Source organism: Pelecanus crispus, chromosome 7 (genome assembly GCF_030463565.1).
Source record: "Pelecanus crispus isolate bPelCri1 chromosome 7, bPelCri1.pri, whole genome shotgun sequence".
NCBI lineage: Eukaryota > Metazoa > Chordata > Aves > Pelecaniformes > Pelecanidae > Pelecanus > Pelecanus crispus.
This window is the reverse complement of record NC_134649.1, coordinates 22,698,854-22,836,089: the sequence shown is the minus strand read 5'-3', so window position 1 is coordinate 22,836,089 and position 137,236 is coordinate 22,698,854. Positions and strand designations below refer to the sequence as shown.

Genomic DNA, 137,236 nt, shown 5'->3' with positions numbered 1-137,236 from the left:
TCCCAGCAGTACCGGCCCCCTCCCGCCGCGCAGCCCCCAGCCCAGCGACCCCCAGACAAGGCCCCGGCCCGGCATCCCCCGCAGCGGCCCCTCAGCACCGCTCTACCCGCATCCCCGAGGCGCACCGGAAGCGGAAGTGCAGGGCGGCTGCGCCGTGCACCCTGGGAAATGGAGTCCGCCGGGGAAGGCGGTCTGTAATGCTGGGCGGCTCCGCGATGGAGAAGCTGCCGATTGGCTGGGTCCACTGCGACGAAACGGAGAGAGCCAATAGGCAGCCGGTTGAGGGTTTAAAAGCGGGAGCGCGGCGGGATGCCACCATCCGGCGCCGCGGCCAGGCCCGGCAGCGGCTGCCCTAGCCCGGTGGCGACGGCCCCTCCGCGGGGCTCCCCCGGCGCACGGCCGCCGCCCCTCCTCCGGCCTTAGCAGCAGGAAGGGCTCCCCGCAGCACCAGCCGCGAGGAATCTGCTCGCCTGACAGCGAGGTACCGGGAGAGAAACCACCACTGGCGGCCCTTCAGGCATGGAAGTGAATTGTGATACCACTGAGTCAGAGCATGGAGAGAGATTAAGGAGGGAAGAACAAGGTTTGGTAGGAGGGTGGATGTCCAAGATATCAGAAGCCCCTGGGGACATGACCAAACACACCCCTTTGCCTCTTACATCACAAGCTGTCAGTGCCTCAGCTGCCTTTCAATTAAGGATGCTTAATTAAGTGGTTGCCATCCTTCCCCATGGAAAAGGAGCTCCTGTAGACAACCTCCTGGTGCAGGAGGGGCCAGGTCCCCCCCAGCTGAGCAAGCTTCAGTGCTGTCTGCTGCTTCATGTTGTCACCCTCTCCCAAAAAAGGAGAAGATTCTACTCCTCCAGTCACTAAAACCTGTGCCAAGGCACCAACTTTTTCTGACAAGAAGAGCTGTTTGTGTTCTAAAAAAAGCCAAGTGACCATGAAAGTACAGAAAGGCTGCAAGAGCCACATACCAGTCAAGCTTTCCTCCCTAACAGCTCTTAAAATGGTCTGCACAGCACAGGGCAGCTTCAAAAGGTGTCATTACATGATTTGTGTAGCATTTACCCCAAATTTTGTTTTCAAAGTTTTAAGCAGGCAGCTACAGGCCAGGTTTGAGTCCAAAACCACATATTGCACAATAATTCTTTGTAGCAAGGAGACCAAGAGCCCACCCTGAAAAAAGCTAAATAACCTCTTATAGTTTTTAAACCTAAGAAGTTTATTTTTTTTCCTACAAAGCTGTCAGTTGTGACAAACCTAAAGGTGACAAGTCTAACTTTAGTGTCATCCTATCAGTGTTACATAGGAAAAGTGAACAACGCTCCATCTGTTTCCAAGCCCCAGAGAGCCAGGAGGAGGAGCAGCAGCTAGCCAGCCACAGGAGAACTACAGCCTAACAGGCCATTAAAATGCACACATCACTACTCAGTACCTCAAATTAGTTAAAACAAAACAAGTAACAGTTGAACAATTCTGGTCTAACATGGAAAGAAGAGGAGGTTGCCCCCGCATGCATCCTGGCGAGGACGGCCCCCAGGTGACTGCCAGCAGTCCCTCTAGAAGCACTTGCGATGGACAATGGAGGGGCCGGATTCATCATACTCCTGCTTGCTGATCCACATCTGCTGGAAGGTGGAGAGAGATGCCAGGATGGAGCCGCCAATCCACACAGAGTATTTACGCTCTGGCGGGGCAATAATCTTGATCTTCATGGTGCTGGGTGCCAGGGCCGTGATTTCCTTCTGCATCCTGTCAGCAATGCCAGGGTACATGGTGGTACCCCCAGACAGCACAGTGTTGGCATACAGGTCCTTCCTGATGTCCACGTCACACTTCATGATGGAGTTGAAGGTGGTCTCGTGGATGCCACAGGACTCCATGCCCAGGAAGGATGGCTGGAAGATGGCCTCAGGGCATCGGAAACGCTCATTCCCAATGGTGATCACCTGCCCATCGGGCAGCTCATAGCTCTTCTCCAGGGAGGAGGAAGAGGCAGCTGTAGCCATCTCCTGTTCAAAGTCCAGAGCAACATAGCAGAGTTTCTCCTTGATGTCCCGCACAATCTCCCTCTCAGCAGTAGTGGTGAAGCTGTAGCCCCGCTCCGTGAGGATCTTCATGAGGTAGTCGGTCAGGTCGCGGCCAGCCAAGTCTAGACGCAGGATAGCATGGGGCAGCGCATAGCCTTCATAGATGGGCACAGTGTGCGTGACACCATCCCCAGAGTCCATGACAATGCCAGTGGTGCGGCCAGAGGCATACAGGGACAGCACAGCCTGGATGGCTACATACATAGCTGGGGTGTTGAAGGTCTCAAACATGATCTGGGTCATCTTCTCCCGGTTGGCCTTGGGGTTCAGGGGGGCCTCAGTGAGCAGGACAGGGTGCTCCTCTGGGGCAACACGCAGCTCATTGTAGAAGGTGTGGTGCCAGATCTTCTCCATGTCATCCCAGTTAGTGACAATACCATGCTCAATGGGGTACTTCAGGGTGAGGATGCCCCTTTTGCTCTGGGCCTCATCCCCCACATAGCTGTCCTTCTGCCCCATGCCCACCATGACACCCTGATGCCGGGGACGCCCCACAATGGAGGGAAACACAGCACGGGGGGCATCATCCCCTGCAAAGCCTGCTTTGCACATGCCAGAGCCGTTGTCCACCACAAGGGCAGCAATCTCCTCATCTGCCATGCTGACCAGGCCTGAAGCAAGTAGGGATATGGAAGTGTCACAGAGTCCCTCCTCAGAGGGAACAGAGCAGGAACATCAAGGAGCCCTGACGCTCACCCCCATACACTACAGGCCTGAAAGGGTTTAATACACTAGGGAGCTCCAACAGCAGTACTGAGCAATCTAAGGTGAGAGGCAATCTTGAGGAATGTTGGAAGTTTGCCCCACAGAGCCCTCAGTGCATGAGTAGAAAGGAGATACTAGGGAGGCATAAAACCTATTTACTCCCCCCCAGACACACACATGTATATATGCAGCCCCCGAAAAGGCAAGGGGAAAACAAGCACTGACCCTTCCCACTCCCTCCCCAGGGACCCGAGGGGACCAGCAGAGATCCCCTAACACAGACCCCTACATACACCTCTGCCACAGACCTGAGGAAACAAAGAAGAGCCCCAAGATAAAGGACTTCCCCCCTTCCCTCCCAGGGCCTGAAGGGACAGCGGGAATCCCTAACCCCGCCCTGAGGGGACAGAGGAAGGAGCCACCACCTCAGCCCTCACCTGCGCGCACTCCCTCAGCCCCGCAGCGGTGCCTCCTCAGCGACTGCCAGGCCCAACCCTGAGCGCGCCCTTTTATCCCCCCGGAACCGGAAGCTGCCTCTCGCTTCGCTATTTAATTGGCTCTCGGCCCGTTGGAAGCCCCGCCCCCTTTCCTCCTAAGCTGCTTCCGGGTGTGGGGCGGTCGCGCGCGCCTTCCGTTGCTGGGGCTGTACCCGGAAGTAGGGCGGGCGCTTCCGTTGCTGGGCACCGCCTCCGCCGCCCCGTTTCCGGCCGGGCTGAGGAGGGGCGGCGCGGGGGGGGGGGAAGGAAAGAGGTTGTGCTGCGGGCGGAGCCGAGACGGCCGCGCACGGGACGGCAGCGACCCGCTCCCGGGGCCCACGGGAGGTACCGGCCCCCTTCGCCCCCGTGGGGAGGGGGGGTGGGGAGTTTGGGGCGCCTGCGGGGGGAGTGAAGGAGAGGCGGGTGGGGAGCTGAGGAGGGAGGGGGCGCTGCTGGGGGAATGGTGGTGAGGGGTTACCGGTCCTGGCGCCAGGCCTGCACTGGGGGCCGGTACCGAGGCGGGAGCGGGTGGGCTGCAGCTCACCGGCTGCTTGGGCGGGTGGGGCCGGTTTGGGGGCCGGGGGAGCGGGGCTGGCCTCCGGGTACAGCCGCCCTTCTCCGGGTAGGTCCCCTTGGGGCGGGTCGGTGTTTCAGCGGTGGTTATGGGGCACGGGAGGTCTCCGGTAAAACCGGGCGGGGCGGGGGGGGGGGGGGGGGCGGGCATTGGTGGGGTTGTTTACCACCCCGGGAGACCTCTCACTTCCTTGGGGCTGGGAGACAGGCTGGCCTCGGCTGCTCATCTCACACTTTAACTCTTTCAGGTGGTTTCTACTTGGAAAACCTCTTTCCAAGTGCTGGTGACAAAGGCAGGCGTTTTCCTAATTATGCTGCAAATAGAGCTAGTTAAAAATTCAAATCAAAGGGCTTTTTAATTAAAGTGCGCTCCCAGGGATTAAAAGCCACACAAAGGCTAGTCGGTGAGGACCTGAAGGTTAAACTGTATCCTTTCACTGCCTCGGTTGGGAGAGGCACAAAAAGTAAACACATATCCACGCTGAGGGGTAAAATGGATGTTAAAACCTAGAATGGCTTGATGTTATTAGTCTAGTTGCAGTTATTATCTTAAACTCTGTCCTGATATTGTGACTTAATTATTTGCTGTGAGCAGTGCATCTCCTCATTTACTTAAAACTTGCTGTGAAGTTGGCTGCCTCTCCACAATAGCATTGATACTTGCTGAGGGCATGTTTGCTGTATCCAAAATTAATCTTTTTGGAGGCTCATGAAGTTTGTGCTGGGCTCTGATGAAAACCCTATGCAGCTGCGCATAAATCCTGCTATAACCTGTCACATGCTATTGTACCTGAACTCCAGGAAATATGCGGGCGCCGCATACCAGGGTGTTGCTGCACCTGAGGTGTGTTTGCTCGGCATGTTAACCAAGTATCAGGTCATTTATTATTGTTAACGTACCCGAGGTGTGTATTAACTGCATGCCCTGCTGAATATCCCCCAGGCAGGAGAGGTGACACTTCACTGTGCCTCAGGTGCAACAATATACAGCAAGGTGTGGGCTGTAGGTTCTCTAGCCTGGTTTATGGTTGCTGTTGCAGCACCCACACCAGTTCATTGTTGCTTTACTGGAGGAGTGTGTATGTGGAGCTAGGCCAGATGGTGTATTGTGCCTTCCCAAGGAGTCTAAGACTTTTCAGCTGCCAGGTAATGCATTATTGCTCCTGACATTCAAACCACTAATCCACTTTATATTGTTTCATTTGCAAGCTAAAGCTATGCCGCTGCCTGCTAGATAAAAATGCAAATGCACTGGCCAGGCTTTTCATTTTGGTGATGGGCTGTTATTTAGCACAGGGAAGAGTTTGCAGAGGAGAAAGGAGTTGGGCATTGTAGCTCGCACGCACTTTGTATGAGAGACAGTCTGACAGCCTTAGAGGAAGACTTGGAGTTGCACTAGGGATTCTGGAAGTTGCCTTTCACTTTTAAAACTGGTATCTGGTAGGTTATTGGTTTAGAACAGAACTGTGTCTGTTTTGAAAATATGTGTTAGCAAAATAGTCTCTTTTTTCAAGTATGTGGCTTGAATAGCACAGTAGTAGTTGTAAACAGGGTGGTGGGAGGTGGCTGGGAGACTGTAGCTTGTTTGTAGTTAGCCTTTCCTTTGTTTCTCCAAGCTGACTGTATTTTGATATTGATGAACCTTGAAGAGCAGCAAGTGGGTTCTGTTTAAGCATCTTTTTACATTAAAAAAAAAAACAACTGAGGACAGTCTTTGTCAGCAGGTCCAGTTTGTGACACAAAGTCCAAAATACACATGCTGATTTTAATGGTTGGGGATTAAAGGCGTAGTTGTCTTTCTAGGATTTACTCTAGATCAGAGTTGTGTTTCTGACTCTGGTCTGTTCTGTTGGTCTTTGCTCAAGAGAAAGCTAGTGCTGGCTCAGCATGGGCTTGCTGCAGGTCAAAATGGAGAGCTAGGAAAGCTCTCAGGTCCTTCAGCTGGGAAAATCAAAGGGAGGCCATGGCTGGGGCTTGAGATGCGCTGCCAACTCTGGGAACCAGAGGCAGGAGTTGTTCGGTGCTCACCAGTCTGTTTCAGGCTGCAGTGGTCTTTGCTTTAGTCTTGTCTTGCTTTCCTGGGGAAAAATAATGGCTAAATATAGGGTTTTAAGGAAGACATATAAAGTGTAAAGAATTTAGTAATGTAATGAAAGCATAAAAGAGTTGAGATAACTGGTGTGCAATAAATTCCTGCCCATTTTTTAATAGAAATATGGTCAAGCTTATCTTCCTGGCTATCTCCTTTTAAGGTAGTGTTTTCAGAAGAACCAACCCCTAGATGTTAAACCTAACATTTCAAAAGTAATTATTTAGGAAGTGTGGAAGGATTCTGACAAAAAAGTGAACTGCTGGGACAGTGGACAAAGGCATTTCAGATGCTGTCTTTGGGGTATATGAAACTGAGGTTATAGCAAATGTGTTCAGCTTGAAAATACAATTAAACAGTCTGAAAATTGAATGCAAGTTTGAGCCTGAGGCTGTTAAACATGAAGCTGATTGTTTCACGGTCTCCTGCACAGGAAAGAGTATTGGCTTTGCACTCTATTTATCCTCTTCCCGGGGAAAAGATGAAAGCATTTTATATTCATACAGACAAATATTTGTCTATCTTTCAGATTCTGCCAGTCTCCCAAGGTCGGGGCTTGAACCCTGCCAGATAAAGTCAAAAACACCCCCCTCTTTTCCCAGCCATGCAAACTGCGGGATGAAGCTGGAAGCTGTGGTCGAGCAGCTGCAGAAGCAGCAGCAGAAGCAGCAAACGCCTCTGCAGATGGATTCCAGGGAGAGACAGCAGAGGCAGATGAGAGAAGCCCAGCTGCTCTACACTCAGCAGCTGGCTGTGCAGCAGGCTGTCCTAGCAGCTGCATCTGGCAGGGCTTCGGGAGGCTCTGCTGTTGGTCCCTTGGCCAGAGGCCCACCTGCAGCCGGAGCTACACGGGCTTTTGATCAGAGCAGCATGAATTCAGAGCCAGAAGAGGAAGAGGAGGATGAAGAGGAGGAGGAAGAAGATGAGGAGGAGGAGGAGGAAGAAGGAGGTTTGGAAGGTGGAGATCTTGAGGATGGCGCTGATGTGACTGGAAAAGAAACCTGCTCTGCTCTGAAATATTTTCATGCTCCCAAAGTTGCCCATCACAACCAAAGAGTGGCCTCTACCTCTAATCCTCTTCCAGCTTCGGGGCACCAGCGGGGACAGCAGGGCAAAGAAGAACAGGGTAAAGACACTACTAAGCAACCGTATTCCAGTTCCCCATCTGGACGCCAGAACTGGCGGTTGGATGAGCAGCTCAAACAGGTCAGTGTTAATGTTACTTCCTTCTGAATAAGAATGGCCATGTTCAGTCAGACTGAGGATTTCTCTAGCCCAGTGTCCTGTTACAAGCACTGGCTGTTTGCAAGTGCTTTGAAAAGAGTGCAAGAACCAGGCACATGCAGAGCAATGCTTCCCTGGTGTACTCTTCCAGGTTTATTCTTTTATAAAGAGATATCACAAGAACTTGATTTGCTTTACAGATACAGATTTCCAGCTAATGATGTAGAAACCCCTATCTGGAAGAACCTTTATGGAGAGGTAGAGGTTTGATCTTTGGCTCTTTTATCTTCTATCTCACTGCTGCTGTGCCATTCAGAATGGAACAGGCTGGTGTTATATTTATTTTTGGTACAGACACTTGCCTGCTAATGTCTCACTCAAGTTATTTCATGTACGACATCTATAACCCCTTTGTGTAAGAGCTCCAGGATGCAGCAACTTTGGCTGGATTTCTGGTTGGTGCTGTGGGCAGGCAGGGAAGAGTGCGTCTGCTGCCGCTGATCCTCTGAGTAAGCGGAGCCACTTTATATTTCATGTGCAGGAAGGAAAGAGCTAATTTGCTACTGCTTGGCTTTGATAGGAGGTTAATTCTATGTATGAATGAAGAATTACTACTTGTAGAGAAATGCCAGAGGATCGAGAATTCTTTTCTTTGTTTTAAGTGGGTATTTTAGGTAATATAGCACTTGTGTGCTGTTTTGTTAAAGAGCTAACTTGAGCAGACTTTCAAAAACATTACAGCATTTATGTGTATTGAAATTGAGCCAAAGGACTGCATGTTTTAAATAAAGAAAAAAAAAGTTGGACTTAATGGTCCTTTTCTACAGATGTTAGCCTGACTGTGAAGAGGGTTAGGTTTTGCTACAGATAGAGTTCTTTGAGCTAAGAAACCTTGTATGGACAAAAACAGAGCTGGTTTTTCCTTCCCTGCTGCAAAACCTATGAAGTAAAAAAGCTGGAGCTGCTTTGTGGTGGCTGGTGAACCATAGGTGTTTGGAAGTTTGCTGTGGGCTCTCAGGGCAGTCTCTCCCCTTGGCTGTCAGTTGCATGCACAAGGTGATTTGTTTTATGCTGCCATGGGCAGCAGTTTGAGGAGGAACTGCTAAAGCTCAGCAAGCTTTAGTTCTCCTATTCCATTTAGTGTGGCCTGTAGGCTCCTGCCCAGCTGCTCCTGCAAAACTGTACCAGTTTGGTGTTTCTACACTAATGCATGTGGCAGGTACTCCTCTAAATTGCCAGGTAAATGGTTTTTGTCACTATCTGTGCTATAAAGCATGCTGGTGAAGCAGCCCTGGTGCCTGGGATACAGCAGGCAACCAGTTGCTCCTGTGTTTTCTCTGCACTTGCTTCTCAAGAGGGATTGGGTTGAAAAAAAGTTACTTAAGCTGTTATAGGGAAGTGAGGTGGGTTTGTTGGTCAGGGGATGGTCACTAGAGAAATTGCTTCAGAATTTACTGGATTGGAGTGACTTGCAAAAACTTCCTCTTTCAGGTCTCTGGGTGGAGAATAGCAGGCAGGACTCTGGTGTTATTAGGGGGATCACTTTCTTAAAAAAAACAAACAAACAAACAAAAAAATCCAACGAACTTAGGATTAGTCTTCGGCTGTTTTTATTTCTAGCTTGGCCGGTGCTAAGAAGAATGTCATTGTGCTTCTTTCCAATACTTGCTTATCTTGTGAGAGTCCTGTGAATCTTACTGAATTAATAGGCTTGATTCCTAGGTCATTTGCCCTGTTCTGGGAAGACAAATGACCATAAGCATGCCAGATCTGGTCTTAGCAGATGTGGAATTGCAAAAAAAAAAAAGAGAAAAAACATACTGGTTTACAGTTGGTATACTGTGCACTAATACTGATCCAGTTACTTAGGCCCATTTCAGCAGTAATCAAGTATTTTGGTAGTAAGTTGCAGCTTAGTCTGATTTCAGGCCAACTTATTCTGGAAGCCAAAGTGCACAAAGCTTCACCAGGAAGCAAAACTAAAAGAAAAACCCTCTTGCTGCTGTGTTAATCTGTTTCACTGCAGGGAAGGCAGTACAGCAGTAAATAACAGAATTGGAGAAATTCATGGACATCGAGTTAAGTAATGGATTGTAAAGGAGTATCAGGGATGTGCTGTGCTACATCACTTATGGTGGGAAAGTATGGCAGAAAGTGGGCAGGTTTACATCTTGTCCTGAGATACTGTCTCCTGGTATTATCATTGAAGACGGAGTACTGGGCTAGATGGTCTGCCTGAGCAAGGCACAGCTTGTGTTCTTAATCGTGCTGGTGAACGATGTTATTAAGGTGCTGTGGGGTGCTCAAAAGGCCGTATTGAAGTGCCCAGTATTAGTGATGCTGGTGCGGTATATTCACCTTGAGTAGGGTAAATATTGCAGATCAACTTGTTTGCATTCACCAGTGGAGTCTGCATACCAGGGAGTAAAAATTTAACTGCAGTATACCAGTTCAGAGCTGGTGAGTGGGGGGGCTGTGTGGAGGTAGGAGTAAACTGGTGGGGGGGGAACATGACAGCAAAGGGGAAGGAACATGTGTGCAACTGTGGAGTGTCTGCATAATTCTGCCTAGTGCAAACACTCCTTGAATTTTTTCATTTCAAATGCATGCTTTAAAGATACTGGGCTTTTCCTTTTGTCTTTGTGTAAAATGGTTTTGATCCTGAAAAATCAGGATCAAATGCAGAAATGCCTGTGTTCTCCAGTTTTCTATATGATTCCTGAACTTGTCTTTTTTTTTTAGCTTCTTTTGAGATGGAGGCTAATAACCAGTCAGTACACACGGCTTCCAGCTAGCTCTGCTCTGGGAGTATTTGTGGTATGCATAATGGCTGTTGCTTGCGGAAGAGGGGGAAAAAGTCACTTCTATTTCTTCTTTCAAGTGTGGATTGTTCTTCTGAAAGTGATGTCCTTGGAGAAAAATGTATCTTGAAAGCATAATGCTAAGATTGCCTGGAAGGTATGTGGCATGAAGATGGCAGAAAGATGGAAACTACCAGCAAGATGAAGCCCTGTTCTGTTTGGTCCTGGACAGCCAAGTAAATAATTGTAGAACAAGCTGGCAGACAAAAGAGCTGGCTCAGCTTATGACACAGGGGCGGTGGGAATCCTGTCAGCACAAAACAACAAGGGAGTGGAGTTGCTTGTTGGGGAGTTGCAGCCCTGAAAGAAGAGCCAGGGGGGTGTGTGGTCAGCTCACTTGCTCCTTGGACTTGCTTGAATCCTGTGCAAATCCATCACGGCTCCGACAGCCGAAGGATCCCACAGCCATCCTCGAAAAGGGCGTTGTGGGCTGCCTGTCTTTGAAGAAAAACGAGCTTTTAATTCTGCGGGTGAAAATGTTGCTTTTAGCAGATGGTTGGGTGTGGGTCCTCCTCCCGTGGGTTCTTGCATTGCTTGGCGATGTCTCCGGTTACCGGGGAGAGCCATGTAGGAAAGGCAGGACCACAGCCACTGTCTTGCTGGTGCTGCTTGCTCCTTTTCCACTCGAGGCTGCACTAGCACGAGAAATTTTGTCAGGCTGTTACTACAGCACGCACATTAGTACGTGCATTCCTTTATGGAATGTAAAAATAAAGCCAAGGTTTTCAGGCATCAGCTGATACTTAATGCCTTCTTAAATGCAGCAAGGTAAGTCTCCATAAAACAGCTGTCTGACAGCAGTTTGTGGTCTGGGTTTTGGGGATGTCTCATGTTAGATTCTCAGAAATCACCAGTCACTCCTGAAAATCCTGACCTAAACTTTTACAAAGGTCATGGTGTTTATTAAGATAAGTCAGCTTAAAATAATTACTTTGCTTTTGCTCTAGGGTCTAGGAATGAGTGGCTGAGATTCCATAACCTTAAGTATGTGCCTCAAGTGCTGTGTGTATTGAGGTATTGCTCAGGAGATGCTCATTAATCCAGAGGGGGTGAAGGTCCCAGGAATGAAAAAGTTGCATTTCACATGGTGTGTTTTTTGCCTTCTAGTTATTTCAGATATCTAGGGCCCAATTCAAAGGCTGGATTTTAATTCCTTATGCGGATCACTGGGTATTTTTCTTTTTATGATATAGTGGGAGGGCAATTCTTCATTAATAGCTGATGGTAGATATTTGGTTTCTCTTTTACTGAAAGCTGTTTTCCATAAGAATGGATTTTAATTCTTAAATTGCCAATTGCTGCTTCTCCGAATTCATGGTTGAGGTTTGTTTGGATGAAGTCCTCATCCCTGTGACAGTCGGCTTCTGCTGTACCACCTAACTTGGAGTTTATGCTCATATGTAACTTAAAGTACAGCATCAATGGCTGGAGCAGAGCAGGATCTTGGTAACAAAGTCTCCTTTTTGTTTAATATAACAAATAATGTATGTGAGAAGAGAACCAAAAAACCATTTGTGATAATGACTGTAGGCAACAGCCTACAAACAACTTGTATTAGACATCAGAGAATTCCCTCATATCTTCATCTCAAGGGGCAATTCCTTAGGCTTCATCAAGGTTATGCTATATTGCAGTGACTGTGCTATATCTGGAGGCAGAGCAAAGGAGCAGAGCGAGGAGCTCATGGGGAAGATATGGCTCATTTTAGGATTTGTTCAGGGGCTAAATTTATCTTTAGGAATAGTTGCAGCTTGTCTCCTTCAGTGCCAATTTATAGCAGTTCTAGCTAACACTGGAAGAACGGTAGGTGGAAAGAGCTCAAATGTGTTGTATTCTTACACTTCTGCTTTTGTCACTTAAGGGTAAATCTGACTCTCTCATGTGGCAGTGAATTTTTCTTCCCACAGCCATATAGCACTGAACAAATCTTCTTGTCACTTACATTTTAGGTAATTCCTTTGAGTATTTGTGAATAGGAGTCATTCACAAAGAGTCCAACTTTTCCTTAAGGATAAGGAAGCAGATTCCTCTTTTGCAAAGAATTGTGCTGGTGCTGCAGTTACTAGGTCATGGGAGCACATAAAAGAAACTTAAAAAAAGTAATTAATCTGTTAACTTCAGTCCATTCTTTTTCTTTCCTTCCTCATCCTCCCTGCCATTCCTGAAATCACTAAAATGTTTTCAAAACCCATCTTTGAAGTTTATAGATACTGAATTGAGTCTGTTATTAGTAAGACTGGGGAGGGTTTATTCCAATTTCAGCAGAGCTTTACCAGGCAGCTTGTGCATGCAGTAATTATAACTTGGTTCTCCATGCTTGAGAACTTGCAGCTCAGGGCAGTAGTCCTGATCTTATCAGCGTTTTGTAGTACAACAGTTTTCTTTATAATAGCATCTGTTTCACTTCCTAAGGCTTAACTCTACCCACAAAAGGAATTTCTGTGGATTCTCTGATAATCCTGAAATTGCTGCCCCTGTACCTTTTCATTGACTCAGTGCTTTCAGTTAACCCATGGGGTAGGGGAGGGGTTTTTTCACTGCAATATTTACCCTTGTCCCTAAGTGGATATTTCAGCAGATTTCTGGCCTAAAACCTTTGTCAAAACTGCAGGTCTGCAGTAAGGAGGTGCGGAGTGATTGAGCTTCATGCCAGAAGGTTTTTTTTTCCTCTTTTATGTATTAAAGCTTTAGTGAGTTCTCTCCAGTTCAGAGTTTGCCATTTGAATACAACTTTGTAGTCTGGTAAAACCTCATCGGGCTTTAGCTGAGCCCCTCTCAAACAGCTGTATGAAACTGGGGTGGGGGAGAAGGGAATGACCTGGAAAAGGAGCATTTCCAATTTCTCATCAGTGTCCCCATTTGCAGACTAACTGGAATTTGTGTGGGCAAAACTGGAGGAGGAGACAATGAGGTGCTGTTCTGTTTGCCATAATACTTCACTTTTTTTTTAATTGAGCACAGAGTTTTGATTAGTTCTTTAGTCTCTGGGAGGGACAGACATGCGAGATGGTAATATTTGAGAGGTAGGTGTCCTGCAGGTAGGGGTTGAAGCTACTTGTTTGTAAGGTTTTTGTCCTCAAAAGAATGGTCTGGACGAAGCAGGAAAGTGTTATCTCCTTTTCTGTCTGCTCGGCAACTCAGGGTTAACTCTGGCTTTTGAATGTGGGATTGGAAACCAAAATTGCTCTGGACATCTGAGCTTCCCTCTAATAAGATATTCCAGGTGGTTAGGGAGTAATCCTAAAATAGCTCCAGATATAATTGCTTCTGAAGCCAGGCCCTGCAGCCTCTCAGGGAGAGGGTGGTCGGGGGGGCTCTGATGGCCTCTGAGGTGTGCTGCAGCGCGGGGAAGGCTCCCTGGCTCTGCCAGCAGCTCGTGAAGGTGGCCAGCCTTTCCCAACACCTCTGCCTTCCCACTCATGCTCGGCATCAGGGTGCAAAGCACAGCCAGTGCTGCTTTTCTGCAATAAACCAGATAAATTCTTGCCTGTGGTAATACAAGGGCTGTTTGCCAAACATCAACAAATTCCCTTGATACAAACGGGTGGAGGGAGAGGCAGGACTCTCCCCAGAGGATGACCTGCCTCTCTGAACAGTGTTTTTTCCTTCCTGCTACTATTGCCTGACTTATACAAAGGTCTTTAATGACTTCTGAGGATATATTGATTTCTCAGGTTCCTGCTGTTTATACGGAGAAGGGCTTCTCAGCATAGGGTAACTTTGTTTTCCTAGGAGGAATAGAAAGGAAGCTTGATACCAAAGCTCCTGCTGAGCAACCTTGCTGTGCAAAATGTAGTTTATTCTACATATGGATCACCTCTTGCTTCAGTAGCTTTGTGGAGCTCTTTACAGATTTACCTGTTCCAGTTGTGCTCAGGTCTGTGCTCTGACTGCTGCTGATACTTGGTTTTTTTGGTTGTAGTCTTGGCACAGACCCAAAGGTTTTGGTGAGCGGAATAGTCCCTCAAGATCAAAGCTGAGGCCTGGGAAAGTGCCTGTTGGTGCTTGTACTCTGTTCTCTGGAAGGCTTTATTCCTCAGCTTCTGAGCTGACATTTCATGCTAGCCTGAGACTTTGCTAACTCCGCTACCCAACCAAACCTGTGCTCTGCCCTCATGTCTCCACAGCCCATGTGTCATTTCAGTGCACCCTTGCTGATTTACACTGTGGTGGCTGCTGCTTGCACCAAGGTGGATGAGAAGCACTCTCCTTATCTCTTCTGATAGCTTAATGTGGGGAGTGGTAACTGGCTTTAAACCTTTCCAGCTATTGCAGGAGGGAATGCTAATGCTGTCCACTGTCTCTCACCTCGGATCACTCTGTGTCATGCCAGGTGATAGCAATCTCTGCCAATTTTCTGGACATATGGCAAAACACTGATGGCTTCAGCTAGCTTTAAACCGCTTTTCACTAGCGAGGTGTGGGGGAGCATTACTTCTGTGCTCTTGAGCATCAGGATGTAGGTAGGGGAAGTAGGGTGCATATATTCTGCTTATTCTATGTATCAAACCTTAATCTTGTCATTCTTTTCTAATTACCCTTTTCCTTCAAATAGAACAAGTAAAATAACTTTGAGAGTGTCTTTAATCCCATGGGAAGTTTTGTTTCTGGAAGTTTTACCAAGTTTAAACCCACTGGCAGGAGAGAATTGTCTCCTTTAAGCCTTCTTCTCTTTCCTCTCCATGTTCTCAAATGTAGCGGAATAAGCGCTCAGCATGACCAAAGTTCCCTATGAAAGCAAGTGTTTTGCTTCTTGGAGCACTCAGTTTAATACCAGGAGCAGTTTTGCTCTCTGGATTTATAACTAAGTACAAACTTGAAGAAAGCAGCTCAGCCCTCTACAGATCATTTTGCCTTGAAGTGTGTAAAGTTGAGGATGGGAAATAGGTGCTGCCTTCTGAAGAGACTGTCTGTTATTCTGACTGTTTGTGTAAGTTTGTTGATCTCAGTTAACAATCAGTAGGGTTTTAGGAGCAGCTGGATGTTACTGTAATTAGCAAAAAAACTATGTTTTTAATCTCTGCTAGCAAAGGACACCCAGATGAATCCTCCTGTGAACAAAACCATTCTTCAGATCTCTTCCTAGAGAGGGCTGGGGATTGATCTTCTGTAATAAACAGCTGACATAACAGAAGTGGCAATAATCCCCCATTAAATATCTTTCAGTTGATGGGACTCACTGGATAATTGACTTTCCAGCAGGAATTACTGGCTCAAACTAAATCAGCAGGCATTAGGGCAGCTCGCTGCAGTGTTTTTTAAAGGGGGAAATGTAGCTTTGCCTTGACAAGAGCTATTCATCTTTCTAATTCAATGTATGTGTCACAACCAGATGACGCCAAGATTTCAGATATGCGACCACCTCTCTATTTGCATGCTTTTTTTTGTGCTGAAACCTCTTGCTATCTTCAGTGCTTTTCTATCTGTGTTAAGATGCTGTATGTTTATCAGGACAGGGTAGTCCAAGCTACCTTGGTGGGTGGATTTGGCTGTTCTCTTTCCTTGAGTGGCTGTGGAGCACTTCTTACACTGGAGCTTTATGAAGTTTATGGTTTAAAGATGCTTGAACAGTTTTTCAGAATCATTCTTCTGGTCTTGGTCCTGCCGTACAGCCAGAGGCTGCCTCTGCTGATTTCCAGCCCCGGTGATCATTTCAGGATTATATTTACCAAGTAGAATAGGCCTAACTAGAGTAATCCTTTTAATGCCTTAAGAAGAATGAACCTTAATCCAGCAAAGCTGAGCTTTCCATTTCTGTGGGGAAAATCCAGATCCTATAGCTGCCAGGAGTGAGGGTCCTGGGTTGGCAAGAAGTGTTCTAGTGCGATTATTTCCCTCTTTCTTTGGCATATTTTGGTTTTGTAGGCAAGCAAAGGGAAACCAGAAGGGCATTTCCAAGTGTGAAGGGGAGTAGTTGGGTGTCACCTGGCGAACAGAAAGGAAGGATACCTGGGTAACACCTGCACCTTTCACCAGGGGCTCTAGGATGTGCACTTGGTAAAAACGATGCTCATGGAGAGCAAAAGCAGCACCTCTGTATTTAGGTGTTGGACCTCATTACAGCAAAGCACCTGCTACAGCAGGGTTAGCATACTTCTGTTCAGCAGGCCAAGGAAGGTGGTTGTTGAAGGTGTTGAGGACTTTCCTCTAGAATGGTTTTCCCTGGTGTCAAGACAACTTTTTTGAGATACATTTATGCAGGAAAAATCTTAGAGCTGAAAAACTTCCCCTACCTTTAGTTGTTGCCTGGAAGGTGAAATACCACTTCCCATTTTGGGGTGAGTGTCAGATTCCAGGAAAGTGTACTGTGACAGATGCACAAACGTCCCCCATCTTTCTAGTCTTCTTGGTCTAAGCCAGCAGCTGCTTTTGCACGTGTTTGTGCCCAAAAATGCACATTCTCAAGCTTTCTGGAATTGTCTGCAAAGCCTTTCCTTGGCAATCCTTTCACCCTTTCATTTCACTCTCCCTAGAACGGCAATGTGACCTGGAGTGATGAAGGTGATGGATGCCGAGGAAGAGAAATTTCACGAGACTTTGCCAAGGTCAGTCTGATCATGGGGATTTTGGGGAAGGGGTAACTTTGGGGAGTTCTTCCCCTGATCTGTGACAGAGGGTGACTACTGAGCCCTCACTATTCCTCTATAGTGAATTTGTAAGAAAGCTGCTTTGTCCTGCAGCCCCCTGCCTACAAACCTGCTATTTTGTTGGGCTGTTTTGTTGCCTTTGGTCACTGGAATATAGTTTGAACTAAGTCTTAATAACCAGACTTTTGACATTTAAAATCTTAGTCAATACTTTCTCCAGCTGGGAGAAGAGCGTTTCATTTCTTGAACCTGATTAGCACTGTGCCCATGGATTTGAATGTGGCAGCTGTGTGTCACATCAGCCAGAGGAATTCATTTTAAACTAAGCTGGCTATTTCTGAAAAGGTGCAATAATTGCTTTGCAAATACACTCTGCTTCCCAGAGCTCAGTGTGTGAGAAAGCACAGAGCTTCACAGGAAATGAACCCAAAAAGCCCCTCTTCTTTTGGCCTAGATGAATACCAAATATTCACCTATACACATATTTCCCAGTGAATCTTTGCTTTTCTGTTGAGCTGCTCCACAAGAGTAGCTACAACCAGCGAAAAAATTCCTGGAGCTATGCAGAATTCTTCCTCAATGCAAACAAGAGAAGGAATTAAATTCTGCTTCATGTACAGCATTGTCTTCTGTCTTGTTCTATATCCTCCTGTATCTCAGTGAGAGACTGACTCTCAGCCTTTCAGCCTGTCACTTTGTGGCCTCACAGGATTCTTGATAGGTGAAAATTAGATTTTTTTTTTTTTTTGGTTCAAGAGGTAGTTGTAAGATGACACTCATGCCTGTCCCTTCTGAAAAATCAGCAGATAACGCTAGCATATAGTGCCTCTCCTTTGGAATAAGCTGCCTATGGAACTTTGTTTTAAATGCTTGGGGTTTTAAGCCTTTTGGTAAAATTATTTCTGCAGCAAACTGGTTCCAGGCTGGTTTCTGATATTTTTCAAGGCCCTTTTGCTTATTTTAGAGGAGCCTTTCCTGCCAGGCATTAGTAGTTACAGGAAAGCTCTATCCTTTCATCTCCTCCTTCAAGGCACTTGGAGTTTGTCACTTATGTGACAATCCCTGAAGGAGGGAATCATGAGGCTAGGAGAAGCTGCAGAAACGTTTACATCCCTGGTGTCTCAAAGGTACAGACTGCTAATCTGCCCTGGACCACTGTCACCTTCCTTTTGGTTGTCTCACCTTTCTTTCCAGCTTGCCTAAGTCGTTTCTCTCCCTTTTGCTTTCAGGTGGCTTCAAACCCTGCTCTGTAGCAGTGCTGTTAACTGAGTTGAATCCTGTTCCCTTCAGGGTGCCAGTCTGTACTGTGCCTGGATGAGTTACTGAGGGGCTGAGCAAGGCAAGCCATAATGAGGGTCTTCAAACTATCACTGCAGCCTTGTCCACCAAATTGCTTAGGAATCCTTCCTCATTTTGCCTCTTTGGCTGTGGTTGCCTTTCATTCCCCCAGGACAAACACCAGATCACCCACTGGAAGAAGCTACTATTATTACTATTCTATTTTCATCTGTCTCGTTGTGGATTGTGCCTTCATTTTTATTTTTTCCCTCAGCTCTATGAACTGGATAGTGACCCTGAACGGAAAGAGTTCCTGGATGACCTCTTCATCTTTATGCAGAAGAGGGGTGAGTGAGCATTTATTTGAACTTGATAAGGTAAAATGGGGCAGAGGGTTGCTGCTGCAGTTTGAATTCTTCCCTCCTGAGTTTGAAAGAACAAATACAGCCCTTGAACTTGCAGATCTGGTGAAAGAGCAGCAGTAAGACTTGAGATATTTACTTTGGGAGATACGGAGCTCAGTAGGAAAGAACTCCTCTGCCCTGTAACTTAATTTCACAGACACTATTTTTCTGCCCTCACTCCTACCTAGTACTCAAGTTGTCCATGCACTGAAGAGCCCAAGGACCCTGGTTCCCCAAGGATTTTTGAACAAGGCTGAGTACCACTGTGGATTATCTGGTATCCCCTTCAGGTGGCATGATCACACATCTTTTCATGTTTGATTTCAATAGCATGTGGAAGCTGACTGTGAATGCCTTCACAGTCTGCACAGAGTAGTGGCACGCAATCTGGGGACTGGGAAAATAGACACCAAGCCACACTTTCCTGTAGATTCACAATGTGTCAGCTTTCCGTGTAGTAATTTTGTGTAACTGAGCGCAGAAGCGCACAGTTTAGAAACGTTCTCACATTCCTCCCTGTGGTGTCAGCAGCTTGCATCTCTCCTTGCTACAGGAGTGATGATGCATGTGTGAAGTAGCTCAGCTGGGTTGTCACAAAAGTCTTTTTCTGTCCCCTAGTTATCAAAGTTCAGTTCCCTCATTGCAAACTATTCATAATAAAAATGTAAATATGTGTAATATTGTACAAAACATACATCTCTCTACATTTGTGGTAAGTCCTTTGTGGTGCTCTTTTCCTCTTCAAGCATGTCAGGCCAGACAGACTTTTCCAACAAAGATGCTTCTGGCAAAAAGTGTTAAATTGTGCTATACAGCTTTTCATTGTTTCCAGAAAAGTCTGCTGAAGGTAGGTGTGAAGAACAGACATAAAAAGGAGCCTTTGCTCCCTCATGGCATAATGCTCTCTGAGAGTGTGTTGGACCAAACAAGCCAGGTTGTGCTTATTTGGAAGGTGGGCTGCCTTAGCGTCACCAGCAATATTGTGCCCTGAGAGTCTAATAAAGTATAAATATACAACATCTCAGTCTCATATATGTGAAAATTATCCAGTTGCTGGGTTGGAGCTGGAGTCTCATTTCCAGTTGTCTTTTGAACCCTGCATCTTCAGATGCATCCCCCTCTGGATGACTAGATAACAAGCAGAGGAAAGGCTATCCAAAATGCAGCTATTGCAATTGCTCTTCATATCTGTGTCTGTCCTTCCTGGCATGGCTAGAGCTGACAGCTGACCTGTGTGAATTTTCACTCTCCAGTAGTCGGAGGTTATGCTTCCAAGCTGGTTAAAAATTAGAGCTGGGTTTTGCTGATATTTTTGGCTTTTGTGTGCAGAGGCATAACTGGGCTTAATTAGTTTACTTGCAAATGTTAACCTGAGCTCATGTTAATGTAAGGGCTGGGATGACTGACAGACAAGACAATAATCTGAAGGGTGTGATTGGCAGCAATAGAAACCTCCAGATACCTAGAGAGAAATCTGCTTAATACTACAGTGTCTCCTTCCTATTACCTTTTAATTATTTATAATTGACATGTTCCTGGTGCAGGGGCTGAGCTGGTCACCAGCTGGTTGCTGTAAGAGTTCAGCTTTTAATCATCTGGGCATTTCCAAGTGTATTTGTTTTCTGGAGACTCCCTTGTTTTCTAGCTTGCTAGAAGGCTGAAAATTAAATATAACAGCCCAGCACCCATGGGGGAGAGATGCCATGAACTGACAGCCCTCTGCCAGACGGGCTAGAAATGTTTGGCCCTGCTCTGGGGAACTGCCTAGATTGCAGGGTACAAGGCAGTTGTGAGCTTGCTTTATATTTGGGCACCCCGAAAAGAAATAGGCAGAAGGACTCTAGGCAGCTAAGTTTCTGCAGGTTGATAGAAGAACTGAGCAGCATATGTTGAGCTATAGGAGGCAGATTCTCTTTTGTTGTTAATCTGAGCTGCTGTGTCTTACTGCAAAGGGAATCTTTTGACTTGGCATGGTTTTTCAGAAGGTGTACTGTCCACTTTTCCCATGCCTGTTCTCCCCACTGCTATCTACAGCAGGACTTTGGTTTTCTAGTGAGCAGATAGACTTACTTGCCCACTGTGTCCTGTTCTGGGATCTTCAAAAATCTGGGACCTTCTACAGCAAAGTTACTGTAGGATACCATCCAGGCTTTCATTTCTCCTCCCCTTGCTTTATGTGCCAAATGAGCATCCTAAACCAAACAAGGCTGAACAGCTGTCTTGTTCTGAAAGAGTCCCCCAAAGATGGATACCACTGAGGGCTCATTGCACCTGACAGCAAAGTGCTGTGTTTCTTAGCTTGTATGTGTGAAAAGCTGGTTAATTTGCACCTTGTGTCTGAAGGGAATGGAAAGCAGCTCTGCTAATAAACATTGCTGATGTAAGGATGGGGATTTTGCTGTTGTCCAGGAGGAGCTGGAGAAGTGCTGGCCCTTGTTTGGGGCTGATGGATTTGGGGCACAGATTGCTAACTGATGCTGAACCAAAAAAAGCCTGATGTGAAAGATAAATGATGGATTTCACAGGAGCTACTGAGTAGTTGGAGGGATGAAAAGATTTGGTTGTTGGTGTTGCTGTTAGGAATGTACCTAGAAATGTGAAGCCATGAAACAGGCTTAATGCAGATCAAATGTGCAGGTCTCATCTGCCTCTGAGCACAGCAGGTTGTCACTGAATGACCACAGCTGCAAGTGATAAAATGGCCCTTCAGTGGCAATAATGATGGAAGAGGGAGATGAGAGGAAGGCTGTAACTCTTCCTTTGTTGGATGTTTTATTCCTTGTATGTGTTTAGATGAATGGGTCCAACCATGGCTGTGATTGAAGGGGCAGATGGGGAGAGGATGGGAGACCAGCCAATGAGAGCAATTAGTGTGCAGGACTAGCTTCAAACCAGGCCTGTGACCTGATGCAGCTTGGCGGGAACGATGCTAGCTTGCTGTATTACCACTTCCACCTTCCCCTTTCTCAGCTCTTCCACAGTCTCAAACCAAAGGTTGTCTTTCCTCAGACTGAGCAGGGATAAGCAGCTTCAGCAGTGGCTTCCCTCCATCTACATTGCTGATCTGGTGTCTTGTGACAAGCTGAGCCTTGATGTCTTGAGGTCTGTTTTCTCAGAAGCTGTATTTTTAACCTCCTGCTGCATGAGGAGCCACTCTATGGGCAAGTTTGTGGTTCAGGGCCATCTTTTAAGGGTACAGGCTGAGGCTTCTTTGCTAGTGTGCTGTGGAGTGGGATGCGTTGGAGGCATAGAGGCTGGATTTGTTCTGCCTGCCACTGAGGGCACTGCAGGCAGGAGCAGTTTGCTAAGGGCCCAGGCTAGAGCTGCATCCATTACAATAGCTCGAGGTAATCTTGTGTTCCCCCATCTTTTGTATTACTGAAAATAATTTTATTACACAAATGTATGTGGCCAGATGGGCAAGTTAATTTACTCACATCAGACTCAGAGATGACGACATCTTCCACTTCTTTTCAGGTCCTTCTCACGCTGTGAACATACCCTGAAGCTAAATTTTGTCTCCATCATTTTTGTGTGTGATAGAAGGCATAGGTATGATGAGCAGTAGAAAAATGTAGGTGTTAGCACTGTAGCATGTGCTAGGAAGCACAGCATGCTTTTTGTCCCCAGACAGTGAAGGACTGTTAGTGGCATGACTCTTATAGCCACCAAGGCAGCCACCAGTAATTGAGTTTATTGTATTCCAGTAGTGCTAGTCAGGAGAAAGTTGGAGTAGAGGGACTGTTTCGTCCTCTGGATGGATCAGCAGTGTTCGTGCAAGACAATTCCTCTTGAGAAAAGGTTTGATGGGGAAGAGATCTAACTGCATGCTATGGTGTATTAGGAAAGGCTCCCTTTCAAGGGAAGCTGTTTTGTTCATTTTAAGTACTGCCTTTGTGAAGACCTCATAAAACGTCTCCAATTGTACAGCTCTACTAATTTTGTTCAAGGTTTCTGCATGACCTTGGTTTTCCCAGATGGCTTGACCATTCTGGTTTTTATGTGTATATACATAGAAGGGGCTTTGTAAGTCTGACCGTGTGGTTTTAATGTTTTCCTGCTGTTGTATGCTCTGTCTGCACATTTTAGATGTGGAAATACAACAAATCCAGGGTATTGACAAAAGCATTTACTGATGGATTCGTTTATCTATAGGCAAAGTGGTGTTTATGAAATGTTTGTCCAGGGAATATGCTTCATTCTTCTACTGATTCAATTTTGCAGGTTTCTTCTTTTGATCCTCTGGAGATATTTTTGAATCTGAATTAAGCAATGTTAGTTCTCTGAGACATCAATAGACATAATTTCTCAGCATCCTTTGCTCATGCTACCTGCTTAATGCTGAGCCACAGCAAATGCTTCCATAAATAGCTGATGATGTTCTGCAGTGGAAAATTCTCACTCAAGGCACTGCAGAGGTCTCTTCTGGATGGTCCAAATCAACCAGGCAAAGTCCTATTCCCCATTAGACCCTCAAATTTGTACACAGCTAAATCTCTGCTTCCTGCACCTCCTTTAAAGAACTGCTTTGGTCAACTGTTCTGATTTAGAACAGGAAAAATGGTGACTAGTGTCATGTGCAAGTGGTAAGCAGTGGGAATCAGTGAAATATTGTAGGTTTTTACTTTTATATTGTTAGAAAGAATGGAAAGAATGACTTTTCCTTTCGTTGTAGAGGGAACTGGCATTCTGGTTTACATTCCTCTGTATTAAGTTGTTTGAGCCTTTCAGAACAGGGAACAGACTACTCCATGTACTTAAACACTTTTGTGATGCTAGGATAAAAACAGGTGCAAAGCAAAATGCTTGGGATCTTCAAACAATTTGAATCCAGCTCCTCTGGGGATGCATAGTCCTGTACCTGAGGTAGGGTTCTCTGTAGCATCCAGAAAACTTTTTCAGGGAATGTCTTGCTCATCAACCTTAGGTGCCAGGTGACTAAAAGTCTCCACCAGATACATACGTTGATATTTTGGGGGAGTTTACCTGGGCCAATTTGCAAAATTTGCAAATTGCAATAACTTAAAGTAGTTATCAACAGGTCCTTCCCATAGAAACCAAACTTTCTCCCCTTTCTGTTTTTCATATGTCAATACATTCATTGAAGACAGAGACATGAGAATTTTTTCTTTAATTTGGAAAAAGCCTGGAAGTTTCCCTTTGGAAATATCTTAAAAAAAAAAAAATCTTTTCTGGGAAAATACCCAGTACAGTTCAATAATTAATATCCCTTGGTTTTAAGCAGCTAAAAAATGGTGGTTTAGAGTGAATATTGCTTTAGCTCCAGAGAAAAATCATATTGGAAGCTGCAGTTGTAATTAACGGGAAAACAGTATTAGGAGTTTAGTTGGTTCTGCCATACAGGAGATTTGTTTTAAATTTAGCCAGCATGAACAATGTTTGAGTAGCTTAAATGTTTTGTTATGAACTGAGTTGGCACTGGACAGGGTACAAAAGAAATTAATTTGAAGTGATTGGCTGTTGTTGCTTTGCATGAACCTTTCTGTAGCTTACTCATCTGATACCAGTCTGCTCTAGTGATTGCCAGCTGAGTAACTCTGAATCCCAGGTGCTTCTTGCTGGGTGTACAGAATTGAGTGATGGAGTCAAAGGGGGGTTTTTTCCTCACTTCCCCTGAAGATAAATTGTCACATGTTTCTCTGGCATCTCAAAGACTGGATGTTTGTGTCTCAAATCCTGGTCATCTCAAGCTCTTCCTTATATTGGTACTTCCTCTTTGCTATGGGTGTTCTTGGCCTTCCCCCCTAAATTTTAACAGCATGTTTTTCAAATGATTAATGAACTGCTGCACTGAAGCAGTGGAGGTGGCTCAACACTGAAGAGATGACCCTGTAGATATCCAGGTGGGTGGAAGAAGGTGGAACTTGTTTGGCATGAAGATGCTCCAGTTCTTGACTCTGTGTGGCCTGCCTGACCAACCTTTATTTTTCCCAGCTGCCCCTATTTATCTGTATTGCCTTCTCTATTTGTACCTCTCTTTGCCTAGAGAAGAAGTTTGTCCATTTGGTTCAAAGGTCATATATATGGAAACCCACCACCAGTTGCATGGTGGTTCAACATCTGGTGAAGAAATTTGTAATAGCAAATATATTGGACCCAGCTGTGTCAGTAGCAGCTGAACAGTTGGACTGTAGTTGAGCTGGGTAAAGAGAGCAAATCTCCATGGGATCTCTGTTTTGGGGATGGAGGAGCACCCTGTGTGGGAAGGTTAATGTGGCTGGAGCCTTGGCTAATATGAGCGTGGCACTGGATGCCAGTTAGGCTGCGTCCAGTTCAGCAGCCGAAATCTGATAAGGGGCTGCTGTCAGCCTAACTTACTGAGGAGGTAAGCAGAAACTGATGGTGTTTCAAGGGGTGCAGATAAGAAGTAGGCCTCCTGTCAAATAGAGCATGATTAATTACCCTCTATCCTGGCTCTTGCTTTGATAGGAGTGTCTAATGGTCTGCAGGCTTGCGGATCAGGTGGTGACGTTCCCGTTGGGAGGTGAGAATGCCTGCTGTGGAAATGCCATGCATAGGGAGAGATTAGATCAGCCATGGCACAGGCAGGGAGGAATTGGGGAGAGGTTGTTTCCCTTCTGTATACCTTTGCTTTTTATTTTAACATTGAGTGCTTGGGACAGATTCAAACCAAATCAACAAATACAACTTTTATGCCAAGAGCTGGGGCAGCTTTGCATGAAGCCAGCCAGCGTTTGCCCTGGGAGAGGAATTCAAGCAAGACGGAAACTGAGACACTGCAGGGTTCAAGTTGATTTCCTCCTATCCTACACTGCTGATTTGCTGTTGAACTGATTTTTACCTCTGTTTAGCCTGGGAGAGTGGGGAGATCATTCATACCAAGTAATTACTGTCTCCGTTCAAAGAAGCATGAAGGTCTCTTCAAGACTTGATTCAAAATTATTTTAAATCACTGTGGACTTTCCCAGTCTCCTGGGGAAAACCTCTTCCTTTTGGCTGTCTGATCTTGTTTCTCTTCTGAATGTATTTAGAGTGGAAGCTGGGAAGAGCAGCTCTTGTCTTACCTGTACAGGTTGTGGCTTAAAAATGCCCCGTCTATGCCTATATTTCACTCCAGAGTGTGCTTTATTGTACTTTGAATGTTGATCTGCAGAATAAATGTTTGGGATTCTCACCTCCTTTGTTCCTTACTAAAAAGTGGACGCTTCTAAAAGTAAATTGGATAGGGAAAAAATGTGAGGTGATTGAAAAAGTAGTGCTCCAGGCTGGCTATAATTAACTGCTCTTTGTCTCTTGCATGCAGGACAAGTCATGGCTTAGGCTGCTTGATGGTGGGGAACTCCCTGCAGTGGGCATGGCTCAGCATGAGGAGAGGACAGAGTGGCTCTTGGCAGGGGATCCCCATTGTGAAGGACTCGCAAAGCCAAGCGCATCCCTGCAAAATGAGAGGGGACTTACTTCCTACGATTTGGTTAAGAACAGTCTTAGGGGCAGTTTTCTTTGTTTAACATCAGTCTACAGAATTAGGTGTAAAACTGAAGTCTGGCTAAGATACAATGAAGAGCGGGAAAAAACCCACCTTGGGCAGCATGCTTGGGTGGGTAAAGATGACAGTCCAAAGCTTAGGTGCCTTTCAACAATCAGGAAGGTTGAGCCCCAGCACTGAGCGAGTGGCTGTCACGGGAGCGCAGCCTGTGTGTGCCAATGGCTCAGCCAGCACCCCCAGATACTGGTTCATTGCCAATAGATGTGAAAAGTCATTCACAGATTATCTGGGGTTTACAGCTTCCTCAGACCCTTCTTAAAGAGCTCTTGAAGGATGCAAATCAAACAGTTGCTCCTTCTGCCTTTCCAGCATAAGGGACATTCAAGCCTATCCTTATAAGCCCTTTAGGCTTCTGTTATGTCTGCCTGAAACAGAAGAGACTTTTGAATGGGATGAAACAGCTAGGCAGAGGGGTCTGCTTATTCCCCTTGAAGGACAGAGATGTTTATAGCTACAGTGAGGCTTCCTCCAAGGAAACTCTGAATTACAGTTAATGTTAGTTACAGCTCTCTTTCCCTTCAGAAAACCAGGAGCCCATGGCTATGGGATGATTCCTTCTTCACCTTCCAGTGTTATTCTTGGGCTTTCTTTCCTATTCACAGCCCTTCTAGTTAGCAAAGGGGGAGGTAGGTTGTCTGCAGTCTTACAGCCTCTTACCCTTAGGCTGTACGCCCATCCTTGGGTCTTCAGTAGCAGGAGTTTGCCTGCCCTAGTTTGTCTTCCTGATGTCTCCCATGCTCATAAACTGTGCATCATCCCTTTTCCAGTGGAAACAGACTCCTTGTCCCCGTCCTTTGGCTGATTCCTTGCAGGAATGCCCTGTTCTTGTGTAGCTGGGGTTATACTAAAAGGAAAAAAAGTAATTTACCAAGAAAACTAGGTGAGGAGCAAATAATCTTCCTTGCCCTCTTCTTGAGTCAGGCAAGACTTCTGCCTCTGCAAGCACAGTGTACAGCGCTTCTGAGAGCCGGCAGAATAGAGAGGCTTGAAAGTACAGTAAAATGAGTTTGCCATCAAAAGGCAACAAGTCTTATGCTGTGCCCCTGGCTGCTGACCTTTCCCTCTGGAATTCTCCCCTCTGACCTCAGGATCATTAATCCTGATGCTGCCAGATGACAGTAATCCATCATGGCCCCTGACAAGCCTTGCAGCCGCCTGTGAAAGGATCCGCTCGGCTTCAGCATCCAATCGTCCCATGATACTCGTTTTTCAGCCCTTCCTGTTCGAGCGCTGGGGGTTTCCAATAAAGACTTTATCGCCTCGCCTTTCCTCAGAGAGGGGCTGGGGGAGGAGAGGGCTGTGAGAGCAGTCTTTCTGTGCTTCTCAGCTCTTTTGCAGTCAGATCCTATGAAACATGCAGAGCCCCAGCTCGCTTGGTGAAGATTACATACAGTTAATTTACCAGGTCCAAAACCCAAATCACCCTTTGCTAGCTCTGGGAGATACTACTTTGAGTCATACTATGAGAAAGCATGGGAGGGAAATGATTGCATCTCCATGCTGAAGTGGCAGAAGGATGGAAGTAGTTTTGTCCCTGCTATAGAATTTCTCAGCCTGCATAATGAAACTTCACAGGGGAAAAAAAATAGTTATAGGTTTTAGCTTAGTTTATAAAGCTACTAACTAAATTTCAGGGTACTTTGGTCTGTGGGTCTGGTTTAAAAACCAAACTTCAGGAAGGGATGGTGTCAAAGGGGTAGTAACATGAGGTGGGGAGGTCAGACCTGATTGCTGTTTCTACTCCAGCTATGAGTCAGCTCTCTGGAAATATATTTAAGCCTTTATTTCTTACTGATGTAGATAATGTTTATCCCTTTCACAGGAGCATTTGGATAAATACACTTGTATACCTTTTCAAATGCTGAGATGGGAGAATCTAGAGACGAGTAAAACTGTGTTTAGGATAAATGCAGTATATTAAAGAGTACATACTTCCTTACGCTTCTGTATTAGCGGCTTGTTTGCCTGAGGAGCCTTACCCATGACCCTTCCCTTTCACTCCCCATCTGGTCACTGTCCAAGCAGAGCTGGATGAAAGTCCCTTCTGGACAAGTTAATGCCATTCCCTAAATTGGATTGGGGAGAAGTGGGTGGGTTTGGGCCGCATGGGGTTGCTGGAGGAGTCAGGGAGAGGGTCATGATCCTGCCCCAGTGGAGCAAAGGCTTTGCTGGCAGCACAGTGCCCCTTCGGATGCCCTGGCTTTCCTTGTTGCTGGGGCAGAAATGCTGAACTGTTAGTGAAGGGGCATTTTGGGGTGGAAAAAAACAGCCCTTGCTCTTCCTAGAGTCCTGAGAGATAAGTATTTCCCTGCTTTTCATTTGGAGTGGGCTGGGTGTGACTCTGGTTACTGTGGCTCAGCTGATGAATGATAACTTAAGGCTGGTAACATGATCACTCCCAGCCCTCTGTGTGTCTGAAATAATGCTGTTAGTGTGCGCTTAAACTTGGCAGTAACGCACCGAGACAAAATGGTGGCTGAGGAAGAACCAAGGATTGCATTTAGACAGGCTGGCCTTTTTGGGAGGGACCATCTCCTGGCTTGGGGCGGCTGGCTGGGATGGATGGAGCCACAGTGTGTTTAAACTGTTTGGAAACGTCTCTATCTCTGCTCCCTGAGGGAACTGTCGTCTCTGAAATGCAGGAAGAGGATCTGATGCAGTTAGTGAAATTACTGCTTTGTGGACTTTTCTGTTGTGGACAGGGAAGGGGTTGTTTAGACAAGGCAAGGAGAAGAGGATATGATAGATATAAATGACAGAGCATGCAGACCAAGCCTGATCAGGTTGCTCTTTATGTTTTCTTACAGTTTAAGAGTTAGTAACTTGGTGAAACTGAAGGCAGCCCTTTCAAAGCCAAACAAGTTTACTTTTTCTATCCAACATCTCATTAACCTGTGGGAATTGGTACCATGAGCTAATGCATAACAGTCTTCAAAAAGAAAAGAGGAAAAAAAAAATTACACTTACATGTATAATGAGGACATCTGCGGAGCTGAGCTGAACTCCTTTTCACTAAACAGAATAAAACCCATTTATAAGGGCCATAAACTGCTCTGCTTCGGGGCATTAACCGAATCGCTGGCTGATGAGCAGTGGCAGAAGTCTCCCCTGTGGGTTGGGTGTTCCATAATTGTCCATTACAGCGCTTCGCAGGCTTTCCTGTAAAGGCTGGTGCTGACCATTGTGGTAGACAGGATACTGACCTCAGATGGACGGCTCTTTGATCCAGGACAGTATTTCCTATGCAAAATAAAAGGTTTGCTACATCAGCATTTTTCCCCCTCTTCCTTTCCTTGCCTAAATCTCATTAGTTTGACCTTTTCAAACCCTGCACACTTTATCACTTTAAGGTGCTGCTAAAAGGGCAGTATCAGGTTTAAAATCAGATTTTCTTACCTGTGTTAACCCACAACATGACAAAACTGAACAGGAAGGATAGAGCTGTTTCCCTGTCTGCCCTGTCTCTCCTTGCAAGGATAGAGCAGGACCTTGTTTTGGGTTCCAAAAAGCGCTAGGATGCCTGGTGCTTCACAGCAGCCGTGAGGATGCCTGGCTTTGTGGTGTCTGCAATCAGGCATGCTGATGCCCTGTTACACTGCTTGTTCACCTCCACCATTAACATGATTTCTCTAGCTTTCTCACAAGAAGTCACTGCTCCAGCAGCTGGGTTGCAGTTCCTACCACGGTACACATGTGGCTTCATTGGTGTGTCATTTGGGAGCATGTTCAGGGGAAAGGAATAGGAGGGTGAAAATGCTTTGTGAGAGCAGAAGCTGTAGCAAAACATTATGCATGTGCTTGTGAGGGAGGACAGAGGTAAATGTATATGGGGGAGGGAGATGCTCTCGAGTGTCACGCACCCTTTTCTGTTGCTGTTCCCAAGCAATACAGGATAGCAAATCCTGGGGATTGAGGGAGCCGAATCCCAATGTACAAGTAGCTCGAGTTGCCTGGCTGCTCAGCCCCTTCCTGAGCACAAGCAATACAGATTTTTATCTGAGATTGCCCTGGGAGCTCATAAAAAATGATTCCTCTGTGCTGCTCCCTCTCCCCTAGGATTGAAGAGTCCCTACTTCCCTTCTTTCTATTTTAGAAGTTGCTCTTAGCTGCAGGTTATTATTTGATAATTGCTCTTGCCTACAGGAAAGGATTTTTCATGAAAAGGACATGCCGTGTAGCTACACTTCTCTGGCTCATTTACTCACCCATCAAGAGGCCTCAAGTCAGGCTACAAATAGAGTTGCCTGAATTTCCGATTAGAAAGAAGATCGATAGCCCTAACCTGCCGGTTTTCTTGGCCTCATTTTCTCTCTGACTCCATGTTTCCTTCCCTGCTGTTTCCCTGCAGGAACTCCCATCAATCGGATCCCCATCATGGCAAAGCAGATCCTGGATCTCTACATGCTCTACAAGCTGGTGACAGAGAAAGGAGGGCTGGTGGAAATCATCAACAAGAAGATCTGGCGAGAGATTACCAAAGGCCTTAATCTGCCCACCTCCATCACCAGTGCCGCGTTCACACTTCGAACCCAGTAAGTCCAGAAGGTCTAACAGCATGGATGTGAACACAGAGTGGGGACTGGGGAGTGCAAAGCAGGGACTGGGATGGAAAAATTGAAAGACTAAATTCTATTCTGTGGCCAGGAAGGAGTTGATAAATTGCTTTATTTATCCCTCTCACCCAAGGCTTGTAGTTTTTCTTTTCTGTTCCTTCTCCTCTTGTTTTTCTTAGCAGTGATTCTTCGTGAACTCATTCCCCTTCCACCCCTACAATCCCAGCACTAATATGCCATCACCTTGTTCACTGTGTGCTGCGCCTCCCTCCATCCTGTTCCTTTCTTGCCTCTTCAGAGCTTAAAGTCCTCGGGGTAAGGAGGGTCTTGCTCTGTCTCTGAGGAGCACTTGGCACAGCAAGGAGGGAGGGAGACCTCCTGATTTGTAGGCATCAAGCATAAACTTGATCATTTAATGTCTGTTATCACCACTAAGTTGTGGAAACTTGCCTTTAGTACCTACTTACTGTGAGGATTGCTTTTCTGACCTGAAGTACCTCACACTGATTATGCAAGAAAAAAGAAAAACGGGGAAAAAAAGTAGAATAAGCAGGGGAAAAAGAATGGTGAAAGTAATTCTACTGTAAAATTTAAGCAACAGGGCGAAGCTGTGCTTTAGTGACTCGAGCATGGAAGGGTGGGCTCTAGGAATCCACACCCAGCTCTTATGCAGACTCAGGTTTTTTTGAAGTTATTAGAACCCCTGAGTCCCAGAGTGGGAAGCTCCTTGCCATTTCTACAGCCTTTGGTACAAAAAGGCTGTCTCTTGCAAACATGCATGCCAGAATTGAGCAGAAGCGGTAAGGGTTGGTGCTGCCCCATACAAATGACTTGGACAAAGGTGATTCCTCAAACTTCCTTCCTTGCATTAAGTGTTACGGTCCAAGATCTTAATTCTTATAATTTTAGATGGTATCTCAGTTGTAAAGGAATTCTGAATGATTCTTTTCTGCCCTTGTGGGTGTGGTAGTATGTAACTATGTGCTTCCCTATAAACACTGAGTAAACTCAAAGTTTGAGAGCTGTGCCTCACACCCAAATTGCTCAATGCTTATCAAACCAAGTGCAGCAGGGGTCATGATATGCAAAGACTCCAGATCTGCAGAGGACCTCAGTCTGAACGTCTTCCTGAATGCAGTGCTTGTTGCTGTAGCCTATAATGTCATGTTCTGTTGAGAAACCTATTTGAGTTTCCCTGTGCTCACCTCTTTCCCAGGTATATGAAGTACCTATATGCCTACGAATGTGAGAAGAAATCCCTCAGTTCTCCTGCTGAGCTTCAGGCTGCAATCGATGGCAACAGGCGGGAAGGCAGGCGGCCCAGCTACAGCTCCTCTTTGTTCAGCTACTCGCCCACCACCACAGGGCCTCCTTCCCTCCTGTCGCCCCCAAAGATCCGCTTCCCCATCATCGGTGTTGCGCCAGGCAGTGGGACCAGCAATCCTCGGGTGTCTCCAGCAGCAGCTGTCAGAAAAGGTCAGCTACTTTTTACTCGCAGCAAAGAGGGTGGCTGGGTTAAGAGGTGCAGGCACTGAAACACAGTTATTTTCAATCTTGTCCACCCAGACTACTTTGGATTTGAGAGTAGTGTGACTTGGGTGGTTCAGGGTTTGCAGAATATTCTGCCTGCAGTTTAAACCTTTGCATGCTCGCTTTAGAAGGGGCTGTGGGAGGGACTAGTGACCCTTTCCTTTTCTAGGTGACGGTGTGCCCTTGACTGTGTCTATGCCAAATCGTATTGCTGTGCCAGTGACCTTGGCTAGCCAGCCCACAACTGCAGCAGCAAGAACAGCCACCCTAGAGCAGCTGAGGGAGAGACTGGAGTCAGGAGAGCCTCCAGAGAAGAAGGTCTCGCGGATGACAGAGGAGGAGCAGCGGCTTGTCCAGCAGGCTCTTCAGCGCAACCTGTTCAGCATGGCACGGCAGATCCCCATGAAGATCAAAATCAATGGCAAGGGTAAGCAGCACTTCTAGATACACAAAAGGTCTTTGCAGACTGCAGCAGGGAGCAAACTGCTCCCAATCTAGAATGTCAAACACCTCTTTACACAGGCTTGATTATCTCTCTGGGTGCCAGGCAGAGGTCACTGTCAAGAAGCTGTTAAAATGGAGCACAAAATGGAGCACAAGTTTAGCAAAGCTAAACTGTAGCAATGCTTTGTTAGGTTTTACTCACTGTGGCTGTTTTCTTCTATTCTTGTTGACGCATAATCCAGCATTGTCTGAATCTAGCCTGGCTTCAGAAGCACCCTAGCTGTGTTCAGAAGGCTCTGCATCTAAGTTGATAAAACCCACTTGACCCATACAAGATGACCCTCACTCTGAGCTTATGTCCTCCTGTGTTGATCACAGTGAGATTGCTTCAGGACTCAAGCTGTTATGTCACCACAGAACTTGCACTGTGGGGAATTACCAGTTTCAGTTGATGCTAGCTCAGTTGTCCTTACAGCAGTGCTCTGTTGCATGCTGTAAGTATGCAAGAAGGAAGCTTTGTGGGAGGTATATGGGTTGGCTGAAGTTGCTTTGGGCCACGTATCTGACCCCCTCATGTTTAATACCTGGTATAAACTTCAGATCTAAGAGCATGGTTTAGCCTAGCCAAAGGCAGTCCTGAGATTCTGCAGTCAGTAAGATGACTTCTGGAGGGGAAGCCCGTCATGTGCCAGATGCTCAGCTTTCCCCTGCCCTGCTCTCATCTGAGCCTCATGCCAGCATTGTGCTGCAGAAAATGATTTTCTGTCCTTTCCTGGTCACGAACCCTTTTACTTGATTGTAGAGGTAACAGCTTTTTCCATATGGGTAGCAGACTGCAGGAGACAGGGAGAGAGATGCCCAGCTTTTAGGAATCCTTTGTCAGGTGTGATGAGGAGGCCACAAAGACCTGTGTATCTGCAGGGGGCCCTGCACATGCCAGGGCTTTTAGCAAGTCAGGTGATGTCTACCAACATCTGCTGCAACCCTATGCACAGCCTCCAGGCAAAGAACTCCTGGCAAGGCTGGGTTAGAAGGTCATGTATAAGCAGCATTCATGGCCTGGGAAATGCACTCCTGAAATGCTTTGTAAAAGGGGAGTCACCCTGTAAAGGTCACGTTGTCAGAACCAATACTGTTATATAGTGGCTTCAAAAGCTGATTAAGTGCCGTGGCTCCCTTACCTGTCCTGGGGGCTGCACTTCACTGGACAGCAGAGCCTCAGAAAATTTCAGTCCCAACAGCTGCTTCCTCCAAACCTTTTGATCCATTAAAATTAAAGGTCTCGGACCCCCTATTAATTGTACATTTGGATGTAGGCACAAGGCCAGGCAAGTTTGGCACAGCTTAGAAGAAAGGGAAGAGTTGTTCTTGAGGCCTTTGGTAGCAATGCTGGTAAATGGTTTATTGAGATGCTTTGCCAGAAATATGTATGGCAAAGGGTCAGAGCAGGTTCCTCTTTGAAGCAGTAGCAGCTTGCTGCGGAGTTAAATGGGATTGGGATTTTGCATCACAGTTCCTGACAGCTATGCATCTGCCTAAATTTCACGTTTACATAAAAACAAAAACAGTGAGTAAAAGGGAATACAAATTTTATCAAGTAATGTTCATTCCCTCTCATCTCACTTTATTTTTTTCTTTACACCCTGAACTTCCTAAATCAAAATGCTAGGAACAATTTTAGTCTCTACAAATAGTAACAGGCTGAGGGCTGAGCCCTGAAAATTCAATTATAGTATTTCCACCTTTGTTAGTTGACTGTGGACAAGTCTGTCCTGTCTTTCATGTCCTAATTTTCCCAATTGCAAAATAAAAATAATATTGTGCTTTGTGAAGTGCTCTGAGAGGTCTTTTGAAAAGCACCACATGAGCTTATCATAGCTTGATAGCAACATTTAGGTTAAATGTTAACAATGTCTTTAGCATTCCTTACAGGGACAGTGGACTTGGCTGTCCCAGCAGACTTGAAAGGAGCTAAAAACATGCATTTTATCTGCAATGTCAGAGCCTGAGCAGACTGCAAAATCTCTCTCTGTTTTAATAGCTCAATGCCCCAAAACCAACATCGGATGGGCCGGTAACCATGATACAGTTGTGCAAACTGTAAGCACGCATTCATGAGCACAGAGAAGCAATCCTACAACCCAGGCTCACAGTTAGGGGTTGCTTAAGTTGGGAGGTTCAGAAGTGTCTGGGAGAGTTTGATGTTCAGCTCCCCTTAAACATCAGTGCAAATTGAACCCCTGCGCTGCACTGGCACTTTCAGAGCTGCCCTTCACGGCTCAGAAAGGACCCTCCAGGCTGAGGACACAGAAAAAAAACAGATTTCACATGCGCTGTAGGGGCAGCCAAGCGTAGTGTTCCTGCATTTGAGTCCTCGGTGCTGTGGGTAGTCCTCTCCCTCCAGCGGCCGCTGGAGCTGCTGCAGTCTGAGCCCTGCACGGGGAGTTGCACCAGCTCCTCCAGAAACTGCCACCTCTCAGCAAAAGGGGAGAGGACTCTGCATGTGCTCCAAGTCTGCTGCAAGCACAGCCACAATCCAGCCAATTTATATATGGTCGTCTCACGTGCTGGCAGCTTTTTCCTTGGAGGCGATGTTAATTTGACCCTCCAGTGTGCAAGTTGGGGAGATACTTGCAAATGCCGGTGGGATCCCAGCCCATACTCAGTTCACACCGAAGCATGTAAACACCTTTGTAGACTTATAATAGGACCGGAAGCAGACGTTGCGTGGGGATTTTCTCACCAAAGAGGAGACAAAAGGAGGGCTGTGTACACCTTTGATCATCTCTGGATAGCGCGGGAAACAGGATAGTTACTCTCTAACTCTGCATCTCTTCTTTCCTGAAAGAAGATAAACCGGACTCGGCAACAGCAGCAGCACTGAATTTGTCACCTAACGGCATTGGGAGTATTAACATGTCGGTGGAGATTAACGGCACAATTTATGCTGGTGAGAAAGAACCGCTCCTGGGGATGGGTAGACAGCCAGGCTGGTGGTGCAGAGTAGAACATGGAGACGGTGGTGTGCTCCGAGGGGCTGGTCTTTGTCAAAGCACAACACACACAACCTGTCTGGCTTACAAAGTTCAGTAGGAGATGGTTTCTTTTCTCTTTTTTTTGGTCCTAAGCAGTCAAGTTTAATGTCCTTTCCTTTTGTAGTGGTGGTGGTTGTTAGTACTTTTAAAATCTAAGGGAAGGGACTTCTATGGAAGTGTTAGTGGGAAGGAGTATTATCCCCTCTTCTCCCGCTGAGGGGCGGCTTTACTCAGCTTTTCCTCATGCATCTTTGGGAAGCAGGAATTTTTGTTCCCTATACTCTGCTCAAGCCGTTTCACTTCTGCAGGTCACACACATGCATCCTTCGACAAAGCCCAAGTGGGAGGCCTGGCACTGCAGTGCAATGAAAGGTGCTTCTCTCCTCCCAAAAGCGTTAAAGCCATTTGGGATCTTTGTCTTCTGTAAGCACAACATCCCTGTGACAGAGGCCACCAGAACAAGTCCTGGGGGATCCCTTCTTATATCCTGGTCACCATTGACCCTCTGATCTGTCTCCAAGCCTGCTTGTCTTGAACTGAGCCTCTTTCTGTTGGGATGAGATCTTTGGGGTTGGATAGACTGCCCTTTGCTCTGTACCCTATCCTCCTCAGCCATGCCACCCCAGTAAACCTTCTCTTTACCTTCTCTCTGCCTTGCAGGAGTGCTCTTTGCCCAGAAGCCAGTCGTCCATCTCATTGCAGGCTCCAGCACCCAAAGTTCCTGCAGCAGCAGCAGCAGCTCCCACTGCTCTCCCAGCCCTACCTCATCCCGGGGAACCCCCAGTGCAGAGCCCTCCACCAGCTGGTCTCTCTGATGGACGGCCAAGCCTGCTGTCTCTCACACTGGCCTCCGGCAGCTCTTCCTCTCTGCTCTCAGCAGGGAGCGAGCCAGGAAGGAGTCGCACAGATTACCTCATCTCAAGGAACCTGCTTTTGTGGTTGGCCAATGGCAAGATGATGATGATGCTGAAACCTTTCCATGCCAGCAAGTTTTTCTTCATCGTCTGTTTGTCCAGCCTTTTTCTTTGTTCTCCCCTTTCTTCCTCCCTTTTGCTTTTTGTTTTCTTCCTCCTCCTCCCAGGGTTTGCTGTGTTCCTGTTGGGTGGGACATGGAGGGGGGGGGGGCACACCTGGCGTTTTTCAATCAGGGATCGTCTCTAGGAGCCACGGGTTGAGAGATGGCTGAGACGTCACCAAGGCAGGTGGCAAGAGCTGGAGTTGGGGCAGGGAAACTTGGTTCTCCTTGAACCAGTAGCCACAAGGACTCTTCCCACAAAACAACCCCATGTATTGACAATCCTAAGAGCCGGCGGGGTGCCTTGCCCCTGTCCTCCTGTGGCTTGTGCTGCAGAAGGCCATGTGGCTGCAGAGCAGGCAAGCTTCCTCGCTTTTCTTCTTCAGGCTCTGTTGTGGTCTGGTGTTTGTATGTCCTCCCCTAGAACACACGCTCTTGGCTTGTGAGCTTCCTTGCCCCTCTCCGAGGTCTTGGCAAGAGGGGAAGGGCTTTCTCACTGCTACATTTGACCCATAGACACATTAGAAACCTCTTGATCAGCTGCTTTCGTTCTCCTGGCTGGTGCTGGCCTCTTCCCTACTGTTGCCTTCTTCAGGCTTTCAGCCAAGTTTTAAATGCCCTCGACCTTGTCTCTCTCCCTTTGAGGAACTCATCCCACTGACATTTACCCTGACAGCCTGAACTTATTTTGGCTTGGTGTTTTGTTCCTCTGCCCTCTTGACGCAAAAGGGCTGGCATTTAGGTTGATCTAGGCTTCCTGGAGCAACTTCCTTCTCATAAGATGTCTTTCAGAAGCCCCTGGAAGCTCTCCACATCCGTGCGCTGAGAAAATAGAAGGTGATATTTGAAATCTAATTCAGTGGGGCTGTGGGCTGTGTGTAGGTATTGCGGTTAACATGACATATGTGTATCTTCATTGGTCTCTGAACAAGCCTACAGATGCCCAGTCCCCTTCAAATTGTATGTGAGCAAAAAGAAAGCGCTCTCAGTTGAGTGAGACCTTTTGCTCTCCTGGGTGGAAGCAGAGAAAAAAGGAAATCAAGCCCTTCCTTGCCCTTTCCCCTCAAACCTCCAGTTGCAAGCAAACAAAGGCTGGCTGTGGCTCTCCTGTGTCTGGAGCCAACCAGGCTGACTTAGTGACTCCATGAACTCAGCTCCTGCTCAGGTGGCCTCATTCTGCCCTCTCTCCGCCTGCTGGCCTTTCCTGCATGTGCTTTCCCCTGCCTGGAGATGTGGTCCAAGCACCATCCATCCTGCCCTGGTGACGTCCTTCCCATCCTCCAGGCCCAAGTCAGGTTTTTTTGAGCAGATGAAATACCTCAGATACGTACTTGTTGCTGGGTTTTTTTGTTTGTTTTGGGTTGGTTGTTTTTAACCTCTTCAAGAAGTATTGGCATATCTTATCACTTGTTTTTTATATGTGGCTTTGTTGACATTGTGGTTTGGTTTTTTTTATTTTATTTTAATTGTATCACCAAAGACAGAAAGGAAGAAAAAAAAAAAAAAAGCTGAGTGAAGCAGCAGTGGCTTCCCCATCCTTTAGGCCAGCAGGACATAAGCTGAAGAGCATTGTCCCAGGACATGTGCATGACACAGGAGGACAGGTAGAAGTAGGAAAAGAGGGCAAGTGTGACTGCTGACTTAGAAGATCTGTCCTTCATGTTGGACACAAGGGTGTCTCCAAAGTCCCTAATACTTCTCCAAGCTTACCTTTAGCAAAGCTGCTTAGTGCAGCTGGGAGATGACAGCACTGCTTACACTACAGATTGGCCAGGCCTCTCACAGGAATGTGGTTTCTGGCACCTGGAAGCACAGCTTGGTCTTGTGGTGCTGCACCCAACCACTTCCTCAGCTGTGCTGGGACTTTGCGTTATCCCAGACACAGCTAATTCCATCTACACTACAAGACTAAGCCATGTTGGGTAGCCTTTGTGAGAGGTGCCAAAATAAGTTATTCTAGTTTTTCACCTGTACATAGGTGCCTGTGTAACAACCACCCAAGCTAGTAGATCTGTTATGACCTAAGTGAAAACCATGTTATAACTCCAGAGGTTCAGCCTGCTAAAAATCAGTTTCCTGGAGGGTGGTGGGTGAGTTGCTGTGTGTCATACCGGTATGAGAAGAGAAGGTCACCTTTTATCTGCTCCTGCAGGCGAGCACAGCTGCTGGGGGCATTTAGCTCTGTGCAGGACAGGAGGCTTGAGGCGCTGTTGCTGTTAAGGCTGTGCCTGCCTGCACTGCTGAGCCCGAGCTCAGCCCAGAAGTGTCTGTCCCTTCCCTGCCCACTCATTTCTGCAATGCACTGTGAGCAACTTAAGCCCGTCTTAGTACTCTGTGAGACTTTACAGGTTCAGGGGAGATGCTGTCCTGTAATACCTCTGGTTAGCTGTGGCATGCTCCCTGCACTCCCAGGATGCCTTGCTCCCAGAAGCTGTTTATTTTATACTGCTGAAAAGAGCATGGCTTTTAGAAACATCAGACCAGATACCGCCACAGGAAAAGCCCCATCAGCAGTCCCAGGGCTTGGGCTTAAAAATGTACATAGAAAACGAAATGAATAATCCTTCCTTTAAATTCTCAAATGTCAGGTTCTCCTTTTTAACCTGCAGCACTACTCAGCTGGGCTGCTGCTCTGTCCTTGAGAGCTCTGAGGTCTTGTGCTAAGGCTTGTGTAAACCACAGGCGGCACCTCCTAGTTGCAAGAGGCTCTATGCTCTCTATATGTTACTTTATACACTATGGCTTGAGTTATCCTGCTACCTGACACCACGAGGACTTGGTGGGAGGAAGAAGGAAAGTGGCTGAGAGTGCACATGTCCTGAGATAGGTGCTGCTCTGAGATGGTCCCTCTCTGGCTGCTTTTAGCTGGAGTAATGACCACCCGCCAGGTACAGGGAAGCCGAGCTGCTCTTTGGCTGCAGGGCGTTTGCTTGGCAGATCCTGCAGGCCTCCATGGCATTTCATCCTTGCAGGCTTGGAGAGGATTTTCCAGACTCTGAGGCTCATTCAGATTGGGGTTTTTTATCCTTTTTTGTTTTCTTTTGGTTGGTTGGGGTTTTTTGTTTGTGGGGTGTTTTTTATTTGGGGGTGGGTGTGGGGGCTGTTTCCTATGAGTGGGACTGGGGGACTTTTTGCTTTTCCTTATGCTTTCTTCTCTGGTCCTGGGGAGCAGAGGTTAGTAATGGGTGGTTTTGCTTATGTATCACATGCTAACATTGTGTTTTCTTGCACAGAAAGGCACTCGAATCACTGAACTGCTAAACAGCTTTGACACTACTAGAGTATTAATGTTTATAAGCTTTACACAACTAGACTGGAAATAGACAGGGACTAACAGATTGTTTTGTATCCAATTCAGGGAAAGAATCAAGTTGGGATGTGTAACAGATACCTCAGTAAAAATAAGCTGCAACAATAAACTGGTCCTTTCTCAGTACATGACGACAAGGACCAGCCAATTCAGACTGTGAAGAGTAACCCTTTCCCTAAGCCTGGCTTTGATACTGGCAGTTGGCTTAATGCATGTTTTGCTGAGCTCCAGATCTCCTACTGAGCTGCCAGGCTTTGGGGACAGGGTTATGGAAACCAGCAGCAGAGATGGGGCAGAGGAGCCGGGAGCTGGGGAAGGCTGAGCAAGGGTGGTGGATCCCTCCCTCTCCCCAGTTCCGCTTCATTTCACTTGACCGTGTTCGATTGTATAGTACTCAGGGGTTTTGATACTGCGGGTAGGACTGTTCCTCGTGTGAAGTGCTCCGCTTTGCAGTGTGGCTAATTCTCTTTCAACTCCAGACCAGCAAAGGTTTTGTGGCGAGCAGCCAAAAGAAAAAAGCCCCCAGCTTGCTTCCATGCAGCCTTGATGCTCCTGTCTGGGGGGAGATTTGCCAGCTGGGTTTGAAGCCCAGCTTGGGGGGGGGGGGGGGGGGGAACCCACAAAACCAAGCCTGCTTGTCCTCTTCCAGCAGATCCCAGCTTATGCAGGGAAGGCACAAAGATTGTGACCTGGGAAAGGGGGAAGAGGCAAGGGGGAGGCTGCGTGCCTGCTCAGCTCCAAAACTGAATGTGAACGTGTCACACCAAGTCCTTTTGGCCGCTGCGCGCATGTGTGTGTGCTCCAAACGGATTCAGATCAGAAGATGTTTTCACCAAACAGCTGCAGCAGCCTTGCTACTAGTTTTCTTACCTATTTAAAAAAAATAAATAAATAACTAAAAAAAAGAAATGTGATAGCCTAGGCGGTGGATAAATACCTCAACGTCTCCTTCCAACAAGTGTCTGTATATGTTGTTGTTGGGTTTTTTCTATCTTACATGTTATCTGAATGTTTATATTCCAATAAACTTCTACCTCTTCACACAGTGACCCTGCAAGCCTGATTTGTGGCCATGCTGTTTGGCTAAAGTGTGAGTTAAAGATTTCCCAGCCCCTTCTTTATCCCAGGACACTATTCCCAGAGGCTGGGTCAGCCTAGATGAGGTCCGTGTCCTTGCAGGTCTTTGTGCTCCCAGTTTGTACCTTTGTGGGGAGAACTGGGCTGTGAAGCTGGACTGGTGTGATGCAGTTTTGGAGTGGTGGCTAGAAATGAGCTGGGTAGCTGTGGCATGAAATGTTCTGGCTTCCAGGTTCGATGCTGGCTTGGAAACCCCCTCCACACATGTCTGTGGGAGAACAGACATTAAACAGATGGGTTACACTGGGTCTTGTTTCCCAGCTGCAGCTGTACTTGCCCTGTGTCACTTACCCAGCCCTGGCTCTGTGAGGGCCAGGCTGGGGCAGGAGCCGCTCTCCCAAATCCCTCTTGTGTTACCACCTCCTCTGCACAAAAAAGGGGCATTTAGTGCTTCCCAAAAGTTTTGCTATTTACACAGCACCTGATGTTGTTTTTCCAGTCATTGAACTAGTTCAGCAGTTGGGGAGACACTAGTTTCCAGCCCTCTTCATACCAGCACTTCTGAGGCCCTGCTGTCTGCGTTTGTTTTGGCTGGCAGCGTGGGTAGAGGGCGCTAGGATGGAACCTGGCATGTGACTTTCCCCATTTTCCCACCAAACTCACCCCATCCCCATGCCATGGAGTGGGAAACCTTCTGTCCTGCCTGCACCTTGCCCATGCTGCCTGCAGGCCCCTCCATCAGCATGGGATACCTGTGTGTGGCTGTGAAATACCCATCCAAGGGTGATGGCTGTGCCAGGGCTGCAATGCGTGTCAGCATGGCCTCCCAGTGCTCGGATTCACCCTGGGCTTCCTCCCCATGGCCAGGATGCTGTAAAACAGCAAGTTGCGAGTGCTTTGAGCATCCCCGCTGCCTCTCAGCGGAGGGTGGACAAGCCTCTTGCTGCTAGATGGGTGCAGAGGAGCCACATGCTGCCCATGGTGGCCCCAAAGCTGTCATGAAAATGGAGACACAGAGAACCTGCTTTTTCCTTCTCTCTTTGCAAGCCAAGCAAGTCCCTGAGCTCACACCACAGGTCCTGGTTGCTGGATGACCCTGCTGCAGGCAGGGGATGTGGCTGGTGTCCATCACCAGGGCTGCAAAATTCAACTGCCTATTGGTCTCTGCTGTTTTCACTCCACACTGTGCAGGAAGAGCTGTGCCTGTGCTTTACAGCCCCCTCTACCACCCTGAGGATCCCGGTTATCGGAGGAGAGCAGGCTGGCAGAGCCTCTCATCTCACTTGGGCTCTGGTCCCAGCCTATCTGGCCAGCGGGTAGGTGAAGGCAGAGCCTTTCCCCCTGCCTTTCCTCCCCTCCTGCCCACCAGCAGGCAGGTTCGGCTGTTCCCAGCTCCAACTTTTCCCCATGTGAGCTCAGCTGAGCTGAGCTCAAGGACTTGCCTGCCCTCACTGCTCACCTTAAAAGCCAGATGCCCGAAGCAGGTAAGCTGGCATCTGGCAATGGCAGGGAGCAAACACCCTTGGTGTGCACTGCCATGGGGTTTATCCACCAGCAGCCTTAAAATTGGAGGTGGGAAGGTGCCAGCCCTGGTGCCAGGCTGGAGGGAGGGGTCTCCACCCAGTTCCAGGGGTGCTCAGAGACCTGTCTCAGGTGAGGGGAGGCTCTGTGGTGGCCACCCCAACCTCACCACCGAGGTCCAGGACTTCCCTGCAGCCCTCCCACCCTCCAGCCCCGTTACCTGCTTAGTGCAGCAGGTCCCTTTGCAGCATCCTCCAGCCCAGCTGCCCCAGCACCCAAAAGCAGGCACCCAAAGGGATCCACTCCACCTTTCCCGCTTCCTCCCCAGCCCTATAGACCAGTGTGGGTCTGTACACCCGAGGTGGCCACACTCCAGCCCTCCCAACTCATTTTCCCAGGGCTGGACGGCCGAGGGCACTGGCAGCTGTTGTTTGGTCTGGAATATAATCCTCCAGGCAAGTTCACATCCCAACCCCCTTCCCTCCATCCCTCCCTTAAATGCTGCCATTCACTGCTCAGCCCAGCCACAACATGGCTTCCCTAACAAATAACAAAGGGCTAAAGAGAGCCCAGTGTGGATTAAAGCATCTGGGTAGGAAAGCCCAGCTCCACATCGTGAGACACCGCTTGCTTTGCTCTTTCAAACATCAAGATCCCTTTATCGAACCCAGCTCAGGCTCTGGCAGGGCTTTGTCCAGACCCTGTTCTCCATAATCCTTCGCTGCAGGACTGGAGGCGAAGCCAGCTCCAGGCACGGGGAGTCTTTGCACTGGCACAGCAATGTTTGCATCGGCACTCATTGCCCACCTCTGAACCCCAAGTTTCCTAAGAAACTTCAGCCCTGATGTCCAGGAGTTTGGTTCCCTGGTCCTTAAATGACCAATGTGCAGAGATGCCGCCCTGCTCAGCTGCTGGGAAGCCCAAAACCGTGTGGGCATCCCTGCCGGGAGGAATAAGGCCCAGCTCATCACCCATAGGATGCCAGTCCTCTGGGCACAGCTCAGGGAGGAGGTTTCCCCTCTTTTGGGGCCAGGCTTGGGTGTATAACACCTCGGGGACGGCTGCCACTTTGAATCCAGCTCAGACACCCCCAGATCCCCCCTTTGCAGGTGCCTCCACTCCCCTCCAGCAGTGCCAGTGCCTCCCCGTGCATTTTCATGCCCCTGCCAAGCAAGCAACTAATCATCAGTCGTGCCCAACCTGCATCAGCCCAGCAGCAGGGCTGATTGCTGCTGCTTTTTCCACAGCTCTTACTGTCCCCGGGGTGAGACCGGGTTTGTTTTAGACTCGCCAGAGCTGGACTGATGGCAGGCTGCCCGTACCCACAGATGCTGAGCACGGTCCTGGCTCCACCGGCTCCTCTCTCACCTTCTGGCTTTGGGATGCTCCAGTTCAACCCCAGCTTGCAAAGATGGGGGGGGTGGGTCACAGGCATGGCAGGGGAGGTGGGCACCCAGGTCTTGCTCTTCTCCATTGCTCCATCACCCTTGGAGAGCCACAGTGGTGCAGCCCTGGTGAGATCTGCTGTGCTAATGGTGCCCATCTCTCTCTCCAGTACATTTGGAGGTCTTCCTCGGCACAGGGCTGGTGTAATGTGTGCCCCATCCTCCTGGGCTGTGCAGCGTGCTGGTGGCACCGCCGGCACCTAGGCCCCTGCCTCGGCTGGGAGCAGGTGACAGCGGAGCTGGGAGCCACTGTGCCCACCGGGACAGTGCCAGTGCCCATCCAGCAGCACTACGTGGAGGTGGCAGGAGAGGTGCTGAGTACCTGGGCAGAGGACGGTCCCCCAGCATCACTGGCATCCCACAGGGGCTTGCTCCACAGCAGAGCCTCCTTGCCCAGCCTCCCCTTCCCCCTGAAGCCAGTGGGAGCATGGCAGCACCGCTGCACCATCTCTGAGCCAGCCTCCTCAGCAAAGACAAGAGCCATCTGGTCCACCCCATCCCAGGACCCCCCACCCCACTGCCCTCCGGCACCAGCCCCAAGCAGCGTCCCTGGCTCCACTGCGACTTGTTCTACTCGCCAGCCAAGGCCATGCCCACCATGATGCTCCTCGGCATCTCCCACCTGCCCAAGGGGCTGCAGGGTGGCCAGGGCTCCTACGTCAAGGTGTACCTGCTGCCATGGCTCCCAGCATCCCGGCACACAGCATTGCAGCATGGCAGCCTCCACCCTGCCCACCACGAGCTGTGTTGGTTTGGCCGGTACAGCCTGGAGGAGCTGAGGAGCTTCACCCTGCGCTTCATTGTCTACGCCAGGTTTCGCAGCCTCAAGGGCTCCTTCATGGGAGAGGTCTTCTTCCCCTGCACTCAGGCCACCTGGGACCCCTGGGCATCTTCTAGCTACAGCTGGGAGTTGTCGAGCACCAAAACCAAGCTCAGAAAGGTCAGGAAGGCAGCAGTCTCCAGTGGGAGGGGTTGTCCTCATGTTTTGACTGAGGTCCACTTGGTCTCAGAGCCCTAAAGCTCCATAGTGAGTGCCGGAGCCTCCTCCAGGTATCACCCGGTGGGAGGTGGTGGGAGGGACTGAAGGTGCTTGAGGCAGCAGCCCCCCATCCCTGCAGTGTCCTCTCTTCTGGTGCAGGTTCATGAGCTGCCCACAATTAATATCCATCAACTGTAGCGACTGGCAGCATCTCTCCTTGGGGGCTTTGCTGAAGATAGGGGTGCTGGGGGTGGAAGGGTTAAATGCAGAGCTGGCACCATCCTTACAGTGGTGGTAAGCATCAAAATCACCTTCCTGACTCATTTTTGCCCATCCTTGAGCCACCCGTTGCACAGGTGGGAGACAAGCATCCCTGAGTTGGAGGGGCTGGATGAGGTTGGAGAAGGTTTCACAGCATCTCCTGCTCTCTCATCTCATTGCAGTGCCTCCAGTGCCCACAACACAAGCCACAGTGTCCTCTCCTCCCACCGCCAGATCCCTCGGCCAGCTCTTCCTTCTCCAGTACCAAGCTCTGGCCAGCTGCATCAAGGTGCTGGTCTGCAAGGCAGAGCACCTGGGCCGGCTCTCACACATGCTGGGCACACCAGGTAGGGCACTGGACATGGATGGGGGGCAAGGAGATGCCCAGGTGGGCACAAGGAATGGCTTCCCCTCCTTTTCCTTGTCAGAGAGTCTTGTTTCCTCTTGAACTTCTCTTTTTCTAAGCAAAAGGTGTGCAGGTAGCATAGCTAGGATCTAGGTATCTCTGATATGGCCCCAAAATGCTTAAAATACACACATTTATGGTAAAAATATGGTAAAAAAAAAGCATGTGGCTTTCTGTCCTGCTGGCTGTTGTCATCTCTGGCTCCCCCAGCCTATGCAAAGCCTGGGTTGTGGGCAGGGGATGGCAGCCAAGGACTTTGGAGGTCCTTGCTCCCAACCAGGGAGGGGTAGGTGCAACCAAGATGGACAGCACGTCTCTGTCCTGTCCCCACAGCTCCACAGAGCCCTGTGGAGATCTTGTAGACCCCCCAGGCACCCCAATTTGGCTGCCAACACCGTGCAGGAACCTCACTTGTGAACTTCCAGCCTCCCTCCCTCGTGCATGTCCAGAGCAGGTCCCTCTCACCAAGGCTCTGTCTCCATTTCCAGGCTACTACGTCATCATCCACCTTTACCACCACGGCCATGTCATCGACACCAAGGGGACCAAGTCCATCACTGGCTACAACCTCATCTGGAACATGCCCTTCCTCTTCAACCTCCCTGCTGGGGACATCCAGCAACAAGAGCTGTCCTTGGAGTTCACTGTCATGCAGGTGAGCAGGACAGAGGTGACCATGGCCAAGAAGGTGGCTTGGATCACCCATGCTCAGGAGCCTCTCCTGCAACCTCAGGGGTCTCAGCCCCCACCTGCAGGACAGACAAGCCCAGAGGAGCTATTTCTCGCTGCCCATAGGAGGTTGCTGGGGTGGGATTGGTTATCCTGGGGCAACGGGTGTTTCTAGCTCTGCTTGAAGGCCATCAACCACGTCCCACACTGCTTCTGCCCCTCTCCTGCCACAGGCTCGCATCTACACCTGCAGCTCCCCACTGGGCCGTGTGCAGGTGGGTCCCCGCACCTCTGGGGCCGGGCTGCTGCACTGGAGGGAGATGTGCAGCCAGGGCCAGCTGGAGTCGACACTTTGGCACCAGATCCAGCCCAACACCCTTGGACCCGATCTTTCCTGCAGCCCATGGGCAGGGCTTGCCCGGGACACAGCTGCCCACGGGAGCGAGCAAAGGGGGATCTCCGAGCCATGGAGAGGTGAGGTCTCAGCCCTCACCATGTGCTCCATCTCCAGGGCTGGAGAGGGGCGGTGATCAGCAAAACCCCCTTCTGAATGGCTCCAGAGGGCAATGAGCCCATCTGAGATGGCTTCAGCCTTGGGAAGAAGAGAAGAGCAAAGCAGGAGCCTTTCTCTGCTGTATCTGCCAGATGCCCGCTCGGTGCCTGCACCCAGAGTGAGCTCGGAGCATCTGAAACCTTGGCCATGGTAGGAGATAGGTGGGAAGATCAACCAACTGGGAGACCAGCCCCATGCCCACTCACTGATGGCCACAGTGGTGGTATCTACTGCCCCTTCTAACCCACCATCACCAGCCCACCCTTCCCAGCCAGTCCCACAGCAGCCAAGACCTTCACCAGACCCTTCCCCATCTCCACGGCATGGGACACATCCTACTCTGCTCCTCAGCGAGAAGAACCACAAGGACTTGCTGATATTGCCCCAACCCTCCCTGCACCAGTGCTAAAAGTGTTCATCAGCATTTTTAATTAATTGCTGGCCCAAATGAGTGGCCAAGCATGATTGCACAGGTGGAGTGATTGAAGCTCTTTCCTACCCTGGTGCTCTTTGCTCAGCTCTGCCACCGGCCAGCAGCATTCGTCGTCCGGCTTTAGGAGTAAGAACTGTCCTGCAGAGCAGTGGCCTGGGTGGGAGGGGATGATCACCTACTCATGGGGCAAGAGGGAGCAAAGCCCCACTCACGTAACCCCTGTGTGGCACTAATTAGTGAAGAAATGGGACTGAGGCCCTCTCTCCACGCAGATTAACTGGACACTGAACCTCTTCCACCAGCTCCTCACCCCTCTGGCCGTGACCCATCTCCAGCCCCAAGGACAGGTCCCTGTGGGGACAGTGGTGGCTCTCAGCCCCGTTTCACGGAAGGAGAGTGTCTGCAGAGCCCGTGGGGAGAGAAGGTGCACGGACCACAGTGATGCAGACCATGGCGAGGGTCAGCACGGTGAGGAAGGCCATGGTGAGGATTGTCATTGTGAGGATGGCCATGGTGAGGATGGCCGTGGCGAAGAAGGCTGGGGTGAGGATGGCCATCGTGAGGAAGGCTGGGGTGAGGATGGCCATGGTGAGGAAGGCCGTGGGGAGGAAGGCCCAGTGGTGAGGAAGGCCATGGCGAGGAAGGCCATGGCAAGGATGGCCATGGTGAGGAAGGCCATGGTGAGGAAGGCCATGGTGAGGATGGCCATGGTGAGGAAGGCCGTGGCGAGGCCGACCACAGGGAGGAAGACCATGCTGAGGGTGAGGATGGCCACGGTGAGGTGGGCCACGGTGAGGAAGGCCACGGCGAGGCAGGCCGGTGAGGAAGGCCGCACCGCGGCGCGGAGGGCCGTGCCGAGGCAGAGCCCGCCTCCCCGGCCCCCCCGCGCAGGCCCGATCGTCACGGCTGAGCCGCGCGGCCCGGCCCGGCGCGGCAGGGGTTAACCGCGACCTCCGGGGCAGCGAGCGGCGGCGGGAGCGCCCCGGGGCGGAGCCGCGCTGGCCGCGCGGGGAGGGGCGGGCGGCGCCGGAAGCGGAAGTGGTAGCGGGAGCGGCGGCGCTGCTGGGCCGGTGGGGCCGGGCCGGGCCGCAGCCGCCGAGCGCGGCGCGGAGGGGCGCGGAGGGGCGGTGAGCCAGCGGGGCCGGCCCGGGAGCGCGGAGCGGGGCTGGGGGCGCTCGGCGGGGCCGGCCGGCGGGGCCTGCGGCGGGGCGGGGCGGGGATCGGGCCTGGGCCCGGGCCCGGGCCCGGGCCCGGGCCCAGCCGCAGCGCCCCGGCGTCGTGCTTGTATCCCCGGAGGAGATCGGGTCCCGGTGCGGACAGCCTCCGGGCGGCCTTGAGGTCTCCGGGTCCGGTGCCTCGGACACCCCCTGCCAAACGGTTGTCGCAGGTTACGCGGCCGCGGGCCAGGCGCGATGGAACCGGTTTGTACCCGGTTTATTGTAGGGGGGCAGCGGGGAAATAACCGGAGACGTTCTTACAAACCCACTGCTTCTCGAGGGGAGGCCTCCGGCTTCACCTCTTCAACGCTGCCGGCGCTGGCAGAGGCCTCGTCCTCACGGGCGGCGGTGGTTTGCGCCGTGTCCGCGCTTCCCTGCACCCTCTGGGGCGGCCTCTGTCCGCAGCCTTCGGGTTAGGGAGTCTGGTGGGGTCGAAGGCCCTGGCCTCCTTCAGGGAGCGGGTGAAGTGCCAAGGGGTGAGGGTTTTAAGAGTTGGAAACCTCTCATGTCCTCAGATGCATCACTGTAAGAGATACCGGTCCCCAGAGCAAGAGAGCTACCTGGGTCACAGGTGGAAGAGGAAGAGGTCTCGTAGCAGAGACTACGAGGGGAGACTGCGATACCCACCGCGGAGGGATCTCTCCAGGAGATCGCGATCCAGAAGGTAAGAGCGGGTTTGGGCAGAGGGAGGCATGCCTGCCAGCAGCCGCTCAGGCAGCGGGAAGCGAGTAGGGATGGTCATCTAATAGATGCTTGTCCTCAATTCTGATCATGTTTCAGAGCTAGTGCTGAGTGGTGGCAGCTTTCATTTCCTGACTGCAGACCAGCTTTAAACCTGTAAATCCAAGGGATGGAAGGAAAGGTCTTAATTGTGTGTGCTTTCCCTTATATGTTTCTGCCTCTGTATCTAGCCAAAAGTTTTTCCCAAAGCAGTGTCTTTAATATTAATGAGGGAGAATGGCCTGCTCCAGAATCATGGTTCCCAGTTCTAATGCTGTGGAGGCATTAAAGTCTTTCTCTCCTGACAACCCGTTTCCTTCTGAAAGTATTACAAATCAGATTTAAAGTCACAATACTTTTCCCTCACCTATGCAGTCAGAAAGGATCTGAGCATCACTAACTGATCTTTCCTGCTTTGGCTCTGGATTTTACCTTTGATCCTCTCTTTGTTCAGCGTTTCCACAGGGACAATTAGGTACTAGAAGCAGGGTGGATAAGGCCTCTGATAAAAGGAGCTGCAGCGAGGGTTCTGGAACAGAGGCAGGAGCGCTCATGGGGAGCAGCGTGCTGACACGTCGCGGTGTGCAACCGAAATAGGCTGGCGGTCCTCACTGCTCAGTGGTACTGGAGCTGGTGTGGTTCCACTGGTTGAACAGGGCAGGTGCAGCCAGAAGGGCGCTGAGTTCATCCTTAAATTCCTGAAACATTCTACATATTAATTTCTCTTCTGAGCCTGGCTTTTTTGTACCTGAAGGAAGCGGATTGTGAAATACAGCTGATGCACACAATGGGCTTTTCCATTCTTTCATCTGATGGGTTATGTAGGATGGATTTGGATGAAGACAGGCTTTTGCTGGGTGAAAACCTTCTTGCCCCTTTAGTCTCAGACCGTGAGCCTCTCACAGATCCAGTGGTCTCCTCTGTATTTTAGGTTGTTATTTCTGAATCCTCTGTATCTTAAAAGTACACACTGAAGTTTCACAAAGGTGTGTTTGGAGTTGAGTATCAGTGTTGGAATGGAGCCATTGGGGGTTTTTTTGTGGTTTGGATAGTTCAGTGATGACCTAGAGCCACTGCTGTCTTGGCAGGCAGTTTGAAATTTCAGTCTTGATCCAAGATGAGATGAACCACCACAGGCATACCTGCGTCCTGTTAAGCTGTCAGCGAGAGAGTTAATTGTTCCCAAAGCAGAGAGGTGCAAACAACAAAAGTTCCTGTTCCCAGACTGAAGCAGGTGCAGCAAGGTCTTGGTTGGAGAAGCCATTGCTTTTGCTGTCAGCTAGGTACATACAACACTATCAACCTGGCCAGGTGTCTGCCCAAAACACTGCTTTTTATCATTGGAAAGCCAACATGCTGTTCTTATTTCTGAGTTACAACATCTTCTACCTAAAACATGGCTTCTCACTCAATGACATGTGAAGCAAGGCTTGTAGGGGAAGCTGTTTTATTAGACCAACTGTAATGGCTGGGGTGGAGAAGACAGTTGTGCTTTTGAGGGTACAAGTAGACCACTGCTATGTGATAACTGTTTTTGCTGTCCGGTTTAAGAGGTACCGTAACAGTGCTGCCAAGGAAGCACGTGGAACCCGCAGAGCAAAAGGCAGGAGTTTCAGAATCACAGCTCTAGCTTGAGGCACTTGCAGCTCGCAGACACTCTCTAACTGAGCATGGGGCAGGAAGATCTGCTCTCATCATTAATGTGCACACACAGTACCTAGTACCTAGCATGCTCAGTACCTAGAACTGCGTGTGCAATGCCACCTTGTAAATACTCACACAGGGGAGCTTTGATATCTCCTGGTCCTCCCTGATGCAGAGATGAGCTTGGCCAAAAGTTTCCCTGACATACTTGCAGCCCTCAGTTGTCACTAGAGGTGTGGGAGCTTGACTATACTGCAGAGACCAAATCTTTCTTCTGGCTCTTGCTAATGATTTGTTGAGCTGGTGTGCGTGTGTACACTGAAGGCTTGGTGTTTAGGGGACTCCAGTCCCCGCTGGGGTGGTGACTAGGGCACCACTGCTGCCTTCAGTTCTCGTTTGTTCAAGAACTAATGAGAGTCCTTCCTGGGGGAGAAGAAACAATGTTAGAAAAACACTTGCGTATGGTGGTGGAGGTGGCTCAGACCAAGCTCTAAGTGTGTGGTTTCCCCCCAGCTCCTTGAAATGTGGGAGTGCCACACCATTTTCTTTTGCAAACTTTCTCCTTTTTCTTATCTGAGAAGTGGTCAGTATTTGAGCCACAGCACAGGGGTGGTTTGAAGCTAGGACACTTGCTGTTGTTTCCCTGCCACCAGGGAGCGGGAGCAAGAGCGCTTTGTTTGACTCTGCTTTTTGTGCTTTTCCAGGCTTATAAACATGTTCTTGTTTGTGCTACAGCCATGACAGGATGCCTTATCACAGGAGATACAGACGGGACAGCGACGCCTACAGATTTGAAGACCGAAGCCCGTCTTTTGGAGAGGACTATTACTCGACCCGCTCGCGAAACTGGCGGCGATCCAGAGGCAGAGAGCAGCACCGTCCAAAGAAGCATCAGCATCACTGCCGGAAACGCAGGACCAGGTCTTGTAGCAGTGCCTCCTCGGTGAGTAGCATCCAGAACGGGTTCAGGATTGTTCAGGGTTTTAACTGTTCTTACCTCCTTTCAGCTCTGAACACTCTGGGTGAGTACCTCTAATCCCATTTTTGTGTTTGTTTTCATTATGTGGAATGTATAGTCCAGAACCTGTGTCTTGTTAAGCAGGAAGCGTTTGTAGGTACTGGTTTTTGCTAGTCCAGCCCCTGTAGCCTTAATACGTGAGGAAACTAAGCTGTATTCTTTACGGCTGAAGAGGGGATCAGGGAAAGCTTCAAATGGCACACACGTGATAGGCTAACAAGGGTAAGCCTTGGCCGCAGGCCAGCCTGGCTGCTGGGGATCGGTCGTTGTTCAGGTTTATACGTAGCCAGGGCTTCGCTTCTGCATACTGCCGCTGCTGCGGGGGGGCTGGTATGCAGCGGTGGTACAGAGCGCTCCTGTGAAGGCACGTCGATTTGACTTTGTGCCAGGATCCTGTACCAGATGGGATCAATCAGCCTGGTTCTTCAGAGTTGTTAGCCCTGTGGTTATTAACCCCTGTCCCACTGTGCTTAGAGAAAGGCTTCCACCTTCTGAGGATATGCACGTGTCCTCTTTGCCTGTTTCCACACAAGTGTCCTTGGATTTCAGCTTCTTTGAAAACTTCCCCGTTTTCCACCCTGAAATGTAGTATTCCTTTCAAGGATTAACAGGGAATTTTTGGAACTGGGTGGGGAGGCTTGTCCCAGGACCAGGAGTACCCTGGAAGTGCTGTGAGGTATCAGACCAAATGTCTCTGCTTCACTGCTTCTCTCCTGTAAGGAACGTTTCCATCTTTCACAAGTTTGCTGCTTTTAAATGTAATTACAACTAAATGACCGAGTCCTGATCCCTGCAGTTATAGTGGATATCTGCATGGCTGGGAACTTCTGACAGTCTGTTGCTTTCCTCCTTTTATTTCTTTCCAGTTGACTTTTTAGTTTTGGAAAGAGCCAGGGTTATGATGAATACACTCCAGTGTGGTTTGCATGTGTGCGTGCGGTGATAACGGTGTGCAGGTTTGGGCTGGTGTGATCTAAATCTTTTGAAGTCTCACAGCTGTCTCAACTGTCCTCTTTCCCTTCTCCTCCGTTTCAGCTGACCTCTTGGGGTTTGACTGTAGCTCATTATTTTGGACTAGCTGAGGGGTGAGGGGCACAGAAGAGAAATCTGACAGAAGCTCGGGCATGGAAACGTAGAGCTTTGTATTAATTTTTTTGGCTGTAGAGATTGTAACTATTTTTAAGGCCGAATAGAAAAAGATCAGGAATTAGGGCAGCTTGCTTTGTGGACCCTGGGTGCCTTCGGGAATGTTCGGCTGGTTTTCCAGTAGAAGCTAGCAGTAGCAGGGGTGAATGTGACCTTGTACCTTTAGTGGATGCCTGAAGTGGAGTGAAATGCTCCCTGGGGATTAATTTAACTGTCCTGTTCCTAAAGTTCTCCCAGGCTTAAAATTGCATCCTAAGGCCGATGTGCAACACCAGGTCTGTCTGCAGCCAGTCGGGCATATGGATTTAGGATCAGTGTGATAGTTGGTTCTGTCAAGAAGGGAAGGGCTGGTTCATAGCTGGGGCAGGCTGCGCTCGGGGTAGCTGGAGATCTATTAACCAAGGTACAAAAGAGCAGGCTGCACAGAGGGAGAACTGCTACTCTGGCTTCTACTGGACAGCTTGTCCAAACTGACAGCTTGTATACCCTTCATCACGTTTGCCAGTGGAGAAAATGACGTTCTTCTGGCAAAGCCCTCCTTCTTCTTGTGCCTCTGGCAGCATCCTCTGGTGCTGCAGAGGAAGCTGCTCCTCTGTGGGGAATGGTGGTGCCAAGCCAAGCCACCTTAACACTGGAGCTTCCCAGCTGCTGCTTCCCTTCAGAGAAGAGGGGGGCATTTTCCTGCCTAAGAGGTGGCGGCACCAGAGGCCGTAGCTAATGAGAGAGTTTTCTTTACATACCTGTAGCTGTTGATTACTTTTCTGTTTTGAAGTTAGTTTGTGTCTTGACGTGTCCCTTGCAATATCCCTATCGTTATATATGCTGTGTGCCTTATGAAATGCTGGGATCTGGAAAATCCAACCACCGACGCACCATCATCTCCACCTTTGAATGACAACACAATCCTGCCACTCGGAACTGCCCGCTGTGTGCGCTTGGTCGTATGCCGTTTCGGGGGGCGGTGTGTACAGAGAAGCCAACAGAGCAGTAAGCGCAGCAGGAGCGTGGAAGATGACAAGGAAGGCCACCTGGTGTGCAGGATCGGCGATTGGCTTCAAGAGCGATGTACAGCCACCTTTCGTAAAACTTTACCTCTCTACTTTCTATCCCCATGTTAGACGAGATCTCTCGTATTGTACTGGAGGGGTCTCTAGTGTTTTATTGCTTATAAATGGACTGACCAGTAAATTGCCTGAGGCAGACAATAGACACTTGAGTTTTAAAGAGTGTAGCTGTGAGAGACAGTTTATTGCTGTGAAATTGCAGGACCTCAGCTCTCGCCAAGCCTCTGAAGTTCATGTCTACTCCTGTTTTCTCTCCTAGATGAAATTGTCGGCAGCCTTGGCGAAGGCACTTTTGGCAAAGTGGTGGAGTGTGTGGACCATGCCAGGTGGGCATCTTTCCCTTCCAGATAACTTGTCTGTCCCTGGTGCATCAAGCCCAGATGCTCACAAGCGTGGCAGGATTAACGCTGCGAGTTTTGTGTGGGCCTGGACTCTGCTGGACCGAACTGTTGTCGTCACCTTCCACTTGTCACTGTGGTAGAGGTTATTTCTCATAGCCAGTGGAAAGGGGCCTGGTTCATACGTCAGGCCCCTGAGTTTGCAGGCTGATGCGTTAAGGGAAGCAGGGGAGTTCGTTCAGTGGCTGAGGGCTTTGGCACAGGCTGTTCTACTGCCCTACTGCAAAAGCAGCGAACTCCAGCTGAGGGATGGGCCAGGCAGCTGAGGAAAGTGACCTCTTAATCTGCAGGGTACTTTTTTTTTTTTTTTTTTTTTAACCTCTCCTGTGATTACACTTGACCCCTGTCTCTTCCTGACCTTTTGTGTGGCTCTGAGCTGTGGGGTCAGCTTAGTATAGGAGCTGCTGGGATCTCCTGCCTCCTCAGAAATCTCTCTGGCATGGTTGGAGACGGGGTGGCTGCTGGAGGTGCAGTGACCTTACGGACTGCTGTGTCAGGAAATGGTATGCTTGCAGAGCTGTCTCCAGCTGTCTTTGGAGTGTTACCCAGCAATAGCCTTTCGCTTCAAATTTCCACATGGGTACTTAACTACTGGTCAAGCAGCATAAATCTTTGGCAGACCTTGAGAATTTTGTTGGGACCCAGCCATGACTAAGCCTCTTAACACATGAAAACATGACTGGAGTAACTGGGATGTGCCCTCTCTCTGTGGGCTGAGGACGTGTGTACATAGCCTCTTCTCCAATTCCATCCTTTTGTCTCTTCCCTTACAGAGGCAAATCTCAGGTGGCGCTGAAAATCATAAAAAATGTTGGAAAGTACCGAGAAGCAGCCAGGCTGGAAATTAACGTCCTGAAAAAAATCAAAGAGAAGGACAAGGAGAACAAATTGTAAGCTCCTACAAGGCTCCTGGTAGTCAGTACCACATCCTTACAGACAAGGGGTCTGCTTGGGTGGTGTCCAGAGGACTGGAATACCTGCTACTTGCCTCCTATGTGGGGGAAAACCTCTCTCATTCCTCCAGTTTTGGAAGAAGAGTCTGTCTCTAGTTCTACTGAACACTTGTTTGCTTAAGCTCTTAACAACTGACATACCAGGTCATAGTGAGAAAAAATTAGCCAGAACTTCTTGTCTAACAGCCACCTGCTGCTTTGTCCCACCTGAACTGGAGGTCTCTGTCTAAAGGTGGTTGAGCAAAGTGGGGAGAGGGTGTCTCCCCAGTGTACACAGAGGGATTACTGTGCTTCTGAGTCAGCTGGCTCAGAGCTTTTGCTCACCAAAAGTAGCTTTTGCTACTTCTGAAGTAGCCAGCAACTGGGGGAATGACTGTTCTGTCAAGTCCCTGAATGATGGTTAATCCTCATGTCTTTCTCTCTGCACAGCTTGTGTGTCCTGATGTCAGACTGGTTCAACTTCCATGGCCACATGTGCATTGCCTTTGAGCTTCTGGGCAAGAACACTTTTGAGTTCCTGAAGGAGAATAACTTCCAGCCATACCCTCTCCCCCAGATCCGGCACATGGCCTACCAACTCTGCCATGCCTTGAGATGTAGGTCACCCAGGGCCAGCCTGTGGGCTTGCCAGCAGCTGTTTGTTCTTCAACACCTGCTCTTTTTTTTACTTTAACCCAAAGTAGTATCTCAATATTCTAGCTATTTTTTCCTACTTTCTGAAGCTTATACAAAGATAAGAGATGCTGATTTCTGTGGAGGACAGAGCAGTAGCCTTTAGACTTGCTTCCTTCTCCTTCTGAAAGGAATGGAAGGGAGACTTGTAAGCTCTTCTGTGCAAAAAGTGCCTTCTCTGTGTCAGAAATACCTTGTCCACAGCTAGGCCATGATGTGTCACCAGAACGGGTTGGGAGGGAGCTGAGAAGGAATTGGTGTGGCACTTTGATGGGCAGAGTTGTACAGGTGCTTTAGTATGTGGTTCTTACGTATATTTTTTTCTCTCTCTACCTGTGCAGTTTTACATGACAACCAGCTGACTCACACTGACCTCAAGCCAGAAAACATCTTGTTTGTCAACTCTGATTTTGACACTCTGTACAATGAGAAAAAGGTGGGTTACATCCAAAAGAGAAGCGAATAGATCAGGAATAGCCTGCCATTACCGTCCCTGCAGAAATTAGATCTTCCCTGTTCCATACATGCCCCACAGGGCCTTAAAAGTCTATTTAGTGAGAACAAACTGGAAACCGGGCCTCTTCTTTCTCCTGGGTCTTCTAAAAGTCTTAAGGCTGCTTCAGTGGCTCCAGTCCATGAAGTGGAGCGTTCAGCAGCTTTCCTTAACCCTGATCTGAGATGTAAAGAGCTCAGAGCTTCACAGTTATAATCCTTCTCATTAGTGCAGCCATGGCAGTTCTGGGGTCAGAGGGCTCCTTCCTCTCAAAGCCTAGCTTCATCCTGAACCAGCTATTAAAAGTGCTCAGAACTTCTTGTTTGCTTGCAGAGCTGTGAGGAGAAATCCATTCGAAACACAAGCATCCGTGTGGCAGACTTTGGAAGTGCCACCTTCGATCACGAGCACCATACCACTATTGTGGCTACCCGGCACTACCGTCCACCAGAAGTGATTCTGGGTGAGTACTGCTGGCGTTTCAAGAGTTTCAGATGGGTGGAGGAGAACAGTTGTCCTAGGGATGCTGTAGGATGATGCTGTCTAGAGGAGAACCAGCTTGAGAGCACTCCAGTTCTTGGGGACAACCTGTTCCATGCATTGCTGCAACACCACCTCAGTGGTCCCAAGGTCCTGATTATATTGAAGGTAATAATGGATAGTGCAGGCCCTTGACATGGAATGCAGAAAGCTGAGAAAAGCCTGTGAGACTAGGGAAGTGCTCGGATTGGCTCCAGAGGAATGCAGAGTCAGCATAAGCTGAAACAGAAGCATCTGGAGGGACGTACAGTCCTCTTGCCAGTGTGCAGCACCTGAAAGTGCACAGATAACTTCTAGGTCTGTCTTCGTGTAATCCCTGCAGTTTCAACAAGGAAGGAACCAGTAGAAATCTGGTTGGAATTGTTAAGAGTGCAAAGTTAACTTGATTCTCTTTGCAGAGCTGGGCTGGGCACAGCCATGCGATGTCTGGAGTACCGGCTGCATTCTGTTTGAGTATTACCGTGGCTTCACACTCTTCCAGGTATGATTCTTGCAAGAGCCACTGTACCCTAAGAATCCTTAATGTGAAGGGAAATGCAGATCAGGCACTAAAAATCAGAAGCCGAGTTTAAAAATAAGCCCAGGAAAACTCAGTTTGAGGACTAGTGCCTTGCTGGAAGGACAAGGTTCGGATCACTTCTGGCTTCTTCACTGTGCCTGTGAAGAATAGAAAAATGAGGAGAGCAAGTAGAGGTGGACAGGAGCTGCATCATTCCTGACAGAGGCTTGTCTCTTCTTCCCCTGTACCTGTATAGGGGACAGACCTTTTGTGATCAGATCTCCAAGTTCTGAATTAATGCACCATTGCTCTTTTCCTTTGCAGACCCATGAGAATCGTGAGCATCTTGTCATGATGGAAAAAATCCTCGGGCCAATTCCATCTCATATGATCCACAAAACTCGGTAAGAACCTCTTCCTGAACTCAGACAGTCCAGTCAACTGTGACTCAGGATACCAATTCCCTGTCCTCACATCGGGTCTCACCTGTAGGCTATAACCATGGGAGATGTGCAGGAAGTATGTCCCATGAGTAGCCTTACTGAACACCACCTTTCCTTTGCAGGAAGCAAAAATATTTCCACAATGGGAACCTGGTATGGGATGAGAACACGTCCGATGGAAGATATGTCCAAGAGAACTGCAAGCCCCTGCGGGTAGGTGCTGCTCTGTGGCTGGTGGAGGGCTGGCTGTGTTGCAAGGGTGAACTGCTGTGCCGCTTCCTTCCCCAGATCAGTGGTGCAGGGCTTAGGGATGGGAATTTCCCTTAGTAACTGGCTTTCACAAAGCCCTAAACTCTCATCTGCAGTAACAGATTTGTTGGTCTGGTTGAAGCAGGACAGGTACTAGGGAATTGGAGGGACACTGTACTTCAGGGTGGGTGACAGCCATTGCCTCGCTGTACATCACAAAACTAGGGCCTGGGGTTCAGTCCCTGTCCTACCAGAGTGCTACACCCCTCTTTCTCTCCCCGCTCCCTTCTTTCAGACATACATGCTGCATGACTCACTGGAGCACGCACAGCTCTTTGACTTGATGAGGAGGATGTTAGAATTCGACCCTTCCCGGAGGATCACATTCTCAGAAGCCCTCCTGCATCCTTTCTTTGCTGGCCTCTCTGCAGAGGAAAGGATGCTGTGCGGTCGAGGCACCAGCCGGGACCTGAGCAGATGACAGCTGGGGAGGGTGCGATGCCTGCTGGATTTGTACATATGGGATCGGTCTAGCCTCTGCAGTCAGCCCCTCTCACTCTCTTTTCTCAGAGTTCAGAGGAGCTGGGGCACTGCGACAAGGACCCTGGGTAAGGGAGGGGAAGAAAAGCTACATTGGAAAGCACAGATTTGTCTATTTATATGTTGTAAAGTTAAAATAAAGTGTTTCTTATTGTTTGATACATCCCTTGTAGGCAGGTGCAGGGTTCTCTTACTCCCAGCTTTGCCTTTTCTGCCAAGGAAGATGGAGATGTTGAAAAATTAACTGCAAACTAAGCGACAGGAATCTGCTTCACTGGAGGGCAAAAAACATGAGGGTGAGTGGACTGAACTCTCCCTGGTCTCTGCCCTTGCTCCTCTGAACAAGTGCAGAGCAGCAGGAAGGCTTGCTCCAGCTGTGGTGTCAGGCTCTAGAATGATAGCAGACAAATAAATAGCTGCACATGAATAGCACACATGAATAGTTGCACTTTATTTCAGGGCATCCCCCAGTAGCGGCAGGAATTAGTCGTTACAAACATTAGGTCACAAATGGAATATCAAGCAGTGACATAGTGCAGCGATCTTCACATGTTAGTGACCAGAGCAGCACTTGTGGGCAGTTCCTATGATGGTGGTTAAGGTTGTGGGTAGAAACTATCTCAAACACAGATAAAAAAAGTGTTCCATTTTCTGAATTAACTCTGGCAATGTGGGGGAAGGGAGAGAAAAAGGGACCCAGACCCCTTTCTGGGTCTCTTGAGTGCTCCAGAAGAGCTCACACCTGCACATAAGAAGCATTTCATGTGGGCGAGGCCAGTACTTCCTCAAGTAAGCCTTTGTATCAGAGGGAAAGTACAGCCAAATACCCAAATTTACTCTCATCTCCAGAAAGTGAACACAATGTAGAGTTTAACTTTGCCAAACACAGACCAAAGCTGCCTGCTGTGCCCTAAGTATTCTGCACAGGTGGGGATTGGGAATCCCTTTCTTGACATGAGGGTCTGTACCCTCCTGTTGTGCAACACTGCTCACTTCGGGTTTTTTTTTTTTTGCTTAAACATGGGGAGCCCTACTGCCTCACAGCTGGCAGTGCACAGGGCCTTAGGGCTTCCTGGAGCTATGCAGCAGCAAGTGCAGACCTGATCCCAGCTGCCATCCCTGCAAAAACATCTTTACCTGGTTCAGTGCCCTTCTGGGCACATAACTTCAGCCAGTGGCACAGCAGCATAGAGGCAGAAAAGGACCCTGTGATGAAGCCTTGAATATTTCTACACTGTTACGCACTGAGCAGTACAATCTACAGTTTAATAGGCAGAAAAGGTGAGAAAAGCCTGCAGCCTGGTTCAAGGAAAGCAGAAATTGAAACAGCAGGTTCTCCTATCAAGTGTCTTGAGCAAGGAAAGGGGGCTAAAGCTAACACTGTACTACAAGCAATGACCAGGGGACGGTCATCCACCTTTATTAACCCAGCCACTGCTCCTCTGCCTGGCTAAAGATTAGATGAAGCTGAAACTGCTGAAGAAACAATAAAGGCAGAGGGAAGCCTCACATTTGTCTTTTAAATAACCAACCACATTGCTATCCCTTCCCAGTGCAGCCAAGTCAGAACCACAGCTTGTTAAATGCCACTACAGTTGTAGCTGAAACGTGGTTCACCTGAGGAACAGGTGCTTCGGCTTTGCCCTTCCCACAGGCAAAGAACCTCTCAAGGGCAGCGCTACACCCCATCACAGCACTGACAAGTCACTGAGCCTCCCCGTGCGAGTGCTACGGCCGAGCCAGTGGACGTGGTTCAGTCATCCAGCCCTCAGCAGGGAAAGAAGCTCAGCGGAAGCCAGGGCTCCAGATACCGAGAGGGGCAGAGCCCTTCGTCCTGCTGAGGTAGGTACAGCAAGGTACAGGCAGTTTGGCAGGGAAAGAGACCTCAGGCAGCTGCAGGGGCCGGCCCAGCACTCACCAGCCTCCTGTCCTTAGGGGCTGGGTCTGCCTGCCTCACTCTGCGCTTCCAGGCAATACTAATTACTCAACTGCTCCTTTTCAACCAGGGAAGTCTCTTCCCTCCTCTGATACGCTCATCTATCGTCTGCTTAGAACAAAGGCCAAGTGCCTGATCTGGTAAATCCTCACCACTCAGAGCACAAATGGGTCAATAGGTTTGCTACCTGCTTAGCAAAGCACAGCCACAGGGCAGCTACAACAGTAGGTGACCATTTCCACACATCCCTGCACTTCAGCCTCAGAAGGGATCCGGCTCCCCTGGAGAAAAGGCACCTTTTGAAGCTCTGAAGCTCTCCCAGCTGCCAGAACAGGTTTAGGCGCCTGCAGGAGCTCTGGGGACAGGTAAGGTACCAGAAGAAGCAGCAGAGCTTCAGGCCTGGCCCACGCTCGCAGCATTGGGAGCAAGAAGGGAGCTGAGCACCTCTTTCTGAGAGCAGGGCCCCTGCCTTGCATCTGCCTGGTTCCCGAAGGAACAGCTCACCCTTACAGCACCTCCTGCATCACTCCAGGTTCAGCGCTTCCCTGGGTGAGCTACCGGGCGCAAAGCCTTCAGAGAGCACGCATGGAGCCAGCACGATGGTTTCTCAGCTTGTCCCTGCAGTCCCTAGGCACTGCACCAAGGCTCCATCAGGCCAACAAAATGAACACAGGAAAAGATAACCCAATGCTTCCTGGCAGCGTGTGGGAAGCGAGTGCAGCACAAGAGCAGTTAGCAGAGCAACCCGGGGCAGATCCCCTACAGTAATTCAGACAAGAACCTCCTGCCGTACCCCTCCAGGAGGGCAGCAGCTCTCACCACACCATCTCCTGCAGGCAAACAGGACCATGTAAGCTGAGGACCCAAGTCCTTCCTCAAGCTGGTTCCCAGCACATGGGTGCACACACACACATGCTCACCCTGTAAGCAGGCTTTGAGACCTAAGGGAATGAAAGGATCTATGACCTACTTCCCAAACCACACTGAGTGGAGGAGGGATACTGGAAGCACTGGGGGAACTCACCCAAACATCAACTGCACCATACACCACGCAACCAACTCAGAATAACACTGCCCTGCTTCACTACCCTTCCCCTGATTCAGCCACTCACTGTGCCAGAAAGAAGAAAGAAAAAAAGAAAAACAACTATCCTGGAAAAGTTCTTTTCCAAAACACACCTCACTCCCACAGACCTGGGCTTCACCCACTAAGTGAACAAACAAAAAGCCAAGAGCATATAAGCAAGTAAGGCCTAGCTGAGGACATCAGTGTTCCCAGAGCCTGTGCAACCTGAGAGCTTCTGGCTCCTGACACAAGCTTTCTGAAGAGGGAACGCTCTCCTTGAGGGGCTGGAGGGTCCAGGAGGGAGAGCGAGCTACAACTGCCTTCAGGAACATAAAACAGGGGAGAGGGGAGTCAAAAAGAACAAATGGAACAAAACCAAATCCTCCCTCCTGGTATGACTGCAACAGAAGGTATTTCTACACAATCAAGGGGTGCTGTTCCCACCAGGGCGCCCTTGCTGGGTCTATCCACCCAGGAGGACCGAGAAACACATCTCAAATCTCCAAAGCACCCGTCACTTGTACCACCTCTGCGTACACCCCCTCAATTAAACAGCCTCCCGGCCGGGCCTGAACAACGGTGGCCACCTTTGCCGGGGACAGACACCATCTTCCTGCATGTTCCTTCATACAATGGCACGAGAGAATGAAAACAGCTTTGCAGGAACATTCACTTCCTCCTTTTTTTGTTTCATTTTATGATTATTCTTTTTTTTTTTTTTTAAATACACAATGTTCTTCTGGAAGGAAAACTCTCCAGAACTTCACATCCTTAAGGCGTCATGAGTTTACTAGTCAGGATCCACTGGACAGCTTATTTGACAGACCTCCTCCTCCTCTCTTCTCTCCCTTCAGAGCCATGTGGCTGGATGGGCTCTAAGTGGAGTGCAGGGGGATGACAAATTTGCAGCCAAAGGGCGAGTGGTAGTTTATTCCCACTTCTTGAAAGACCTTCTGGGGAATGCCAATGTCACAGAGGTACACGCGCCCTGCCCTCTCGCCCAGGGGCAGGGGCAGGCCCAAGGCCAGCGACCACTTGGCATCGATGCCCTGCTCCATTTCGTTTATCGGAGGGTCTATGCTGAGGACAGGTGCCCGGTTCTGATTGGCCCAGTCCACAACTGCTTTGTACCAAGGCTGATCTCTCAAAAAGGCATTTTCATGACAATCCAGGCAGTTGATCACTAGGTCAACAGGGGTATCTGGGAGATCTGAAAGAAACACAAACACTGTTGAGCGCTGAGGACCAACCTGAAACCACGAACTAAGGCTCAGTGCCTTCCCTCCTTGCACTGCCAGCAGTTTTTTCATTTTTGCCTCCAGCACCCACAGTCTCACTTCATACAGTCTGGCCTTACCTGTTGTTATTGCTGTCCTTCTGCACAAGACACAGACATTTAAAAGCTCTTTAGAAGTTTGGAGAGCATTCACAGACTCTCAGGTACAAAATCTCATCAAGTGGTCAGCACTTGAGCAGCCCCAGCTGCTGCCACTGAGCTGCCTCACCAGTCCAGGCAGCCTAGGGAAGCAGTGGTGCTCGCTCTCCATCATAAAAGGACCATTTTATACTCCACAAGCAGAAAAAAAGGCCTATTTTTATGGAACACACCAAGTACCTCTGCTGTGGAAAGGCAGCTTGTGTGCTGCACTCCTGCCTGCCCCAGTGAGCTCCATTGGTCTCACTGCACTCACCTGCTCTGTACCACACCTGCTGCATTCCTCTTACCTGATGGACCATGAAGTCCTTGGTGCAAAATCTTTTATAATCTTTTATCACAGGCAAGTAGCTCAGCCAGCACAGCACAGCCCCCCACCCTGCCACAACACAAAACATTGTGCAGTGCCCTAATTCCCAGGTTTGTTTCTCCCAAGAAGTGTAAATGAAACAGGTTTGAAAATACCACTGGTGAAATAACAGACAGAAGCCAGCTCTCTCACAGAAGATGGAGCATCAGTTTATTCTGGGGCAAACTAAGATATCTGAATTTTGACAGCTGCTGGGACTAGTTCAGCAAAGCTGTCTCTTGGTTTGAAGCAGCAGTTGGATGCTCATCTACTTGCAGTTTCAACATGCTGAACAAGGAAGGCCCTTATCCCAAGAGAACGGCTGATCTGACTCAGATCCATACAGCAGCTCTTCCATATTTGTTCATACAGGAAACATCTGTACCAGCACAACTGCTCCACTGTTGAACCTCTTGAGTCTCTGCTGTCCCGCCAGCAGCTGAGCAGCCACCTGCCCATGGCGGTGCCACTAGATGGTGCCCCCGGACCAGGCAGGCACTGGGGAGCTGGGCGGCACTGGTCTCGGTGAGGCGCGAGGGCAGCAGAGAGCCCGACTGCTCCACACTCACTCACCTCTGACGCTGGACACCTGCTGGCCTTGCGTCTTGCTGAAAAGGTTCAGCTCGTTGGTGATGGATTCCAGCATCTTGACAAAGTTGGGTAGGAAAAGGATGATGTGGACATCATGGTTGGAGAGGTGCCGTCCGCAGCTGATCCCCTGGGCCCCCTTCACATGGGGGCCGCACAGCAGGGCCACTGTGGGCCGCTGATGCACGTTCTTCGGGTTCAGCCTAAAACACACACAAAAGGGGACTTAATAAACACAAGAATCTCTTACCTTCTTCCTGTAACGGGGGGGTGTGTGGGGGGGTGGTGATCAGTAAAATGCAAATTTATGGGTGTTTTGCAAATCTTCCGTTGCCTCTGAGAAGGAACCCACATCCTTTTGTAGTGCTGACACTAGAGAGCTGCTCTGCTTGCAGGTTCCCTTCAAGACTTCCTTGCACCCACAGCACAGAGCACAAGGTCCCAGACTATCCTGGTTCATCACGAAGCCAACTTGTACTTTCAAAGCAAGCGGCATTTTCACTGCTCATGTAGCAAGCCTGAATCCAGTGCAATTTCACTTTTAGGAGGCTTTTTTTCCTCCACCCCTCTGATTTTAGAGGAATGCTAACTATACAATCTTAAAAATACGGGGTGATTTACTCCACCAGCAGAGCTGCAGTTTAAAAAAAAAGAAAAAAAAAGGAGAAAAATAATTTCTACTCCCCAAGCCTCATCAACCACAAAATAAAGTTCATTTATTTAAACAGCCTGCAAGCCATCAAGTGTGGCTTACAGTAGGATTTTCAGCTGACAGGGTCAGTGCTACCTGGTATGTCATCACTTACTGCTCTCAATCAAATGATCAGGTTCTGATAAAGTACTACCAAATAAACAGATGGAGACTTAAGGCTTACCTTCCATTTCAAGAGCAAATCATTTGGAGCATCTATCAACAACATAAAAATACATATGCAATTGTCTGCCCACATCAACAACTATGGTAAGTGCAGGCACAGAGTAGGCCTCTTCAAAAGTCAGCACATATATTCATGCAAAGAGCAGTAAGTGCACTCCAAACCTGCTATCAAATTGGGGCCCTCCAAAAGAGCAGGATATTCTCAATTTAGGTGCAGATGCCTGAAAGCTAATTTAGCACTGTGAAAAGCTAAGCAGCACTTTGTTTTCATGAGCTGACTGTTGGTTTTATTGATATCATTAAACTGTAACATGTAAAAACAACAAAGGAAAGGTTTACTTATTTGCAAAAAGGAGTAGCTCACCAGAAATTCTGCAATGGTTTAATCTGCCTTGGGTTACACCTGTGCAAAGCTCAATTCCCTGAAAAAATTCCCAGTAAGTGGAAAGAAAAATCTCAGTTCTGTCTGTTTTGTCTTTGACTCAAGAGACACTTCTGCTTCTGGGACACAGGAGCCAAAAAGAAGCCCTTAGTAAGTCATTCATCCAAGATGGTATGTTCAGCCAGCCCTTTTCTAGAGAGGCTAGAGAGGGGTAAAAAAAAAAAAAAAAAAAAGCAGCACAAACATGGAAACCTACTGTAAGGCTTCCTCCCAATTCAGAAGCCTGAGCCTCACACTTGTTTTCATGATTATTTGGAAACAGGCTGATACATGAGCTACAACACAGGTCTGCATGGCATCGGGATGAGTTTTTTTTCTTTTAGAGGCAAGGAAGGCAGAGAGGTGACAGCTGCCTCCAGCTGCAAGACCACCAAGGGACTAGCGCAAGCAGCAGCGGGCATCCACATTACATTTACCTCAAAAGTAACCTTTCAACCTCTTTTACCACAACCCCACTTAGCAGAACAAGATCAGTTGAGCATTTCTTATAGTGGCCAAACCCACAGCTGAGTGAAAGGGAACAGCTTTACCTGTTGGGTCCCCCAAGGAGGCTCAGGGCCATCTGACTCGCACACACTCCCGTCATCTCCAGCCTCCGCTCCAAAGTGAGCCCGTGCTTCTCAGCAACCGAGAGCAGCTTTTTGTGAAGCTCGTAAGACACGCTTGGAACTACCAGCCCGGAGTCTAGGGTTCAAAGACAGCAGAAGGAGGAAGACAGAAATGGGTATAATCAGAGATTTTTTCAGAATGCTGCAGTCTGGTAAGGTTTTATAGGACAGCACTTAGAAGTTATGACAGTGAAAAGGCTTATTAGCTGTTACCAAGTGTCCGCTTAACCCAGTAACCTAGGCTCCTTCCAAGACCATCAAATCCAAACTAGTGCACCAGAGTCAGCTTACTGACAGCTAAACAAAACTGCTGGACTTGAAATAACAATATGTTTCCACGAAAATTCAGCAGGCAGCTGGCAATTTTAGCAACATGTGGACTGAGAAGACCTTTTTGACTTACAGACTGAATATTAAGTTATTTCTGAATGGTCTCCAGGCCACCAGTGCTTTAACCCACACCCATGCCCAAACACATATAAGTGTTCCTAATCACTGTGAAAGTCAGAAGAGAATCTGTGAACCAGATTTCTCACCAAAAAAGCTTGGATGCATTTTGCTTCCTGACAATGGTAGTGACCAGCCCCAAACTTCCAGCCCCTAAATCACATATCACAGCAAAACAAGACATCCCACATTTACAAGGTAGGTGTCCCCACCACCTGAGTTGTGCTGTGCCAGGAAGGCTGGCTTCAGACACAAAAGCTGAATCACGATACACTGAGGCAGCAGGGGAACGATGCAGCTGGAAGAATAAAGTCTGTAGAAAAATACTTCTCAGACGTTTTTGACAGCCTGGTCTGCAAGCCAGGAAATGCTCCAGCATGCAGATCAAGGGAAAAACAAACAAGAGAGGTTTTGTTAAGTGCTGAGAACAGAGCCTACAGTAGGAAGCAATACAATCCTTCCCGCTCACTTCTACAGCAAGCTTGCCTGGGATCAGCAGGTAAGGGAAACACAAACCTGAGTAACTGTTCTGGCCAATTCTTTATACTTTCCTTCTCCAAGCAGGCCAAGATGGCACTGACTTCACAGAAATAAAACCCTGCAGTAGTATCTGTAAACTCTCCTGGAAATAAATATGGAGGACTCCTTGCCACCAAAAGGCAGCTCACTCTGAGGGGAGCCACAGCAATTTTTTGGTGGTGTGTTGAACTGTGGAGGACAAGGAAACTGAAAATAATTACTTATGGTATATGGAGAGAGAGAGAAGTGCAAGATGTGACAGGCAAGAAAACTGCTGCAGCAGCCAGCCAGATATCCCTGAATATGTTCAGCCACAGAAATCACCCTCTTTGTTCTGACTTTTCTCCAAAATAATTCTGATATCCAAGCCCCTTCACTCTGTGCTTGAGGACTCGCACCTATGTAGAATCAGAAACACACGCTATTCTCCCCTTGAAACATCCTCCTGCAAAGCCTGGATGTCCTTAACTGTCTCCCAGCTAAGGAGCAGCACGGTTTAATTCCCTCCCAGTAAGGGTCGGCCACATAGCTGGAGCAAGGAAAGCTCTCAGCTCCTTCTGTTCACATCATTCATAAGCACTGCTCTGAGCTAAACAAGCAATCCCAGCAGAGTCTGGCTGAGCAAGGGCTCTGTGAATTTACTGTTAGTTCCTACCCTGGGAGAGGCAGATGAGGTACACGGGAGTCGGGCACAATAGGTCAAAAAGGTCCAGGACTCAGACCAACACCTGCTACAGCTCAGGCACGATGTCAAACATCAGGCCAGAGCGTGAACTCGGTCCTTCCATCAGCATGCTCTGCTTCTGCAGTGATCAACAGCCAGGGGCTCTGACTCACCCTCGCACTCCCATCAGCCACCCTGCCGCTGAACCTGGGGCAACGGTAGCCACATGGATGCTCATTGGAGCCCAGCACCAAGGAGCACAGCGGGGCTCGGACCGCCCACACTAATGGGAAAGAGTCATAGGAACAAGACATGGCCCAGTGAAAATGCTGTGCAGCAATACAAGCTCAAAGGGGAACAGCTACAGAACACACATCCGCTCAGAGAGGAAACCTAACAGTTACTCGTGGGCTCAGGCTCTTTTGCAGACAAAAACCATAACAAGAACCTGTTGTAACAAGCAAGTGCCACATTCAAATGAGAAAAGCAGCGTGCATTTTAATTGTTAGGAATTATTTGTACTGCCATATTCCCCCAGGGTGCCCCAATCACAAACCACTAAATCAAGCTATGGCGGAAATGGCAGGTTTTGTACATCTTGAGGTTTTCAGAGTCAAATCAGAGGTATTCCTGCAACATTTTACAACAGTAAAATGTTGTGGAGTAGATCCTGCTGAATCCTTCTAGCCTTAATTTCTGAACTTACTGGCTAGTGCTCTGCAGATACAGAGGGCCCAAATGCGTTCAAACACTTGACCTTGCATGCTAACTGCCAATTAAGCTACCTCCGCTAATAGTCTTTCATTACATGCAGCACACATGCAAGCATGCACATTATCAAAGTCATTTCAGGCTCCTGATAGCAGCCGTTGAACATTTGGAGTCATAAGCCACTAATAATCCTAAGCCCGTCACACCAGTCACGCACCTGCCCTGTGTTCACACACCCTCTTAGCCTCCAGAGTCACGCAAGGCTCTGCTCTGCCTCTTTCCCATTCATATTTTTGCTACTTCATCAGGTCTTGTTTTTCAAGCTTGAGGGAGGACTTGGAATGAGTGACCTGAGGTCAGGATCTCTCCAAACAGTTCGACGGGACGCATCCTCTGCTAACCTGAAACAGGGGCTCCCAAACTGTAGCTTTGCTCCTTCTGAACTGCGGGACCACACATTCCCTGCTTAAATTTTGCACAAACTCCCCAAAATGAAGGGTGAAACAGCCAATCTATACTCTATACCTACCCAATTTAGTATGATTGTTGCCAATGTCTTCTCTGTAACCATCTACATCTTCCCCTCAATCACCTGCCCTAGACCACGAGCATTAATAAACCTGCATTTACCATCAGCTAGATGCAACTCAGTGCCCAGTGGGTTAATGCAAAGGGGGTTACTGGGAGGCAGCAGAGGCATGAGATGAACTTGCATTTAGCGTGCCAGTGCTACACTTTGTCCTAATTGCTCCCTCGCAAGAGCAGACTTAAATGCCAAGAGCACTTCCCTTCTTCGCACTCACGCAAGGTCCAACCAGTCAGACTGGCTTATCAAAACCAGGCCGAGGGAGTTAAATAAACTCTGGCAGAAAGCAATCTAGGAGGCGAAGTGTAAACCCACAAACAATAACACTACTGCAACAAAACTGAACTCCTGCCAACTTTAATTATGTTTGGGTTGGACAGTGCATCTTTATTGTTTGGTAATGAAGGTAATAAAATAAATTAGCTCAGGCCTTTTAATATTAAATAAATGTATTTTACAGCTGCCTGGGAAAAAAAAAAGGCAGATATAGACTAAACAGTTCTGTGATATGCAGAGTACTGCTGAAGACTGATTAAACATGAAGTATTCTCTGTTTATGAGGCACATTCAGTCCTGGGCACTACGACTGCGAACAAGTTATCTCATTGAGCTTCACTATGCAATGTTACATGCATACTGCTTGGATTAAAACACCCTATACCAGCAGAAGGACTGAGCTAACTCTCCAGAAGTTAACGAAATAAGAGTTCTTCCCCAAACAAACCCAGAGCAACATTGCTGTCAGAAGTCCAAATGCCTCCCATGCTTTCAGTTGCAGGAAAAAAAGAAACAGAGAGGGTTACTGCTTGAGTAGCTCAGTGGTTAAACTCCATCTTTTCTCTTGACTATTTTAGCAGCTAGAGAGCTGCTAAAATAAATACAAGCAAGCTGCAGGAATGGATGAGATGGAACTAGACTTAGCATCTCCTGAAAGCTGTACATAAAGCCATTAACTCTTTCCTTCAGCAGTAAATAAGTACAGGTTCCAGAGGCGCACAGCTCATGGTCTAAGATGCAGTTACATGAAGTGGGTATAACACTTGTCCAGTTTAGGCAGATGGGATGTTACTCGCTGTCTTCTGCTGGTTGTAAAGCTGGAGCCACCTGCCTGCAGACTCAGCAAAACACAGTTACTGGCCCCACAAACATGAATGATTTTCACCACAACCTTAAGGGCTAGATTTTTTTTTTTTTAATCATCATTATTTTTAATTAAGACAAATTCTGCGGGAGTTCTGGCTGACGTTCCAATGTCAGCCTCTTCCAGCATTAGGGCACAATGCACTCTGGCTGAGCAAAAAACTGTCGGAGAGACAAAGAGACTTTGCCCCATGACCACTTTGTTTTCTCTTGCGGCTAGATAAAGCAAACTTAATTTGCACTCAACTCAAAGATCCCAGAAACACTTCACACATTCAATATACACAATCACTGTAAGGCAGTCATCCATAGACTGAGCTAAAAGCTAGAGAGTAGAAAAGTCAGTCAAGGACATGGTACACACACAAAAAAAGCGCCATACTGTCTGCATCAACCTTGCACAACAGACTCAAGCCTTAGTTTTGTAGTCCAACCCTGGCACATAAGCTTTGCCTGCTGCATTGCTTTACTCCTTTTCTTTCACTAGCTCCTTATGGTGGGGAAAAAGAAGTTTTTTGAAGGACAGGTTTGAGGTCTGGTTAGAGAAATAAATATTGACACAGTCCGATTTTTTGAGCATAGTGCTGCTTTCACTTGACAAGTGGCTATTTCTATAGCAGCTGAGTTTGAAACATCCCACTTATTTTCCAGAAGAGACACTGGGATGGAAATGGCATATTTTCTACATTAACAGTATTAATGAGAAGAGAACCTACTTTGGACAAAGCCTTACTAGTACATCAGGGAAAGAAATACTTACCTTACCTATGTGGCATACAGCTCTCCACTCATCTCAGCGTGCTCATAAAGACACTTTCTTGGCAGAAACAAAGTTAAGAGGAAAGGAGAGATGAACTGCAAAAAAAGAATGATTTGGAGAGCCTGGTATGGTTGAGATTATATTATATAGAGTCACTGATGATGAACTGAGATATTCCATCCTACTGCAAGCTCCTCTGAGCTCCAGCATACGTGCAGAACATTGGCTTTGCAGCTACTGCTAAAAGACCTGATCCCAAAACACTGTGCTGTTCAAACACAGATCGTTTCAATGCTGACAGCCAACAGAAGGAACAGACAGATGCTGACAGACAACAGAATGAACAGAGACAAACCTATGCCAACACACATTTCAGTTCTCTAGCTGGACAGCTCTGGAAGTAGAAGACGACAGCTCACACCTCATAAAAAGGATCAGCCTTTCCAGGGAAGCAGATTTCTGTTAAAACAGTTGTACTTCCCCTTTCAAGCGTCATGTAATGGCAAATAGAGAGACAGATCAACGGCAGCCAGCCCAAAAGAGTGAAGACTAATTATATATTTGGGAGAGATTCATATGTGGAACCCCAGGGATAGACTCAGCTCAGTCATGATCAAAGACTTGGTAAGTTCTGTTGGCCTCAGGTTTTTATTTTTGCTAGGAACAGATCCTCATCTTCATTCCCTGCTTACTTCATAGAATCATAGAATGCTTTTAGGTTGGAAGGGACTTTGAGAGATCATCGAGCCCAACCCCCCCCTGCAGTAAGCAGGGATTGAACCTGTGAACTTGGCGTTATTAGCACCACGCTCTAACCAACTGAGCCAACTTCTAAAAACACACACTAGTATACCTACATGATGGCCTGGCTCTAAAAATTAGCTCTCAGAAAAGCATCCTGGTGGATTGCAGTGTTTATCAAGCTTTGCTTGCATCCTACGAGAGTCGACTTATTTTGGTCAGTAATAAAAATACAGACTGGAAGCCCTGTAGATCAGTCTTTTGGAGAACTGGCATCAGCAGTTTCCTGGTTTTACTGCTGCACAATCCTGGTTATTTCCTATCTCCATGGAAACATGGCATAAAAGAGCATGCAAGGATTCACAGACTTATTCCTCTCCCACAGTGACAGGAGTTGAATATTAGCTCACTGTCAATCACCAGCATCCCTTTGTTTGTGCTATTATAGCAGACAGAATAATTATTCTATCAGCCAGAGCTCTTTCAAGATGATCACCTTCAAGACTGGCCTAGGGAAAAAAAAATTATGAAGTACTTATTTCTCCTATAACTAGGAAGTGTTTTTTGCAAGTAAAGCTCCCCTTGGGAGTCCAGAGACAACTCTGCAGGGAGAATTCAGAAGCAGAAAGAGAACTCTTTCCACAGATATATACAAAATCATGGTTTTCAGGGCTATTGGCATTCTCATTTAATTTCAGCAGCTGCTGCTCTTTGAGTCACTAAAAGAGGCAGGCTGCCTACAGCTTAGCATCCTCCTTCCAGTTGCTAAACAAAAGAAATCAGGATTTTTTTTCAAGTGACAGTCCATCATTACTCCAAGCACACTGAATATCCTTCTGTCCCTTGGAGGGCTGACTTGCTACAAAAAGCACTACATGAATGCCAGAAACAGTAGGCAAGTTACAACTGTTTACAAGAGCTTTTGCTAGATAGCCATTAGCATTTCCTAAGCAAAAGTAAACTTCCTCAGTGGACACAAAGGAAGTCACTCTCTGTGGGAAAAACATCTAGAGAGACACAGCACTAAGACACTTTCATCATCATTCACAGGACCGTGAATGCGCCCTGCTCAGCACAGGCGACAGGGAACTGTAGCTGTCAATACCCTGCTCGTTGTGTGACATGACAGCTTTTCTTCCAAACAAATCCAGAATTCCATACAGGAGACTAATCACCCAACAGGAGCTAATGAGGCTAGCGAGACCCTGCAACTACAGAGAGGAGTTATTTGCCACCCTCCCCGTGCAGGCTTGCCAAGAGCAAAACAAGAAAACAGCAGTCCTTTCACTGGGCTGCTCCCTTCAGCATGCCGCAAACAGGGAGCCAAGAGTTTCCACAGTAAAGGATGATGGAGTTTAGCAAAACATGATTTCATTTTTATCCCCTGAATTTACTTACTGATGGTTGCTGCTTATTGCATGTCAGAGTTTTCCTCCCAGGAACTGTACTGCTAGAATACCGTATTAGCCATACTTCTCAAATTGGCAGCTAACAGTAGGTTAGCTTTTGTTTCAGACTAGACATACATAGAGACCCTGTCTCCTCTCAAACAAGCCAGCTGGAAGATGAATTGACAAGCAGCAAGTTTAAAAAAAATAAATAGTAAATCACACACAAAAATGAAGAAGTGCTTATTCACACAGCACACAGGCAATCGGTGGATCTTCTTGCCACAGGATACTGTAGAGGTATTGAAAGCTTGCACAAATTTAAAAAGCAATAGGTTAAATTAAGCAGAAGAAGAAAAAACCCTCATCAAAAGCTATTAACACTGAACTATCACTTCTGCTTCAGGAAGTCTTAAAATTGTGAAAGACAAGCACTTAGGGGGAAAGTCTCACTGCATGTACACTTTGTTCTTTCACTTTTCCTTAAGTATCCCTGGAAACACAATACTGAGCTGGACAAGTTCTGATATGACCCAATATGTTTTTATCTTATTCAAGAGCAGAACAGATCAATAGGAAGATGGATGACACAAATGGAAAACTATAATATCAATGTATAACAGAACCATTAAAAAAATTGACCTTTTTTTAAAAATTGAAAAGCAGCAAGTCATTGCAAATGATCAGCTTCCTTCTGTGAAGTGTTTCACACCCCAGATGGAGTTTCTGGGCAAAGAAAGAATGACAGATCAAAGACTTGATCACACTTCTGCTTGGTGGCCAGTCCACCAGGATATTAGCTATTTAGTGTCTCTCTACAAAAAGATCTGAAGTTTGATTTTATTCCAATGTGGAAAAGAAATGTTCCTGGAACGCCAAAGTTCCTATATTTTGCAAGTACTAGAAAGCATGCAAATTTACACCTAAGCATAGTGTAAAGTACATATGCTACACTTCATAGCATGTGTATGTATAGAAATAAAAAGATTCCTTACAGTAGAATCCATTAGCATACAGAACTGGGTCCTGGTGAAAGCACCATTACCTGGTGCTTGGCCAAAAAAAAAAAAAACAACCAAAAACCAAACCTACTACTGAACATGAAATTAAACCAATTCCACCCTTCCCCAGAGCCATGGATTAGGAGCTTAATAATCATTCTCTGCATTTCGATTTTAGGAGCGCTGCCTCCCTGCAGCCAGGCAGCTCACTGATCCACCCCGCTACCTTCACCTCCGTCCAAGAGGCTACTTAGCAGCAGCAAGGACCAGAAATCAGATTTGCAGGAGAACATCTGCACAGCAGCTAGCACCAGCATGCTGAGCTAGTTTCCCCCTCATGATACACTTGACAAATACTTCAACTCAAACATCTGCCTAAAAATTTTTCTTTCCTTTTATAATTAAGACTGAAGTAAAGCAAAGGAGATAAAGACATTCTTTACACACACGTGAATGTGTTTGTCCAGCTTTCTGGGTCTCAATCTTTCACACAGCAGCAGTGGACAGTAAGTGGGGAGACCCCACATAAATGTACAATGAATGTTTGTAATTGTGTATGGGAAGAGCCAGAACTGTTTCTTTTTACACCAATGACATTTAAGTTCTGCAAAACCATGCAGAAATATATAACTATGACCCAAGGAGTATCAGAAACACATAAAATCACCTGCCTTTTACCAAGAAAGCACAAATTACAACATGCTACCATGTACTGGAATCCTGACACCATCCCTCCCCCTCAAGAGCCAGCAATCAAGTCCATGCAGGTTCGTCATGCTACTGAAATCAGAGAAAGGATTCAAATGGCTTGTATTCAGTTTCCATTCTTGTTATCCAACCATCAGTTTTGTTCCCTACTGCAAAAACACTTACCTTGTTGCCCTCTCTGAATACTTTTTATCTTGGAAATACTGCAAATAAAGGTTGTATGTAGATACAAGGCACAGATCCAATCTTACATAAATGAGTGCCCTTGCTTGTACCACACTAAGCTGACAGACACCCCTTGGGGAAAACAATTCACCCCATGTGCCCCAGAAAAGCGGCAGAGTTTGCATCCTTATCAGGTAAGGGATGTGGCATACCCGTGCAGAATTCTTTGTTAGCATTCTGAGGTACAACAATCCTTCTGTAAACTATGGGCTCCGATTCCAAGATGTTCTCGTCATGCCGATAGCGAGCTGGTTTCTCATTTGGGGTCCCCCGGGAACGAGTGCCACTCCTCCTTTCATAAGTTTCAATCTCTTCAAACACAGCTGCCTTGTCAAAAAGGGCCAGGTTCCCTTCAAAATCAAAATCTGTGTCTGGGATTTCATCAATGTCATCCCCGAAGCATTCATCATCTTTGCTCTTCATTTGCCCGTTTTTCAGGCCACTCTTCTTTGGAGTCACTTGGTTCGGATGACGGCTACTGGATGACCCTAAACAAAAATAAAAGCAAGTTGAAAGTGTGTCATAAATGGAAAAAGCCACATTTGCTCATACACTTTCTCAGCAAATTTTGTAAGAGGGGTGTCCTTATGCTTGCAGTCCACTGACTCAAGGGATACTCGCTTCCCAAAAGTTGTACATTACTCATGCATCAGGAGAGAGACTTTCAGGGACTTTGCACTGGCAAGGTTAGAAAAACAAGCTTGACCACAGTAGCAAAATAAGTGTTTCTCCACATTTTATTTAATTCAAGATAGTGTCACATTAGTGATAATAAGCTAGCTGTGATCTAGGACAGTCTTCCTCCTATACTGAGCTCATGTTCATGCAGGCACGTGGCCCAAGACCTTCTTTGGAATTTCCCTAAATTTCAGAGGCTAATGTAGGTGTTTTCTTCCCTAACAGACCTTTAGGGGAGAACTTCAAAGCCTGAATATAAAGAATTTATTTTTCCTCACACCTGCTATCAACAGGTACACATTTCTGCACTGATATGAAGTCCTTTTCCTTATTCCTACTGCATTATTCTACTTATTCATCATCTTGCATGTTTAAATATACTTCTTTCCAATCACAAGTAATTGTGAAAGCCTGATTTCTCTGGAGTGAGAGTGATTAAAGTCTCCTCGTTCCCAACTTATAGCTGGAGATCAAGGACAGATACAAAACCATATGCAATTAGGAGGTCAACATATCCCTCTACTTGCTTATTTCTTACATTATTATGCAGGTCACCCAGACAACATTAATCTGTTTGTTATACCCACAGTTAAATTTACAATTACTAGAAAATACTTCAGGCCAGTTCCAGCAATTACAGGTATCTCCTACAGTGTCCAACAGATGGAGTAAGAGTTATCACACCAAAACTGCTTGCTCAACTAAAATATTTCTCATAGTTTATGACAATCACCTTTGTGAGTAATTTATACAAATGAGTTTATTGACAGAATCTATTTGATAACACAGAAACGAATTACCACCAAATTACCACGATAATGTATGCTCTTTATACACCTCCTCCATAGATGAAAAAGTAGCATTTTTTTGGTCTTTACATATTATTGCCAATCAGTGAAAGATGACAGGAAGGATTTCAAGTCATCTAAGGATACTTAGAAGACATCCCAAAAAGATTTGCAATAGGCATAACCCTCACAGCCTCCTGTAAAGTTATTGTCACCTTCCTAAGTGTAGACAAGTCTAGCTTGGCCTTGGCAAATCCCTCCTTCTCCCTGCCTGGAATGGCTTATTTGTAACCTCAGGTGAGACTGGTGGAGCACCTGCAAGCTGCCTAACAAACCTGAGCTCTGATTTCCCACATTTCCAAAGTGTGAAATACTACACTCCATCAATAGGAAGCATCCCCTAGAAAGTGAAGGGCCCTTCTCCTCTTTCTACAGGAGCGTTCATTCATTTCAGGATCAGGACAGGAAGGGGCACATTCAAGACCAATGTGCCGATTTCGGCCAAGTTAACAAAGAGAACTCATTTCTCTACAGCAAAGCTCTTCAGTAGCTCAATTACACAACTGAAATTGCAGCCATTAACTCCAGAACACCCTTATGATTACCTGAAGCCTTTATAGAAAACACTATAGGAACAGACCAGAACAGAGAGCACTTTCCTGGAAGATACAGGGCAGGCTTGCCTGGAGTTCTCAGAGCTTATCAAGGACTTTCTAAGCTCTGGCAAATTTGTTTTACAGTGTGATATTGAGTTCATCTAACACCACGTCTAACTTATGCCATGCTGAAAGATGACTTGCTAAGGATATTTACTTGATTTTATCCTCAATCAGGAATGCATTGTCTCAGCAAGGATTTTCCCCCGTTTATTTTCCCCATGTTTTATACAGCACGTCACTTTTTTTTTTCCCCCCCTAGAGACTGTTTAAGTGACTAACCTGAAAGCTTTCCCAGCCCCCATAGCAAGGACGCTCTTTGAAATGCTCACCTTCTTTGGTATCTTAAGTACTTGAGCTAAACAAAACAGACCTGAACACCCTAAAGCACTCCCTCTCAAAGCTGCTGCAGCTCCAGTCTCCAATTACACCATAATTCACAAGACCAGCAACAGCAAAAAGTAGTGCACAAGAAGTCAGTCCAGTATTTCCCACCTTGAAAAGCAGGACATAAGACCCCAAATCTTCAAGGCTTTGTGGAATCATCAAGCAAAACCCCCTACAATGATCATTTTCCTAATGTGATTAATTTGTTGTTCTGGTGGGTTTTTTGTTTTGAACATGAGCTTGAGTGCTCTAGTTATACCAGTTTAAAAACAGTTTTGCCCAAGCATCCGTAGCAACCACTGAAGAGACCAAAAGAATCAACTTTTCCCAGCTTTTTCACCTGGCCTAATGAAAGACATTGGCTCTTCCCTTTCTTCTCCAACACCATTATATCACTACAGCTACAGCACTGCTATGTTAAATAAAATATCTTAAAAGGCATCTACAAAGTTAGACAGCTAATAGCATAAGCCTCTCGCAGCAACACAGCTACCCTGCCTTTGGATTTACTCTAACCTCACTGCATCATGAAAATCCACAATGACCATGGCACAAAGCCACTTACCTCTTCAAAACAGCAGTACCAGTACAACAGCCAGCATGAAATATTTATTCTGCACATACTGAAGCAACTGAAACTAGCCATACAGAGTTGTGTGGCCAGCATCACCACACTTTGACAATACTCTCTATAGAATCTCTATTTACAATAATTTGATATTACTACTAACTACAGCAGGTAGCTCATTTTCAGACACAGTGATTTTCAAGCTGCTGGAGACGTCAAGGAGTTTTTATAAGCAACTGGGTGAGAACAGACTACTATAATACCCCTTTTTCCAAGAAGCCACTGAAGGACAGGTAGCAGAATTCAAGAATTGCTGGTGACAAAACACAATATAGGAGAAAGGATAAGTCTTTCTGGCAAGGAGAATTCCTTGCCAGTACAAGCTATGACCAGTCATTTACATGCATAGTTTTGAGAGAAAGGGAAAGCTTTTTACTAACACACAACTTCCAAATTTGACATATAAACCCCTCCAAAGTTGTACACAACTTGATATGGAGCAGGCAACTGCGACTACCAACAAGGGTATCGCACCCAACGCCCTGCTATCAGCCACACAAGAAATGAAAACACAGACCAACACAACAGGCCAAGTTCTCCAAACAAACTCCAGGTCGAAGCAAATAGTCAAGGGACTCTCAGAGTTCAGGTGAATAAGCTGGACTCTACAATGAAAACATTGGCAAAACAAGCCTGCTTCTTTTGTCAGTGTCAAGTGTTATGGCAACTCAGTTCATTCCTGTTACCCAGCAAGAGTTTTTATACTCATTGCCAGATTCTTCTGCAAACAACTCCACGCTACCCTCAGCTAACCTGAAAAGCAAAATGTGGGGATAGATGCAGCGCTTGTGCAGTAGATCCAGGGGACAGAAGTAGCTGATGTGAGCAGTGTGTAGATGCTGACAGAATAAAAAGCTGCACTAGAAAAGCTGCAAGTACAATAGCTTGAAATCTCCCTGGCTGCCCTGCAAACACAATGAATGGGAGCCAAAACCATACCTCATCAAAATGTGATGTGCCGGCATTGTGGTGGACAGCTCTCTAATCCATACCAATGGATGCCAACTCTGACATACTGCTGACCCACACAACCGGCTGTCTTTTCATGGACTGCGTTACAACCCCACAACAGAAGTTGCACAGAATGTGGCAGAGGCCTCCTACGAACTCAGAGCAAAGTTACATGGTGCTCCTCTTCAAGCATTGCAAGAACACTGGCAGCTGATGCTCTTCAGGGAAAAGAGGAGAAACACCTAGAAAGAGGGCAGGGGGAGAGAAGGGAAAACTCAGGCCTAAGAATCTGAGATAAGGCAAGTAGACACTTCTGTTAGCCTTCCAGGGCACTAGGGTGACACACCAGACCAAGCCACTGCCCACAAGCTGCTATTCACAGCTGCGCTTGCTTCCATGGCGTGATCCAGTCCTCTGCCAAGCAGCTACAGAAATCCAGACCTTCTAGCCCAGCTCCTTTTGGATCGCAACTTCCAGCACCTCTGCCCTGTGTGTATATGCATGAAGCTCATTAAGGAGAACAGCACATGGCTCCATGTCAAGTTGGCAGCTTGACACCACACAGAAAAGTGCCTCCCTGAAAAGATAAACAAAACTTCTCAGGCTTTTTTTGTTTCTTAGGAAAAAAACCTTTCATGTATAGCACACAAGCAAACATAAAGTCTCTAGGGAGCTGGCCACCTTCCAGCAAGATCCCTGTGGGAGCTTTTGCCACCAGCCCTGGCATGAACGAGTCCAGTGCCAGCACGGCACAGAAACCATTGTTGTGAAACCTGCGCTGATATTTGTTGTTTATTGATTCTTGTCACACAACTACTCCGAAGTGGGAACTTTGTCCCTGACTTAGCACGCTAAAGGGCATCAAAAGGTCAACTTTCAGCTGTACTAAACCCAATATGACTTAAGTTCTAGATGACATCTCAGCCCATTCTTCTCCAGACACCTGTACCCACCACCTCCATAGAGCCAGGACCTCTTCTGTCTCCCTCCCGAGACTCACACATTTGCCTTACTCTCCAAACACACACATTTTAGAGGGTAAGAGTTCACTTTTCTACCTCATTTATCCTAAAATGAATCCAAGCTAACAAGCTGAACAACGTGCTAGATGTAGATTGTTTCAGACAAAGTCTGTAAAAGAAAATCTGACCTGCCATTGAGCTTATGTAAAACTGACAAGCTATCTGTGGGTTGAAATGGTTTGAAGCACTCGCTGCTCACCCCAGACTACGAGACACTGGCAAAACAGCATTATGCAAGGTAATCCTCCTACATGCTCCACCCAGCCAAAATAAAGCAAAACAGGAGTTACTTTAGACATCTAGGTAGTTGACACTGAAGTTCAAAAGTTTTCCTAAAACCAACACACTCAAACAACTAACTGGAATTTAGGAAGAGTTAAGGAATTAAAAAAAAAAAAAGATTAACCTTAAAAAAACCACAGCGCTCTTCCTACAGCAAGCACTACGCAGTGTTTTGGCCTGGGTAGAAGGAAAACACTCAAAACCAGACAGGCTTGAAGATGGTCAGGTCACCAAGGAGTGCATGCCTCCCCCTCCGCATCGTTCTGGCCTTCCTCCTCCCATCAAGCCTGTTTGGCAATCATTTAAATAAAGAAGTGAATATGAGAAGAGTTACAACCCTTTCAGAAAAATCATACAGCTGTTGGTGGGGGAGGAAGACTTCCAGAGGTCCAGGAACTTCTCCACCTAAACACAGTCTTTGATCTCCCTGTTTAACTGGCCTTGCCCTGCTTGGTTTTGTTTCTTTTCTAAACACAAAAGCAAGGGAAAAAATGAAGTCATGCAAATATGCTGGATAGATACTGATGTTTCAACAATTAAGTCATGGAAATATGCTAGATACACACTGATGTTTCAATAATTGCATGATGAAGATCTGGAAAGGACATAGCCCAGGGGGCTTTGAGAAAAAAAGAACATACCCAATTTTGGCACAGCATGAGCGCTGGCTGAAGATTTTATGAACAGAAATAAAAATAATGGATGCTTGACTTTGAGATGCACAGATTGTATCTTTACATCGTTCTCATTAGAGCCCGTTAATTTGTATTTTCAACAACACAGCAAATAATATTTGTAGTTACTTGTAGGGTGATGTTGTAATAGGTTATAGTTATACAGGCTTTAAATAGAAAAGCTTTATAATATTGCAATTTGTTTCCAGTTCCTTTTAGAGGAAAAATGGAGGCTGGCAACTGGGCAATTTTCAAATAGGAAAGATAGCAGGAATGAGGAAATCATTGTAACTGGCATTATTCAGCTCTGCATTTTCTAACACTTGATGCTGGTGAAGCAGAATAATACACAGGGTAGGACAGGGAAGATCTCCGCTTCACTAATTAAATTTCAATATTCACTTTAACAAATAAATTATTAAAGAATTATTTGCTTTTTACGTAAATAGGCATCAACCACACTCCTCTCAGAAATGCTGCAGTAAAGAAAATACCAGTATGTTGCTCTTTGCATACTCAAACAGGGCTGACCTTTGGGACACTGAAACAGGGATGGGCAAAAAGATGTATACAACAGAAATGTATGGCACAATTGTAGCGCAACTGATAAAAAAAAAAACCTCTTTCTATTCATACACCAGCTCATGTCTCACCATGTCATTGGTCTTTGCAGCCATCTACAGCCCCAGTCCCATCACAGCCAGCACAACACAGCACCTTCCTAAGAGCTCCCAAATAGCATCTGTGCCTCTCCCAAACACCAGCCCACATAGCTGGAGGCCATAAGGAGAGGCAGCTGCTTCCTTCAGTGTCTTTGCTGCTCCTCTCCACCCTCTGTTCATATACATCTTTTCCCTGTTATATCCTAAATTCCTGTAGTGTCCACCCCTACTATTCTCAACCCAACCTCTAAGCTCATGCCAGCAGTGACAGAAGAAAGGGGTAAGAGATCGTATCAGGATGTTGGGTGGGGAGAGAACATAGAGAGCATTTTTCTTCTTAAATGTTGTCTTATGTGTCCTAAAACTAAACAAAGTAATACACCCTGAAAATAAAGGCTAGTATTTCTCAGCAACAGGAATGTGAATTTGCAGCTCGCATCCCAATCCATTTTGGAAGTACGTAACACCCTGCTGCTTCTGTCCTGAATGAGCAATAGAACAGCTTTTGTGACCATTCCTTTTTATACTACTGTGTTCTTAAGAGACACACAGAACAGTCTGCAACATTTTAAAGTTCAGAAAGACTAATTTCCTTTAATGGGCTTCAAGAGAAAAAAAAAAACCCACAACTTCAAATCAGGTTTGGCATGGAAAGCTTGCCAAACTCCCACATACAACGAACATCCCATCAAAAATGCTCCTGAACCTAATAAATAAAACCATCAACATAGCCCCTTCTTTCCCACTCAATTCTGAAGGTTACTCTGGACCGGCTGACTTCTGAAACAGTGAGTGCAAGGCACCTAAGTAGCACCAGCCTTTATGGGCAAATGACAACATCATAAGCTCTGCTACAACCTTCCCAACCTGTTAACTAGATTGGCGACAGGACTGTGCTGCGCAAACGACGTGCTCAAGTGCTGCCTTGGGCCCCCATGTGGAGTAACAGGTATGCCAGGGCCACAGCTGTGTACTTGATTTTCAGCTGATAAAGTGCTATGATAAATAGGGATCTGGCCTCCACTAGAACCAGCTGCTTTCTGCTGTTCCTCCACATTGGTTCAGGAGCAAGCACAAAGAGCACACACAAGTTAAGGTTCTCACCGTAATCTACTCTCCAGTTATTCAGCTGAACAGCACCAACTTCTCTGCATTAACTTTTCCAGCCTGTGTCTAGCAAGGAAAGGTATTTCACTGGGAATCAAAAGGAATGAAAAGCAGAGTGAAATCTGCCTCCAAAGAACTCTAGTGACAGTTTTAAAGTCTCCCCGCAGATGAAAAGGAGCTAGAATTCATGGTCTGCATCAGTGTGATGGCAATGGAGACATCAGTGAAGCAACCCTGTGTCCAATATACCCTGAACACATTTCTGTAAGGTGGCAGGAAGCCTAGAGAAACAGAATGTATTCTTCCCCCCCAAAAAAAAGCCAAACAAAAACAAAAGCCCACCAACACAAAACCAAAACCCCCAAAACCAAAACCAAAACAAAACCACCCAATACAGAAGTGGCAGACCAGGTCAAACAACCCACTTCACCTGACTATTCTTACCCAGTAAAACCATTTTGTATCTCTGTATAAGGGCATTTTATGCAAGTGTACATATATATCTTTATAAGCCCAGTCCTGCAAGCTTTAATGAAACTGTATGAACATTCACTCCAAATTATGGATGAGATTGCAACATCATCTGATCATAAAAGATTTAAAGATAAGTGCCAGACGTCTAGAAGATCTATACTTATAATACTTTGAGGCACAGCTTGCAAAGTTTTTCTCCTCTCCAGTTATCATCCTCTTCTCCAGACCTTCAGGTGGCAACACAAGTATAAAAGCAAGCAAGCAAACAAAAGTTTCCAGCACCGTTTGAAATATTCTTGCTGAAGATGGGAAGATGTTGCAGCGGTAGCTCAGGTAGGCAAAAGGAAAGCTGCAGGACAACACATATACTCACAGGAATTGTGTCTACGACGGAAGCCTTTGGACTGAAACAATGTTTCCACATGTCGATCCATGTAGCTCTTGGAGCACTGCTGCTGTGGAGAGATGGTAATATCCTGATTCTTCACGTCCGTTCTCCTTGGGATATTCTGCGGGGCACTGCTGGAGATGGGCTTCTTCAACACTTTCCCAGTGCCATTCTGACTGGGACCCACTTGGCATCCAACACCAGGGATGCCCACTTCTGTCTGCTGCAGGTCCCCACATTGTCTGCTGTCCCCTGGCCCTGGGATCTCCAGAATTTTCAGCTCAGTAATGTCACCTGCCCTAAAAACAGGAAAAGAAAACCAGACATTGAGGAATCTGGCATCCGAGGTACCTTTATGAAAAAAAAAAACCCTAAAGAAAAAAATGCAATGTTGTACGCTGAGCTTTTTCTGATGCCATTATCAATAGAAACAAGAAAAAAATTATTTTAATACACAAACACACAGGATATTTCCACAGACATCAAAATATTCAACTGAAATGTTATTTTGAAGATTTATACCAACTCAAGTATTTCTATACTGCACCTGGATGGCATTTGAAAGGTTCTGTTCCTAGCTGAAACAGGAATCAGTCAAGCAGAAAATGGAAGCAACTGGCACAGACCTTTGCAGAAATCTGCATTAATTTAACAGTTTCTAGATAATATAATTAATCTCAGCCTTGAGGCTACTATTACTTTTAATCCATTTCTACAGAAAGCTACCCTTAGATAGTGCAACTCACACTCAGACAAGGATAGCACTTCCTGTTTCCTCAGAAAAAGGATAAAGAAAACTAATACAGGGCTGGGCATGAGCCAAAACGAAACAAAGAAGTGGTTAGAAAGACCTCCATTTGCACTGATTGCAAGAAATAAATCAGAAGTTAGGGTCTTCTACTTTAAACTTAATAGGTTATTTGTCCAACTGGGGTATAAAAGTAGCAAGAGCTTGCTACAGACTTCCAAGCAACTCCTGGAAGAATATGGTCGTTGTCTTTCCCAACTCTCACTCTTCAAAATCCAAGGGAAAAAAAACGAAACAAACATTAAGAGTACTGACTTCAGGGAATCAAGCTTATTTAAAAATCAGTGACTCGGAGTCTTAACTATTGTAATATGCCAGATAACAGGAAAATGTCCAGTGACTAGTGACTCTTATCCTTTTTAAGCACAGTGTTACCAGGAGCTGGTGGGAAAGAACTCCTGAGAGCTACAATACTGCTGCATCGATTCAGCTTTTTGGTGCAAAACTCTCTCCTGTCTACACAGAGGAAAGAACATGGCAAGATACAGAGGGGATGGAGTTGATTTAATAATTGCACTTAATTTAATTGTATTGGGGCAATAATTTTAATTGATCTACCACTCTGCTTTCTCTTCTGTCACACTTTAATTACATATAGTACACAACGCTGAGGGCCAAGCTTTAAGAGAGTATGCTAGCCCCCTCAACTACCTGAAAACCGAACAGCAGAATGTATACACAGAGTACATATACACACACACAGCACCTCATCCACAACCAACCTCCAAGTATGAGCTACACCACTTCTAACACTAGGATCGCAGAGCCAGAAAATAATCTCCTGCACTCCAACTAACAGAAACAGGAGAGGCACTTCTCATCCAAAGACGCTCAATAGCAGTAGGGAGATTTAAGGCAAAGAGCCCATTTCTGGGGAAAAAAAGAACAAAACATGCAAACCACCAGAGACCTTCTCTGCAAAAACACAGGAGGAAAAAAGACAGACACTAACCTGAAGGTGACTTCTGGCACGAGGCACTTGACCCCATTATGGAAGGGCCGTGTCAGGGAAATGGTCTGGCTGACCTGATCCACAGCAGACACTCGTCCTTGGAACACTCCCAAGCTTTCTCCACAATTAATTGACACAATGCTCCCAAGCCAGTCGGTAGCCATATTTCCGGCACACAATTGCTGTAAAGAGACACAGGCCTGGCTGTAACAAGACGCAGAAACTGACAACCGGAATCAGCATCAGCAGCATCCCCCGGCCCAGAACCCTGGCTCCCACCCAGGCTCCAGCTTTGTCAGCTTCTCTGTTCTTTGTGGGGTGAAAATAACATCCGTACAGACACTGAGGATCACAGCGAATGTGTAAATCCCTGGACAGCGCTTTGCCTATATGATTGATTGTAATGCAGATCACTATTTGCATCATTAAAGAAATAATTTTGTAACTGAACTCAAGATTAACAGCTTCTCACAGCAATATTTAGTATTTAGTTCTGTTTGCAGACATTCTCCCTGTAATTTCAAACAGGGAATTTATCTTCACTTCCCTTTTTAAAATCTTGGCATATGAACACTGGGGCAGAACAGCTTTTGTGAATACTCAGCAGTGAGAAGAGCGATCTCTGCACAAAAAAATTAAGCCCAACACCTTTAAGGGAAACAAAGAGATATGGGGAGAGGGAGAACCAACACTGGAGTCCAGGACAAAAGTCTTCATGCTGTCTAGAGCCAGGAATATTATTACTGCCACAATTAGATAAATGAAAAAAGAAAGTTGCACTCGCTTTCCAGCATCGAGTTCTACCAGAATACAGGGGGAAAAAATGCACTTTGGTTAGTTAGATGTTCAGTCCCAAGTAATTCCCTCAGTTTTGATGTTTGACTGAACTTGTATCAACACACTTTGAAGCAGCTAAGCACATCTTTTGATCTGAGATTTCTTCCTTCAGACAAAGGACACAGAAAGATGATAGGCTCACTAGCATCACAGTAGCGCGAAGGAGCTGACAAGCTCATAAATGAAAATGACTGCCGTCTATTTGCCTTTCATGCTGTAATCAACAGTAAGGAAGAACACTTGATATTTACTGTAAGGAACACAAAGACAGAAAGCACAGGAGACAACCCAGGAAGATTAACATCAACACATAAACCACACTTCTGTGAGAGTCACTTTAATTCTCTTCAAGCCCTTCCTATCCTGAGCTTCTTGGAAAAAGATGCAAGGAAAAAAACCCTGGAAATAACTAGGACACATGCATGCTACCAGAACTAACCCACTTCCCCCAATTTTCAGGGGACTGAAAACAGAGGATGCTTTAAAGGGAAGAAAACGCTAAATTTGGTCACTAACTCATAAATTCTTCAGGAACAGCCTCCTTTCTTTCCTATTTCTGTGTATTTATATTAATCCATGATAACAATGTCTCGATTCCAAGATGACAGTTGATAAAAAGCACTGTCAAGACACAGATAACACATCCCCGAGTATCTGCAGTAAAACTAAAATTTCATTCCCTCTCCTGCTTTCTGTATCTCTTTTTGAAAACAACACACATCACCATCTTACAAGGATCCTTTTCAAAAATAAGAGCCTCCTTTTACCAAGGAAAAAAAACCCATAAAATCTATGTTTGCGTGCAAACATAAACCAAAACAAGGGAAACTCCTCATCTCAAAGGATCTCATTCTACTAATTTGTGTGCAAATTGTTTAGAAGAGGGAATGAACTACATATGCAGTGAATGATTTACTACATCACACATGACAAACATGAGAACATTTGTCTGTTTACATACACCTGGAAAGTCAAACCTCCTGTCTAATATTCTCAAATATCTTGTATTCCCCCACATCTCTTATTTCAAGTGTATATTATTGATGTTCCTGCAAGTTTTAAAAGAAACTCAAGCCACAGAGCCCATGCAAACATGTATGCAGCACTTAATAAACAGTTTGTAAGCGATAAGTTAGCATGTAATGAGTCAACAGCTTTGCACGCCAGGCACTGTTGCTTGAGAAGGAAGATGCCACTATGCATGTTCTCCCTATCTGAAAGATGAGTGAGCATGGAGATAGTTTCGCTCATTTACGAGGAAAGCAGCCACCGAGCCTACCCACTCTGTACCCGAGAGACAAGCTGGCACGGGATATATGCTCCCAGCAGGTCTCATCTCCCCGGACTGGATCAGGGTGGGCTGCCTCCAGCCTGATCCCCACAGGAAAACACAGGGCCCCCACAGCCCGCGCCTGCGTGGACCCCAGCAAGAGGCGGCCTGCTGAGGCTTGGAGCTCGGCGAGGGGAGGCGCTCAGCCCGGCCTCCGCAGGCCTTCCCGTTCCCAGCCGCTCCCCCGGCCCGGCCTCCCCACGACGGCCCCGGGCATGCGGAGGAGAGCCTGGCGCCACGGCCGCGCCTCACGGGAGGGCCGGGCGAGGCCCAGATCCCTACCGAAGGCCCTGGCCCGCTCCCGCCGACCCCCCCCGGGGCGAGGGGACTGGGAAGGGGCACCCCCGCCTCACCTGCACCCGCCGCTCGCTCCCCGCCTCACCCGCGGCCCCTCCGCCTCAGCGACGCTCGGCGCTTTCGTCACTTCCTGCCCCGCGCCCCGCCTGGGAGCGGCGCTCAAGCCACCGGCGGACGACCATAGAGAGGCGCGGGGGGAGTTGACGCTTAGCGCATGCGCAGTGACGCAGCGCTCCGGCGCGGCGGGGGCCGCCTGCTGCGTTCGACGCGTGCGCGGCGGAAACCTGCACCCCGTGTGCCGCGCCGAGCACCGCCGGGCGCATGCGCGGTACGGGCCCGCCGCGGGGCTCGCCGTGATGGCTGCGCGGCACCTTCCTCACCGCAGCCTCCCGCCCTCCCGCGCCTCCGGCGCCCTGTCTCGTGTCCTCCGCGGCGTCTGTCACACCTCCGTCACCTCTGTGACCTCTGTCACACCTCCATGGCCGCTGTCACCCAACTGCCATCACAAACCCGTCATCTCCGTCGCACCTCCATTGCTTTTGTGAAAGCTGTTACATGTCCGCCACAACACCATCGTTTCCATCTCCTTTCTGTCACCACTGTCACACACATCCTCCTTCTCCTCCATGGCGTCCATCACGTCTCCACCACCTCCATCACACCTCCGTTGCCTCTGTGACCTCTGTCACCTCTCCATCACCTCTGTCACATATCTTCCGTCACAAATTCATCACCTCCATCCCACCCTCATCACCTCCATCACACTTCCATCACTGCTGTCACACCAGCATCTATCCCCTCTCTGACCTCCATCACACCTCCATCACACCATCACCTCCATCACATCTCCATCACCTCTGTCACACCTCCATTACCCCCATCACCTCCCTCCAACTCATTGGCAGAGGCGCGGATGCATTCATCTCCTGCTTTCTCCTCGGCTCCATTAAAATAAGCTTTTCCCCCCTCCAAAGCCAGAGGTTCTTTTGCTCATTACTCAGAGGAAGGAGTGGGTGCGGTGCTGGATCCGTGCACTGGCTGACCTTCCCAAGCTAAAGGCAGGCTGTGCCAGGGACACTAATTAAAAACAAAATCATTTTGATAGCAGTTGGTGACAATAACATGAAGGTGAGTGAGGTCATGGCAGGAGGAAAGCTCCTCTTCTTGAAAGCAGCCTTTCCACGGTACAGCCACAAAATTAAAAATAACCCTGTGGTACAGTGGGTGGCACCATTAAAAAAGCCACTGAATTATTCATCTGTCCTTTATGCCCCAGTGATGGGTGGAGTCACATATTAACCTTTCTGCAGCTATTTTGATTTTACTCCTGTGTGGGGCAAGAGTAGCTCATGCCACAGAGCATCCCAGGGCAGGAATTTGGTGAGGAGCACACTTTTCAGCAGAAGACTGAACGTTGCAAGACTCCTGATATTGTACCCCCATTCGAGGGCTTGGCTAAACATTTGTGAGTCATGAAAATGTGCTTGTGGAGCAAGAGCAGTTTCCTACCCCACCAAGCTGGAAACCCCAGATGGCTGGTCCCTGCAGGGATGCCACTTCAGGTATGCACAGACCCCAATTTTCCATATATTTGCCTTTTTTTTAAGGGAAGTTATGCAAAGTCTTGGAAATAATCATGCTCTGAGATGGGGAAGTGCAGAGCAGGTGATGGCCCAAAGCATCCCTCTGTGGATCACCTCCCTGAGGGTTGTGAAAGGCTGTTTTCAAGCTATTGATTCATTATTTTCAGGAATAGAAGGGCTAGTCCTGATTTTTAGTGAAATCCTGAACTGAGCCAGAGCTCGGCATCACCTCTCCACCAATCCCAGCTGAAGCTTTAGCTTCTCTACATACATAGGGAGAGGACCAGAGCCAGCACCCACAAGGATTAAAAACTTTTCCTACCACCACTGGTGTCACAACCCCAACAGTAGAGGAACAATGAGCTCATGTCCCCATAGGAAAAGTCCAGATGCAACATACCCAAGTCAGATTTTCAAGGATGAAACAGAGGTGTAGGGTTCCCCCTGCCAATCTTTTCCCAGTGGAATAAAATCAGCAAGAACCAAGCAAGAAACCTAAGAAACTTTCATATAAGTATTTATTGGCTTAGAAAAACTGTGCAATTTATAACCCAGCACATGGATGCATTTCACACAGGTACAAACAAGCAGGAATTCCTGCTCTGTTTACCAAGAGAATTTGCCTTCATGCTGGCTTAAAGTGGACTGCAGCATAAGGTAGTGCATCTCCTACAGTTCTCAAACCCTTGCTCCTTTTACTAGTTTGAATAGAGAAATCTATTACTTGCTAAAAAACCCACCTAATTTCAAAAAAAGCAGCAAACACATAGTCTGAAAGCCAGAAGTGTTCTACTGTGCCTCTTACTGCTTCTTGTCCCTTATTCTCAGTCCTTTGATATTTTCCAGGAGGCTTCTTGTTAGGAGTTTAGCTAATATCTCAATTTGTGAACAGCACTGCTTGTGGATATTTTATTTTTCTAGTAGGCTGTCACCAAGGATTGGTAGAAACACTCGGGGATTCGTGTAATGACTTTACATTCAGGGAATTTAGCTGTGCAAGGATGCACCCAGAACAGGTCCACTCAAGATGGGTGCTGGCACAGGGGTGGGTCTGGCCTCTGCATCACCTCGAGAGCCCTTCAGCAGGCGGCTGGAGCAGCAGGGAGAGCCTGTTCCCATCAGCACAAGGAGCTGAAGGCTTTGCAAACAGCTCTGTCAAATGAGCTTGAAAGACTTTCACCCAGTGCGAAAAGGCTGGCCAGGTTTCTTGGGGAGGAACCTGCAGGTTTATTCCTATTTGGTGATGAAGGGAGTTGCCCACAGCAGCTCTGGCTCTGTCTGCAGCACCGGGCAAGGTGAGGACACCCCTACAACATCCCACGCTGCTTCTCCTAGCCCAAAGTATCCTCCTCCCACCGCAGAGCTGCGGTCACCCTAGACCTTCCCAAGAGGGATGAGCGGGCTGGACCTCTGGTGAGCTTTTCTGCAGGCAAGGGCAATGGAGCTGGCTAGAGGGGCTGCAAGGAGCCCAACAAAGATGGCTTTATCCCTCCCCACTCACATTTACATGAGATGAACAAGCCTCCAGTGAAGCAACACAGTGACAGACTGTGTTGGCTTCTAGAGAAGATTAGCAAAAGCAGGCTGAGTGTCTGACTCCAAGGGCTGGCTTGCTTCTGCAAAGCGATGCTTCCTCCCACAGCTTATGGAGAGCTCTTCATGGGGAAACGCTTCTTAATCTGGAAGCACTCGCATTTCTTGTATTTCATTGTCAGTCCATACTGAGGAGTGATGTCCACTTCCTCCCCAGGGCGGAGGCTGAACTCCAGCTGCTGCAGCATCGTGGCCAAGAAGAGGAAGACCTCCCACCGGCCAATGGACTCCCCAATGCATCGCCTCTTCCCCAAACCAAAAGCCATCACTTTGTCGCTCTCTGTCCTGCTTATTTCAGTCCCTGTGGCATTGAGGAACCTCTCAGGGTTGAAGGTTGAGGGGTCCTTCCAAAGCTTCCTGGAGCAGAAAGGAGACACACCTGAGGAAGCTGTTTTCACCCTCCATGATGGTGAAAACAGTCAAAAAACATCTCAGAGAGAAGTATTGCAATACTTTCTCATTTCACCATCCAAAAACTTCGGCAACCTCTATCCCCAAACTAAAATGCCAACTGCATGTCAGACCCCATCAGCTCCATCTATTGAAACCTCTATTCAATCTCAGACTGTGTTTGCCTGTGCAGATACTGGGGATGGCTTTAATTCAGCATGCGATATCTAGAGGTCCTGCAGTGTCAGCTGAAAGGAGAAAATCTGTGCACAGAAATCAGTCAGCACCTCTTAAAAAGTAAGGATGGAGACCTGAGGGTTTTTCCCACCTTGAATCCTCCTAGGAAAACTTCCCAACCTGTCCCATCCTGGCTGCTGGGAGGTACCAGGTGGGGTTTTCCAGTGCCTTAGCTGAGAATTTCTGCTTGGGTATGGGGAATCCTCTCTGGCCCTAAGGACAGTGTTCCCATTGCAATGCTCACCAGTGTATGCAGGAGCAGAGGAAATATTGTAATATTTCTGTACCATTGGGCTATTTGAGTACAAAGGTCTTGAGCTTCTGATTCAAAATACCTGATCTGGGAACCACTTTCTGTGTCAATTTTTAGTCAACTTACTCCCACCCAGGAGGGTCTCTACTGGAGAGCAGTGGAGCGGCAAGATGGGGCTTTAGTTTCCAGATCCCCTTTCATTCACCAAAGCTGATTATCAGCAATAACAACATAAGCCTATTGAGTTTAACGAGAGTCACATCAGGACATTTTTCTCCCTGAAAGAGGGAACCAGGCGGTTCCCGTTGAGCACATCCAGAGCCGTCAACCCGGATCACAAGGGCTGCTTGGCAGGAGGATGTACCGATTCCTGATTATTCAGCAGCCCAAGCTGCCAACCCTCGCACGTACATGGAAAGTCCGGTGCATTGAGGACATCACCACATTACTGCACATAAATTGGGTAAGCCCCACTGTTGAGGAGTTGCTGAACCAGTGACCAACCAGAGCAGCTCCATGCCCAGAAGACCTGAGGCTGGCCACCCAATTTTTGATCTGATCTGCCTTTTCCTGCCTTCATGACCCATTTGGCTTTTGGCGTGTTGCTCTAAAGGCTCAGAGTGATCTTAATGCCAAACAAACCCATCACAGCCTCGATAAGCACAGGGGATTTGGTATACTCACTCATCGTGATTCACTTGCCACTGGTTGATAAACACGCAGGTATCCTTGGGGATGTAATAGCCGTTCAACACTGTCGCTTTTGTCGTACTGAAAGGAATATGGATGGAGGGGAAGAGAAGTTCAGAGGGGACCTGCAACTTCGTGGCAAAACAAAGCTTGGCAGCTGCTAGGGGTGTTTCATTTTCAATATCCTATTAGTACTCTTAGGACTGGCTAGGAAATACCCCAATTTGTATTTGGGAGACTAAATAGTCTTAGTTAACACTTTTCCTCAAGCAGAAAGATTCCAGTTTCAGGAACCTGGATGAGTTGTGATGTGGTTTCTCCCAAGGCAGGGGGAAATATAAACCCAGGGGTGTTAGCCATCACCCACCATCCCTCCACTATCAAAGGCTCTGGAGCGAAACTGCCCTCAGAGCAAAGGATTTGACCCCAAGAGGGCAGCAAGCCGGGCAGCTGCCAGCCCTGAGGGCAGCAGATGCAGCCACAGGCACCAGCACAATGTGGCAGCTGCACTATCGGCAGTACGAAACCCACAGGGAGCTTTAACATGAGTAATTCAAGCTGTGCACCAGAATATTTCCCCATAGCAGGGATCAATTCCCAGGCAATTATCTGCCTAAATGGCACCTCCCAGAAAAATCATTCCAAGAAAACCCCAAATAACATGCCAGCTGCTCCAGCCTGTACCTGTGCGGGATGGTGAAGGGCAGGAAGGAGGAGTGCCTGAACATCTCCAGGATAAAGGCTTCTGTGTAGGGCAGCATGCCTCGGTCCGACAGCCTCGGTCTCCTCTCCCCGCCAACAGTCTGGTCTGTGGGAGGTTGAGAGGAGGGAGTGGGCTGGGGTCAGCCCTTGCCAGAGAGGTTTTGGCCCCAGAGGAAGCAGGTTCATGGACTTACCTAGTTCTTCCTGGATCTTCTTCTGGATGTCGGGGTACAAGGCAACATACATGAGGCTCCAGGATAAGGCAGTTGCCACAGTGTCAAAGCCTGGATGGACATGAAAAAGGCATTTAGTTACCAAATTTAGTTACAAGTGAACAGGTATTTACAGACCCCATCACTCTAAATGTTTGCCACATGACAATTCCTGTCACTGAAAAAGACATCTGCTCTGGTCACCACTCAGGAAAGCACCCAGCAGCAGCTCCAAACACCCAAGCACAGCCAGGGTCTCACCCTGACAACCCCCCTTCCCTCACCCAGCCTCCCAGCAGAGAGGCTTTACCCTCAGAAATGTTCTTGCCTGCCCCAAAGAGGTCGTTGACGATGCTGATGATCTTCTCATTGGAGAGCGGGACACGGGCGTCCTCCCCTGTGCTCTTCTCCTGGCAGTGTTCAATCAGCGAGTCTGTGATGTCCCGGATGTGCTCCTGGAGAAGAGCTGGTGGGTCAGGGACATCATGGACACCCAGGGCTGGGAAAACATCCATCCCCCAGCCATTGCTGGCTCCTGGGGTGATTAACTGCAGGTTTCAAAGCTCCAAGGAGCTTTTCTGGGGAGAGGCGGGGGGGACAAGGGAGTATCTTCTTCCCCCCATTGCCAGGCAGGCAACCAATTATAGGCACCCACATCCAACCTCTTACCTTATCAAAGCTGGTGTAATGCTCCCGGACAATTTTTTGCACAAAGAAGCTGAAACGCCTGTTGATGTCCTTAAAGAGCTGCATGGTGCGGCTGGGAAGATACTGGAGCACGGGGATGAAGTCAGCGGGGTTGCCAGAAGCAGCCACATCCCCAAATTCATTGTTGAGGTTCACCAAGCTGAGCAGCTCTTGGTCATTGTGGTCATAACGCTTGCCAAAGCACATGGCACAGATGACATTGGCCACAGAAACCACCAGGTACTGGTTAAGGTCAAAGCTCTTCTCCTCATCCATCAGCTGCAGGAACTTGGTGACCAGGTAGTCAGCCTCCTTGGAGACATGCTCCTCCAGGAGACAGGTGGAGGAGGAGGTGGGGCTGGGGGAAATGGAGAAGGTCTTCAGGGCATTCTGGGCCAGCTTTCTGCGGGCTTTCCACACCTCCCCTGAGTCAGGGCTAAAGGCCAGGCTCTGGCCATTGGAAATATATTGGAAGCTATGGAGGTCAGGGCGTCCCATGAAGTCTTCTCCTTGCTTCACCAATGCTTGCCTGATGGTGTCCAACCCACTCAACACCAGGACGGGCCGGGTGCCGATCCTGACCTCCATCACATCCCCATACTTCTGGCTCAGCCTGGTCAGGGCCAGGTGTGTGTCCTTCCTCAGCTCCAGCACGTTGCCGAGGATGGGGTAGCCTCTGGGTCCTGGGGGGCTCTTCAGCCCCTTGGGCACGTGCTGCCGGAGGGACTGGATGAGCAGGAAGACCAGGCAGAAGATGGTAGCTGCGATGAGGACCTCGGTGGCCGAGACAATGCCTTGGCTTCCCACCAGCGACATCTCAGCCTTCATTGCTGCCGGCACGCAGAAACCTTAGTAATAAACTAAAGAGACATTATGAAGGATGGAAGTTCCACAGAGCACCTGTAGTTTGAGATGCTCTTAGTAGCAACTGCACAGGACTGCTGGCAGGAAAGCTGGGCTTAACTTCTGATCCAGAGCTGCATTGGTTTTCTGCACTTTAGGAAACTGCTTTTAAGTGAAAGCAATTTCTTTTTGCTAGGCAAGAGTGAAAGAAACAGGTTCCATGGCTTTATTCTGTATGCCAGGGTAGGAAACATGCTCTCTTAACTACAGGACCTCTCTTTCATACTGCAAAGTCTTTTCCAGAGCACTTGACTATAGGAGAGCTGAATCCTCCTGATTTGAGTCATCTGGTGGCTCATGCTGAGCCACTGCTCACAGGCAAACTAAATACAGCATTGCCATGAATCTTCCTAAAGATCAATGGCCATGAAAGCTAATTGTGGCTGTAGCATGGGGCCAGCAGGCTGTGGGCACCATGCTCTCAGCTCTGTCAGAAATCCCTAAGAAAAACCCAAGCCAGGTGTAGGAAGAGTCTGGGTCTGAAATCCCACCTCCCCTTGGTTTTGGCAAGGTGCTACACCCCACCGCAGGACACCCAGGTTCCACAGGGCGAAGAGCCTGGGGGAATGCTGGCACCCCTGCATCCCAGTGGGTGCAGCCTGGCTGGGACCCTGTCCCAGCCCACAGCTGTGGATCACAGCCACCCCAGGGCAAGAGGGGCTATGGGACAAGGATTACCTGCAGGACCCCCCAGAAATCACCTTCCAACAGCTGCGGGAAGGATGCTACTGGAGATTTGGGGAGCCAGAGAGGGGGGACACCCTGCAGCAGGGTACCCCTGGCTTTCCATCCCTCGGGGGTCCCCTGGGGGAAGTGGAAGTGCCCCCCACCCCTCTCCATCCTCCGGGCAGAGAGCCGTGCCTCGCAGTGCGCAGCCCCGGCGGTACTCACCTCCGGAGCGGAGCGGCTGGGGGCCCGATCCTCCCCGCAGGTACCCCGCTCGCCCTTCGCTCCTGCTTTATATGCATCGCCGCTCTCTCTGATTGGGCCGGCAACCTCCTGTCACGTGACCGAAGCCTAATCATAGCTGACGTGCGTCCAAACTCCTAAATCACTAACCCGGACCCCCCCACGCCCCCGTCCCTGCGGTGGCAGGAGAGGGGCCGCGCAGTCCCCCCACGCGTGGGGTGTGGGAGCCCCGCTGCCCTGCGTGTCCCCGGTGGGGATACGGCAAGACGGCGGGCGAAGGGGGGTGGTCCCGACGGGTCGGGCGGGGGGTGCCGGTGCCGCCCGTGGGTTACAGACCGGGGGGGGGGCACATCGCGTGCGAAGCGGGCGGGATGTTTGGGCAACCCGCGCCGCCCCGGTCAGTCCAGTCACGCTACCGGCAGGATCTTAAAGGCGCCGGTCCCGCGCCCCGGTTCCCCCCCCGGGTCGCCCCGGGCAGCGCCCGGGCTCCGCTGCTTCCCCTCCCGCCCCCCGCAGCCCTGGCTGCGGGTACCCGGCCCCACCCAGCCCCACCAGCCCGCCGGTGCCCGCGGCCCCAGGATGTCCCCGGAGCCGCGGGGCCAGCGGGAGCGTGGGAAAATAGCCCCGGTGTGCGCGGGGCCGGGCAGGAGGGGGGAAACACTCCCGCACGGGGCTCCGCGAACACGCAGGGATGAGCGTGGGCCACCCTTCCCACCGCGATTGCCCCCTCCGCGTCCCGATGGCAGGCGCGGGGGCTTGTCCGTCCCTCCGCCCGTGCTCCCCGGTAAAGCAGAGGGAGAAGAGCCGGGGGCGTTCACGGGATCCGCCCGCCCCCCACCACTGCGGGACCGCTCTGCTGGCCCACAGCCCGGATCGGGTCCTCGTGGGGAAGGGGGCGGCGGGCCAGCCCCGGGGGTCACGGCACTCGCTGCCCCGGCCCGGTTAAAGATTGTCCAGGTTTGCGTGAGAAGCGGCCGTGCCCTCTGTCACCTCCTGTCCCCTGGGGACACAGCAGCCCGGGACGCGAGGTGGCGTGGGCATGGGGCAGGGGGTGCAGCCGGAGATGGGGGGCTCGTCGGGGGGGATGCCCGGAGGACTAAGGGGGGGGTCTCAGGCAGACTTTGCAGCTCCAGCCCCCTCATCCTTGGTCCCTGTGGGGTGACAGGCCAGGACCTGCCCTTCAGGGACGACAAGGGACACCAGCCCGCACCCCAAATTTCACCCCCTCCACCCTCATCCATGTCCCCAGCCCGGCCACGGCAGGATGGGAGAGGAGCCGGGGGGGTCCCGCCCCGCCGGGGGGTCCCAGAGGTGGCATTGGGGACATCGCGTGCGAACAGGCTCCGGACAGACCCGGGAGGGCTGCCCCGGTCACTCGCAGTCACGCTATGGGTGGATGGCGGGGGGGGGGGGTGTGGAAATGACTTTTAAAGGACCAGGGCGGTGGCCCCACGTCCAGGAGCCTGGCCCGGGGTCAAGGCGGCGCCGGAGCAGCTCAAGATCAGCCCCCCTGGCTGGCTGGGGCGGGGGGGCTCCCCAGCACTGGGTACACCATCGGCTTGGCCCCATCTGCCACGGGATGCTGCCATCACCTGCAAGGGGACAGCAGCCCCCCCTGCCAGGTGTATCCCCCTTGACAGGATCCAGGCATCCCAGCCCTCTCCCACCACGGGGAAGGGGGAAGAGGGGGGTTTCCTACAGTGCAAAGGGGGGGGTCTCAGTCATGCCACCACAAATGTCCCCTTTGGGGTCCAGGGGACATTGGATGGTGCCCCTGGCTGCTCCGACTGTCCCGGGCAGGGCTGTCTGTCCCCAGGGGACATGCCGTGCAAATGCCCCCCGCGCTGCCTCTCCCCGCAGCTCGGGAGGGGGACTGCTTGGGACACATGGACCACGCAGGACATGTTGACGTGTCCATAAACCCCAGGCGCAGATGTCTCTATGCACGCTCACACACACCATGGCACCTTCTAAAACATGCGCAGGCACCCGCACCCACAGGTCCTGGCAAATCCAGGTCCCTCCTGTTGTGCGTGAGGCTGGGGTGCACGCATTCACCCCATCTATATGTACACCTATACGAGCACATTGCTGCACATACAGACTACACACACAGGTTGCACATGCAGAGCTGACACACATCCGTGCTCTCCTGCAGTGTATGCATGCACATTTTAACACACGCCTGGTCCAATGCACACAAACACACTATATGTTTCTTACATATGCATAAGTAGCTCACTTGCCTACAAATGCACAGCACATTTATGCTCTCACATGTACATATTTGCACATGTTCACATACACACATGCTCTGCCACACATGCACACGCCTGCAGGCACTGTTGTCCTCTTGCTCACATATATCCTTGCACGCACATGCTGGCATGACCATATACTCTAACAAACCCACAGGCACGCAGCCGGGATCCTCCCCGGAGCGGAGACCCGCAGAGGGAAGCAAGGTGCATCCGCGCGCGTGTGCAAGCCCTGCCAAGGGCAGGGGACCAGCAGCGGCCCTCCCGCTGCCTCTGCAGCAGCTCTGGGGAGCCGAGGATTCGGGGAGGGGCAGTGGCTGGGATGGGAGCCCGGTGCTGGGTGAGGATGTGTTTGGGGCGTGAGGCTGCCTGGCACGCAAGGCAGCAGCTCTTAACGCTGTTCTCATCAGGAGGCACCCAGCCCTCGCAGGGCTTGCCAGCGAGCATGGAGAAGGCTGAGGGGGGGCAGGGAAGGGGATGGGAGGGTGGAAGAGGGGCAGGTGGGTCCTGGAGAACCCCTCTAGAGTTCCTGATGCAGCTCCAGAACCCTCCCCAGCTTCTCCAGTGCTTTGGGATATGAAGGATCAGGAGAGGATGGTGCGGGTTCTCCATCAGTGCAAGGCCACTGAGGTCCAAAATACTGCCTGGGGGGTGTCAATCTGCTCACCCCCATGCAGTGAAGCCGGGTAGATCCACAGGGATGGGAGACAACGACCGGATCCAGCCTTTGAGTCACGCCCCGCATTGCCCTGCTCCTGTGAAATCCCAGCCTGCCTCCCCAAAAGTGTTCCCAAGCATCTTCCTCGCTGGGAGGCATCACCTGGTGAAGCTGGGGCTGGTAGGCCCGGCAATTATCAGAATGAATATTAGCAGCCAGGGTTTTATAACTGTTCTTGCCAAGTGTTAATTAATGGTGGCATTGCTATTAACGAGGCCGATTAGACCAGATGTTGAAACCCTTTATTAAATACTAGCTCAGCTTTTACCTGGGCCAAATTCTCACTGTAGTTTTCAAAGATTGAATGAAACTTAGGGACAAACCCCAAAGCTCTGGCTCATTCCTTATGGTGGGTAAATGTTCCCAGCTCATCCCAGCTGTACTTCCCAAAGCCCTGAATCTTGCCCCAGCTCAAGCAGCAGCCCCACTCGCTCCTGCATCTCCTGCCGGGGGGCACGCTGTGTTTTCGGAGGGATGAACTGCCCCAGCCTTGCCCTGCGCTGCCCCTTTCATCTCTCCTATCTCTCTGGCTCACCTCCTCCCCTCTGCCCTGCCACTCCTCTCCCTCGCTGCCTGTTTGCCACGGAGGAGCTGGGGGAAGCGAGCCAGCCGCCTTCTCACGCGAACCTGGGCAATCGTTAACCCGAGCCTGGCTCTGCCGCTGGGCCAGAAGGTCCTGCCACCACAAGTCCCGGGGTACAGGGACCTGCCGGATGATTCATAGAATCATAGAATGCTTTGGGTTGGAAGGGACCTTTAGAGGTCATCTAGCCCAACCCCCCTGCAGTGAGCAGGGACAGCTTTAACTACATCAGGTTGCTCAGAGCTCCATCCAACCTGACCTTGAATGTTGCCAGGGATGGAGCCTCCACTACCGCTCTGGGCAACCTGTTGCAATGCTTCACCACCCTCATTGTAAAAAATTTCTTCCTTATATCCAGTCTAAATCTACCCTCCTTTAGTTTAAAACCATTATCCCTTGTCCTGGAGGCCTTGCTGAAAAGATTGCCCCCATCCTTCCTGTAGGCCCCCTTTAAGTACTGGAAGGACTCAATAAAGTCTTCCCGCAGCCTTCTCTTCTCCAGGCTGAACAACCCCAACTCTCTCAGCCTGGTCTCATAGGAGAGGTGCTCCAGCCCTCGGATCATTTTGGTGGCCTCCTTCTGGACCCGCTCCAGCAGGTCCATGTCCTTCTTGTGCTGAGGGCCCCAGAGCTGGACGCAGTACTCCAGGTGAGGTCTCACCAGAGCAGAGCAGAGGGGCAGAATCACCTCCCTCGACCTGCTGGCCACGCTTCTTTTGATACAGCCCAGGATACGGCTGGCTTTCTGGGCTGCAAGCACACATTGCCGGCTCATGTCCAGCTTTTCATCCACCAGTACCATTCCCCAGGGACGGAGACGGCTGTGGCCATCGATGCCTTGCTGCAAACACATCCCCTCACTGCTAGAAGCAGCCAGACTCTGCAGCTCCAGCACCTCCAGAGTGGCCATGGAGGTGACAGCCCTCTCTTGTGCTGGGAACAATCTGGTCAGCCCAGGAAAGGTCTTTGGGGAAAATGCGGGCACCTACATCCCACGGGGCAGTGATGCCAAGAGCGTGTCCTCCATCTTCCCCAGGGCAGGACTTAGGGACCCCCTTCTGCCTCCCTGTCCTGGGCTCTAGGGCAGGCACATGCCCTGAGTAGGAGGAGAAGTCACCATTTGTCCCCCAGAGCCTGTTGGAACTGAGGAAACATCTTCCCTAGCTTCTTGGGCTGGCTCCAGCCAGGCTCAGCCCAGTTTGTTAATGGGTAGCTATTCCCCAGGGCTTTTGTGCTGTGACCTCCCAGAGATAAGCACTCGTCCGTGCGGCAAGGGGATCACATATAAAGCCATGGCCTTCCAGGTGGCAGGAGAAGGTCCAGGCAGCAGAAGAGGATCCCCTCTTCTCCCCAGGGCAGGCAGCTGCCAGACACCATCTGCCTATCTTTGCTGGGAGCCGCAGGCAGCAAAACCAGCCCTGTCTATCGCAAGGAGCTGCAGGTAAGAGACAACATATGTGTGTGTGTGTGTTTTTGAACACGGATATAGGACCGGGAAGGTCTGAAGGAGGAATTCATGCACAAGGCTCTTCCCTCCCTCCCCTGCCCACCCAGTGAGCCATGCATTCCTGCAGGGCAACCCCATGGCATCCCCGCTCCCCGTGCCCACGTGCACCAGTGGCCATCCAGCAGATCCAGCCTCTTGGCTATAAATCCTCACGGATTTGGTGGACATGGGGCCAGCTTCATTGAGGAGTTGATGTTCCTCTCCTCCTGCCTCCCTGAACTTTTTTGAGCTGCAGTTTTCTGTACCTTGCTGCAAACAGACTGTCTCCCCTGGGCAAGAGCCATGGCTGTGCCAGTGGGTGCTGGGGTATTCTGCAGGGGAAGGGGTGCCCTCAGAGGCTTCAGGGGGCCAAGTTCCACCTTAAGTGATGGATGTCTTTGAAGTCTTTATAGGTCTCCAACTTTTGTCTCTTGAAAGCTCTGAAGTGCTGCACTGGCAGCTCCATCACCCTGAACTGTTTAAGGACACTTGGTGCCCTTTCTCACCTTCAGGAACATCTGCAGGACTCAACCTCTTGCTAATCCTGGCTCTTTGCCACACTTCTGGTTAACTCCTTTACTGTTCCTACATGCCAGCAGCAATGAAGGCTGTGATGTCGCTGGTGGGAAGCCAAGGCATTGTCTCGGCCACCGAGGTCCTCATCGCAGCTACCATCTTCTGCCTGGTCTTCCTGCTCATCCAGTCCCTCCGGCAGCACGTGCCCAAGGGGCTGAAGAGCCCCCCAGGACCCAGAGGCTACCCCATCCTCGGCAACGTGCTGGAGCTGAGGAAGGACACACACCTGGCCCTGACCAGGCTGAGCCAGAAGTATGGGGATGTGATGGAGGTCAGGATCGGCACCCGGCCCGTCCTGGTGTTGAGTGGGTTGGACACCATCAGGCAAGCATTGGTGAAGCAAGGAGAAGACTTCATGGGACGCCCTGACCTCTATAGCTTCCGCCATGTTGCGGACGGCCAGAGCCTGGCCTTTAGCCCTGACTCAGGGGAGGTGTGGAAAGCCCGCAGAAAGCTGGCCCAGAATGCCCTGAAGACCTTCTCCATTTCCCCCAGCCCCACCTCCTCCTCCACCTGTCTCCTGGAGGAGCATGTCTCCAAGGAGGCTGACTACCTGGTCACCAAGTTCCTGCAGCTGATGGATGAGGAGAAGAGCTTTGACCCTTACCAGTACCTGGTGGTTTCTGTGGCCAATGTCATCTGTGCCATGTGCTTTGGCAAGCGTTATGACCACAATGACCAAGAGCTGCTCAGCTTGGTGAACCTCAACAATGAATTTGGTGACGTGGCTGCTTCTGGCAACCCCGCTGACTTCATCCCCGTGCTCCAGTATCTTCCCAGCCGCACAATGCGTTTATTTAAAGATTTCAACAAGCGATTTGTCCATTTCCTGCAGAAGATTGTCAAAGAGCACTACAAGACCTATGACAAGGTAAGAGCTTGCACGACCCTTACCTGCACCAGAGATGCATCCCCACTCTCTGCCCCTCTCTATTAGAGAGCTGTTTTTCTTCTTGCAGCCAAGCATCAATGGACATCTATGTTCTTGCAGGTATTGCTGCATTTAGCAAGTCCAGCTGTAGCCTCACTCACCTGTAGTGTCTCCATGTGCAGTCCAGTACTGCAGTCCTCCTTCTCCTCCACAGCCCTGTGTGATAGGGCCAGTTTGTTAGTTGAACCATCTGATCTGTGTCACAGGTTGTCTGGAGAACCATCTCCTCAATTTCATAGGTTGCCAAAAAAAAAGCAGTAGGGACCGTGGGGGCTGAAAGATGATGTTCTCCAGAGCTCGTATGACCCTGGGCTCCCCCAGCATCAGGTTGTTGCTCAGTAACACCCTTTCCTCTGCTGGTTCTACTGCCATGACTTGTCTTCTCTTCCTCTCAGAACAACATCCGAGACATCACTGACTCCTTCATTAAGCAATGCCTGGAGAAAAAAGTGGAAGCAAATGCTGCCACGCAGATCCCTAACGAGAAGATCATCAACCTTGTGAATGACCTCTTTGGAGCAGGTATCTTTTCCCACTGGTCCCTCAGCTACTGCAGATTTTCTCAGGCCTCTTGTGTTATAGCTCTGTCTGACCCATCTTTGTCAAACACAGGCAGCCAGTCTGGGTCTAAGCACTCGTTCTCCTGGTCACTGGTCTTCCTGGACCTTCCAGGGACACCCCTAGAGACCAGCATGGGACATTAGCTCTGGAAAGAGGCTTCAGGGAGAAGCAAAAGGCATGGTTTACATCTCAGTCAAGCTTCACAAGACAGGGTGGCTTTTCCTGGTTGAAGGAGATGTCTGTTGACTGATTCATCTTTGATTTACTCTGTGGAAACTCCCCTGATTCCAGAGAAGTTATACAAACCTGACATAACCCAACGGTGAATCAGGATGAATGAGAGCAGAATATTTATCAAAGTTTTCTGCGACAGGATAGAAACCCAAGCCTTACTGTGTGCCCAGGATGTCCTCTGCCTTCTTAGCCATGCAAGACTGCCCCATGTGATGGTTAGGCAGCAAGCCAAGGCACATGCCCTGCATGTTTTACAGACCTCATCTACATGCTTTCCTCTTTGACCAGGCTTTGACACTGTGACAACTGGCCTGTCCTGGAGCCTCATGTATCTCGTGACACACCCCAACATCCAGAAGAGGATCCAGGAAGAACTAGGTGAGTCCATGAACCTGCTTCCTCTGGGGCCAAAACCTCTCTGGTGAGGGCTGACCCCAGCCCACTCCCTCCTCTCAACCTCCCGCAGACCAGACGATCGGCCAGGAGAGGAGACCAAGGTTGATGGACCAAGGTGCGCTGCCCTACACAGAAGCCTTTATCCTGGAGATGTTCAGGCATTCCTCCTTCCTGCCATTCACCATTCCACACAGGCAAGTGCTGAGGTTGCAGAAGAGGTGGAAGAACAAGGTGGACTTCAGGCATCTTGTTACAGCCACACCAGCAGTGGTGTGGTGAGAGGCAGTGAGATTATTACTGACTTGTAGAATGATGGCTTCACCATGGACACGGGGAGCTCACAGCTCTTGTGCAGGGCAATGTGGGAGCTCTCAAAGAGCAATCCTTGCCTTCTGCTTCACTGAAGATACTCCACCCAGCTCAGGTAGGGGTTACCCAGTCCAGCTCACGGACAATGCAACTGTCCCTCATAAAGCCATCTCTTTGGGCCACATCCTTACTTCAGCAGCATCAGGAGCAAACTAACAGTTCCCTGGGGATGCAGAAGAGCCTTTTCACTTCCCAAACTTTCATAGTCGTTTCTCTCTCCAGCACAACCAGGGACACAGTGCTGAATGGCTACTACATCCCAAAGGACCGCTGCGTGTTTATCAATCAGTGGCAAGTGAATCATGACGAGTAAGTACCTTCAGAGGCAGAAAGCCTCCTGCAGTGACATGCAGGACCCTTCCTGCACAGTTATCTTCCTGGGTAGATGTGAGGTCAAGTTGCTTTAAGAGAAAAGGGAGCAGGTGAGGTATCTATTAAATTCAGGGATATTCTTACTGACAGCTCCCCCTGATCCTTCTGAGCTACCACCTTCCAGTGTCCTCCTACACCTGTGACCAGGAGACACCATCTCAGCATCTGATGTTTTCCCTTCCAGGAAACTTTGGAAGGATCCACTGAACTTCAACCCAGAGCGTTTCCTCAGTTCTGAAGGGACTGAAGTGAACAAAGTGGATGGGGAGAAGGTGCTGCTTTTTGGCCTGGGGAAAAGGAAGTGCATTGGGGAACCCATTGCCAGGTGGCAGATCTTCCTTTTCCTGTCCACCTTGCTCCAGCAGCTGGAGTTCAGTGTCTGCAGTATCAATAAGGTGGACATGACGCCACTCTATGGACTGTCCCTGAAGCACAACAGATGCGAGCACTTCCAGGTCAAGCAGCGCTTCCCCATGAAGAGCACCAACTGAGCAGTGGGCTTATCCATTGCCCAGACATCACCAGGGGGTAAAGACCTGGGTGTCCTTTTAGCAAAGCTGGGTCTGGTACAAATTTATGGGATGATATAATAAACTGAAGCCATTGAAACTCCTGTCTTATCTTGTTCACTTTGCAACATTTCTTGCCTTTTTCATTTTCCAGCATTTCTAGTGTTGGATATTCCACCAAATGTTGGAAATTCCATCACATCTAGTCTTAGTACCACAAAGCACATTTATGGGTTGTATGAACTGTTTTTTGCTAGAGGGAAAGGGAACATACTCAAAACCAGATGGCCTGAATACCATTGGGCTGTATTCTTTTAGAATCTCTCTTTGATAGCTGAAGGACAGCCAACCCGTGCCATATTCCCATGGCCTCCATCGATGTTTAAGATCTTGGCTGAAGTGATGCCCAAAGCTTGGGTGGAGATGAGGATAATGTTAGTGAGGTCCAGGCAGTATCACTATTTCCAGACTAATCAGGGCACAAATTTCCACTGTTTGAAATTTGCCTTCACTGTAGATGTGTCTGCAGGGAAAAAAACCTTGGAAAACTTGGAAAAACACTAATACTTCTCCAAGTCCTCTAAGGACAGCCTGTTCCCTTGTTTCTACACTCTGTTTTTAATTGCCTAACTGACTTGTCATGTCACTCTAAGATCCCATTCAGGAGAGGTTTATCTTTGTCCATAGAGGAGCTCAAAGCACTTTAGTACCTCCTTGTGAATCTATCAGATAACCTTGTACCAGGGGTTCTCCTGCTGCTCAGATTACTTTCTTCAGAAAAATGAGAGGGATCCTTCAAATGAACTGAGCTGGAGGAAAGCCTCCCTGGAGGGACCAGTGTGTTGGAGGACTTCAGCCACCTTAAACCTCATTCACCATAGTCCCTGCTGGCCTTGAAGGACACAAGGAAGGACACCTTTACCCCTCCCATCACTGTAGTCACCAGGTGTTTCTATACTGGGCCAGTGATGGCTGTGAAGGGTTTGTGTCTTAGCATGACTGCAATCACTGTCCCTCCCACTGTGCACCTGGCACAAGTTTCGCAGTCCACCTGGGATGAGAAGGTCCACCAAGACCAACAGGCAGTCCTTTGCTATTGAGACAGTCAAGCTGCTGGTATTCTGGGCTGGAGCAAGGGTGTTTTCACAATGGGGCAGAGGAGGAGAACAGGACTTTCTCCAACTGAAACCCAAGAGTTTACATTGGCTGCCAGTCAACCCATGACAGCAGAGCCAGATGCCTCCTTTTCTTCAACTTGCACGCAAATACATATTAGCCAACCCAATACCTAGCAAGCAATGATGCAGGAACAAGTATAACCATCCAGTGCAACACGCACTGCTCTTGAACCTATTCCCATGGGTGGCATCTGCTCAGCCATAGCCTAGACCCTGGCCAATGAGAGCTCCTTTCAGGTCTGAATACCAATCACTCATCATGCATTGCACAAAAACTTCCAAGAAGAGACAGAAATGAAAGAGCATGTTGGGGAAGAAAATGGGGAAGCTGATTGCCCAAGACTTCAGGGAGATTCCAGCTAGAGCAGGGAGGTGTTCAGACCCGCTAAACAAGCCTGAATGAAAAGGAGTAACTCTGTATGTCCAGGTCCTGCCTGGTCACTAATTTGTGATGAAACATTGAGACAATACAGCCTCAGACCCACCTGAATTCACTGAACCAGCCCAAGCAGCTACACTCCATGTCACACCGGCTTCGTCTTCACCACTCAATGTCATAATCCTAATATTGCAGGAAAAGCAAGGGTGAGGACCAGGACATCCAAACCATCATTTGAGCTGCAGGCTATCAGAGGCCTTGGAGGAAAAGTGGAAGGATGGTTTAGGACAACCCATGACGTCCATCAGCCAAATAACATCTCCCCTACCTATGACAAGGGCCATAGGTCAAGACAATAGAATCATGAACCACCTTTCTACAAGGGTCATCCCAAAGCTGGCATTCGTCTACTGCGGGTGAAGGTGGGATCGTCCTGGACATGGATCTGGGACTCTCATTGCCTAACTTGGTGATTCAGAAGAGCACCAAGACCACCAGAGACTCAGCAGCAGTGTGTCACGCCATCCCCATGGGGTGGAGAAGCTCTCACGGACTTGGCCCAGTGACTCCAGCTGCAGTGGGAACATGCTGTTGTAGGACCAGAGGTCCTGTCTGCTGGAGCCATTGCGTGACTGTCTTGCCCTGAAGGCTGGCTGTGTTTGCTGATAAGGCCCGCAATAAGCAAGTGCAGATATAAAGAAAGAACAGTGGGAATTTTTTTTTCTTGCTTTGGAGATGAGTGTTTTATGGCCGGGGGGCAGATAAGCAGATTAATATTAACATTACTGAGGTGAAATAGCTCCTTGCTGGTGGAAGGTCTCCCCTAGATACATCTGTCAAGGGCTGATTGCCTCCCCTGGGGACACTGCCACCAGTCTCCATCGGGTACAGCCTGGAAACCAGAGACCTTGGAGAAAAAGTCACCCCAGTGTCGGGATGGAGAAGGGGAAGGGAAGAGGCTCAAAGGGAGAGAAATGGGCAGGTTGTTATCCTTCCCCACACAGCCCTTCTTTTCATGGTGTTGGAGGCAAAACACCCCACTTTATAAAGCTCCATCTTCATTTGGCATCTCTCCCTCCCCCTGATGCCAATGGAGACATCCCATGCAGCTGCGGGCAGCTTGCACAGTCAGGAAGACCCCCTGAGACCTTGGTCTGATGTCCCTGCAGGCACACATCTCCTTGGACATCCTGGCCCATTCAACAGCCTAGAGACCCCAGGTGAGGTCCCACTTTTCTTGCTGAGGAAGCTGCAATCAAACTGCCCTTCAATCCCAGCCACCCCGATCCCAAGCCCAGGCATCCTGCCTGCTCCTGGACAATATGGTTGGAACATCAAAGCTGAGCAGGCTCCTTCACCAGATGTTTTCTCTGCTGGGAGTCTTGGCAGCCCACAGCATGCAGGGAGGAGTGCAGTGAGCATGGTCCAAGTATCAAACAAGGTACCCCAGCTCTGCACTGCTTTTTGCTCTGGAGCGGAGCTGCACACCCAGATCCTTCCACTCACCCAGGGACCCTCTGTGAGGAAGGGATGGGGTACCCTGCTCCCTTTGAGGGTGCAGGATCTCTGCTCTTCACCTCCTCCTCTTCCCCATTGCCTCCTGATAAACAAATCCATTGATCATTGTCGTGAAAGCCCCAGTTGCTCACAGTAGGTAAGGGACTCCAGCTCCCCTATCTTCATCTTTCCCCTAACGATCTTCCTCATTTAAGCACTCCAATTACTCTGCAGGTAGCTTACAAGTGCTGTGATTTCGTTACTGGAACTGGGGCAGTGATAAGCCAGGGGAGCTTTTATCACCCCATGGCAAATTGCTTTTATTGTCGGTTTTAAAATGAGTCAGCAGACCAGCCATGGCAGCTGGGCTCCAGCTCCACTTCCAAAGAGGGGGATGCTGCCGGCTCCCTCATTCCCACAAGGAATGGTCCAGGCAACCACACACCTTCTCCCTCGAGCTGAGACACCTGCCTGGTGTTGGCATTTGGGCTGTTGGCATCTCCTTGCCAGGAAAGCCTGTACCCAGCCCTGAAATGGGTGAGAGGAACCACTTGTGGCTCTTCCTCCCCGGGTGGAAGGAAGAGGGGAGTTGCTCCAACACTTAATGACCCTCCTCGTTAAAAGCGCATCCTGTATTTCTAACTTCTTTCCTTTGGCTGTTTGTTTATTCTCCCATGAGATCTGTTATCAGCAATCATCTCCCCGTGGAGATTAACTCTTGGGTGTCTCCCTTTTGCTGCTTGTCCCCAACATTGGTGACAGTCCCTGGACATCAAAAATGTCATCTCTTGATGCCCTAGAACTTAAAAGAAAGCTCTGAATTGCACCTTAAACTCTGTATTTCTGAGCCATGCATGCTTTCTTTATGCCAGTGGTTTTGGGGACACCTCCCTCGGAGCTGGTGGCAGCTGATCCTCTAAGCATGGTGGGCTTTGCCCCAGCATCCCACTTGCCCTGCTGCACTCTCAGGCCTTGGGAGCTCCTTCCCATGGACAAAGAAACCCCCAGACACCATCTTTCTCCTTGCAGCTCTACTCCTGGGACACAGCTGGGTTTCCCCATGCCTTGAACCCCAGGAGCAGCTGCTTCGTGGCAGGGATAATGGCTGGTTTCTGCCTTTTGGGGGAGAAAATCTCTGCTCAGTCTCCAACACTGAGCAGCTTCTGGGGTGCTGGAGCTGGTGGGACCTTCCTCTGGTGAAGTTTCCTTCTGTGGTAGGTTGGAGAAGACGTTGGTCCTCTGCTCAACCCAGGCTAGACCTGTGGATGGAGGAGAGCTCAAGATGACAGAGCTGGACACATTAAACCTGGTAAGAGGCTCTGCCCCTGTTTTGTGAGGGTTCTCAAATCGGTATGAACCTTTCTTCCTCCTCCCATCCTTCACCTCCATCTTCCCTCTGGAAAGGAGACAGTGTTTGGGCTGATCGATTGCCCCTTGTCATTAGAGGTACAAGGTACCTGTTAATCAGAGAACATGAAAGCGGGTAAGGATGGAGTTTGTCCCCGGGTTAAGAAAGGAACAACGGAGATGCAGAGATAACTGCTCCCTGCACGTAAAGTGCTGCCAGAGAAAAGCTCCAGGCTCCCGGGAATGGCCTCACCCCTGGCTGACCCCCAACCCTGGCATGGCCATGGGCATGATTTTCCATTGGGGGAAGGAAAAGAGGGGAGAGATGGGGAGCAGCCCCGGAGACACGTCCCCACGGAGCCAGGGGCCACCAGGTCCTGCAAGCACTGGCAGTGTGAGCCAAAAGCCTGTGGGATTTTGGGTGCTCCTCAAACCCAACCTCAACAGCAGGATGCGGGCTGGACAGCCAGGATGCATCCAGGGCTGGCAGTCACCTGTATGTCCCCAAAGCTGGCTCTGTGTCTGCCAGTGGCAGGGCAGCACCAGCTACCACAGAGCAAGGGTAGTTCTGGTCACACGGGGGGACAGGCTCTCATCTCTCCGCACAGACCCCCCACTAATTGGCCCCATAATAAGGGGTCCCAGTTGACTGCTCTGGTCTCGTGCCCCTAAAATCAGCTCCCAGAACCCCATCAGGGTCAGTAAAGCAGGGCTGGTGCTGACCCCCCAAGTGCGGGGCAGGGTGGGGGTGGGGGGACACAGGCAGAGCAGGGGGTCCAGCCTGATCCCACACTGAAGGTGAAAAGCCACCCGCCGAGAGCAGCAACCTGCTCCTTTTGTGCTTTAATTAAAACCATCCTGGAAACGAGGGCTCCGCCGGGAGAGGCTTTGAAATGAGACCGCCCTCTGCACTCAAGGGGGTTTTTGGGGCTGGCACGAGGAGCAGAAGGCCCCCGAGAGCCAGGGCCAGCTGCCAGCATGGGGGGCGGGGGGGAAGGGGAAGGGGCCAGGATCCTAATTCACTTTGGCGCTTCCGAAGCGGTTTTGTCCCGTCTTGCTGGGGTTTGGGACATGAACGCCCTCCCGTGGCACCTGTCACGCCAGCTCCACGAGTGCCTTTTGCTGCTGAGCACAGAGGAGCGAGGGGTTTTACCCCTGCTCGGAGTTTCTGGGGGAAGGCACATTTGGGGAGGGGATCTATAGAGGAACAACCCCCCTGCAGAGCACCCCACGTTGCACGTCGCCCCTGTAGCTCTGGGAGCCACAGAACCAGCTAAACCTGGTTCCCTTCGGGGTTTTTTCAGCTCGAAGGTGAATTCTCCAGGGTCAAATGAGCTGGGAGCTTTTATGCCAGCTTTCCTCTGATGTTCCCAGCCACCGCCTGCAGATTCTTCGCTGTCTAGTACATCCAAGGCAGCAATCCTCCCCTTTCCCTGCCCACCACTTCTCATCCAGCCTGCGCTGCCTGGATCCCTCGGAGGCACCAAACCTGCTGCCCAACAGGGACTAAACCAGCCAGGGGATGCAGAGAAGAGGCAGATCGACAGGGCGGGTGATCGCCCATACTTTGCTCCCTTAAGCAAAGGAATATCACCCGGTCGGGATTTTATTCTCAGCTCCTCCTCGGCCACAACACGCTCTGTTGCATTTTTTTCTCCTTTCTATTATTTTCCCTTTTCCTGCTGATTGTCACCAGCTGAAGTGCCCCCTCTCCTGGTGAAAGGCAAGGAGATGGCCATCTACATCTCCTCCTGGTGCAGCCAAATCCATCCTTCCCTTCTAGCCAGGGGATCGCCCACTTTCAAGCCAAGACCCTTCCTGGGAAAAATCCCGGCCAGGACGTTGCAGCAAGCTGCGCTCAGAGGATTCCCCTTCAGTTCTCTTGCATGGCCCAGGCTCCGCCACCATCACCTGTGTATCCCTTCCAGCCATCCCTGAGGATGCTGATGGTCTTGGGGCTTCAGGGACAGACCTTCAGAGGGGAGAAAAAAATGCTGACAGCAGCTCTGAGCATTTGTGGCTGTGCATTTGTTGGCATATTTCCCTATTCCCAGGTCTGATGGACTGGGAAAACCTGGGACTGGACACGATTCCTGACCAAGTTGGGTTCATGCCTGGTCTTTTCATCCGAGAGCTGAGACCCACCAGCCCCATGCTGCTCCCCAGCCCCAGGAAGGGGGGACTTTCGGATCTGGCAGTGCAAGGGAGGGTCTTTCTGGGCTTCTAGTTACTGCCACACAAAAAATCTGCTCAGAGTTCCCACCCACTGATGGAAACACCCAGAGGGAAAAACCTGAGTCCGACCCCCCCTTCTCCTCAGTCTCTGGTCCCTGGCTGTGTCACCCCCGGGCACAGCCCACCCGAGTGGGGGTCTGTGCAGCAGTGAGGGGGATGGACAATGGGACTGTGTCAAGGTCCAGCAGGCAAGATCTGGCAAGGAGAGTGCAGGCACGAGCAGGCAGCACTCTGGCCCTGAGCTGCAAGCAGGTGGGCTGCATCTTTACCCTGAGAAAGAGAACAGCGATGCTGGGTTTGTGCATACTGGCTGTGCAACGGGGTGTTGGCATATGCATGCATACACCGTGCACGCGTGCTTGCGTGCCCATCTGTGCTTGCGAGCATGCATGGGTGTGTTGATGCGTGTGCAAGCCCGGGTGGGTGCACTGATGTGTGTGTGGGTGGGTTTGGACTTGCATCTGTGGGTGCATTTCTGGTGCAAACATATATAAGCTGGTTTCATTTCCTCCCAGGACTGCTCTGCTTGGGGGCTGTGAGAGGACGAGCCTGTTCCCCACTGCCCCAACGCTGAACAAACCCACCAGGCCCCGGGAGAAGCTTGGGACTGCAAAAGCCCTGGGGTGCCCAATTCCAGCAGCGGGTCCCAGGCTCTTTCCCATGCACTGTAGGAGCAAGGATGTGCTCCCTAAAAATAAGCCGGGCTTTGCAACCCACTCCCTTGGCCACTGGGATCTCCCTGGCTCTGTCCCCTGACTTTCCCTGTCCCCTGTGGTCCCCTTGTCCCCTTCACAGACATCTCCATCACCTCTTCCTGGTCCCCTCATCCCAGGGAGAGCATCCCCCCCTCCCAAACATGCAGGGTTAGGACTTGGGCTTGTTTTCTGAGCTCTCGAAGTCCCTTACTTAGCAGGAGAGGGGCAGAGGAGGGTGGGAAGGGTTCCTGCCCCCCCCCCCCAACACACTTGGGGGTATCGCGCTCAATGCAGGGAAGTCGGCCGCAACCTCTTCCCACGCAATGACATTCTTCAGAGCCTCTCTGGGCCTGCAGAGCTGCTGGCATCATTCCCCCCCCCTGGTTTTTGGTCACCCATGCCTCGATGCGGGGGATGCCAAACTGTGGGAAGAAGCAAGGGGTAGCCAAAAAGCGGAGGGAGGCTGGTGCCTGGGCTTCCTGCTTTGCCGTACATGGCCGCGGCAGCGCCGGGGCAGGAAGTGACAACCACCTCGGTGTCTGCGAGGCACCATCGTGCTTTGGCGTTCCAGCAGCCCGCGGTGAACGTGGTCTTTCAGCCGAAAAGTGGGGGGTGTCTCTGGTCCCTGTCAGACCAGCTGCCGGGCCACCACTGCCCTGCCCCAGCACCCATGAGACTGCACCCTTCCCCAGGGGATGGATGCGCTGGGGATGGAGCCGATACCTGACCATCCCAAGGGACCAGCACGGTGGGGGATAAGGAAACGTGCCAGGATGCCCAAACATTGTTTCCTCTCTCCCATCCCTCTTTCCATCCCTTTCACTTGCTGGAACAGACCCTGGCACTAAAGGCACATTTGCAGGCAGGCAGCAGAGCCCAGGGCCCAGGCAGCTGCCTGCACTGGGGTGCTGCCAATCCCTCCAACACCCTGCGGCCTCCGGAAGATGCTGAGAGGCTGGAGCCAGCCAGGGAGGGAGACAGCGGGGAGGTGCCTGACCCAGGGCTACCCCTGCCCTCCCTGCACCCTGCTGCAGCCAGACCCCACCGCCTCACCCCCTATCATCATCATTGTTGTTGCTGGTGCTAAATGTTATAGAATCACGGAATGGTTTGGGTTGGAAGGCACCTCAAAGATCATCTACACATTGTATTATGTTACGGTATATTATTTTTTATTATTATTTTGTTGTTTTAGCATTTTCATAGAATCATAGAATGCTTTGGGTTGGAAGGGACCTTGAGAGATCATCGAGCCCAACCCCCCCCTGCAGTGAGCAGGGATTGAACCTGTGAACTTGGCGTTATTAGCACCGTGTTCTAACCAACTGAGCTAACCTGGCTGGCCTTAGCATTTTCTTATTGCTGTTTTGTTATTATTATCGTTTTATTAGTATTTTAGTATTCTTTTAATACTTTTTTAGTACCATCTTGTGCCCATGCGAGCGCCCACCGAGGAGGCACCCCCTGCCCATGCATGGACCCAGGGCCGGGGCTGCGGGCGGGCAGCAGGGCTGGGTGCGGGTGGCGGTGGCGGTGGCGGTGGCGGTGCCGGTGCCGGTGCGGCGGCCCCCGGCAGGTGGCGGCCCCGCGCCGTGCCCCGCCGAGCCGAGCCGAGCCGAGCCGAGCCGAGCCGTGCCGGCGCAGGCGCGCTGCGCTCCGATTCCGGGCGCCGCTTCCTTCCAGCAGGCCCCGCCGCCCCGGGCGGACCCCGCGCTCCTCGCCCGGCCCGAGGTGGGCGGCGGACGCGCCGCTCCCCCCCTTGCACCCTCCCACCCACCCCCGCACCCCGCCGCTCCGGCTCCCCCGCCGCACCGGGCTCGGCCCCGCCGGGCGGCGGCGGCGGCGGCGGCGGCGGCTGCTCCGGCGGCTCCGGCTTCCTCCGCCCCTTCCGCCCCCCCGCGCCCCCCCGCCGGCCCAGCCGAGCCCGGAGGCCCCCGGCAGCGCCGCATGGAGCAGCCGGCGGCGGGCTGAGCCCCCTGCCCGGAGGGAGGTGAGTGCCGCTCCCCGCGCCCGCGCCGTACCGGGGACCCCCGCTGCCCGGGGCGAGGGGGAGCGGGGGGCGGGACGGACATGGGGGGTGCTCGCCCACCCCCCCCCCCCACCCCGCATCCCCCCGTGTTTGGGGAGCGCGCCCCCTCCGCGCACCCCGCCGCGGGGGGAGCGGGGCCGGGGGCCCGGAGCGTGGCGGCGGCGGAGCCCAGACAATGGGGCCTGCGGGGCGGGCCGGGGCCGGGGGCTGCGGCGGGGGCTGCGGGGGGCTACAGCCGGCTCCGTGCCGCTTGACCTGGGGGGTGACCCCGTCATGGGCCGCTTCTGCTCCCGCTCAGCGACTGTCCCCGGGGACCCCGCCATCCCCCAGCCGGGGGGCCGCATCCTTCCAGCTCCAGCGATGGGGAGAGCGGCGGACCCCAGCGGCATCCCCTTCTCCTGGGGGGGCTGCCGGCTCACCCCCGAGCCCGCTGCCCGGAGAGGGGACTGCCACAGCTTCCTCCCCCTCCATCCCCATCCGATACAAAGGCCGGGGCCGTTTTGGTACTGTGAGGCTGTGCCCTGCGCTGCTGGCGGGGTTTTTGAGAGCGGTTGGGGTGGAAGGAGGGAGCTTGGTCCAGGCATCAAAACGCGGGGGGGGCTGGCAGCGATTCTTTTTTTTCTTTTTTTTGGTCAATAAGGCGGTGACGGGTTATTTATAGCCGTGGCTGTTGCTCGTAGGTTTATCAAGAGCGAAAGGGGCCGTGCCATCGTGCGGAAAGAAAAGTAAAAAAAAAAAAATTAAAATCGAAGGTGCAAGGGCCAGGGAGCGGGAGGAGGGGGATGGCTGCCTTCCTCCCAGGACAAAGGGGATCTCGCTCCCCACACTCCCATGGGGTTTGTTCCCACCGGACTGACGCAGGAGCCCATCCCGATCCTGGCAAGGTGGTGAGCAGCTGGAAAGATCTGTGGAAGCACGGCGGAGGGATGCAGGAGGTTTCGGGAGCATCCCCGGGAGGTCCCTATCCCTCGTTGAGCATCAGCGGGATGGTGGTGATGAAGCACAGCCTCGTGGTGGGGAGCAGCACCGGGATAAGCCCCCCAGGATGCCATCCCCGTGAACCCAGGGAGTTTGGGGTGCACTTCACCCTGCAACTGCTGCTTCCCCTCCATCTTTTTGGTTTCGGGTGGGTGTTTGCAAAAAAACCTTTCAACCGCATCCCGGCATGCCCCAAGCCCGCGCCAGGGCAGCTTCACCGGCAGTCGCTCCTCTCTGCGCCACGTGCCCATCCCCAGGGATGCCCTGACACCCTCCAGGACCTGGGAAGGGGATGCTGGGGCCATTTGGGGGTTAATGAGGGGGGAAAATCACCCTGGTGAGGTTTTTTGTAGGAAAGAGGACTAGGAAAACCCTTCCACAATGGGGAGGCCAGGAGCATCTCTCCAGATCTCCACCTGCCTCTGACTATCCCCCAGGCGCCTTCTGCGGTCTGAACAGCAACATCTTCTCTTTTTCTTTTTAAAAGAAGAAGAAAAAAAAACCAAAAAAGGAAGAACCCCTTTCCCACAGCAGGGCATGCAGTCGAGGCTGGGTTGGGGGAGCATCAGCAAAACCCTCCCTGCGAGCGCAGCCAGCTTGCTGATGAGATAAAGGAGGAACGTTTTTCTTTCGATTATAGTAATCGTAGGTGTTACTTGTAATAACAGACGATAAGATCTTTTGGAGAGAGTGAGGATGTTGTCTGGTTTTGGGTTGGTTTTTTTTTTGAAGTTTAAAGAAACTCGGGTTGTTGAGCGTTGGGAGATGTTTTGGTGAGGGTGAGATGGATGAGCTGAGTGGGGTGGATGTGGATGGCGCCTGCACGCCTATTTCCGATGGGAAAGAAGCTTTCCTACCATCTACAACTAAACTTTATTTCAAATAGAGTCATCCTTAGCTGGTGCTGGGAAGGGTCCGGTCCCAGTTTCCCTCTGGCTAATTGGGTTTGGAATGGACACGTGGCATCTTTCCCCCAACCCATCCCATGCTGCTGGTGGTCTTCGGTCTGGGGGTCCCAAATTCCCCCTGGGCACTGGTCCCAGCCTGCCTGCAGGTTTGGCACAGCACAATTTTGGCAGGAGGAGGAAATGCCAGTGATTAACGAGAGGAAAAGTTTCCCCCGGCTCGTTTCCCCAGTGCCCTTTGGATTATCAGGGTGGCGAAGGTATCTACTGTACCTGCCCTGCCCACCTTCCCCAGCTCTTGGCCGCCAAGGCAGGCTTCCTGGAGGGAAATCCAGGAGTAGGGCTGGGAGGGAGGTGGTGAGGACCAGCAAGTACCCCGGCCCTTCTCGGGGTGCAGCATCAGGGTGAGGTTCCTCACCAGGTTGCCTGGGCAGAGCATCAGGGAGGATGCTCAGGCGGAGGGTGGGGAAGAAACAGAGGCTGTTTTCGGCGGAGGAGAGGCTGGTGGGTTCCTCTGCGTGCCCCAGCTGCTTTCCTGAGCCCCTCTTTGAGGATGGGGAGTTTCCAGGGGGAGCAAAACCCTCAGCTGGCAGGGCTGAAAATAGCCAAACCTGGCACTCGGCTCCGCCGAGTTGGTTGGGTTGCTCCCTGGCTATTGTTTTAATCATTTTTTTTTTTTCAAGCTGACTTCTGCTGCTATGCATCCTCCTTGGGGAAACACCTCTGCTTTAGGAGGGAAGGGGCGATGCCAATGTTTTCCTGGAGCTTGCCGCCGGGGAATGCAGGGGATGCTGCCTTTAGGCTCTGGATCTGCACCGGCATCACTGCATCCTTCTCCCAACCTGGCATCCCATAGGGATGAGTCTGGGTGGCGGAAGTGAACGCGGGCACGAGGTTGGGGCCAGCCTGGGTGACGGCGGGTGACGCGCTCAGCAGGAACCGCTGGCTGTCACATGAGGCCACCGCAGGCAGCAGCGCCTTCAGGGGGCTGGTTGGCAGCGGCACCGGAGCTCGGTGCTCTCAGGGGCATGTGGTTTCCTCCTCTTCGGAAAGCCTCGGCTTTGAGGCAGAAATTAGGTAACGATTAGAAGAAAAATCAGGCTGCTGCTTTAAAGTCACCCTCGGGAGGAAGAAGGTCTGTGCTGAAATATAGAAGGGGGCATCAGGGGCTCTGCAAAGGGCAGTTCCCGGTGCCATTAACCGCCTCCCCCTGTAAAACTGATAAGCAAATTTCTTGTGCTATATTTATAACAGTGCCACCGTCTGATGCCATGAATGTCCACAGTCCAGGAAGGTAAAAATGTTGGGGCCAGCTGGAGCATGTTCCTCTTGGCAGGGTTTGCTGGGACAGTTTCCTCTTTAAAAGAGAAAAAAAATACTCTTTATGAGGGCTTGAAAGCCCAAAGGCAGGCTATAAATTTTGTATCCTCTCTGCATTTATAAAATATAAATGCTGGTGACACTCGTGAGCTGAAAGCCCAAACAACCGGCCTCTGGGACTGGAAGGATCCAGCTCTCATGTGGGGTGGAAAATGGCTTTTCCAACCTCCAGATAGGCTGCGGTCCGGGGACAGATCCCTTCCAGGTGATGCTCCCCAGCATCCTGACCCGGCTCTGGTGGGCAAAGCTCAACCAGGATTTTCCAACTGGGGTCACGTCTCAGATGAAATCTCTGTCCTGCTGCTTTTTCTCCTTTGGTTATTTTAACACAGCAGCGTCAGAGCGCCCAGCCAGTGGGAAGCACTGACTCGGCACTTTGGGGATGAGTGGCTCCTTGAGCAACACCCGGAGCCGGTTCCTGCTCGTCATCCACATGGGGTGCCAGATGCGGAACGGGGCCGAAAAACCCAGCAGTGGGAAATTCATTCTGCAGGGACACAGGGGCACTTTCTCTTAAACTAGCTCCTTCCAAACTTTAGCTGAATCCCTTTAGGGACTGATGGAGGCATGTAGTTTATTCCCTATTTTTCTTGGGCTGCATATCAGACTGGCAGTATCTGGACCCTTTGCTGAAATTTTTGCTCCGCACCAGGTGTAAATTCAGAATTTAACCAAAAATCAGCTTGAAAATGAAAAGAGCTTGAGCTGGGGCCATTTTGAGGGGGCTGCATTCCCAGCTGATGCTCTCTGGTCCAGCATCATTGGGTCCCAGCCACCTTTGCGGCAGCATCCCCAGGCTCATGGATGCCATCGAGTTGCGTTTGGGTGCCGTCTTGAGAGGCTTTTCTTCATCAACAGCCCCGGGGCTGGCTGGGAAGAAAACTGACCTGACGCACAGGGCCCAGACACTGCGGTGATGGGCTTCACTGAAAACCCCGGTGCTTGGCTTCAGGTCCCCAAACTCTGTCCTTAGGGTGAGCATCTGAGCCCCAGTTTCTCCTCTCTGATGCCAGAAATAAAGTGACTTGTGGCATGTCCCCGCTCTGAGGGAAGCTGAGGGAGGTGGTGACAGCATGACGTCTTTTCCGGAGGGGTCCAGGCACGACCGTGGTGGAAACGGGGCTGTGTTCACACCCGCTCTCTTCCTCCCCGTGGTTCTGCCCCTTATCTTCTTCCTCCTCCCGTCTCTGCCGGCCTTGCCCCTCATTTCAGTTCCTCCTTCCCAAACTAGTTCAAGTTGCTGACAGCAGGGCTGGGAGTGGTGGCCGCTGATGGCCCCAAATTGATATGATGAATTAATAAATACCTGGGTGGTTTTTGGGGTGTGCAGGCAGGGATGCCCTGCCTGCATCCCGCGCATCCCGCTCTGTGCCCCAGCCCAGCGCGACCCCAGTGCCCCAGCCCAAGAAGGCCGGGTTTGATGCCGGGCTGGTGACTTCATCTCTTCCGGGGGTCAAAGCAGCGAGAATAAAGCCGGGTTTGTTCCCCTCCCACGTGCCAAGGCAGGATGCGACCCAGCCCAGGGCCTCGGGGCGCTGCTGGGAGGGAACATGGCACCCCCCGGTCAGTGCATCTCACTGGGATTTAGGAGCCGGCGGGAGCTCTTGTGTCCCGGAGTGCTGATGGGCTTTATCTTGCAGGAAATAGATTTATTTTATTTCTTTTGGATCCCGGGCCTGGGAAGCTCCCAGGGCTGGATGTTTCCACACATGGGTCATCAGGCGCCGTGGGAGAGCGGGGCTCTGGCTGCGCAGCCCCCAGTGCTGCTGGGGAAGGGACTGGGATGCTCTCTGAGGTGTGAGCCTGGGGCTTGGGGGAGCTGCTCCTTGCTGGCCAGATCCCCTCACTGCCCCATGCCTCAGTTTCCCCCTTGGTGCTGCAGGGACCGTGAACCACCTTGCTGGCAGCCCCCCGGAGGTGGGCAGAGGAGGCTTTGCAGGATGAGGCTGGGAGGATTTTGCAAGGCAGTGGCAGTTGTACACGTGCTGGGCAGAGGGTTTGAAGCTTCTCCTGCCACTGGTTCCCAGCCAGCCGCCACAGTGCAGTACCTGCCCCTGGCTGGGGAACAGGCTCCAGCTGCTCCTGGGGGTCATCTCCACTCCCTTCCCATCCCCGGGCTGTACAGTACCGTATTTTTCCTTGCTCCATTGATGCAGATGCTGCGGTGGCCACCCAGCAGTGTCCGTGCAAATACCTTATAATCTGGGCGAGCTGCTCTGCGCTAGTCCAGTCCCTGGCTGAAGCGGGGCTGAGCAGACCCGGAGCTCCTGCAGATGGGTTTTTGCATCAGTTTGGGGACGTTTTGGAAGCAGTGCCTCAGACGAGACCTGCTCCTCTTTGTGGTAGAAGAGATGCTCACGTAGCCTGGGGAGCGTCCTTTGCCAGGGGGCTGCTCCCTGTGCATCATCCTTACACAGCCCTCCCCACCGTGCCTGGTTCTCAGTTGTCCTTTCCCCTTGCAGGTCTCATGGTACCAAGTGACGTGTCCCCGCCGTGAGATTCGCGCCCCCCAATCTCCTGAGAAGATGTCAGGGATGCAGGTAAGCCCCGGGTGGGGAGGAGAGGCAGGGATGGAGCAGGCTCTCTAGCCTCTCCATTTGCTTCAGAGATGGCCCCAGGGCTGAGGAGGGACATGGGGACACTTGGCCCCATCCCCCCATGCCCCTGCCTAGCACCACAGGGACCTGCGGTTTTGTGTGTCCCCTCCGTCCCTGTCCCCATCCCAGCTGAAAAACGTCATCTGAGCTTCCAGGGCTGCCCCAAATCCCCAAAAATGCTTCTGGTTTAAGTGAAACCCGCATCAGAAGGACGGGAGCCCCCATGCCTGAGGCGGCAGGGGGTCCCCGGGGAGCGGGGGAGCAGGGGTGGAGACATGCCTACCCTGGCTCTGACAGCGTCCCCCTCTCCCCGGCCAGGCCGTTTGGCCATCCGGTACAGAATGTATTGCCAAATACAACTTCCACGGTACCGCCGAGCAGGACCTGCCCTTCAGCAAAGGAGACGTCCTTACCATTGTTGCTGTCACCAAGGTAAGGCCATCGCCTCCCCGTGGCCCCCCAGGCTGCTGCTGCCTCCCCCCTCCCGGGATTTCCACGGGATGCCGGGAGCATCCCTGCTTCCTGCGACACGGTGTTTGTCGTGCCAGTGGGATCCCCTGGTCCCACTGGAAGTCCCGCAGAGCCAGCAGGGCAGGAATCGGGCCATGCAGTTGGTTAATTAACTCACGGCCTTGTTAGTTAAGGTTTCTCTGAAATGTAAGCCTCTCGAGTGCCTCCCAGGAGGTGGAGGAGGGAGGGGAGAGGCTCGCAACTGGGGAGCAATGCTGTGCTCTGCACCAGGGGAGAAAAAGAGAGAGGCCATGGGTTGGGGGTCTCCGGGGTACCCAGCAGCTTGGGAGGGGGATTGCAGTGACCTCTGCAGGGCCACCAGCATCGGGGTTTGCTGGCCCCAGCACCGACCCCAACCTTTGCGGCTGTCCCCTGCCCACCCCATCCTGCCTGCAGCCAGGCAGGGGGGGCTGGGGTGCTTGGGGCCATGCAGGCAGCTGGCTGGGAAAGGAGGGGCAGCGCTGACACCCCCGTGGGCTCCTTTGGTGGGATGCTGCTATCTCTGGGGGCCACAGGCTCATCATGACATCTCTGCTGTCCCTGCAGGATCCCAATTGGTACAAGGCAAAGAACAAGGTGGGCCGGGAGGGCATCATCCCTGCTAACTACGTGCAGAAGCGGGAAGGAGTGAAAGCTGGGATCAAACTCAGCCTCATGCCGTGAGTATCCGCTGGGGCTCTGCCGAGGTGAATGTGGGGGGAGCCGGCTTGGTCTGGAGTATCCCCACTGTGTCAGACCAAAGACCCGGTTGACCCCATGTCCCAACAGAAGCAACATCCCTTGCAGGGCTTAGCGAGGTTGAAAGGCAGAAGGGGCAGGGGCTTGGGCTTTCCCAGCAGCATTGATTTGGGACCTGCTGCTGCTGAGGAAAGCTCTGAGCACCTTTGGAGCTGCCTGCAGAGCTGGGAAGATGACGGATGGTTGGATTGCATTTCAAAATGGGTCTTTTACCCAAAGTTGAGGTTGTCAATGCTGCTGGGAGGAAGAAGGGGGGTTGGAATGGGCTCTGTATGGGAGGGCTAGGAGATAGGCAGGCAGATAGATAGATGATAGGTGGATGGATCCCAGGTTGTGATGTCCCTGCTGCATCCCAGAGCCAGCAGTGACTCCCAGCCTGGAGGAGCTGGGGCTGCTGTGGGGAGGAAGCGCCCAAGAATGTGCGGAGGGGCTGAGTCCCCAGTTGGGGACCAGGAGGAGGGGAGCAGGATGCCATGGAAGGAGCTGTGTCATGGGGTGGATGAGGGCAGCAAGGAGGAGCACAAGCAAGCTGGCCCCGTGCAGGCAGGGATGAAGGCTGCTCCACATCCCCATCCCCTCCAAACACAGCCCCATGGGGGTCCAGCCAGTGCGTCCCTGGTCCTTGACCTGCCCTACGTGCCCTGTTGCAGGTGGTTTCACGGGAAGATCACGCGGGAGCAGGCGGAGCGGCTGCTGTACCCACCCGAGACGGGGCTTTTCCTGGTGCGGGAGAGCACCAACTACCCCGGGGACTACACACTGTGCGTCAGCTGCGAGGGGAAGGTGGAGCACTACCGCATCATTTACTCCTCCAGCAAGCTGAGCATCGATGAGGAGGTCTACTTCGAAAACCTCATGCAGCTGGTGGAGGTGAGGTCTCAGCTGCCAATGGGAGCTGCCACCGCTCCTGTCCCCAGCCTGGGGACCATAGGTTTGACATTGGGGGACACATAGGGGTCAGAGCTTGTGGTGCTGCAGGTCTGGAGCCTAGGTGATGGTGGGACCTTCTATGCCGACCCTGTGGGTTGGGGCTGCTGGGGACAGACCCGTGGGGCAAGGCGGGGCGCGGGGGCAGGATGGGGGGGTGTGGCTGGATGGGCAAGGCAGGATGTGGATATGCAAGGGACAGAGGGACCGGAGGAGGGACAGGGACACCCCCCTAGTCCCCTCCCCTCCGAGCCCCCGCTGGTGCCATCCGTGGCCTCGTGCTGCCACCTGCTGGGGTCCCAGAGCCCGGCATCGCCTTGGCGGGGACCCCCCCACCCCAGGGTGTCACCCACGCACCACTGCCTGTCACCCGTGGCCGTGACACCCCCGCGGCAGGTCTGCCTCTCACCCGCATCTCCCCCCCAGCATTACACCACGGACGCAGACGGGCTCTGCACCCGCCTCATCAAACCGAAGGTCATGGAGGGGACGGTGGCAGCGCAGGACGAGTTCTCCCGCAGTGAGTGGCCGTGCCTCTTCCCCGGCTCCTGGGGACCCCCCAGCACCCCCTCACTCTCCCTTCTCCCCCACGCAGGCGGCTGGGCCCTCAACATGAAGGACCTCAAGTTGCTGCAGATCATTGGCAAAGGGGAATTCGGAGGTGAGCCCCGTGTCCCCAATGCCGCGGTGGCCCTAAGGGCGGGGGGCTCCTCTGCAGCCCCCCCAGGGTGATGGTGAGGCCCCGGGAGGCTGGGATGCTTCCCAGTGCCTCCCGTGCCCGTCTCTCCTGGCCCACAGACGTGATGCTGGGGGATTACCGAGGGAACAAAGTCGCCGTGAAGTGCATTAAAAACGATGCCACAGCGCAAGCCTTTCTGGCAGAGGCGTCTGTGATGACGTGAGTGTTACTGGGGGCGGGGACAACACAAGGGAGGGGGCACCTCTGTCCGTACGAGCAGAGGCGGGTGGTCCCCCATGCCCTGCAGGGACTGTGGGAGCCCCCCCCTTCTCCCCAAAACCCTGCCCTGAGCCCTCCTGCACCACGCAGGCAGCTCCGACACAGCAACCTGGTGCAGCTCCTGGGGGTGATCGTGGAGGAGAAGAGCGGCCTTTACATCGTCACCGAGTACATGGCCAAGGTGAGACCCCCACCCTGGGCACCTGCCCTCCTGCTCTGCCCCCTTTGCCCCCCCTCCCTGGCATCCTCCAAGGGTCCCAGGGCTTCACCCCGGCAGACCCAGCTGGGTCATCCCAGCTTGGGTGACATCTCCCTGGGGCCACCGTGGTGTTTGGAGGTGGCATCGCTGGCGCCGAGGGAGGGCCATCATCCCTGGGTCCTGCCCCACGTGGGAGGGGGTGACAGGTGGGATGCTGACCCTGGTGGCACCATTTCTCTCCATCCCTCCAGGGCAGCCTAGTAGACTACCTGCGGTCGCGCGGTCGGTCGGTCCTCGGTGCAGACTGCCTACTGAAGTTCTCCTTGTAAGTATGACAGCAAGGCACCAAGGGTTGGCCATGCCCACCACCCTGACCTGCACCCACTGGCATTTTGGGGCCACCTCACTAACCCCCTTCTCCCTCCCACCCCAACCAGAGATGTCTGTGAAGCCATGGAGTACCTGGAAGCCAACAACTTTGTCCACCGAGACCTGGCGGCGAGGAACGTCCTGGTCTCAGAGGACAACATCGCGAAGGTCAGCGATTTTGGGCTGACCAAAGAAGCCTCCTCCACGCAGGACACAGGGAAGTTGCCTGTGAAGTGGACGGCGCCAGAAGCACTTAGAGAAAAGGTGGGTGAGCGGAGGAGGGGTCCTGGGCTGCAGGGACATGGTGGAGGCTGGAGGAAGGGGGCACATCCCAGGCTGCCCCAAATTTTCCACGCAGAGATGCTGCTTGAGCCCCAGTTCCTGCTGTCTGACCCCCTCACACCCTGAGGGTGGAGAAGATCTGTTGCCCCCCATCTGTGCCTGAGCCCACTCACAGGGCCTCTCTTTTTCCCCCTGCCCCCACCCAGAAATTCTCCACCAAGTCGGACGTGTGGAGCTTCGGGATCCTCCTCTGGGAAATCTACTCCTTCGGGCGAGTGCCTTATCCGAGAATCGTAAGTGAGGACCATCCCCCTCCCCTCAGGGCTGGTTTTTGGGGGGACCCCACGCCCCTGCATCTGAAATCCATCCCCTGTACCCCCAGCCCCTGAAGGACGTGGTACCCCGTGTGGAGAAGGGCTATAAGATGGATGCTCCCGATGGCTGTCCTGCCGTCGTCTACGAGGTGATGAAGAAGTGCTGGACCCTGGACCCTGGCCACCGACCGTCCTTCCACCAGCTCCGCGAACAGCTAGTGCATATCAAAGAGAAGGAGCTCTACCTGTGAGGGGGGGGCTCACCCACCCCGGCAGCCAGAGGGGACCCACGCGGGGGGGGGGGGGCCGGGGTGTGGGCAGCCGCCCTGCCCAGCCCCGGCACCAGGAGCGGCCAGAAGGGAGCCCCGGGGGTGTTCCCCCCCAATTCTCCCAGTCGCTTCCAAACTTCCAAATCACTCTTTTTTTTTTTTTTTTTTTTTTTGGTCAGGTTTTAGGGGTTTTTTTTGTCTCCCAGGCTCTTTTTTTTGGATTTTGGGATGGTTTGGGGTTTTTTTTTGTTTTCTCAGTTTTGGGGGTTTTTTGTTGTTTTTTTGGTTGTTTATTATTTCAAGCAGGGCCCAGCTGAGCACTGGGTGTTTTACTAAAGTACGAATCTTATTTTTTAATGTAATTAAAAGAAGAAAAAAAAAAGGTTAATAAAAGAAGAATAATAATAAAATAAATAAGCCAATGAAATGGACACACGAAAAGGAAACCCCAACGACAGAAGTGATGGTTAAAGGGGAGACGCTGGACTCGCCGCCCAGTCGGGAGAGCACAGCCGCGTCCCCGCAAGACGCTTTTTTTTGGGTTGTTTTGCTTTAAACTCGTTGCAATGTTTGCATGCTGTCTCCAGAGGCCTTTTTTTCCAGTCCTGTCCAGTGCTTTATTCTCATGTAATGCTACCAACTGTGAGATTAAAACTGTAATAAAAAACCATTCCATATGGACGCGGCACATCCCGCCTCACCTCCCCTCTGTCTCTGCTCCCATGGGATGCAGCCCTGGGGCAGGGACACAGCACCCTGGCTGTCCTGGGATCCCCTGGCAGAGTACAAGGTGGGGATGGTCCCCCCATCTCTGCCCAGGGTCCCCACATAGCTGGGGTGAGCAGCCTGGGCATCACTTGGCTCCATCACACCCACGAGAACTGGTGAGGTTGTGACAGTGATGAAGCTGCCAAGTGATGGCAATAAGCCAGGCTTTATCTTCCACCCTTGGACAAGGCAGGGGAAGATCTGGGGATGCATTTTGGGGCTGATCCCTGGACCTTGTGGACCTTGTTGCCTGCCCTGCTTGACTCAGCCAAGGGGCTAAAGACGGGGACCCCCACCATGTCCTGGACCCCTGACCCCAAAGGAGGTGTCCCCACGGAGTCCCTGCTCTCTTGAAGGGTGTTGGGTGGAGGTGGCACCTGGCATGCAGGGCTCAGCAGGTTTAAAATAGTTCCCTTTGTCCGAGGGAGGATTATTCAGTGTTAAACGATGAGTGGGGTGCCGGCTTTACTGGCTGCCTGGTTCGCAAACTGGAGTTGGGAGCTCTTGGTCTGTTTGGGGCCAGGACTGGGAGCAAGACTCCTCTTGGGGAGGGGGTTGAAGGAAAAAATAGGGAGTGCTGGGGCAGCAGGCACAGCTCGGGTCTAGGTGGGATGGAGGATGGAGTGACAGAGCCTTCAAGAGCCCTCTGGCGCAGAGGGAAGATGGCAGTAGCTACAGAAGTCGAGTGCTCCTGACACCCTTCCCCTGAGAGCTCGGGGTGCCTGGGTGAGATGGGACAGGGATGTGATGGGGCTTGGTCAACCGCAGGGTTTCATTTCTCCCCTCTCCTGTTGTCCACATCCCCCCTGTTCCTCCTAGTGCTCTGTTAGGCCCCAGCCATATATAAGCAAGCAGCTTTACCTTTTGGGCTTAGGAAGATTAAAGTCATTTACAGGCAAAGCCTGCAAGAAGCATGGCTTTTGAAATGGCGAGAAATGCCCGGCACCTTCATGTCAAGGCAGACATCAGTGAGCAGGGAGGAGGTTTGGTCCAGTTCCCCATCACATCCCCTCTGGTCCCCTTGCCCTGGGTTACTGCTGGCCAATGGACCCCTGCCAGCCATCAAAAAAAGGGGAGAAAACCTAACCCGAAACTCACTTAGACCTTTGGTTTTCCTCTAAATGGCACCGTGCTGCTGATCTCTGGGACTGTGCCTGGTCGCATGGGCAGGAGTGGGGGTTTGGGGGTGTTTGGTGCTGTACTGACATCCTCAGTGTCCTCTGGGATGCAGTTGGAGGATGCCGAGAGAGGACTGCTGTAAGAAATCCCACCCTTCACTGCAAAGAGGGGAGCTTAACCCTGCCAAGCACCTCCTGCTGCCAGTGTCCATGCCTCAGTTTCCCCCATAGAGGGCTGTTTGCTCCTGACTCCAGTCTCTGGGTCTCCCCTACTTTGGGCTGCTGCCTGGTGATGCACATCAAGGACAGCCTATATCCCACTAGGTGATTTCTCCCCAGGGATTTTGGGGCTGTTTCCATCAGCTGTGAACCCATCAGCAGGCTGTGCACCAGCTCTGCCCCCGGCTGCTTGCATGGGAAGAGGGGACAGGCTGCCGGCTCCTGTGTGACACCCAGGGGTTACTGTGGCTACATGTCCCCCTCCTCCTCGTGTCGGCGACAGGAGATAGGCACTGGACCCAGTTGTGTCAGCTCCCATCCTGCCTCAAGTCTGCAGCGTGAATCATCATCGGCAACAGCAGGCAGGGAGCTTTTTCTGCTGCCTGTGAGGCCAGCGCTGCCAAAGACCGGGGTGCCCATGCCATGGCATAAATGGACCCTGTCTCTCCCTATGCCTTTGCCACATGGTGTGCAAGGAGGATAGAGAGACGCAGGGAGTTCCTGGTTTAAAAAGCTCCTGGAAATTCAGCCTCCAGTTCTGGCAGCCCTTGTGCCTCTCCTCTCTGCACCGCTGGTCAGGATCCTAGCTCGGAGTGGAGCTCAGCATCCCCAGCTGGCCCAGAGTATCTGCTGCCAGGGACCAGCCGGGCTGGGAGCACTGGGGACTGGTGCTGACATGGTATGCAGAAGCTGCAGGAGGTGAAAGGATGATCTCTGAAATCACACGTGCTTTGTTTTTCTTTCCTTACCCATCACCTTGCCGGCTCCTCCACCTGCCCCCCCCCCACCCCACATGGACTCATGGGGGTCACCCTGGCCAGAGCAGCTCTTCCAGCGCGAGCTCTGGCTCCCTCTCGGTGCAGCCTGTCCCTGCCCTGCTGCCCTCTGCTCCCCACAGGTATCCTCTCCCTTTGCCATCGGGGCTCTTACCTTTGGCTTTGGCTCTTCCTGAGCGCTTTCCCCATGCCCCAGCCCCTGCCTGCCTTCTCCCCCTTACCCTAAGAGCCCCAGCGATGCGGAGAGCCTTCCTCTTCTAAACAAATAAAAACTGAGACTCACTTCAAAGGAAACCAGAGCACCCATCTGTTCCCAGCGCAATTCCAGCTGCAGCAATTGCTTGCTGCTTCCCATTTCCCAGGGTTGCAAACCATCCATCACAAGAGGAGGGGGTGTAATGTGCCCAGGCAGGCCCCCTCCCAAACTGCCGACTGCTTAATTCCCTCAGCGCTGCTTGGAGCAAATTACCAGCTCCAGTTATGGCCCAATGAGGCTCCTTCTGCTCCATCCTTCATGTGCAGGCTTCCAAACCTCTGGCAGACCTCACCAGCATCTGTGCACTGCCTGCACCTCCTCCCCCTCTGTGATTGACTTTATCACGAGGACTATTTTTAGCGTGATGTAAAAGCCATTCCCATCACTGTTTGGTGTCGTTCACCTCTCCAGCTCCATGCTCTGGCTTTTCCTTCTGAGCACTCCAGGAAATGAAGGCAAGGCTGGAAAGATCCCCCATGGGAAAACTGTGTGTGTGTGTGGCTGTGTGTGTGTTTCAGCTGGTGTGTGCCTTTGCTCCAGGCTTGCTCTCCACCACCGGTAGCGAAGCAGCACATGGTCTCCCCATGTGCCTGTTTACATGCTCTGTGTGTCTGTCCGTGTATATTTGTGTCACTGCTTGGGTGAAGACTTTGCCATGGAAGCCCTCCCTCACCCCCGTCACCTCCCTCTTCTTCCTCACCCCTAACAGCATCTCTCCTCCCAGCACGTTTGCTGGCAGGGACTATAACCACCCCTGCTCTGTGCAACCTGCTCCCCTGCTTGGTTACCCTCCTCTTCTGATAATGCACCCATGGCATCCCCAACCTCCCCCCATCCTTTGGGGAAAAGGCTGTATGTCCCCCTCCACACAGCTCTGGCAGGACCATTCCCATCCGACCCATCCCAAACCCCTCAAAAATCCAAATTCCGAGTCTGGGCAGCCCCATGCTCAGCCAGGCGCAGTGATGAGACAAAGAGGTTCAGAGGAAAGTGGGGGGACACCTCAGCAGCATCCCCACTCTCAGCTTCCCTTCCCAGGTGCCATTTGGGGTCTCCCAGAGGATGCTCTGCCAGGCCACCCTAGGGTGAGGAGGGGGACGGCCAGCCAGCCATGCCGGCTTTGCCAGGGTACCTGGCTGTCACACCTCCTCCTGCCTAGAAACAAACAGGGAGGGCCTGATCCTTTCTGTGGGCTGGCACTAAACCTACCTGGGCGGCGAGGGCTCTGATGGTCTTCAGCTTGTGGGAATCTGAACAAAATAATTTGTAGTGCACATACATGTGTGTATATACATGTGCATACCCATAACAGAGGTTTAAGGGAGATACACTGCATGGAACAGTATAGGGTATTCATTATTTAAATAATACTAGCAATATAAAACAATTTAGTTGTTATATACTGGGAAAGAGAAGAGATGGGCATGACTCTTTAAAAGACCTTGCAACATCTTCCTCCTCACGCTCAGCCTGCGTTGCCACAAGCACTGGCAGTGAAATCCCCACTGAGGGATGCTCAGCAGACACACAAGTTCATGAGAGCTCGGGATGCAATTAAACACAAGTTATTTAAAAAAATTAAAATTCATTACATGATGCAACATGTGACATGGAGCCTATGTGATATATAGCCCTCCCAAAGTATAATTAAGGCTTAGTATCAAATAAGAACAGTAATAACTCCCCCTCTGTGGGATTTCTTTGTCCTTAGACGATGATGACATTTTTGGAACTTAAAGGCTTGATTCTACAGGAGTAGGAAGGCTTTACATTGAAATGGCTTCCCTAGGTCACGAAAAGGCAGCTTTGATTTCACTTCCATACAAAGCTGACCGCTGTGTCACATTTCATCTTCCTTAGCCAAGACAAACTCCAGACGCTTTTAACTATTTAATGACATACAAGTGACATGGAAAGAAATAATTTTATTTGATAATTAACAACAACCTTGCCCTAAACTTTCTTTATTCCCTATATTAATGACATGGTGGCACTTTTACCCCAATGAGTGCTGGGCAGAAGAGAACTCACTGCCCTTTGAAGGAGTGCTGCAGCTCAAGACCACAGGACATTTTCTCTTGAACTTATGGCAGCTGAAGCTTGCGTTGGTCCATAACAGCTCTGGGACACTCCAGCCAGGCTGCCCCACCCCAGGTTCCTCTACATTTCCCCCCCAGATCCCAGTGCTTCAGCCCCTCAGCATTTTCTTAATAACTGTCCCAGAGTAATAGTTACCTTCTTACAGCTAAGTGGTTTACACAGAGAAGCTGATTGTGCCAGTGAGGATACACAACATACTTTCATTTGCTGCTCTGTGGAAAAAAAAGATGTTTCAGCAGAGATTAATTGGTACTGAGGTTTAATCAGTGGCTGCTCTATTGCTTTTTGGCTAGTGGAGACCTCAAATAAAGGGGGCAGATGTCCCCCACTGTCCCCAAGGCAAGAGCCACCCCACCGCTGGCAGCAGCTCCCTGCCCAGGGGATGCTCAGCTCCTGGGCCTGTTCCAGATGCCATCGTCACGAGATGGATGTCACTGTGCCTTATCCCCATGCCTGGAGCAGACAGCTGCCCCAGCTGCGTGGCAGCAATGGGCACAGCAGGGTATCCCTGTCCCCATCCTGTTGGAGCATCCCAGGTGGGAAGAGCAGAGGTGACTCTGCTCCTGTGCACCCAGGGTCACGGCTGAGCATGGAGGTCCCTGTGTTTGCAGTGCCTGTCCCCATCACAAGAAGTGACAATCAACCGCCAAGTGCAAGCGTGACTTCTCCCAGCAGAGAGGCTGCCTGCTTTATTTAGAAACGCCTTCTCATTTCCTCCCCTGTCGCATCTCCAGCGCACACACGCATCCTTCCAGGATTAACTCACCTACTCAGGGTCTTCAAAGGTTTAAACCTTTGTGTTCCCCTGGATTTCAGGCTGACAGAGATCAGGTCGCTGTCCTTCGATGGCCTTATTGTTATTGCATTGCAAGTCAAGGTCACAGACCTTGAGGTCACCCTGTACAATCTGTGGGGTAACTTCAAGAACCAGCCACTCCAGGAAATCCTGGCCATTTCTGGTCCCCTTCAGGGATCTCTGGAGCATCCTATGAAACCTTGGTTGAGGGGAGAGCTTCCAGGTGTGGCTTTGGAGCCAGTTCTCCCATTACGTGAAAAGATGAGTCGAAATGATCCCTCTCACCATGGCAAAGGGAACAGAGCTGCTTGCATCCTATTCAAATCAGGTGTCAATGCTGAGAAAGGATCCTCTTAATTTCCACCAGCTTGTCTGAGGCTGGCTGTTACTGGGAGACGTTTCATCTCCCTCCTGTCTAATCCACGGAGATGTGTGATATAGCATAAGCTAATATAATAGGTCATGCAAGGATTTACATCTCATTACTGCAGGTTAGAGTCCTGGGAGGAAGGATGAGTCATTCTTACTTGAATATATTTCAGGGATAAGGAACAGTTCAGCTGCCCAAAGAAAAGCAAATGGGAAATCAACCACCTGGAAGCATCACTGTGGGCTTGATCACCAGACCTCTGCACCCTCTGAGTTCCCTCTCTCTGTCATCTCCAGATGGGACACTAGCCTCCCTGGAAAGAGCATGGCCCGAAGAGCCAAAGGGATGGGAGAGCTGACAGCAGTGGTGAGACCTTGCTGGAGGTCCTTTCCTTTGCCTTTTGCTCCATCCCTATAAAAGCAGTTCCCCAACCACCCTGGGCTGCAAGAGGCTGAAAAGAACAACCTCATGGTCCCCCTCCATGGGGCACATCCACCTCCTGGTTAGTGAGCATCCCTGCCATGAGTGACTGAGTCCCTGCTGCTGCTAATCGTGTGCTAATTTTCACCTAGCTGCTTTGGCCAAGTCTTTCTGCTCATCAAGAGCTGTTTTCTCTTAGTTTCTCAGACAGGGAGGCTACATGGTAGCTGACCCATCCAACCCAGCTGGAAAAAATCGGTCCTGACTTCAAGTCTCTTACTGTTAGTGAATGCTTAGATAGAAATCTGGACTGAGCAAAGCTCCTAGGACCAGCCACATCAGAAGTCTGCTCTGAACCAACCCAAAGTTCAAACCTGACCAGCATCCAAGGGCAAAGCGGTGTTGGACACAAGCAGGGATGCTTTTCCTCCTCTCTGCCCTTCTTTTCATCCAGTCCTTCTCTGACTGACAACCAAAACTTGAACATACTGTTGGCAATGGGAGGTCTGGAGAGTGCCTGGGGCTCTCAGCCTATTTCTAAGCAGGCTGTGAAAGCTCACTGTGGGTTAAAATTCATTTTCCATGGGCTGTCCATGTGAAAATGCTTAGGGGGTCTGCAGATGAGTGTGAAAAGTGAAAATCATCTCTGCAAACAGTTGGTGGGAGTCATGAGCAGCCAGCTCAGCATTGACTCAGGGCGGGCAGCAGCCACAGGGGCATCTGAGTGGTGGTGAAATGCTGTGGGTGATTCTGAGTAATGCCAAGCAGTGTCTTGGATGGGTCTCCCTCAGCCTCATGGCTGTGTGGAAAGGCAATTTGCACATTCAGATGAATGCAGGGGAACCACTGACATCATTCAAGGAGCTCTGCTCCGCTGGGATTTAGCCGTAGCCCCAGAGAGCCTTCACCAGGACGAATCCCCTTGTATCACTTCCAAAAGTGGGCTCTGATCCATAACATCAGCAGTCACTGCCTAACTGCTGACCAGATTATCATCCAAGAAAAAAACATGATTTTTAAAAAATTTTCCTTTTAAGACAAATTTTTGCCTGGCGCTACCTTGGGCAAGGGAGGAAGGGAGAAGATGGGCCAATTCCCCCTCCCTCTTTCACTTTACTCTACTGCTTCACAGCTGTTCCATCATTTTAATCTGCGGAGATTGTCTTTAAATTTCAGAAATGAAATGATTTCCCGCAAGCTGGGATTGGGGTTTGGATCCGCACTCATTTTTCATGAGCGGAGAAGAAAAAAGGGAGAAATGCATGTTAAAGCCAGGCTGGCCATCTGGAAGGGAGGTGCGTTTCTGATGCCATTAATTGCTCACTCCCCAAGGCCCGCGATACGGCTGCAGTCAAAGGAAATAGCAGGAGTGGGAGTGGGAGTGGGGGTAGGATGGGAGCCAGGAGAGCTGGAGGGGCCGAGGGAATTACACAACGAAATCAATGCCTGCTCTGTCCTCAGCCTCCTGATTTAGGTGACCGATGAATGCGTGTGGCCCTGGGCCAGCTCTGGTACATCAGTGAGGCAGCACTTGTGGGGACTGATAGCAGCTTTTATTAGAATTAATTAATATCATTAATACCACTAGGAAAGAGAGAAACAAGCTTTTGGGCACACCAGCCCTTAGATCTACAAGCAAACAACAGTTGTGAGTCGTGTATGGTACATACGGCTTTTACAGAGCGCTAAATCCCGGCTTTTCCTCCAGCCGTGCCCAAAGGATGGGGAATAGGGTGGGAAAAAAAAAGATGTTTCTGGGGGTTTGCTCCACCGCGGCCCCTCGACGGGATAAGGCAGCCGGGCATCGTCGCTAGCTGTCCCCGAACAGGAGGAGACGAGGGCACGGAGTCCGGGAGGGTCAGGCAGGGCCTACGGCAGCCCCCACCATGGCTTCGTCCATCCCCGGTGCCCCGGGGCCGGTAGCGCGGGCTGCCGCCGGGAGCCGCTGCCTGCGGGGCTGGGGGCAGCGGGGGCTCCTTCCCCGCCGAAGTTTCCCCCGGGGGGGCCGCGGGTCCCTCCGTGCCCCCGCAGCGGGATGGGTCGGCGGCGGCTCCGCCTCTCTGCCGGGCGGCGGGGGGCGGCGGGGGGCGGCGGGGGGCGGCGGGGGCCGGGCGCGGGGCGGTGCCGCCGCCCGCCGCGCACACACCGGAGCTGTCCGCGTCCCGGTGCTGCAGCGCCGGCCGCTCCGCGCCGCTCCGGCTCCGCTCCCCGGCCAGCCCGGCTCCGCCATGGGCGGCGGGGCGGCGCGGCCCCGCTGAGCCCCGGCAGCCCCCACACCCCGGCTCCCGGGAACTCGGCTGCACAGCGTCCCGGGAACTCGGTACTCCGGCATCCCGGGAACTCACCTCCACAGCATCCCAGCTCCCCGGGGACTCGGTACTCCGGCATCCCAGGAACTCGGCTCCGCTGACCCCGGCTCCTCGATAACCCGGTACTCCGGCTCCCCAGGAACTCGCTCCCGCAGCACCCCGGCTTCCCGGTAACTCCCTACTCCTGGCACCCCGGCACCGAGTACACCTCGGCTCCCTGGCACTCTGGCTCACTCTTAGCCCGGTACCCCGGGCTCCCCCATAACTCAGTATCCCCATCTTCCCTGCTCCTCGGTACCCCAGAACCCCATCTCCCCATTAACCCCGGCTCTCCCAGCACCCCAGCTCTGTGGTAGCTCCACACCCCGGCTCCCCGGCACCCGTGCTCCCCCGGCACCCGGGCTCCCCAGCCGCCCGGGACCGCGACCATGGCATTCATGGTGAAGAGCATGGTGGGGGGGCAGCTGAAGAACCTGACGGGTGGCCTGGGCGGCGAGGAGAAGAGCGAGAGCGAGAAGTCTCCAGCCGAGGCACAGGGCATGACCCGTGAGGAGTACGAGGAATATCAGCGGCAGCTGGTAGAGGAGAAGTGAGTGCGACCGGCACGGGGTACCGGGGCGGGATGGACCCCCAAGGTCCTGGCAGGGGTTGGGGTGCTCCCTCTGCAGCCCCCCACCCTGTGTATGGGGGGAGACAGTGCTGGGGGAGGCAGGGCCATGAGGGAGTTTAATGAACCCCCTAATCCTTTAATCCGCTTCCTCGCCCAGGAGATGGGATTGTTTTCTCCTTTCAGGCTGCGCAGGGGGGAGGAAATTGTGGGGAACTGGGACTTTGCAGAGGAGATGGGGGGTACCCGGCTTGGGGGGGGAATGGAGATGCTCAGACCCGGGGACTGGGGGCAGCAGCTGCCGGTAACTGCGCTGTGTGGTTCGCAGGATGGAGAGAGATGCCCAGTTTGCCCAGCGCAAGGCGGAGAGGGCCACGTTCAGGTCCCACTTCCGAGACAAGTACAGGCTCCCCAAGGTACGGCCGTGCCGGGCATGGAGGGGGGCACACAGGGAGCCAAGCCCCATCACAGCCCTCATGGGGGGTTTGGCAGATGGGGCCACGGGGGGACAGACAACACCCCTGCACTGCAGGGAGGGGAAGGGGCACTGGACCCTCTTTGCTGGGTGAGTTTTTAAGCTACAAAGCCCAAGTGCAAATCAGTTCCCCTAAAAAGCATCCTTCCACCCAAATCTTGGCCCCTTCCTGTCACCCCTGAGCATTGCAAGCCACCAGCCCCAAGCAGTCGGACCCCCGACACACACCCTCTGCCTTGCTTGATCCCCCTTTTCCTCTGTTATATCCCCTAAAGCCAGATGGACCAGGGAAAGCCACCTACCCCCCAGACTCCCAGCCCTGTAGATGGGAGCGGAGCTGGAGTTACACCTTCCCAGCTGGATTAGCCAGCTCCTCTCCCTGGATTATTTGGCAAAGGTTTCCCAGCTAAACTCCTATTTTGGAATTTCTGCCCAATGAATGATTCACTAGAAACAATTTAATCAAGGGATAATTCAGCCATTCTTGGACTTGCCACAAGCTCTTCTCCCCCCCAAACCCACCCTTTGTTCAGCAAGAGTCTCTCAGTGGTGAATACTCTAAATTGGAGTTGGGCTAATTTTAATTCAGAAAGGTCAGCTAAGCCAAGTGATATTGTTCAGATTGTTTGATATTGTTCAGCCAGCCTGGATGCACACCCCACTGCTTCTCATACCCCTTTTATTCCCAGGAAATAAACAGCTGGAGAATTTCTTTTCCCCCTGCCAAAAGCTAGAAAAGGCAGAAAATGAAGTGATGGAGATTTTTTTCTCCAGGGGAAATGGGGATTTGCTCAGATCTGCCCTCCCCCCGCCCCATCCTTTTGCTGCTTTCTTATGCTTGAGATGTCCCTTCTAATCTTTCGACAAGTTTCTTCTGCTCGTTACTGAACCCACTTGGCAGCCGGGCTGCCTCTTGCAAAGTCTCCCTGTGGCTCTCAAGCGCAGTGCTGACCCTGATCTCTGATGGGCGCAGTTGTTAAGCATACATGTAGCTTAATTGGGTGCCTAAACCTCCCCAGCCACTCCAATGTGAGCTGAAATCCAATTTATACTGATGCTGGCACACTCGGGTTATCATCTCAGCTCTTGCTGTGTCCGTGGTGTGTGCCCAGGCTCTGCTCAGACATGTCCTGTCTGGGTCAGCAGTGATGGAGCTCATGGGCACCATCCTACCCTCAGCACGAGGATGACTGTGAGTCCCAACCAACCCCCATGGACCTTAAAATGGGAAGAAAGCCCAAAGCCCATGCAGACACCGCTGTGAACCTTGCACATGCCTTTAGTGCCTCCAGGAGCCCCCCTTCCCACCTGCAGCATCCCACGCCTGACCTTCTCCTGGCCCATTGCAGAACGAAACGGATGACAACCAGATCCAGCTGGTGGGAGGTGACGTGGAGCTGCCCAAAGAGCTGGCCAAGATGATCGAGCAGGACAACGAGGAGGAGGAAGAGAAGAACTCGGTTATTGGCCAGCTCAGCAACATCCAGAACCTGGACCTTGATTCCTTGAAAGATAAAGCTTCGGCCACACTAGAGGACCTGAAGCAATCGGCTGAGAAATGCTCTGTGATGTGACCCGGCTGAACCCCCCCCTCCCCGTCAACGTGACGGTGGGGGAGAAGGGAGGGGACGCAGAGAAGGGTCTGGCAGTGGCTGTTGCCTGCAGTGGGGACCCCACTGATGTTGTCACCCTTGCCTTGTGTGAGTCGGGTCCTCCTTCTGAGCTGTGTGAAGCCTCAAGTCCCTGACCCTGATGTCCCTGTCGTGTGGTCTTTGTTTTGTTCTCCGGTCTGAGGTTAGAGCAAAGAGCCAGCATATCCCCCCCCATACCCCAATGCCTCCTCCTGTGCCCGTGGCAGTGGGTGTCTTTAGCAAGAGCTGGGGTGGTTGCAGGGAAGGAAAGCCCTGAGTGACCTTGGAGTGTTATTGAACCATGTCAGCATGGGAAGGCAACGGCTTTCCAGCAGAGCGGTGGCCATACGCCGTGTCTCTGCCTGCACATTTCAACCGAGCCTCCTAGAAATGACAGGGAAGCTCCAATTTGCTTTGCAAGGACGAGTCACAATGCAAAATGCCTGCCCCCCCTCCCCACCCCCTGCATCCCATACCCATCACATGAGAAATAACATCCCGTCTGTGCAAGAAATACCAACCACTTTGCCCTTGAGGGCCCCTCTGAAAGGAGTCAGCCAGGAAGGACCTGCTATATGATCCCATTTAGCCCAGCGGGAAGGGGGATGTTGAGGACCAGAGGGCTGAAGCCTGAGTTAATGTGAGAGAGGAATAAAACCCCTCCTGGGTGCTCATCTGAACCCACACCAGCCCTTC

General features: G+C 50.5%; 9 protein-coding genes across 19 annotated transcripts in view; 5 read left to right on the top strand and 4 right to left on the bottom strand.

Moving 5' to 3' along the window:
* UBL7 (ubiquitin like 7) overlaps positions 1-119 on the bottom strand; it is a 6,478-nt gene extending 6,359 nt beyond the window's left edge. The window contains exon 1 of the mRNA XM_075714107.1: positions 107-119. The gene's annotated coding sequence lies outside the window, so the exon portion shown is untranslated. The remainder of the gene's footprint in view (positions 1-106) is intronic.
* A 999-nt stretch (positions 120-1,118) lies between these two features.
* LOC104026703 (actin, cytoplasmic type 5) lies at positions 1,119-3,017 on the bottom strand. Of its 4 annotated transcripts, none has more exons than XM_075714655.1 (2): positions 2,067-3,017; positions 1,119-1,901 (listed from the first exon to the last, which is right to left on the bottom strand). In XM_075714655.1, the coding sequence occupies exons 1-2, from the start codon at positions 2,691-2,693 to the stop codon at positions 1,563-1,565; spliced, it is 966 nt and encodes a 321-aa protein (XP_075570770.1). In that variant the 5' UTR covers positions 2,694-3,017; the 3' UTR covers positions 1,119-1,562. The 4 variants fall into 4 exon arrangements, with proteins under 4 accessions (XP_075570770.1, XP_075570771.1, XP_009488709.2 ...); XM_075714656.1 differs by having other exon boundaries at positions 1,119-2,329; positions 2,441-3,017; XM_009490434.2 differs by having other exon boundaries at positions 1,119-2,438; positions 2,565-3,017.
* Positions 3,018-3,589: 572 nt separating this feature from the next.
* Positions 3,590-36,464, top strand: ARID3B (AT-rich interaction domain 3B). Of its 3 annotated transcripts, XM_075713803.1 has the most exons (9): positions 3,590-3,619; positions 6,466-7,142; positions 16,495-16,566; positions 18,161-18,233; positions 30,167-30,350; positions 31,588-31,847; positions 32,071-32,328; positions 35,194-35,295; positions 36,041-36,464. In XM_075713803.1, the coding sequence occupies exons 2-9, from the start codon at positions 6,555-6,557 to the stop codon at positions 36,193-36,195; spliced, it is 1,692 nt and encodes a 563-aa protein (XP_075569918.1). In that variant the 5' UTR covers positions 3,590-3,619; positions 6,466-6,554; the 3' UTR covers positions 36,196-36,464. The 3 variants fall into 3 exon arrangements, with proteins under 3 accessions (XP_075569918.1, XP_075569917.1, XP_009480941.1); XM_075713802.1 differs by lacking the exon at positions 3,590-3,619 and having other exon boundaries at positions 6,480-7,142; positions 35,197-35,295; XM_009482666.2 differs by lacking the exon at positions 3,590-3,619 and having other exon boundaries at positions 6,480-7,142.
* An 11,678-nt stretch (positions 36,465-48,142) lies between these two features.
* On the top strand, positions 48,143-58,808 carry CLK3 (CDC like kinase 3). Of its 2 annotated transcripts, XM_075713445.1 has the most exons (13): positions 48,143-48,176; positions 48,782-48,930; positions 51,366-51,573; positions 53,766-53,859; positions 54,118-54,184; positions 55,030-55,146; positions 55,639-55,805; positions 56,223-56,317; positions 56,708-56,837; positions 57,313-57,395; positions 57,738-57,817; positions 57,979-58,069; positions 58,401-58,808. In XM_075713445.1, the coding sequence occupies exons 2-13, from the start codon at positions 48,782-48,784 to the stop codon at positions 58,584-58,586; spliced, it is 1,467 nt and encodes a 488-aa protein (XP_075569560.1). In that variant the 5' UTR covers positions 48,143-48,176; the 3' UTR covers positions 58,587-58,808. The 2 variants fall into 2 exon arrangements, with proteins under 2 accessions (XP_075569560.1, XP_075569561.1); XM_075713446.1 differs by lacking the exons at positions 48,143-48,176; positions 48,782-48,930 and adding an exon at positions 49,103-49,128.
* Positions 58,809-59,055: 247 nt separating this feature from the next.
* Positions 59,056-87,841, bottom strand: EDC3 (enhancer of mRNA decapping 3). The gene is made up of 7 exons (XM_075713444.1): positions 87,814-87,841; positions 85,294-85,475; positions 83,519-83,832; positions 74,989-75,324; positions 65,869-66,022; positions 64,005-64,222; positions 59,056-62,857 (listed from the first exon to the last, which is right to left on the bottom strand). The coding sequence occupies exons 2-7, from the start codon at positions 85,455-85,457 to the stop codon at positions 62,523-62,525; spliced, it is 1,521 nt and encodes a 506-aa protein (XP_075569559.1). The 5' UTR covers positions 85,458-85,475; positions 87,814-87,841; the 3' UTR covers positions 59,056-62,522.
* Positions 87,842-90,983: 3,142 nt separating this feature from the next.
* Positions 90,984-94,938, bottom strand: LOC104031787 (cytochrome P450 1A4-like). Its single transcript, XM_009483893.2, has 6 exons — positions 94,087-94,938; positions 93,746-93,872; positions 93,400-93,489; positions 93,188-93,311; positions 92,498-92,584; positions 90,984-91,290 (listed from the first exon to the last, which is right to left on the bottom strand). The coding sequence occupies exons 1-6, from the start codon at positions 94,930-94,932 to the stop codon at positions 90,984-90,986; spliced, it is 1,581 nt and encodes a 526-aa protein (XP_009482168.2). The 5' UTR covers positions 94,933-94,938.
* A 6,612-nt stretch (positions 94,939-101,550) lies between these two features.
* On the top strand, positions 101,551-104,891 carry LOC104030601 (cytochrome P450 1A5-like). Its single transcript, XM_009482345.2, has 6 exons — positions 101,551-102,408; positions 102,864-102,990; positions 103,552-103,641; positions 103,730-103,853; positions 104,251-104,337; positions 104,585-104,891. Exons 1-6 carry the CDS (start codon positions 101,551-101,553, stop codon positions 104,889-104,891), a joined length of 1,593 nt encoding a protein of 530 aa, XP_009480620.2.
* Positions 104,892-120,057: 15,166 nt separating this feature from the next.
* CSK (C-terminal Src kinase) lies at positions 120,058-124,677 on the top strand. 5 transcript variants are annotated; one of them, XM_075713953.1, is made up of 13 exons: positions 120,058-120,072; positions 120,448-120,561; positions 121,186-121,298; positions 122,028-122,247; positions 122,731-122,824; positions 122,900-122,965; positions 123,103-123,202; positions 123,353-123,443; positions 123,713-123,786; positions 123,899-123,998; positions 124,041-124,094; positions 124,319-124,405; positions 124,495-124,677. In XM_075713953.1, the coding sequence occupies exons 1-13, from the start codon at positions 120,058-120,060 to the stop codon at positions 124,675-124,677; spliced, it is 1,311 nt and encodes a 436-aa protein (XP_075570068.1). The 5 variants fall into 5 exon arrangements, with proteins under 5 accessions (XP_075570068.1, XP_075570069.1, XP_075570067.1 ...); XM_075713954.1 differs by having other exon boundaries at positions 121,186-121,215; positions 122,044-122,247; positions 123,899-124,094; XM_075713952.1 differs by having other exon boundaries at positions 122,731-122,821; positions 123,899-124,094.
* Positions 124,678-134,255: 9,578 nt separating this feature from the next.
* CPLX3 (complexin 3) lies at positions 134,256-136,483 on the top strand. The gene is made up of 3 exons (XM_009488961.1): positions 134,256-134,416; positions 134,763-134,850; positions 136,259-136,483. Exons 1-3 carry the CDS (start codon positions 134,256-134,258, stop codon positions 136,481-136,483), a joined length of 474 nt encoding a protein of 157 aa, XP_009487236.1.
* Positions 136,484-137,236: the final 753 nt, after the last annotated feature.

Excerpts from the sequence above, each read along its gene's own strand:
- LOC104026703 (XM_009490426.2), bottom strand. The coding sequence starts at position 2,693 with ATGGCAGATGAGGAGATTGCTGCCCTTGTGGTGGACAACGGCTCTGGC.
- ARID3B (XM_075713803.1), top strand. The coding sequence starts at position 6,555 with ATGAAGCTGGAAGCTGTGGTCGAGCAGCTGCAGAAGCAGCAGCAGAAG. Across the intron at positions 16,567-18,160 it reads TTTCACGAGACTTTGCCAAG|CTCTATGAACTGGATAGTGA; the intron begins GTCAGTCTGATC and ends TTTTTCCCTCAG. Across the intron at positions 31,848-32,070 it reads AGCAGCAGCTGTCAGAAAAG|GTGACGGTGTGCCCTTGACT; the intron begins GTCAGCTACTTT and ends TTCCTTTTCTAG.
- CLK3 (XM_075713445.1), top strand. The coding sequence starts at position 48,782 with ATGCATCACTGTAAGAGATACCGGTCCCCAGAGCAAGAGAGCTACCTG. Across the intron at positions 48,931-51,365 it reads AGGAGATCGCGATCCAGAAG|CCATGACAGGATGCCTTATC; the intron begins GTAAGAGCGGGT and ends TTTGTGCTACAG. Across the intron at positions 56,318-56,707 it reads CTCTGTACAATGAGAAAAAG|AGCTGTGAGGAGAAATCCAT; the intron begins GTGGGTTACATC and ends GTTTGCTTGCAG.
- EDC3 (XM_075713444.1), bottom strand. The coding sequence starts at position 85,457 with ATGGCTACCGACTGGCTTGGGAGCATTGTGTCAATTAATTGTGGAGAA. Across the intron at positions 83,833-85,293 it reads GTGCCAGAAGTCACCTTCAG|GGCAGGTGACATTACTGAGC; the intron begins GTTAGTGTCTGT and ends TCCTGTTTTTAG. Across the intron at positions 64,223-65,868 it reads CTCCTTGGGGGACCCAACAG|GCTGAACCCGAAGAACGTGC; the intron begins GTAAAGCTGTTC and ends TGTGTGTTTTAG.
- LOC104031787 (XM_009483893.2), bottom strand. The coding sequence starts at position 94,932 with ATGAAGGCTGAGATGTCGCTGGTGGGAAGCCAAGGCATTGTCTCGGCC. Across the intron at positions 93,312-93,399 it reads GAAGATCCAGGAAGAACTAG|ACCAGACTGTTGGCGGGGAG; the intron begins GTAAGTCCATGA and ends AACCTCCCACAG. Across the intron at positions 91,291-92,497 it reads TGGCAAGTGAATCACGATGA|GAAGCTTTGGAAGGACCCCT; the intron begins GTGAGTATACCA and ends TTTCTGCTCCAG.
- LOC104030601 (XM_009482345.2), top strand. The coding sequence starts at position 101,551 with ATGCCAGCAGCAATGAAGGCTGTGATGTCGCTGGTGGGAAGCCAAGGC. Across the intron at positions 103,642-103,729 it reads GAGGATCCAGGAAGAACTAG|ACCAGACGATCGGCCAGGAG; the intron begins GTGAGTCCATGA and ends AACCTCCCGCAG. Across the intron at positions 103,854-104,250 it reads CCATTCACCATTCCACACAG|CACAACCAGGGACACAGTGC; the intron begins GCAAGTGCTGAG and ends TTCTCTCTCCAG.
- CSK (XM_075713951.1), top strand. Across the intron at positions 122,966-123,102 it reads TGGCAAAGGGGAATTCGGAG|ACGTGATGCTGGGGGATTAC; the intron begins GTGAGCCCCGTG and ends CCTGGCCCACAG. Across the intron at positions 123,444-123,712 it reads TCACCGAGTACATGGCCAAG|GGCAGCCTAGTAGACTACCT; the intron begins GTGAGACCCCCA and ends CCATCCCTCCAG.
- CPLX3 (XM_009488961.1), top strand. The coding sequence starts at position 134,256 with ATGGCATTCATGGTGAAGAGCATGGTGGGGGGGCAGCTGAAGAACCTG. Across the intron at positions 134,417-134,762 it reads CGGCAGCTGGTAGAGGAGAA|GATGGAGAGAGATGCCCAGT; the intron begins GTGAGTGCGACC and ends TGTGGTTCGCAG. Across the intron at positions 134,851-136,258 it reads ACAAGTACAGGCTCCCCAAG|AACGAAACGGATGACAACCA; the intron begins GTACGGCCGTGC and ends GGCCCATTGCAG.